This window comes from Leopardus geoffroyi, chromosome A2 (assembly GCF_018350155.1).
Source record: "Leopardus geoffroyi isolate Oge1 chromosome A2, O.geoffroyi_Oge1_pat1.0, whole genome shotgun sequence".
NCBI classification, from domain to species: domain Eukaryota; kingdom Metazoa; phylum Chordata; class Mammalia; order Carnivora; family Felidae; genus Leopardus; species Leopardus geoffroyi.
This window is the reverse complement of record NC_059331.1, coordinates 152752055-152873950: the sequence shown is the minus strand read 5'-3', so window position 1 is coordinate 152873950 and position 121896 is coordinate 152752055. Positions and strand designations below refer to the sequence as shown.

General features: G+C 43.0%; 1 protein-coding gene across 2 annotated transcripts; it reads left to right on the top strand.

Moving 5' to 3' along the window:
• Positions 1-17459: 17459 nt before the first annotated feature.
• Positions 17460-119487, top strand: PTN (pleiotrophin). 2 transcript variants are annotated; one of them, XM_045495803.1, is made up of 5 exons: positions 17460-17726; positions 94222-94337; positions 95203-95376; positions 97839-98000; positions 118634-119487. In XM_045495803.1, the coding sequence occupies exons 2-5, from the start codon at positions 94223-94225 to the stop codon at positions 118687-118689; spliced, it is 507 nt and encodes a 168-aa protein (XP_045351759.1). In that variant the 5' UTR covers positions 17460-17726; position 94222; the 3' UTR covers positions 118690-119487. The 2 variants fall into 2 exon arrangements, with proteins under 2 accessions (XP_045351759.1, XP_045351758.1); XM_045495802.1 differs by lacking the exon at positions 17460-17726 and having other exon boundaries at positions 118637-119487.
• The last annotated feature ends 2409 nt before the right edge of the window (positions 119488-121896 follow it).

Sequence of the window (121896 nt, the reverse complement as noted above, 5' to 3'; positions counted from 1 at the left end):
CTGAAAGAAGACATATTGCCATACAATTTTTTAGAAAAACCGAAACAAACTGTACGTTTGACTTATTCATTGGGTTAATACTTACAATCTAAATTTGTTCAACAATATAAATAGTTTCATTCTATTCTTCAACATAAAAAATCTCCATTTATAATGAAATGTTGACCCCCTATCTGAAAATATATTTTCTATGTTCTGATTATCCTGAAATAATGAATCCCAACCCCCGCATTTATTAACTGTATTATATGCATGATTCAGCTTCTGATGCAAAGGACAGAAAGAGATGACTACTTATTGAATGTCTTTTACATTCCATGATCTGCTCTGGGCACACATTACATTTTTTTCTCATTATTAATCCTTGTTACAGCCTTCCGGAGCAAATACCTCCCAGTAATCCCATTTTATAGATGAGAAAAACCAAGCCTTAGTATTTAAGTAGCTTGTATAAAGTCAGATACGTATTTTGTGAAAGAAAAGGAATCATGATCATAAGTTTTTTTATCAACGGCATGCAAGGAGTCGGTAAATAATATACCACCTTACTGGGGCACCTGGGTGGCACAGTCGGTTGAGCGTCCGACTTCATCCAGGTCACGATCTCACAGTCCGTGAGTTCGAGCCCCGCGTCAGGCTCTGGGCTGATGGCTCAGAGCCTGGAGCCTGTTTCCGGTTCTGTGTCTCCCTCTCTCTCTGCCCCTCCCCCGTTCATGCTCTGTCTCTCTCTGTCCCAAAAATAAATAAACGTTGAAAAAAAAAATAATAAATATACCACCTTACTCTTCAAGCTCCAAGCCAACGGAAACATTAAAAACAAATACAAATAAAATAGGACAAAGCAAATTGGAGCCCAAAATATGCTTTTATTAATGATAAATCTGATATCGAAAGCGTGGTTCATATGGAAGGACAAGTGGGCTTCCTATTAAGGCTTCTAGAAGGACACAGCCCACAGTGTCACATGTTGTTCCCTTAAGTCTCCGCCCTCCCCAAAGCGGAAAAGAACTATGTGTTGGAACAATTGGGGTCTAGAAAACGCATCGATATATATGATTGGCTGGTCAGGAAAAAGAATCTTCTTTAGGATAACTTCTTCCTTTAATAACATTTTCCCCCACACGCCCATCTTTTGTGCCACTGTTAGAGATAAAATATTTGGCTGAATGAGGCACTGGTATCACTTACTGAAAGTCTATCTTATGCTGTAAGTGGTTTCTTATTCTAAACACTGTGACAGAAAAAGTGCTTGAAACATGAACTAGTTATCAGCAGATCTTGCTAAGGAGTTCTGAGTTTATATGGTGAGATCAACAAAAAATTCCAAAGAGACTGAAATAGAAAATGAAACGTTTAAGGAAAAGAACAGAACTGCTTACAGACTGTTACCACAGGCAGAAGTAAGTAACTTGATGGAAATGAAGACTAAAATAACTATTTTTCTTTGTTTTAATTTTTTTAATGTTTACTTGTTTTTGAGAGAGAAAGAGAGACAGAGTGTGAGCAGGGGAGGGGCAGAGAGAGAGAGAGAGAGAGAGACACACACACACACACACACACACACACACACACAGAATCTGAAGTTGGCTCCAGGCTCTGAGCTGTCAGCACAGAGCCCAATGCGGGGCTCCAACTCAAGAACTGGGAGATCATGACCTGAGCCAAAGTCGGACATTTAACCAACTGAGCCACCCAGGTGCCCCAAAATAACTATTTTTCCATGCAACAGCTTTTATTAAGCCTGTGGTAATTGAAACAGGAAATTAAAGTGTTGCTAAAACCTGGTACACATAAAGGAGCTGAAATCCAGCTTTAAAAAACAAAAAACAAAAAAAAACCCACCAAACACCCAGGTAGGTGCAGGTGACTAACCATGTTTGGTCTTTGGAGGAGAGATCACGTGACTACAGTTTATTCTTCATACCGAGGGAGGACCATCTGCCTGTGCCATGTGATAGTTGCAGCAGATGTCTGTTTGCTACCCCATGCCCTTCTACGACCCCATCTCCTCTGCCTGCCCCCCATTATGGAAGCTGAAAAAAGTCTTAACTCCAACTTACTCAATCTTTCTTCCAGGAAAGGTCACATCTGACCCTATCATGGTTAATAGCATAATAGTAAGGAGGAGTCTTCGGGGGCCTTTGGAAGGATTTATTCTTTCCCCATGTGAAGGAGATACTCAAGGAGAAACCCTCCGCTGAGCACCACTCCTGAGACATCGCCATCTTGTGAGACGCAAGGTGCAGGACAGCAGCGTGACAGAGACACCAAATGGGCTCTGAAATCTTGGAGACGCTGAACCAATGCCAGCAGCGACCACAGACTTCTGGAAGTCTTGTTATGTGAGATATTGCTAACCAGGTTTTCTGTTGTTTGAAGCTAAAAGCATTCCTAACTATTCCTAAAAATGGAGGCCACAATTTAGGATAGAACTGTTTCTTCTCGTCTGAATTCCATCATAGTTTTTCCTCTAACGATTTAGTTTCAAAAGGTAAATAATCAAAATGATTCACTTCCCACGTATCAAAATGTTATATAATGTGGCAAAAATATAATAAAAAGTCTGGGAAGATGATGACCAAAAAAGGTCAGAGTACATTCTAGGTCAGATCTGGCTCAAACCTCGACTTGACCACCTCAAGCTGTGTGATTTCATCTGAAAAATAGGGGTAATGAGTCATTTACCTCATGGGGTTCTTGTGAGAATTGCATGTGATCTTTATGAATTGCTTACCCCAGTGCCTGGAAGATGAAGATAATTATGGCCTGTCATCACATACTCCTTAATTTGCCAAATAAATGTTCAACTGTATAGTCATCTTCTTAATATCACTTTGCACTTTTCCAGTTTTTTAGGAAACCTTTGTTCTGTATTTACTTCTCAAATATACTCATTTTTTCTTTTCGAGAAAATTCCTATTGGTGCCAAGTTTTTCTTTTTTTATCTTTATCTTTTTTTTTTTTTTTAATTTTTTTTTTGAACGTTTATTTATTTTTGGGACAGAGAGAGACAGAGCATGAACGGGGGAGGGGCAGAGAGAGAGGGAGACACAGAACCGGAAACAGGCTCCAGGCTCTGAGCCATCAGCCCAGAGCCCGACGCGGGGCTCGAACCCACGGACCGCGAGATCGTGACCTGGCTGAAGTCGGACGCTCAACCGACTGCGCCACCCAGGCGCCCCTATCTTTATCTTTTTAAAAAATGTGTTTTTTTATTTTGAGAGAGAGAAAGAGAGAGAGAGAAATCAAGGGAGGGACAGAGAGAGAGAGAAAGAGAGAGAGAATCCAAAGCGGGCTCCACACTGCCAGTGCAGAGCCCATTGTAGGGCTCTAACCATGAGATCATGACCTGAGCTGAAATCAAGAGTCAGATGCTCGACTGAACCACCCAGGTGCCCCCCCCCCACCCAGTTTTTTCTGAATAGTCACTTATTCCAATCCTTTAGATATTATGCACAAATCAACTATTGCATTGTTCTTACCACCCTCTCCTTGACTAGGATGGGACCAAAATTAGTGTCATGTAAGGGAAGTTTGGAGAGCAGGGTGCACGATAGCGATGTAAAAGTTATTGGAGACAAATACCCAGCCCCACACACGTGAAAGCAATGCCAAAGCCATGCCAACTACCTGGGGTAAGGGAATGGAACAGAAGTTAGGGTGGCTCTGATTCTCTCACTCATACACACAGAGAGCCGAACAAAACAACGATACAACAAGAAAGAAGACTCACAAACATACACAAAACAAAATAAAAAGCAAGTAGGATTTAAGACATTGAAATTATAGACCTTAAGCCATAGCCAAAACCTGCTGACAAATGTACTAAATATTCATTAGGATAATTGTTTAAATGGATAAGAGAAGGGTACTGGGGGAGGGGGACTGAGGTGGAAAACAAGGCTTAGTTGAGCTACCAACTCTGTCCCTTGAGTAGCAGAAAACCGGATTTTTATCTAAACAAGGACACAACTTCTCTTTTCCCAATCACTTTGATATAGGGAAGCTCCAAAATACGGTTACTTCCAACTGGGGGAGAAATGAAAGAATTAGTCATTAGCAAAATTTCTTCTTTTCACTTTGGACATGGAAGCCCCGAGAAGATCAGCTGAACACCCCGTTTCAAGGGCAGACTGTAGTTTGGGAAGATTTTTATTATGAGCTTGAGAGCTTCTTGCACAAATTGACTTAGGCATTCTAGAGGGACTAATGAAAGCGAGTGGCCCAGAGTCTTAGATCATGCTCTGAAAACACACGCGAAGTGAATTGAAAATTGTCAACTTGTGCCGTGGCATATACTTCTTTTAAATCTTGCTTCAATAATACATTCTGTGCTTAAACCTCACATAAGCCTCCAGACTCAGCATTTCTAAGGCTGGACTCATTTCTAGTTGTCCAGTCCCATTCCCTGCCTCAAGGTTTGGCATCACCACCCGCAAAGCTCGGAACCTAGGGGTTATTTTTGATCTTTCCTTTTTTCTTTTGCCACCGCCATGATTTCCGGCTGGATTGTCCCCACCAGTATTCCTGCTGTTACGTTGACTCCTTCTCTTCCATCTGCTCAACGCAGCCAGCGCGAGCCCTTCAAAACGGAAATCCAATATGCGGTGCCTCCTGGCTGACCACCTATCCAGGAATGCCTGTGACAGTAAAATGAAGCCTAACTTCCATAGGGATGTTGGCAAGGTTATCCATGGACGTGACCCACACTCATCTTCTCAGACGTGTTTGCTACACCCTCTTTCGAAGCATGCGATGTGACGGGAAAAATGGCAAATTTATAACAAGTGGTCAGATGTATTGGCTCAGTTTTGATTACTCTCCAGCATATGTACAGAAACTGAAAGGGAGATCCACGTCTATATGTATCTATGCATTGGCTTCTCCCTTTACCTTTTATTTTCTCATCTGGATTTCCACAGAAATTTCTACCAGTGTCAGTCCCAACTGACCTGATCCAAATACAACCCGGTTAGTCAGCAAGGTCACAGGAGTGCTAGGAAATGAACTTCTTACAGCAATTACTATTCATCTACAGTGTGAAAGAGTGCAGACTTCATGCTGGAGTACGTTATGGCGCGATTCGGAAATGAGAGCAAGTTGGGATTAAATGAGGTCGTTCCCAATTATTTTCATTTGCAATGTTCTAGGCCTCTCTTCACGTAGACTGAGCCTAATTCTTAGAAAGTAAGTTGTTTCCAAACCTCTGAAACTGAAAGTGAAGAAGTTACACACCATGAACACTGTGGTTTCAAGAGAAGGCCTCAGAACACACTGGATGTGAATGGATGCTGAGAGCCAACTACTCAGAAAGGAGCTGATTGGGGCACTCGAGTCCCGCTAAATAATTCAGAATCCCTAATGGAAATCAAATCCAGTGTTTCCCCAGTGGAGACACAGCCTTCTCGGTTACCCAGTATCCAGCTAGCTCCTCAAGAGCTTTCGAGACAACAATAAAGTAAGAGGTAAAAAATATTTTAATGGCGTTCATATTCTCCTGGGTGCCTTCTTGGCCTCAAGTTCCCAACTTCCTGACAGCTGCTGCCATGGTGAAGAGACAGGGAGAGAAAGAGAAAGAAATCAATATTTAAATCTGAAACAGCGACAAAGTTCAATGAGGGGTGCCAGTATTAACTGGTTTGTGTATGTGTTCGGCCTTTCAAAAGCCCCCGTCTTAAGAGGAGACGAGGTATTCTAAGTAAACAACTCATTAAGAATCACACAGCAACACGTTTAATTTAGGGAAGAATATTCATGTGAGGCTTTGTCTAGAAATTTCAATAGTAGAATGAACTGTTGCATACAGTAATGTCTCCCTCTCTCTCTCCCTCTCTCTCTCTCTCTCTCTCTCTCCCTTTCTCTCTCTCTCTCTCTCTCTCTCAAAACAGGAAGAGAATGTTGATTTCCCAGTCTTGGCCACCAACACCACGCCTTCTCACTATAAGCATTGAGATGAATGCATTGGTGTCTCCAAAAGCACTAAGCAATCTTCAAGAGAGCACCGCTTTCTAAATAAAAAGCTTTATTATTATTGGGTAGAAATGTTAGAGAGAAAGTTGGAGCTCTTATCAAAGGCTGTTGGTGCCCCGGCATTTGCTGTCAGCTCTGAAAAGGTGGCTGTGAAATTCATTGTATCCAATCCTGGTTGGCTTGGGGCCCAGCATACAGTGGGATTTCTGGCCAATGGCCCCGTACAGTGGGACGGCTGGCGCCCAGCCCAGGGATTAGAGAGCTTTCATTTCTTTGTCTCATTGATATTAGTCACAGAATCTCCCTTTTCATGCACAACCCAAGCCCGTGCGGGGGTGCGGGGGGAGAGGGCAGAAGCAGAAATCGCTGTGGACTCTGAGCTCTGGTACCCCTAGGAGTAAGAAGAAAATTTCCATTTCCAACCCGGCAATGCAACATCTGCATCTGTTTCGTTATGCACATTTAGCAGGAAATGGATGGTCTGGTATGTCCTTGAAAGGAAAATTGCTTTATAGATATAAGACACTGCGGGTTAACCTTGGACAAACAAGGTATTGAGTATCTTAAGGCTTCTTGGGCTTTCTCCCTTTCCAATGAATCAATGACTTCTGAAATTTCATCTCAAGGAGCAATTTTGGTAAACATAATTTGTGGGCACATTTCGTTCAATTTCTAGATATTTGCGTTCATGCCCACATACGTGTATAGATTTCCTTCGATTCCTTCTTTGCATGTGTGTGCGTGATCATGTATTTGTGTGCAGGCAGTCGTGTATGCTTTGCAGAATCCATCCGTACTAATAGGTCCTGGAGCCACGTTATACTTGAATCTCTCAGAAAATGTTCTGCTGAATTCCAAAGAATAAACTTTGGTCTCAAATAATAATAATCTTGTCTTAAATATTCATATGCAATGGAAACTGAAAGTCATTTCCAAAATAAAACTAGGACTATGAATTGCTAAACAGCAACTGATCTTAAAATAAACCCACAGAGTCCCAACATATCATAACAAAATGACTCAGGCTCACATCTCTTTGCCTGATCCCCCTAAAAAAACCTTTTGATATAAGAAAGGAAGTATCAAAGTCTTCAGGAAGATCTAAACTGAGTACATGTGCATAGGCTAAGCTCCTTTTCATTATATTATAGAACTGTCATTAGTGAGAAATTAATCTCAGATATAAAATATGTATATTTTCTGGAACCGGCTGAGTGGCAGAGGGAGTGAGTGAAGGGTGGGGAGAGAGGGCATATAAATGCCTCTGTGAAAAGCTGTCACCCTCCTCTCTCCTTATTAGCCTATTAAACTTCTGCCCCCCTCCCAGCTATAAAGTAGTAATAATGACATTCATTCTTACAGGGTTCCTGATGTGTATCAAATGAGAAAATATATGTGGAAGGTTTCATAAAACTTACATTATTCGAAGCGGGGTAGGGTTGCATGGCACTTGAAGATGGCAATACTTGAGGGCTGAAATGAAAAGAAAGTTGGAGGGGAGAAAGGATGCATGGCTCAGTCAGTTAAGCATCTCACGGGTTCGTGAGTTCGAGCCCCAGGTCTGTGCAGACAGCTCAGAGCCTGAAACCTGCTTCAGAGTCTCTGCCTCCCTCTCTCTCTCTCTGCCTCTCCCCCCTTCCCCTTTCTCTCTCTCTCAAAAATAAATAAACTTTTTTTTTTTAAATGAAAGAAAGATGGATCTTGTTCCAGTGAGTTAGGGCTTTCAAATTCCTAAAATTACAATAAAATGTCTAACCCCATACTCACAGTAGCAGGAATCTTAAAGATTCCTGGTCCTGTTGTATTTTAAAGAAAATCAAGGTCAAAAGCCATTAGTGATTTATCCAAAGTCAGAAACTAACCAGCAGCAGATGAAGGGAGTCTCACTCTGTACTTTTCAACCCCATACTCTTGCGTCCGCATTCCTTACAAATGACAACTAGCTGGGTTTTGTTGTTGTTGTTATTGTTGTTTTGATAAAGGGACTGTGGCCCCTGAGAGAGGTGGTGATGGGGCAGCTTAGTGTGGCTGTGTAATTCTGGAAAGGCTTCATGGCGTAGGAGGAACTTGACAGAAGGGTAGGGTATAGGTAAATGCAGAGCCGGGAAGACCTTATCGGTGCAGAAAATAGCAAGAACCAATGAGGCACAAAGTGGAACGTTGTACGCAGGGGTCACTGAGGACAGCTCCCTGGCTACACTAGAAAGAATTCATTGGAGACCGGAAGAAAGGAAGTGCATTATCAAAGGCCAAATTTTAGATGATGCCCTTCAAATAAATTTTACACGATTCCGTAAGTCTCGGTTCTTGGATGAGAGATTGACGAGATGACGTGTTCTTAATAGATTTTTCCTTCATTTAGGCGGCCTCCATGCTCTATACATCAGTCTTCCTAAGGATTACCGTGTCACCGTGTCCGTCTGTTTTAGAGGCCCCTGTGTCTCTGCTGTGTCTACAACAAACGCTCATTCCAGATCTGACACACGTGAGCCTCACTCCAGCTTCGGGTGGCTCCCCTACCTTCGTTTCAGCCAAAGGTGTCCATGAACTGTCCCCAGTGTTCTTGCTGGACTTTGTGGGCTCCACCCCCTGGAATCACTGCCATCTCTGACTCTACCCATCACTCTCTTTCAAAACCATCCTTCAAAACCCAGTATAAATCCTTCCATTTCTATTAAGTGTTCTTTCGTAACTTTTGATGTGGATCCTTTTCCCTCTGAACCGAGAAAACCAACTTTTACTGTAAACTCTGATGTTTTCATCAGTCATGCTGTACGCTTCATCTCTTTGGCAACAGGAGGCATGCCTTCAGTGTGGCACTGCCTTTTTATATCCCACACCACCAATGCCGCCAATGCCTCCCTGAAGCGGGATCTCCGGGGGTGGGCTGGTTGGCCATCTACACATCGCAGACATCCTTCCGGTTAACTATCCCCTGAATGTCTATTAACAACAGCAGTTAGCCATCTACCTTAGGAAATAGGCAAAGAAAGATGGTTTTCTTAAAATAAAGGAGCTTATGGGGCGTCTGGGTGGCTCAGGTGGTTAAGCGTCCGACTCTTGATTTTGGCTCTGGTCATGATCTCACAGTTCCTGGGATCAAGCCCCGCATCAGGCTCTGCACTGACTATGTGGAGCCTGCTTGGGATTCTCTCCTTCTCTGTCTGCCCCTCCCTCCCTCCCTCTCTCTTTCTCTCAAAATTAAGCAAATAAAAACTTTTAAAAATAATAAAAAATTTATTTTTTTTTTTAATTTTTTTTCAACGTTTTTTATTTATTTTTGGGACAGAGAGAGACAGAGCATGAACGGGGGAGGGGCAGAGAGAGAGGGAGACACAGAATTGGAAACAAGCTCCAGGCTCCGAGCCATCAGCCCAGAGCCTGACGCGGGGCTCGAACCCACAGACCGCGAGATCGTGACCTGGCTGAAGTCGGACGCTTAACCGACTGTGCCACCCAGGCGCCCCTAGTGTGGTGATTTTAAAGATGCTTTGTTAATGTAACAAATGATTGTATGGTGTTTATTAATTAGCGAGTAATGTTCTGAACATGTTAAAATCTTAAAGTTTCTTAGCAAACTTGTAAGGCGGGCACTGTTATTATCCTCACTTCACAAACGGTAAACCGAGGCCCAGAGTGGTCAAGTAACTCACCAAAGGTCACACAGCCAGTAAGTGAAAGAGCTAAGCTTTGAAAACAGGCAATCGGACTGGAGCCAATGCGGTTAAACACTATGCCACGCTATCTCTTTATTTTCTTTTATAAATAAACTCTATTGAGGTACATCCGATGATTTTAGTCATGTACAATAAAAAATACCCATGTAAGGCATACAGTTCGATGATTCTTGACAAATGTATATTTCTGTGTAGTCACCATGTCAGTAGACTATCTCGTGGTTCTACCCAGCTCTCCAACCTCAACTTTTTTGTCAATGGAGATTCTTTTTCTATAATGTCATATAATGGAATCACCCAGTGTGTGCTCACAAGTGTCTGTTTGTTTGGCTCAGTGTAATGTCTTTGCAGTTAGTCTATGTTGTTGCAGGTTTCAACATTTATTCTTTTATTTCTGAATAATGTCTCAGTGAATGGGATCTCTCAGAGTTTCTCAACACATTCATCAGTTGACGGATTTCCAGTTTGGGGCTATTCTAGATAAGGACGCTCTGTGGACATTTAGGCGCCCAAAAGTGTGTGGGACACGTATCTGCATTCAACTTGAGTACATACCCCAACAGGGAGAAGCCTGGATAGATGGTAGATGTAGGTTGAGTTATGAGCAGCTACTATTTTCCAAAGTGGTTGTACCGTTTTATATTATACTCCCACCGATACTTGGGATTGTCAGTCTATTATTATTATTATTATTAAGGAGAGAGAGAAAAAGAGCATGAGTGAGGAAAGGGCAGAGAGAGAGAGAGAGAGAGAGAGAGAGAGAGAGTCTCAAGCAGGTTCCATGTCCAGTGTGGAGTCTGACACAGGGCTCAAACTCGTGAAAGGTGAGATCATGACCTGAGCCGAAATCAAGAGTCAGACACTTAACCGACTGAGCCACCCAGGCTCGCCAGGATTGTCAGTCTTTTTAATTTTAGCTCTTTCAGTAGGTATGCGGTGGTATCTCACTGGGTTTTAGTTTGCATTTCCTTGACAAGGAAAATGATGTGAAGCATTTTTTCAGATGCTGATTGGGACTTATGTATTTTTTTGTTTTTTTGTGAAGTGTCTGTGGAGATCATTTGACCATTTTTTATTTATTTATTTTTATTTTTTAAATGTTTATCTTTGAGAGAGAGAGAGACAGAGTACGAGCAGGGGAGGGGCAGAGAGAGAGGGAGACACAGAATCCAAAGCAGGCTCCAGGCTCTGAGCCGTCAGCACAGAGCCCCATGCAGGGCTTGAACTCATGAGCCATGAGATCATAATCTGAGCTGAAGTCAAAGGCTTAACTGGCTGAGTCACCCAGGTGCCCCTTGACCATTTTTAAAAATTGCACTGACTTCTGATTATTTAGTTACATGAAATCTTTAATATCCTGGATCACAATCTTTGTCAGATATGTGTTTGAGAATATCTGCATTCTCAGGATTGCCTTAGTATTATTTGCAGTGGTAACTTTCAAAGAATAGACTTTTAATTTTTATGAAATTCGTCGGCATTTTAATAACACTTTGTGCTTTTTATATTTTTTCTAAGAAACCTTTTCCTACCCAAGCTAACAAAGATGTTCTCCTATTATTTTCTCCAAAAATTGTACAGCATTTGCTTTTCCTTTGGGTCCACAATCCATCTTGAGTTGTTTTTTTTTTCTCTAGAGTGTAGACATTTATTTTTTCCACATGAATATTCAGTTCTTTTGGGACCGTTTGTTGGAATGACGATCCTTTCCCCGTGAAATATGTTCGAGTCTATTTGTAAGTTGACGGTTTTGTTCTCCATTGATCTAGAAGTCTGTCTTTACGCCAGGATTGCACAATAATCTTGATTATTTTAGCCTTTTTCTGGGACTCGATATCAAGCAGTGTGAGTCCTCCATCTTTGTTCTTTATTTAAAAAATGGTTTGCGGGGCGCCTGGGTGGCTCAGTCGGTTAAGCGTCCGACTTCGGCTCAGGTCATGATCTCGTGGTCCGTGAGTTCAAGCCCCACGTCACGCTCTGTGCTGACTGCTCAGAGCTTGGAGCCTGTTTCAGATTCTGTGTCTCCCTCTTTCTCTGACCCTCCCCCGTTCATGCTCTGTCTCTCTCTGTCTCAAAAATAAATAAACGTTAAAAAAATTAAAAAAAAAAATGGTTTGCCGGGGCACCTGGGTGGCTCAGTCGGTTAAGCGTCCGACTTCGGCTCAGGTCAGGATCTCACGGTCCGTGAGTTCGAGCCCCGCGTCGGGCTCTGGGCTGATGGCTCAGAGCCTGGAGCCTGCTTCCGATTCTGTGTCTCCCTCTCTCTCTGACCCCCCCCCCCCACCGTTCATGCTCTGTCTCTCTCTGTCTCAAAAATAAATAAACTTAAGAAAAAAAATTTTTTTAAAATGGTTTGCCTACTTGAGATCCTTTGCACGGCCATCGAGATTTTGTTACCAGTCTGTCAACATCAATTGGAAAATCTGTTGGGATTTGGTTTGGGTTACACCGAATCTGTAGATAAAGATGGAGAGGATTTACATCCTAACAGTTTTTAAGTTTCAGATTGATGAACACAATGAATCTCTCCCATTTATTTCTGTGTCCTATAATTTCCATCAGAAATGTTTGGTGTTTTTCAGTGTCTAAGCCTTGGACATGTTTTGTGAAATTTATCTCACTAGTAGTTTATGCTTTTGAGATACATGTGTTAATATTTATTTTTCCACTGATTAATTGCTAGAATATAGAAATAAAATTGACCTTTATAATTTGAACTTGTATCTAGGTAAGGGCACTTAATAGTTCTAGATGCTTTTCTATGAATTACTGACAATTGTCTCTCTCTGTATATATATCATATATATATGATATATATATATATATATATATATATATATACACCTCCTTCCATTATTTTTACTTCTTTTTTTCTGGCCTCATTTTACTGACTAATATCTCCAGCACAACATCACATAAATGTGGTAGGAATGGTAATTTTTGCCCTGTTCTGAGTCTTTGATGGAAAGCATTCACTTTCGCGAGAAAGTGTCACATTAGCTAGGGGTTTTCTGCAGACGTGCCTTACCAGAACAAAGATGTTCAGTTATATTCTTAAGTTGCTGAGAATTTTTATCATGAATGGGTGTTGAGTTCTTTCTAGTGCTTTTCCCTATCTAGGTGAATGTGTTCCTTTTGCTCCTCTAATTATTCTGTTAATATAGTGAATTATGTCATTTGATTTTCACGTGAAAAACCAAACCTGTGTTCCAGGTACAAACATCCAATCTGACCTACAGTCTTCTATTTTTTTTTTTTTTTTTTTTACACATTACAGGCATTGATTTGATGATATGGGTTAAGGGCTTCTGCATTTATGTCCCTGAGGGAGATAGGTGGGTAGATTTTATTTTCTTGTAATGGGTGCTCAAACTCTTTTGGGTGTTTCAGGCTTGATTTTCTGGGGGAATGTGAATGAGGCCCAAGGCCAGCTCCTGAGCTTTGTCACTTTAGAACCTTGATATTTTAGGGGCGCCTGGGTGGCGCAGTCGGTTAGGCGTCCGACTTCAGCCAGGTCACGATCTCGCGGTCCGTGAGTTCGAGCCCCGCGTCAGGCTCTGGGCTGATGGCTCAGAGCCTGGAGCCTGTTTCCGATTCTGTGTCTCCCTCTCTCTCTGCCCCTCCCCCGTTCATGCTCTGTCTCTCTCTGTCCCAAAAATAAATAAACGTTGAAAAAAAAAAAATTAAAAAAAAAAAAAAAAGAACCTTGATATTTTAGCAGCTCTTGATGAGAAGGGTGAGATTGAGGGGTTTACATTCACAACACTTAGATTCAGAACAGCCTGATTGATCAACGGTGAATTCATAAAATTTACAGGCATGGTGGGTTGCTTCCCAAATCCGTTCTACCCTTTCCTTTTGCTGGCGTGAGCTGTGTGGCCACGTGACTGGGGTCCCCTGGGGTTTGGGCCTTCTTTACTTTAAGCCAGATACGCCTGAAACTCCTTGAAACCCTATTGAAAAGCCTTGGTTCACGAATGGAACCGAATTGAACCCACTGCGGAGTCAAAACATGGAAACACCTGGTCCTTGAAGGCTTTGAAACCCTGATTTTACCAACCTGTCTCGTTTGAGGCAAAGTCCCAAAATATTTAAGCCATTTTTAGCTGAGTTTTCTGAAAAACAGAATAGCATAATCCTTACAAAAATTATCAAATAGAGAAGTTGGAATCTAGTCATGGTGATTAAGAAAAAATAAAGTTGTTTTACAAATTACCTTTGGAATAGTTCAGAGACGGGAAGAGAAGTGTGTTAATGGGCCTTCTGTTGCGCTGCCTGAGCCTGCTGGGTTCTGCTTTTGCCTTGTAGGGGTCTTGCAGCACCCGGAATGGTGATCAAGAGCCTAAACGTCCTGCCAGGCAGGCAAAATCCAAGAGACACTCTGACAAAGTTTTCATCAGGTCCCTTCACATTTTTTCACTCCGTGCTGATCACACTTCTTGTATTCGTCACTGCAAAATCAGTGGCCTCGTTTTCCAAAACACCCTTAGGATATGTTATAATTTCTATGGCTTTCGATTGTCTTGCATTGGCTAATCGTGTAGCATTCGTGCAGGGGCTCAGTAATTACACCTGGAAGGGCTGGGCACCGGCAGGGAGCAGGGAGGGGCGGGCCTTACCAAGACACACTGGGGAGCTTCTGGGGGCAGAGGAAGTGTGAAAGGGTGTCAGCGATTAGCCATTCCCCACAAGAGACATGGAGAAGTTCGGACAGTGGATTACCACAGTAGCCTCCTCTCTGGGGTCTCTGCTTTCATCCTTACCCACCTGTGGTCTTTTCACCACAGACCATCGTAAATCAATCAGATTTTGTCACTCTCAATGGCTTCCCACCTCACTGAGAGCAAAAGTAGAATTTCTTACGTTAGACCAAGGTCGCGCATGATCTGACCCATTACTTGCCTGGCCTGGATGCCTATCTCCACCCACCAGGTTCCTTCCACAGTGGCCTCCTTCCTGGTCCTCTAACGCACGGGGCAAGGGCAGACCCCAGGGCCTTTGCACTGACTGATCCCTTTGCCTGGTGATTCTCATCCCAAATATTTATTTGGCCAACTCCCTGAGTTCTTTTAAGTCTTCGCTCAGGTTTCACCCCAGGGAGCCTTTCCTCTCCCAAATTGGCAATTTTATCTTCATTCATTGTCTTATTTTTTTTTTTTTCCACGGCACTTCTCACATCTTTTTAAAATGTAATTAATTAACCAAGTGTGTTTATGTAAACAAAAATGTAAACTAAAGCATAGTAGGAATGTTTATCTGTTCTTGTTCATAGCTCTGTTCACTCAAAAACTTGAGTCTTCAAGGGGCACCCGGGTGGCTCAGTTGGTTGAGCATCCAACTTCAGCTCGGGTCATGGTCTCACAGTTTGTGGGTGTGAGCCCGGCACCGGGCTCTGTGCTGACAGCTCAGAGCCTGGAGCCTGCTTCAGATTCTGTGTCTCCCTCTCTCTCTCTGCCCCTCCCCTGCTCGTACTCTGTCTCTCTCTCAAAAATAAATAAACATTTAAAAAAAACTGAAAAAAAAACCCCAAAACAACCCTTGAGTCTTCAAAGAATGTTGACGAAATGAATGGAATGACTTGAAATCTTGAATCAGCAGACCCAATTGATGCTGTAGGTTGGATGTGGAGTGACCACTTGAGAGAGCACTTGAAAATATCTTCTCCTTGAACTTTGGATACCAAAATGGTATCCTCATATGCTATCAGCTGTCCATTGAATTGGTCCTTGCTATGGGGTGTGCACCCACCTAAAACACAGGTCAGGCATAAAGTTTGGAAAATATCTTCTCCTTGAACTTGAACTTCATATAATATTCCATCATATGAAACAAAATATGATGGTTAGTAATTTAGTTAGGGTTTCTTAATCTCGGCGTTATTAACATCGTGGGACAAATAATTCTCTGCCGTGGGGGCTGTTCTGTGCACCACAAGGTAATGGCCTCTGCCTCCTAGACACCTGTTGCAACCCCCTCTCCCAAGCTGTGACAACCAAAAATGTCTCCAGACATTGTCAGATGTCACCTGGAGGGCAACACTGTTCCTGGTTGAGAACCACTGATGTAAATAATCTTCATATATTCCTAGCTGAATAAAGCGTTGCATTTTGGATTCCATTCATGTAATTGTATCCAAATCGTGGGCATGTCATGTTCACTGTATCAACCCTGCAGAGAAGCACTGTCCTAACCGGCAGCAACATGTTACATTTGCAAATGTTTAGATGAAGTTTAGGAAGAAATGGAAGAGGGATGACCCCTGTTTAAAGGCCCAGAAACTCTACTTGCCGGAGTGACAGCGAATGTGGAGAAGTCTCTTTCAGAAAAGAGCCTTGGCAAAAATAAACCTAATAAATAACAATGGGCATTCCTTCGCGGTTCACGCAGGTGAAACCACACTAAAACCAACACTGCTACATCATTGGGAAAAGGGAATCCTAAAAGGCTGAGGGGCAACATAAAATCTGCGTGTGGAGGGAAGACAGCTCCTTATTAATTTATTTTGCTTTAGGATGGTGTGTGGCCTGTGCATGAAGAGTTTGGTTATGGGGATAAGCAGGAGGCTTACATGTGAATCTCTGATGCCTCCCCTTTTGAAAAAAAATAAATAACTGATTAAAAGGTCTACTTGTAGAGATACCTCTTTGTCCCTAGCCGGCGCCTTCATGGGACGTCTGTCCAGGTAGCAGTCAACGTAAGAGCCCAAAGTTTCTAAGAACTACTTGCCACAAAACAATGCTTCTGATTTAGGGGTTTGGTATGGTTCTCAGCAAATGTCCACGTTAAGAGCTATCCGAGTCGCTTAGTAGATATTTATCAGATTGAGGGGATGCAACCTGGGAACTGGGGAAGATGGAAGTATATTTTGCCACCATTCGGGGAGGATGCCATCAAACGATGAGCTTCAAGGAAGTAACAGGAGGCAAGAACCGATGAGTACCAGAAAATCTCAAAAGTTCCTTCTTGAAATGTTGGGGGAAATTTGTTTTACACTTCGGAATTAGTAATGCAATACTTTTGTCACATCTGTATCAAAAATATCCATCTATGTGTTTAGCAGCGTTTATTACCTTAGCACCGTTTCTCAATGAAACTTTATGGAAATCTAGAAAGCCACCCAGCCGCAGCCTCTGAGTTTTACAAAGCCCAGAGTTTGAGCTACATTAAGCCCCCAAAACTCTTGGGTGTCAAAGACATGTCACTAAATAGGTCACTAAAGGCACCAAGGAAGCCCAAAAAGGAAAAGCCCCCTAAAGGAAAGTGAAATTTAATTGGGAACCTTCAGACATCTGTCACTCTTTGTGACAAGCGCAAGAAAGGACTGCTCACATTTGTGACGCGCAGGTGGGACAGGACTGACAGCTGAAGAAACCGGAGCTGGGTGCAGGGGAGGGGTTTTGAGCGTGGGGAGGAATGAGAGTGTCCTTTTGAAGATTGGGCTTTTTCATCCCGAATATCATTAAAAAGCAAAACAAACAAAAAGCCTGGGGCCAAAATGGTATCCTCATAAGCTATCAGCTGTCCATCGAAGCGACCCTTGCTATGGGGTGTGCACCCACCGAAAACACAGGTCAGGCATAAAGTTTGGAAAAGAGAGGTCGTGCTAAAACAAAAACAAAACACCTGCTAAAAACAAAACACCGTTTCATCTCCCGGCTCCAACCCGTGCCGGGGAGAGCGCGGCCCCGGAGACTCCTGCCTTTAATGAGCTTCCCAATCAGCTCGCGAGGGAAAGGCGCGCTCCCTCCCTCGCCCAGCCTGCGTCCTCGCCCTGCCCGCTCCGCTCATCCCTCCCCTTCTCCATTTGCCTTCCGTTCCCTCCCCGGCAGGGCGCAGCGCAGGCAGAGGCAGGACCGGCTTCCCCGCCCGCCGGTCCCAAACCCCGCCGAGGGAGCCGCAGAGCGGAGGACCCGCCGAAGCGGGGACAGGGAAGCGGGACCCCCGGGGGCGTCACCGTCCGGGAGGGAGGGCGCACGCAGCAGCCGCGCGCGGGCAGCGGCCACCGGCACCGGACCGAGCGCACAGCCTCGCCGCGTTCAACAAAGGCAGCCCGGGCGCGTGCGGCGTTCGCAACTCCAAGTAAGTGGGGAGCCGCGCGTTCTCCGCGGCAGCCCCGGGCCGCGCGCCTTGACCGTCGCCGGCGCGGGGAGCGAGGAGAGGCTGCCCGGCGTCTTGGCTGGGGGAGGGGGGGCTGCCTCCAAAACGGATTTGCTCCGGAGGACGCCAGCTGGGGCGCATCCGGAGGGAGCCGGGTCTGGGAGTCCGGGGGCCGTGGGCGAGTGGGAGGAGAGCGGCTTTGGCCGTGGGGTGCGTGCGTCCGGACAGTGTGCCCGCTTCCAGCTGGGGACCGTGCCGGGGCTTCGCGTTCCTGAAACCTGCCTTGGGAGGTGTGTCCGTGGCTGCGAGAGAAGTGAGAGGAAGGGAGGCGCCCGAGCAAGCCAGGCTCGTTTTCCCGGCCTTTCTCCGCTGGCACCTGGGCTTGCCAGCTGCGGGTTCTCCGCTGGCTCTTGTGGGTACGGGCGGGGCTGCTGCTCCCAGCCCGGGGGACCTTTAGAATCTCTCCCCGAGCAGCGACGCTCCTTGTCCTGCCCGCCAGCCCAGGACCGGCCCTAGAAATGGTCAAGTCCAAAGTTTAAAAGGCACACCTTAGACCCGGCTCTCAGTTGAATGCTGACTTTAATAATAACTGCCTTGTTCACAGGCACTTGAACTTGGTGGTTCACTCCTGGAAAGCTAGGGTGTATTTTATTTTATGAAATTTCCCGGATCCTTACTTTTCGAGTTGATGTTTTCTAATTACCGTTTTGAAAGCAAGAAATGGATTCCACTCCTTCCCTCCCCACTTACCATACAAAACGTAAAACTTGCTCTCTTGAACACACGCGCACACACACACACACACAGAACACACACCTCTGTACACATTTTGCTGTTAACTCCTTTCTCTGCTAACAGCTGCTTTGTAAGTTTGGGGATAGGCTGGAAGCATAGCGGTGGCAGGGGGTGGGGAGAGGTGGCGGGAGACAGGCGAATGGACAGTGGGCTGCTTATCAAAGTTTCCCTTTTAGCATCCTTCATCCTGGTAGGCATTTTGCTTTAGCAGCTTGAGAAAGGTGGTGTGCGTGTGCTGGCGTGACTGGCCTGGGAGGAGATTCGGCAACTGTGGAGAAAAGCTTTCCAACTAATAACATCATGAAGCACCGTCTTGATCCCAGGCCAGGGTGAAGTTGCTTCAACAGCAGAGCCCGCTTAGCCTAATTGATAGGTGGAGATATTACGAGGTATGGGTAGGGAAACAAAAGAAGGGTCTCCCAACACAGAAAATAAAGCACGTATTTTCCATCGCCCTTGTGTATGTTTGTAAGTAAATTATACACTTTAAAGCCCAAAGCCTTAAAAAACACTTGCAGTCCTGTGAAGTTCAAAGGAAATAAGAGAGGATGTCTGCTTTTCCCCCCTTTTTGTGATATAAGCTACCTTAGAACGGCAATGCTCGTACTCTCTGGTTGAAACTAGAGGATGAGATTTTTTTTTCTTATTTTATCTTAAAAACCACCCTTTTATTTTAACATCTTACTAAATATTTTAATAGCCACCGTGACTCTGTGCTATAAGCAACTTCCGCGCTGTGAGTTCTCTAACTGTACCTTACATCTTCAGAAGGCCAGCTTTCCTCCCCTACTGTTTCCGCACCGCCTTTAGGACAGTTTTCCTGTCATCAGTGAAATCTATGAGGAACACCCTCCCCCGAAGCCGTAGGGGGCCATAAGGCGCTCTGTTTCAGCTGGTCACTTGTGGAGACAAGCGCCTTGCATTTACGAAGCCAGAGCTGTGTTAATGACCAGTCAACATCCCGTTACCGTAGAACTTGTATTACCTGACATTTGAATGAGGTATTCTAGCGAATGCGCATGATTTAACGGTATGTAGAGTATAACATCTATATCACATAATAATACATGGTTCTGTGGGTCCCTAGACCTCTTTCCGTGATATTTGGAGTAATAAATTTACAAATTTATTGACAGCTTCCACATACCTTATTTGGTCTTTACATACAGCAATATGTAGCAGGATACTTTTTTTTTTTTTGGGGGGGGGAGCGCACAAGTAGGGGAGAGGCAGAGAGGGCACAGAGGATCGGAAGCAGGCTCTGTGCAGACAGGCTGACAGCAGTGAGCCCCCTGTGGGGCTCGAACTCAGGAACCGTGAGATCATGACCTGAGCTGAAGTCTAAGGCACAAGGGCAACCAAATGAACCCCCAGGTGCCCCCATACTTTTCTTTTTTTTTAAATGCATTTTTTTTTCTCACTCTAGTAAAGCCAATGGCTTTGTTTGAATTTTCATGAAACTTGATCATTGGAAATAACCTGAGAGAAATAAGGTCCCCAAATAGTGTAATCGCACTCATCATGAAGATCAGTCTTAGAAATGAAATAGTTTAAGTTTAACGTTTATTTATTTATTTTTGAGACAGAGAGAGACAGAGCATGAACGGGGGAGGGTCAGCGAGAGGGAGACACAGAATCTGAAACAGGCTCCGGGCTCTGAGCTGTCAGCACAGGGGCCCGATGCGGGGCTCGAACTCACGGACCACGAGATCGTGACCTGAGCCGAAGTCGGCGCTCAATAAATAGTTTAAGTTTAAATGTTTTTCTTTTCCTTTGAAGATACTCTTGCTTTCTCATTTAAGTGACTTCTCACATGGATTCTGATCCCAGTTCTGTTTGACGTGTGTGTGTGTGTGTGTGTGTGTGTGTGTGTGTGTGTTTCTGTGTGTGTGTTTCTGTTACTCTTGAAAATTTTGTCAGCAGACTGAGTTTAGTTGACCTGATCACCATGGCATGTGTGGTAAGCTAACGGCTGATTGAGGTCCAGAAGTCAGAATGCAGGTTCTCCAAACGCTCATGCGTTTAATATGGTGGCCTAGGGATAAGGGGAGATGTCCTTGACTTCTCTCCTGAAGGTAATGTCCAAATTGAGAGCACCCAGGGGGACCAGAGAGCAAGCTTGGTCTACACCTAAGCACAGCTCATAGCTTTTTCTGGAGCCTCGGCAGAGTCCAGGCTCTCCAGTGATGCTGTTCCATTGCTGGAAGGCTGAATGAGGCTTCTCTAAAAAGTTAAGGAATATTTTCTCCTTTGACTACACTTCTAATGAATCATCAGAAGAATTTTTGTCTTCTCTTGGCACAAGGCCATGCCATTGCCCTGAGGTAAAATAATATGCAGATATGGATCGTCTCTTTGGGAGCTTTGCCGGCTTTTTTCTCTCCAGAGTCAACTAGCCTGAGCAGAATTTGGACCACAGCCTTACTTTGGAAAGTTGTTTTTCATTCTTGATGTTTATGGCCAATTCAAGTTTCCATCCTTCGAGCCATTTTTCCATGCACCTCATGCCATTCTTGTATGTGGCATAGTTTTTGCAGTGTCATACGATCTTTCTAGAATGTCAAATATAACAAGCCTTTTGTTTCAGTTTTAGTATTTGGTTAAAAAAAAAGTTAAAATTCCTGTGGTTTAAAAGAGTAGCTATAATGTAACATTATCAGAGGGCATTATATATATTTATGGTAACATGTGGATTTGATTATGTAGCTCACATTTACCACAGATCCCGTTCTTTTTTTTTTTTTTTTTTTTTTTTTATGAGAGGGAGAGCGTGAGTGAGGGAGGGCAGAGAGAGGGGGGAGACAGAGGATCCGAAGTGGGCTCCACGCTAACAGCAGAGTCCAATGTGGGGCTTGAACTCACCAACATGAGACCTGAGCTGAAGTAGTCAGACTCTTCACCTACTGAGCCACGCAGGCACCCCCACGAGTCCCATTCTTAAGGGTAGGCAAGGAATACAGGGAAGAGTTCATGCCTGAGATATTTTGAGAAATAAAATGTAATTTCTTCTACTGGGATTTATTAGCCATTTCTTCACGGTGGGTTTAGGTAAAGTGACATCTCAAAAAAAAAAAAAAAAAAAAAAAAAAGCCTCCTAATGTGTTTCCTGAAAGCAGAATTCTTAGATTCCTAAACTTCATACTTAGTAAAAAAAAAAAAAAATCGTATATTAATCTTAAAAAAAGTGAGTCCTAGTAACTGACACTGTGCTCTCAATTCTAAGAACTGTGTTTAACCACAAACCGAAATGTTACTTCGGAGACAAACAATGCTGTATTCCTAACCTGTTGCTTCCACGGCTTCCAACTTTAGCCCTTCCCCTTCCCGCCCCCCTCTGGCTCTCACTTCTCCTTTTCATCGATCCTGTTGTCCTCCTTCCCATGCAACAAGCCCCACGATGTCTTGCTCAGTTCCTCGGCCGTGTCTGCGGTGGCATATACCCATTCATGTACCTGTGGATCCGGAAGGGTGGCCCGTATCTCGGGATGCATGGAAAACCTGGGCGTTGCTGGAAGAAATGTTTACGTTTTTCTGATCTGATTCCCTCAACATTGTTCTCGGGGCCAGTGGGCTCTCTGGGCACTTCTGGGCGCTTTCCGTTTTGACTAAGACCCTGGCTGGGATCCGCATGTGCTTCCGTCACTGCTCACTAGCAGAGGTGTGTTGGCTTCATTCTCCTCTCGGCTTCTCCACTTCTGCGGAGCGAGGATTCCTCGATTCCTCGCCTCCCTCCGCCCGGGTCCTGCCTCAACCATGCAGTGTTGACTCGCTCCTCTGGCGAGTCAATTTAACCGTAATAAACAACGTTTTTATATACAGGCTACATGCCTAATACCGTGCTAGACAACATAAAATAAACACCACGCAGAGGTTCTTTCTTTTTTCTTTATTTTTTTATGTTTATTTTTTTGAGAGGGAGAGCATGAGCAGGGAGGGGCAGAAAGAGAGGGGGACAGAGGATCTGAAGCAGGTTTTGCATTAGCAGACTGACTGCGGTAACCCCGATGTGGGGCTGGAACGCACAAACCGAACCTGAGATCGTGACCTGAGCTGAAGCCAGAGGCTCTACTGGCTGAGTCACCCAGGCGTCCCTCCAGAGTTGCTTTTCTTTAGGGCTTACAGTTTCACAATTCCAAACACTTTGTGTATGGAAATGATGGTAATTGATGAAATCCTGTATTACAAATTCGCTTAAAAGAGATGTCAAACAGTGAAAATCCATTATGCCCCCCCCCCCCCGCCACCCCCCAACTCCACATCTTTGAGAAAAACACTTTACAAGTCACAGGTCATTTCATCCAACAAATGGCTTTTTACATGTCTTGCTTTTCCTTAGCGTTGCAGCAACATTGCTTACCCACACTGCCTCCTTAATGATTCTCTTTTACAGAAACCTCCTTGGCATATTACCTTAATTTTTTCCCCAACTTCCTTGGCCACTCCTCTCAGGTTTGGTTTTGTGTTGTTTACTTCTTTGCCCCTCAACTTCCGAATGTGGACATTCTTTTGGAAATACTCAGGTTCCTCCCACCCCACCCCACCCCCCCCTTCCTCCAAATGCTTCAGTATTGATCATGACCCTTTGAGTTTCTCTTCCAGTTTTCATGAGAAAACTCTCAAATCTCTCCATTCTCTATTGAGTTTTGGTGTCACGTTTAAAAAAATTTTTTTTTAAATGAACACTGAAGGGGATGCTTTGAGCACAACCTACTTGGGGAAAGAGATTGAAGTAAAGGACTTATTTTATTCTTAACACTAACAGACTTCCATAGATATTGACGGTCCTATTATATGTCAGGGTTATATAGTTATGTAAGCTTCAAACAGCTTATGGGCTACTCAGTGTATGTGTTAATATCCTTAGAATTAGTACACAACACAAGTTAGAGTAAGATATGTACCACAAATTACTACAACGCAAGTTAGAGTAACATATGGACATACACAATTTTTGTCCTACACAGTTCCAGCAACAAAGTGATTTAAAAAACAAAAACAGGGGCGCCTGGGTGGCGCAGTCGGTTAAGCGTCCGACTTCAGCCAGGTCACGATCTCTCGGTCCGTGAGTTCGAGCCCCGCGTCGGGCTCTGGGCTGATGGCTCAGAGCCTGGAGCCTGTTTCCGATTCTGTGTCTCCCTCTCTCTCTGCCCCTCCCCCATTCATGCTCTGTCTCTCTCTGTCCCAAAAATAAATAAACGTTGAAAAAAAAAATTTAAAAAAACAAAAACAAAACCCATTTTCTTAAGAGGGAAGTGTAACTCACAAAAGGCTAAATGGAGAAGGTGATAATATTTATTTTGAAAGCATCGCCGTCTTTTGGTTACTTTAATGTCATTTATCCCGGAAGAGAAATTGAACTCCCGATTCCTTTGTGTTTTCATTTCACATTTGCCACATAATAAGTAGAGAAGAAAGGAAGTGACTGAAAGTGACATCTTAGAATTCAGTCTGAGTTATTTAGAATAAAAATACTATTAAAGATTTGACACATCACCCTAGATATTCTCCTTAGGAAAACTTTTACCAGACATGAGATGACGGTCCTTCAGTGGAAATATACACATGGAGGAAAAGAGAGCAAATCCTCTAACTCGGGCTGTGGAATTTTGAGTTTGGACGTCAAAGGCGCCCAGGGAAGGTTTCGAAGGCAAATCTGCCCTCTAGGTGGAGCTCTGCTTTTCCCCTGCTCTATCTTCCACCTGTTCATCACCCCTTCCAGTGACTTGCCTTTCGCAGCAGGGTTGGCCCTGAAAGAGAGAGCTCTTCCTTTCTCTAGCATAATTACTCACCGTTACCACCAGCGCCACCCCACCCACATCATGCCCCCTTGAAGGCTGGGACTCTCATTAATCTCCAGAACCCTACAGTCTCTAGCATAGGACCATTGAAAATGACCAATACCGTCTGGCAAAGGAGTGAGGCAATGAACAAATGACTCTGATTACCATTCTCTGTGCCTCTCCTGCTCTGGTCACCTCGACGATCTGTCCTCTATGTGCGATCCCTCTCAACATCACCTGGTACCAATTTCCTATTTAAAGCCGAGCGCCTGCATTCTCAGCCCCAAACTGCTACAAGAAGCCTCTCCATCTCTCATTTCTTTACCTCCTTCATTCTAAAAGCCAAATAAGCCTTCTAGTTCTCTGGAGTGTCTTCCTAATCCTACTTCTCCTCGTCCACTTTATGCCCAAACCTCGCATGGTATCTGACTCAGAGCTACCTTCGTAACAGAGATGTCCAGCTTACCTCTTCTTTAACCATAGAATTCAAAGCTACAAGACTGATCACTTGAAGTATTATTTTCATCAGAACTTCGATGTGGCCTTAAAACATTTGCTATTCAGAACTTTATACTTTTATTTTTGCATATGTTTGTAACAATTCTACTTAGGCTGAGCAGTTTTTTTTTTTTTAAATTGATATAGTTAAGCTTTGAGAGGTCCAGGTGACCCCCATTAAATGCCATACAAGTATTAAAAACCAAAGTCTTAAAATTCCCAGTTGGGCATTTTTTTTCTTCTCTAGAATATAATGCCATTTCTTCCTTTGGCTGATCAGTTTTATGTCCCAGGTCCCTCTGATATCAAACCCAAACTCCCATGTAGGTACAGTAAGGGGCCCAGTAACCTAGGGTAGTGGTTCCCTGTCTTTAATGTTGATCAGAATAACTAGAGTCATGTCTTAGCACCCAGATGCCTGGGGCCGTCCCCATGGATTCTGACCTGAGAGGTAGAATCCGGGAACCTGAGCATGTGACAGGTTGTCTGGATGCAGGTGATGCATTAGAAACGTGAGCCCTAACACTCCGGTATTTGAGCTCTAGGGTCTAGAAAATGAAGGTACAAACCACAGTGACACTTATTGCTAGCTATGTGATCATCAGCAAATATGATGGATTTTCTTCAATTGCCTTCTCTCTCCTTTTAATGTGAGCACTAATGCTTACCTTGTAAGACTGATATGAGTATTAAACTAGAAAATGAGTGTGACGGACCAAACCCAGAGTCTGACGGCTAGGGAGAGTTTGATGAGGATGGTGAAGGGGTTCATTATGGTGATGGAGTACCAATGACCCTGCCCTCCCCCACTGCTTTTATTTCTCGTGCCCAGCAGGGTTCTCAAACATACAGACAGGGACCTGGGTGAGACCCTCTCCTTCTTGAAATGTTTCTCCTGTCCGCGCTCCCTGATCATTCTCTGTAAATGCAGCTACCAAACCTCTTTCCTCTGAGAAGCAACACGCAGACCATGTGGCCATGCTTCAGGCCTGGAGTCTCTAGATCAGACTGTTGACCTTGACCTTTCTTGTAGTGTCTAGGAGAACACTGTGCATACAGCCCCCAGTCCAGGTGTGGCCACCCCATTGCTGACGCTGGTGGTGATGCCCATCAGCACGTCCTTTTTGAATCCTCCTGCCACCAAGGAGACATCAGCTCAGAGGAAGGAGTCAAGGTTAAGATGCAGAAGCCCACATCATTTCACTGCAGTTTTGCTTGTTGTTGGGTATAGGATGGTGCATGTGTCACCGAATCTCCTAGAACCTCAGGATTTCTTTTAGCTGTCAGATCGCAGTGATGACGGTGATGACATTACCTGCTTTGCCGACCTCACAGGTTGGGGACACAGGTAAATTGTGACGTTCCAACGTTTATATACCGTAAACTGTGACACTAAATGTGAGCTATTAGTGATAAGATCAGTGGAGCCAGTTCTGTACTTCTCTTTGGCCAATTCTGCTGCTTGTCATTGTCGTTTGCTGAGGACACCTAGACACTGCTTAAGGTACCCGAAGGTAAGTGTGACCCGATGAAGTGAGTGGGAGGAGAGATGTGCGAAGGGTGTGAAAAAAAGAGAACCGGAGTCCTATTAAAAGAAAAAAAAAAAAAAAGACAAGAAGACAATCCTAAGAAAGTCTAACCTAACATGGTTTTTCATTCTTATGCTAAATGTTCTAGTTGTTCCTAAACGTTGTGAAGGAGACATACTGGCTTTTTCAGTTATTTTCCCTAAACTTCGGTCTTTGCAGTTGACTAGCAACACCCTGTTTACATGGTACCAGGTGCTTCTCATGCTTGAACGTGCATTTCAGTCACCTGGAGATCTTGCAAAAATGCAGATTCGGATGTGGTAGGCTTCTCGGAGACTCTTAGAGCCCGCCCTTCTCAGGAGCTCCCCAGCCATAGAGGTGCCGCTGGGCTGGGGACCTCACTTGGAGTGGCTAGCCATCAGAGTCAAGTTCAACAAACTTGGGAGGGATCAGAACTCCCCAATCGTGACATCCAGAGCTTAATACAAACGTTGAGGGTCATTGGCCATAACCCTTCTTGCTACGTGCACACCTTTCGCTCGTGCCCATGCTTCATGTCCAAATATGTACCGTGTGGTCGTTTATGAAAGAAACTTGCAATCGCCATCTGAATTACTCGAGGGAAAGGCCTGTTGGATTCAGAGGCCCCCTGCCAGGTGCATAGTAGGGCCTCATTCCCAGTGCTTTCCCTGGAGAAGGGAGAATTGATCCAACTGCTGCCTTCTTAATTTGCCTGAAAAAGCTCGTGAGAAGTGTTTAGGAAACTTCATTCTTAATATGAAAAGGATATAATGTAATTTGTTTTCTTTGTGCTAGAATATTCTCTGCCTTAGGTTTCGAACATGTATCATTGTCTTTGACCATCCCTTCCCTGCTGGAATGGAAGTTGAGCAGGTGCCAGCCGTGTGTGTGACTTCCAAGAAGAACCTGGGCTGCCCAGAGAAGGAGCCAGAGACTTTTGCCTCAGAGCCCGGGCTTAATCACTGAGGATGTTCATATGTCGGTTAACATTCTTAGGCACCAGAAACTCTTCACTCAAGCTAAAAACATACGGAGGGAGGCCATACAAAATTTTGAAACGGTGTTTTTGTACTGGCCTCCCTTATTTGCTGATAATACAACATTTTGTAAACCTCGCCCTGAGACGATCGCTCCCAGTAGCAGAAAATAATCCCCCAGGTTTTGATACATAGGGGTCTTCGTTTCTGATTGTCAGAACATCGGAGGGGCTCCAGTGGGCATCTGCCAGCTGGTCCTAGGGGGTGTCCCTGGTAAGCCAGGGTAGGATCTTTGGCTTAAAAGAAATACCCAGCCGCTTTGGAGAATAGTATGCGAGGACCCATTCTGTCCTTCAAAAAATATGTTCTACAAAAAAAAAGAAAAGTTGCCTTGGGTGTGCGATACATTTCTTTAGGTATGGTCCAAGGGGTGTAACCGAGGAAGCCCGAAGCTGCTCTAGGAGGGAAAGCAGGCAGTTTATTAGACAATGTTAACAGGGTTAGGTCCTTTGACTTGAAAACAAAAGGCCTTCTTCCTACCCTCTTATTTACAGTGTACATCAACTATTAAATTCAGTGCCTTTGGCAATATTCAGAATCTCAAATACAGCTCAATACATGTCAAATGTGTGAAAAGGTTGATTAATTCTAATTCTGTGGGAAAAAAGTGAAAAGCGTTTTTCAATATTTGTTATTAGAAAAACAGAAATATTTACCTGAAAAAACATCATTTTTTCTCTTTCTAGAAAAATACGTGTTCATGGCATAAGACAATCACATTTTTAAAAATTATTAAAAAACTCATAGCCTTGCTCAAAATAGATGCTGTTAACAGTCTGATATACATGTACAGTTTTACTGAAGTAACTTTAAAATTAGTTGTATGAATAATTGTATATCCTGCTTTTAAATCAACATAATGCACGTTACATATTTTTTGTTAAAATTTTTTTTTAATATTTATTTATTTTTGAGAGAGAGAGAACACAAGCATGGAGGGGCAGAGAGAGAGAGAGGGAAACACAGAATTTGAGGCAGGCTTCAGGCTCCCAAGCTGTCAGCACAGAGCCCAAAGTGGGGCTCAAACCCACGAACCATGAGATCATGCCCTGAGGGGAAGTCAGATCTGCTCAACCAACTGAGCCACCCACGTGCCCCTTGAGCCACATCTTTGATAGCTTTACGCGCATTACTGTGCATTTGTTTTTACTAAATGGGCCCATTAAGATGGGAATTCAATTTATTTGTCTTGACCTGGATAAATTTGAATCCTGAAAAAAAAAAAGCTTAGTACCAACTAGAATTCAAATTTAAAGAAATGTAAACAAAATAATAAAAGCTGAGTAAATTACTATTACAGACTCTCATAAAAAAGTTGGAAGTAGAAAATTGAAAACAAACAAACATAATCCCTTGAAGCAAACAAAAAAATCTTTGTTCCAGCAAAGGATGTGCCGTTTAGCCTGGAACAAGTAATCCTGTGGAACGTACTGCGTGCCAATGAAAGGTCAAGCTGAGTAAACAGTATCTCCCAGTCTTACCCTTGAGGACCCTTCCAGATCCATATCCTGGGGAAGGGGGTGGGGGCAAAAGTCTCCTCAGGGACACCACAGCTGCCTGATCCCACCCGGGTCCATTCTAACCCCTTGAGCAGCTCCCAGGAAGCTGGGGGACCTTCTGGGCTGTTCTGGGGCTGAGGCTGGGCCTAAGGTACCACAGGTGGGCAACATGGCAGGCGTAAACCTTTTGATGCCTATGGCTCTTTGATGCACTGGCACCCAATGGGGAGTTGTTTATTTGCCCTGTTGTCATTGGGAAGGACTGATATACAAATTGACTCTAGTTTCAAGCGAGTCCGATCAAATTTGGGTGTGACAGCCGCATTCCTGATTGTAGAGGACGCGCGGTAGTTAAGTGCTTTGATTGTCTTTGCTGGTATTGGGCTTCCCAGCAACTTGAGTCTGAAATGATTTTTTAGCCTTTTTTAAATAGCGGCTTTAGTTCTGACAGCTCCGGATCACAGAGCTTGCCCTCTGATACGTGATATCTGGGGATTTGAAGATGTACTTCAAGGCTGTCGTAAATGAATTTGGTTTGGAGAAAGAGATCAAAAGCAATTCGGCAGGAGTAAGTGGGGAGAGGTGGATTTCTGACCAATTTCTCTCAAAATAGATCCACATTTCCTAAAAGCAGTCTAACTCTGGGTTTCTAACGTCTCACCCCGGGGATGTTCTCTTGCAAGAGGTTAACATGAGAGCGGTTGACTTCAAAGGCAGCAGAACCAACAGACAAAAGGAAATGATAGTGGACTGGATCAGAAACTTTAGGGAAAATGTCCAAAACCTGATGGTCGGAAGTCCTGCACTTGCGGAGAGGAACTTCAGGCTTCCCAGAAAATTCTAGTAGACACATTTGAAGTTTCCTCCACTGTGGAAGAACCACAGATGGGAGGGTCCCATGTGGCTCTGGTGGAGTTTGTTGGGTTTCTCTGGGCTGGATTTGTTTGCTTTTCCAGTCCCCTGGGTTCTAGGTGCCTCTTGGTATAATAATGCCATGAAGTCAGTCCAGTTCTGACTGTGGAGCAACCCTGCCCCCTCCTCGTTCTCCTCCGAGAAGCTTTCGAAGAAAAAAAACAGTAGCAGCTCTTCCAGTGAAGAGTTCTTACCGCAAATAGAACCTGAACAATCCTGGGTGCAGGACCGCGAGGTAGACCATTTGGTCGCTGGAACCAAACGCCTGCCTGAAGTTGCACATCTCTAACCCACCGTTTCCATCCATTTCTCCTCCCCGCTCAGGGGGGATCACGAAAGGGGATCAAGGAGGAGACAGAGAAGCTCGCTTCCACCGGCTGGAGCACAGCAGGATCCGGGCCCAGGGCTTAGCTGTACACATGCCAGTGAGCTGCCTGGGTTAGTTTTCTCCCTTGCCTTCCATTCACCAGCTAGAATGTGTGATGTTAAGTATCTTGTTTGAATCAGAAAAAAATTCAGGCTTGGCCCTTCCTATTAAACAGTCCAATTTTATTTCGAAGGACAGATTATCATCCCCCTGGCTTCTTCCCGTCTACATTGACATCGTCCTTACCTGATTACCAAGGCCATATCAAGGTGTAGCCAGATTTACTACCGTCCATTAGGATGTGAGCAGCATTTGAAAACAAGTACAGAGTAGGGCAAAGGTGGGACTGCTCTTCTTAGGGCAATTTCAGTGTATCTTTGGCGAGGAAGATCAGCCTAAGTATTAGAGGCCGTTTTTCTCAAAAGGGAATGAATTTCATTGCCCATCATCTAGCGTGATAGGGGATCGCCTGCCTCCGTTCTCGGTGTGGTGTAAGCAAAGTCACACTCTGTTCCTTGAGAGTGTTCAATATTTCTGTCTATTATGACTCCTAGTGCTGCAGTGAGCTTGGGGTGTCCTTGAGGCTTGCAGAGAGGCCAGGAAGCCCTGAACGGGAAGAGGTGACCAATGTGGCAGTGAGTTGCAGGCTAACCAGGAAGGCTTTAAGGAACCTCTAACAACACTCTACCAGCAAGTGGAAATGGAGAAACTATGAGACACTGGCTTATCTGGTAAGTTTGACTCTTTCTAACATAAAGATGACCAAATGCCCAATGAGGAGCACCATGTGAATTGAGGGATATCTGAGGAACATACTAGAAAGAATAAGACCTACAGATGTTGACTGGGGTTTGCTGAGGCACGTCTGCAGATCTTCCGATTTGTTCCGCAAGAGAGCATCCAGCTGATGCCATTTCTCTTTGTAGGTCCGCGTGTGAAGATGCTTCGGTTGTTCAATCATTTTGGATCATTGGTCCCTTGTATTGAAAGGAACTCGTTATAGTCTGAGCATCTGTGGTCATGTGTTAGGTCACTGAATCTCCTTGTCCTGGACTCCACTGCTACCTAGCAGTATCTAGTTCTTTCTCTTTATCAGTGCCAAAATAGGAACTGGCACAGAGCAGGTACTCAATTCACACTTGTTGCCTAGAATTAAGATAACAGTTTACCTAGTTTCTGCTCTCCCCATCCCTGCTACCCTCCCTCCACCAACCCTGGCAAGATTTAATATTACTTGGCTGCCCTGCCCAAAAATTGTGACATGAGCGATTGTTTGGTTCAGCATCTCCAGCTTTTCTTTTCTGCTCAATCCTTCATATTCAGGGTTATTTCCGTTATCAATGTTCAGGCACCCAGCGGCCTGCCTTCTGCTATTATATGAAGACATCTTGTATCCGGGCTTCATGCTGGCCATTGGCATTCCTAGCTTCCCTTGATGTGCTCTGGGGGCGCATGGCAATCAGTCAAGTTCAGGACCTGCCAGCACCTCTGAGGTGCTATTTCTAGGAACTTCCAGGGCCAGGCTTTGTCCCTTGTTACCAGCTACTTCTAGAAGCTGCAGACCTTGTTTGCTCTTTGTGCCTTATTTCCTCCCGTGCTTCCTTTCTGAGCACGATCCACCGACTGGAATGATGATATCTAACGTTTGTTGGGTGCTTTCTACGTGATGGACACGGTGCTAGAACTCTACGTTCAGTTCCAGATACAAGGCTCCCAACAACCCTGCAGGAGAAAGACCATTTTCCTTCTTAGTTTCAAAACGAGGAACCAGAGTCTCACAATGGTTAAGTAACTTGCTAAAGGTCACAAGCTGGCGAAAGGGAGGACTGATATCAGAGTCCAAACGTTTCTAACTACAAAGCTCTTCGACACCATGACGTCCTACCTCTTTCCGTCTGTTCTGTGACCAGGGGCCAGTGAGTATCTGAAGAGGTTTTGGTGCGATACTCCCTCTTTCCCCTAGCCGGGGTCCAGAAATGGGCCCCTGTCCTGTGTAATTTATTGCAACCTCACTACAGCCGGGAGTGTACCCTCTCTTGGACAAAGAATTCTGTCATTAGGCTAGACCTCTTTGCGTATGAGAGCGTTTTGGTTCATTCTCCATTGTTTTTTCCAGCATCACTTTGCCTGGTTTGGTGGCTTCCCTGGCCCGCGCTGCGGAAGGGGACAGGGTGATCACGGGCAGGAGGGTGTCTGGGGGATGCTCCGTCTGTCCCTGCGGCGTGCTGTCACCTGACTAAATTGTTTGTTCGACTGCCGCGTTCCGGCCCCGGGGGAGGCCACAATGCCGGGTTTGTTTGTGTACGAGAGCCTCTGGCTTGGATTAGCAGCTAGCTCCAGTGCAGCTGAACATACAATAGGGACCAGAGGATGGGGAAAAAAAAAATCCCGCGACAGTTTCCCATTGGAAAGCATTCACTATCAAACTTGGACGTCCGGCAGTGGGGCACAGGTGGACAGAGGCTGGGAAAGGCTGGGGGGTGGATTCTCCCTGCCCCGCAGCCCGTCGTGTGCGATGAAGTCCCTCGTCTACGCGGGGCGTTGAGCCCTATTCCTCTGGACGTCGCTAACCATTAAGGTTGGAGACTGGTGTTGATGAGGTTTGACGAGCGGCAAAGCCCGGAAGACTGAAGAGCATGAGGGATCCCCATAGTCACCAGTCCCGGGGTAAAAGCAAAAGGGGGGTGGAAAGGATACACCTTCTTAAAGGGCTAGTCCCACAGTAAGGGAAAAAAGAAAGTTGGTACCTTGGCCGCACGGGAGAGGTAAACAGTAACTGTGACCCTAATTTTCTCACTGGAAGAAGTGGGAAGTGTTTTATTTCATAGCATAGGCAGAGGTAGGGATTTGTGTACCAGAGGCAAACTGGTAACAGAATTTTATTTCTTCTCATTAAATTAAACCTTTTAGCCTAAGCGCCCTATTCACTGGTAGCTGAATCAGAAGATATCTGCCCGAATTATAGACCTCTCTCTATCCTTAGAGGAGGATTAATTCAGTGAGAATTTTTAGCCATTAGGATATTCATCTGAGACCCTGTGCGTGTTTCAGAAGGACACCATCCGTTATGTTAGGCCGTAGGTACCTCTTTTGGGTCCTCGTAAGAGGGACAAAGCAGACTTGTAATTAGAAAGCCGTACAGTATAGCGTACGATGAGTTGGGAAAAGAGCGGTTCAATCAAGTCATCCAGAGGAAGAAGGCGTTCTGAGGTGGAGAGGCAAAGGGAGGCTGCCTGAGGCAGTAGGGTTTGCAAACCCAGCGTGCTTTTGTAGGTGGCAAAGGGCAGGGGGAAGCACTTTAGGTGAGGGGCGGAGAAAGGGGACAGCCAAGGGGATGCCAAAATCAGGATATGGGGGAACAGACTGCACGTGGGTCTGATTTGTGCAGTAAGGACAGAAAGTAAGAACAGAAAGAAGTGTTTGGTGACCATACCAAGATGGCGGAATGAAGGCCCACCTGCTTGAAATCTGCTGGGTTAGTTAGTAGGGAATCACTGAAGGTTCTCCCCAGGCCAGGAAGGGGAAAAAAGTGGTAGAGTATAAGAAAGATGATTTTTGCAGAAGTCCTAGACGAGGGGTGGAGAAAATCAGTTAGGTTTTGAAGAGCAGTCCTCTGTGTTCTACCCCTCAAGCCCTTGATCTTTTCAAATTCTGGCAATCCCGTTCACGCTTGAGCATTTTGTTTAAATACCATCTCCTCTGTGAAAATTGTCTTTATTTCCCCCCGTTGAAATGAATACTTATTTTTCTGTTCCACACCTTTTGTGATTTCTCTTAGAGTTTTCATTCATTCATTCATTCATTCATTCATTCATTCATTCATAATTACGCAAAGAACACAATGTGCTGAACTCTATGGTAAGTACTAGGAATACAGAGATGAATACGACCCATTCTCTGGCTTCACATCCCACAGTCTGGTTGGGGGATAGGCTTGTAAGTCAGGGCAGTGTCGGCGCAGTGATCTGGGTATGTGCTTCTGAAAGTCCAGAGGAGAGACGCCTAATTCAGCTGGGGGTGGATTCAAAGCAGGCTTCCGGGAGCCTCTGGTTTCTCCTGACTTGTGTTTAAAGCCTAAAGAAGATGAGGGAGAAAGAGGGCGTTTTAGGTGGAGGCAATGGTGTGAATCCTGGCTTCCTTATCTTTAACAGTTACTTTAAGTGACCTGTCTCTTCCCTACTGAACTGTGGATCTCATTCCTCAATGCTTGGGCACAGTACCGAATGAATGAATGAATGAATGAATGAATGAATGAATGAATGAATTCATTTTTGATGCCTTGGTATAACTAGGTACCTAAGAGGGATCCTTTCTGGAGACACTATGAAGGAAAAGAAAGGCCATATGAAGTCTAGATGTTAGGAAGAAGGTGGGCACTTGAAGGGTGATTGGAAAATGGGATGTTGAGCTGACCAGTTTGGGAGAATTCTGGTGCCACGGACAGAACAAAGAGATCTAGGGAAAGAGCTGATTTAGGGGAAGAGGCGGATGTCCTGAGCCTGCAGAAATTGTGGTGAGACGGGATTACCCTCAGAACCAAGCTTGAGCTGGACCCACGCGTCCCAGGTCTCTCTGAACTTTTGCAGGCACGCCCAGTGTCTAGGGAGGCTGTTTGATGAGCATGAGCCCCAGGTGTGTCACATGGGGTCAGTGGTAACCAGACTCCTCCTTGTACCTTCTATCCCAGGAGATCTTGCAACATATGTCAGCAATTTTATTTTCTGGAGAGTATTTTTCATTACTTGGCTTTTTGTTTTTAATTTTCTGTGGGTGTGTCATTTTTCTAGAAAGCTCTGCACTCAGCTCTAGGCACTTCACACGGAAAGGTTTGAAGCTGCTCTTCTAAAAGAGATCAGTTGGCCTCCGAGAGCCTTCTGTAATTCGAGTGGCTGCCTTTGAGGTGCACACCAATCACTCACACCGAGATGCCTGCTCCTTCCCTGAAACTGCTCGTTTTCCTTTGCTCATATGAATGATCGTGTGCCCGTCTTGGGTAGAGTCATTACCGTGCAGCCAGTGGAAAAAGGTAGTTACTCATGAAACGCAACACCAGACTGACAATGAAAGCCAGATTGTTAGGGCTCCACAAATTCGGATGAGAATATGTGGAGAAAAACAGGAGCTGGGCCCTCAGAGGGAGAACGGTTCTGTGTTGAAAGGGCTCCTGTCTCGGGAGGATGTTTTGCACGACGACGATGGCTTCTCTGCTGTCCACAGTCGGCACCTCTTCCTCCACACACCCTGCTGGGATATGGAACTCTCCGTTCCTTTCTGGTATTTTCTTTATCCAACCCCAGGGATCTTCTTCAGCAGAGTGGAGGTAAATGGATCATTTTTTTCCCCCTGCTTTAAAAACTATTATTTCAGCTTTGCTAAAGGAAAATAAAGCTCAGGAAGTCACAATTGTCTGGTTTCCAATCCAATTTGAGTCAGAAGAGGCAGGAAATGTCCTGGGGATAGAGATTAGAGAAGATATTTTCTAAGAAGGCCTTTTAGCCCAGCATATATTATATTTAAAAGTGTTCCAGATTAGAGGTTAGTCCGCAGATTCTGGTCCAAGTAATCTGGGGCTTATGAGGGGGAAATCTTGTGATTTCATGGAGGTTTTGCCTCCTCTGGTTCCTCTGACCGGTAAGCTCTGTCAGGTTGCGTCGGTTATAATACAATTAGGAATCTTTGATCTGCAGCTTTCCCACTTGATCTTAAAAAAATCACATTCTTTAGGCTCCTCTATACTGGAGCCAACAACTAACATCTAGGTTATATTTTACCCTTTGCAAATTGCTTTCATAGGCCCTGTCGCGTTTTGTCCTCAAAACAGGTGTATGAGATCAGGCTGAATATGTTTACCCCTTACACAGATGAGGCAAAGGGAGACTTGTCCAAAGTTTGTCCACGAAGGAAGAATTGGAGTTACCGCACCCACCGCATAGGAGAGTTGGGGGAGTTTTCATATGCGTGGAAGTAGTTTGTAAAATAATTCAAGGAAGTTTGGTATTCTTTTCTTTGCGGTATGTAGATTCTGTGGCTTAAAACACTGGCTCATCCAATGCTTTTTAAAGATGGTTCACCTGCACTCGAATCTAATAGAGTGGGGTTGCAATCTAATAGAGCCTCATCCTCCACCTCTGAGGTCAGAACCTTTAGGTGAGGGCTTCGGAATGGGAATTTTTAACCAGGCCAGTTCGTAATGAGCAAAGTTGGAGAAAGTGTGTGTGTGTGCACGCACGTGCATGCGCGATACTTTTCACCATATGTCTTTTGAGAACAGAGTCTATTAGGATGCTGGCTCTCTTCCAGAAATTATTGAAAATAGATTCTAGGTTCTGGACCAGACTCTAAGACTGGCTAACTTTGTGTTTGAATTAAACTACTTGAATTTTGCAGGCTTCCATATCCTTAATTGTAGAATAAGGGGGCTCAACTCAAAGATACCCGGAAGCACGTGGGCTCAGTGTCTGTGCTCTTTCAGATTTTGGTTTCTGAGCCTTTTCTCGCTCCCCATGGAATAGACTTCTGATTGTGTTTAAGTCAGCGGTTCTTTAAATTGGGGTTCCTCAGGGGCGCCTGGGGGGCTCAGTCGGTGAAGTGTCTGACTCTTGATTTCAGCTCAGGTGATGCTCTTATGGTTCATGAGCTCGAGCCCCGCACACAGGGCTCCACTCTAACAGCACAGAGCCTGCTTGGGATTCTCTCTCTCTGTCTCTCTCTCTCTGCTCCTCCCCCACACTCACATGTATGCATGCTCTCTCTCTCTCTCTCTCTCAAAAGTAAATAAACTTAAAAAATGAAAGATTTATTTAAAATTTGGGGTTCTTCAGCAGCAAAAGGTTCACCTGGGAGCTTGCTAAAAAGGCACATTCTCGGGTACCAACTCAATCCTACTAACTCAGAAACTCTGAGGGCGGGGGCAGCATGCTGTGTTTTCATAAGCCCTCCAGGTGCTTATAATCGATGATTCAAGTTTGAGAACCACCAGCTGAAGCATTTCTGATCCTGGCCAGAAAATGCAAATCTGTAACTTTATAATCCCAACATTAGGTTTTCCTAGACCTAGGCTGTGACGGAAAATGAGCTCCTGTCTGTTTCTCAGGAAAAGACATTAAGAAAAAGTATAGTCTCTTTTATAATCCATGACTTCTGAGAGTAAAAACCCAATTTTCCATGTTTCTAAAGTAGCTTCTCCCATACATACAGGTATGTAGAGGTCATAGGAATACTTGGCAGAGGAATGGGATTTTCCATGATAGGCACTGTTTACTTTGCATGGTTCCAATATGCATGAATGTTGGGGGCCGCAGGTTAGTGAGTTAACACTAATCCCCCGATAACATGGTTTAAATTTTAGTATATTAACCATCAGTAACTGTATGTGGTACACATTTCATTCTAGCTACCCAGTCCACAAATGACTGCATAAGGAACATATTTGCTTCATAATTGGTGACCAGTCACATCACTTCTTTGATCGTTCATCCAGATTTGTCACCTTGCATCTGTCACTCGTGTTATGCAAGGACAGTGAAGAGGGTAGCCTTCTAGCGTCCTTGTCCCCCAGCATCAACCTACATGCCATTTTTCAAAAATGGATAATTAGGAGGCACCTGGGTGGCGGTTAAGTGTTCCACTTCAGGTCATGATCTCATAGTTCGTGGGGTTGAGCCCCTCAGTGGTCTCTGTGCTCACAGCTCAGAGCCTGGTGCCTGCTTCGGATCCTGTGTCTCCCTCTCTCTCTGTCCTCCCCTTCCCTGCTCATGCTCTCTCGCTCTCTCTTTCTGTCTTTCAAAAATAAACAAACATTAAAAAAAAAACCAAATAATCTGTAAATAGAACCTTAACTCCAAAGTATGATAATTTTTCTTCCGTAACTTAAGTGTTAAGCAATATTTTAGTTTTCTGATTACCTATGTTTAAATCTAGGGTCGTATGTTTGGATTCCAAAGGCTATGGCCGTACTTCAGCTAAGAAGTGAATAATAAATCGTGTCTGGACGAGAAGAGGAAATCATATTCTGATGTCCATAAGAAAAAAAAAAGAGCCACTGAAGCTTTAGTCAATATCTGGCAAAGATAATATTATGATAGAGAAATTATCAATTCACATCTTTAATATCTTTTATCACCTATCATCTAGGAGCTTGGCATCAGTGAGAAAACATTGATGATGAGAGAAATATTGCTACTATTGCCATATAAATGTATATATATATATATATATAGAGAGAGAGAGAGAGAATATATATATATTTAGAGAGAGAGAATATATACATACAGAGAGAAAATATATTGAGAATATATATGTATTTTACATATTATAGAGAGAAAGCAAGAGAAATCGATATAAAAAAGCTATATAAAAATATTTGGTTAAAAACTTCTGAAACCAAACCGAAATTCAAAGCATATTTGGATTACAGGATTTTCTTTTTACAAAACAAACATGCTTTGATCCTTAGCCAAGCTGTGAGCAGGTATAAAGCCTGCCCTGAAGCCGATTGGGTAAGTGGTATGAACCTTGGAGCTGGATGGGGAGACAGCGTGGGCAGGGCACTTCTCGGCAGGCTGAGCTGTGCACGTGTCCTCTAATTCAGCGCCAGCCACGGCACGGACACAAGGTCGGCGACGGCAAGGGACGCCGGCCAGCTGTGGGATTGTCGCTTGAACTGTCCGTCACTTGGATGCTCTGAACGGGACACCTGTGGACACAAAGTGCATCGCCAAAGACTCATTATGGAGCCACAGCACCTACCGCGCACTGCAAAGCTTGCTTTGAGCCTGTGAAACATCAAGCCAGAAGTGAAAGCACAGAGGGGTCTCCCAATCCCAGCTTGCTCTGCGGGACCGATGGCCACATCAGGACCTCTAAAGAGGAATAACGAGGCCTCCCAGGGGCCAGGTTGGCAATAGGCTGCGGGAACGGAGAAGCCAGGGTGCTGTTTTGTGGAAGGCTCTTGCTGTTAGGAATAAAATTCACTTGACAAGCTCACGTCAGAAGATCAAGACAAAGTGTGCAATGCAAACTTGAAAACGATCCACAGTGTTAGAAACGTTTGTTTACTCTTCTCTACTCGGTGTCCAGCGTCCTATTGGACTCCTCATTTGTGCATTAGCTCTTTATGCCATTTAAACATTTTCCAGGGGTGTTTCCCCCCCTTTCTGTCTCTACTAGAGCTTTAAGTTTGGGATGGAATAAGTGTGTTCATAATCATCAATAACTACGTATTTATTAAGGCAGAGACAGGTATTAAACTCGGCAAAGAAAACGGCAATATGAAATTCCCTAGACTGTCCGAAGTGATCCGGTTGATAATCGACTACAGTGGGTGGGTTAGTTAGGAAATACAGTCCACAGTTTTCATGGGACAGAAGAACGTTTAAGAAAGATGGTACACACCAATGTGTGGCTCGTAATTTTCTTTCGGGCAAGTGAGTGAGTGTGAGGAAGGGGGCCGTGGGGCATGGGTCAGTGGCAGCGAATGATGAGTAGAAAAAGAAAAAATAAGACTCTTATTTCTCCATGGCATGGAATAACAACAGCAACAACAATAATAAAGTTGAGGGCGCTCAAACATTGTCATTTAAATATGAATCTATAGGTTGGCGTCTTCCAAGTAGGCAAGTGCATATTGAACACATATATGTATGTAGCGTGCAAGGGAATTTCAGAGCTGGAAAGAGGGAGGGATTTGTTTTCTGCCTCTTATAGTATTGTGGGCACATGGACCTGTGTATTTTTTTTAGGTTTACTTATTTATTTTGAGAGAGACAGAGCGAGTAGGGGAGGGGCAGGGAGAGAGAGGGAGATGGGGTCCCAAGCAGGCTCTACACTGACAGCGCAGAGCCTGAGGCGGGGCTCAAACCCACAAACTGTGGGATCATGACCTGAGCTGACCAAGAGTTGGATGTTTAACCGACTAAGCCACGCAGGCGCCCCAACATGTGGATTTTTAATTGGTGGAATGTGTATCCAGGGGGCCTGTCAAGGAAGCCAGTAGTATTGAGTAGAGACTGAAAAAAATGGCCCAGACCATCTCGGCAGTCCCTTTGACCTCTTGAGGTCGTGGAAGTCCTCCCTTACCTGTAGAAAAACACAATGTCGATGAGTCCCGGCGAATCTGGCGAGGCTGGAGAGTGGCGTCATGCCCTGCCCTCTTCAGCGAGATAGCCTCTGGGCCCTGGAGTCTGGGAGGCTTGTCCTTCTCCTCATCTGTGCAGGTTAATGCCCTTTGTGGATGCCAAGAGACAGTCTGAGATCTCAGTCAGATTCTGATAAAATGGCAACAAAGCCCTACAGGGGAGAAATCCTGAGTTTTCCATTTCAGTGACTACGGAGGAAGCTGAACAGCCAAAAAAAAAAAAAAAAAGAACTGTGAGCTGTGTGAGGAGGGCCGTTGCTGTCTTGGTGAAATGACAAAGAGATGTTTGCTTTCAGTCCCTTGGAGTGACTTGCCGTAGTGTCAAGTTTAAGAAGCGATTCAAGAAAGAGCTCTCAGGTTGTGGGTATTCAAGTCATGCCCTCTTTTGAGGCTTAAGCTTCCAGGGAAATGGAAGGGGGGGGGTGGAAACTAACCTTTTAACATCTAACATTTTTCTTTTCTCTTTAAAAAATATTTATTTTGAGAGAGAGTAAGTGTGTGGGGGGAGGGGCAGAGAGAGGGAGGGAGAGAGAATCCCATGCAGGCTCCCTGCTGTCAGCACGGAGCCCAAAGCAGCACTGGATCCCAGGAACTGTGAGATCATGACCTGAGCCGAAATCCAGAGTCAGGTGCTCAACTGACTGAGCTCCCCAGGAGCCCCATCGTAATAGCTCGCATTTTTCAAGCCGGGCACTCTGATAAATCCTTTATGTATATGACGTCCCTTAATCCTCGCAATAGTTCTCTAAGGTGGGAACTAATTAATCCCACTTCAAAGATGAGAAAGTTGAGGCTGAGAGCTCCTAAGTGAAATGCACACGGTCCTTGGGTTAGTAGGTGAGGTGATGGAAAGTGTGTGTGCGCCTTGCTCCAGAACTCAAGTTGTCAGCAGTCTCCCAATATCCCTACAGTACGTGGCTTAGATACTAGTGGCCGGGGGTCGGGGGGAGGGCTGAGGTAGAGAAATAGAGGAATCGGAAAGATCTCCGTTGAGTAATGTGAAAAGGGAGAGACAAATGGCACTGGTCACAAATGTGCCAGAGAACAAGCAAGGAGACTTGGGTGCTGGTGGAGGCAGGTTGATGCTATGCATCGAGTGCCATGCTTTTTTCATGTACCTTATGCGGGGTTGTTATCCCATTTCATCAATAAGGAAAATGAGGTCTCAGGGCAAGTCGATTTCTCAGTCATCAGCCCGTATTCAGCAAAGGCGAGATTTGAACTCGGGTTGTCTGATTCCAAAACCGGCGCTATGTTTCCAGCCTCCCCGTTGAGTGAAGCAAACCCCCTGAAAGGTAGACGGGAAGCAGCATACCCTCCAGAAAAGCCTGTGGCCATTTGTCCATTGACTTATTCGTTCAGAGTACACACATCTACGTGTTGGGTCTCTGGAAAGGAACGCAAAGTTAAATGGAGCAGAGAGCCTATCATTTGTTGTCTTAAAATTATATATGATGAGCCCAAAGTATATAAAAATTAATTATTTAATGTGGAGTCACATATGATAAAAGGCTACAGAGAAGGATCTGTAGAAGGCTACCCAGCTTCCCTATTCTTTGAAGTGTCTGAAGTTCCTGAAGTTACTACGATCATGGCCAGCATGGGACCAATGAGATGGTGCAATTCTTGGCCCATGGCAGACCTTCATCTCCAGTGGGCTCTCTGCCACTAGATTACTTCTTGTGAACAAAGGGTCAAGTCCGCATTATCCAGAACATCCTCTTTAAGCCCTCCAGCCAACCCGACCATCCGTTCCTCAAGCTCCAGCTGTACTTAACCATGTCAACCCTTCTCTGCATGTGCTTTGTCGCTCACTTTCTCATTTGACACATCTTCTTCCTGCAAAGACTGCCAACTGTATGCCGATTGAAAAAATATCACTAGAGCACTTACCCTACAGGGCATCACTACGCACACACTGAGTGCTCTACGTGCAATCATTTCACCGTATTTAATTAAGGTAATCCACCAGGAAGGCTCTGTGGAGCCAGAGACAGAAAGAAAGGAAACATGATCACCTATCATGGCATTCGCTGGTGTGGGACTGGAACCTCGTGAAGTTTCCGGGTCGCATGAAAAGGAAGTCGGTGAGTTCTGGAGTCTAGAGGATTTCCCAAAGTTGGGACTTCGGTGTGTCTGTGGCCAGGAGTTTTGGGGTAGGGGGGTTGCCATGTTGGGCACTCTGGGATTCCTCTTATACCCTTTACCCACACCCTCGCACCCACCACTCATTTAGGGAGAATGAAGAAGAAATTGTGATTTCAGGGGCGCCTGGATGTTTATAATCCTGGGTTTTTAAATTTAACCCTCGATAACCACCTGGGGAGAAACCTAAACATCCCATTCCGACCCCTGCACCGAGGATACCAGAGAATGGAAGGACCAAAGTTGTTCAGGTTCAGAGACGAGGGCCAGGAGGAGGGGGCCGGAGCCCGAGTCTGCCTTCCCGGCTCTCTGCTCGCCTCACACTCGGCCGGGGGCCCTTTCATCCAGCCTGACATCCCAAGTGATGGATTCCCTTACACGGCGTCAACAAAGCTCTAGGTGGCTGATGTGATTGCTGATTAAGGTTGCTATGCATGTGGGGACATAAGAAAGAGGAAAAGGGGAGAGAGAGAGAGAGAGAAAGAAAGAGAGACACCGATCACCAACCTGAGAGGAACCCCATGTCCAACAGGGAGGCGGGCTTGGTGACAGACAAAGCAGTTAATTGTGAGCAGTTGCACACAGGGGCCTGGGAAACTCCAGCACACGGGGGCGGCTGTGACCCACTTGGCACAGGCCGCGCCGGCCTTGCATATTTCGGCGGCCTGGGCGATCAAACACCTGGGTCACCTCGTGAGTGCAGCCCTGTTCTTAGAGATTTATGATGTTTACCAAATCTGGCAGCCGGTTCCTAGTTCCTACAAACTAGGAAAGGTGATGCTTTGGGAACCCGCTGTCCACCCAGTGTTCCCCGGGAGGCCTTCAGGCTCCTGCTTACTGTTCCTGCTGAATTGCCAGCCAGTTGCTACAGCAAAGAAAGTGCTTTCTGGGGCGCCTGGGTGGCACAGTCGGTTAAGCGTCCGACTTCAGCCAGGTCACGATCTCGCGGTCCGGGAGTTCGAGCCCCGCGTCAGGCTCTGGGCTGATGGCTCAGAGCCTGGAGCCTGTTTCCGATTCTGTGTCTCCCTCTCTCTCTGCCCCTCCCCCGTTCATGCTCTGTCTCTCTCTGTCCCAAAAATAAAAATATAAAACGTTGAAAAAAAAAAAAAAAAAAAAAAAAGAACTTTCTGCTCTCCCTGGGGCTCTCTCGTTCCTCCGGCACCTGCCATGGGTCATGTTTGAAATGAGCCCCCTCCTGTTTGAAAGACTCGAGGCCCCGTCATTAATGTGAGGTGGCCGTGGCCTGTCTGTATGACATTTTCTTGCATGCACCGTGTTACTTGATGCACGGAGTTGTGGAAAATGCCTCACTCTGAGTTTCTGAGCAACGCTCCCTGTTTGTGCTCCTGAGGGATTTTCTTGGGCGATTTGTGTTCCCTTGCTATGGAGCAGGCCTTTCAAGATGGGGATTCCAGGCACAGAAAGCAGAGGGCAGTACCTTGTTCCAAGGGGACGGAACAAGGGAGCGGGGAGGCTGAGCATCGCGCCGAGGGGGTTTGATTTCAGAGCTGTGAGAATTTTCATGTTGACTCAGCCTCCTGGTGCTGTGATGTTGCTGGTCCGAGGGCCTCACTTTAAGAACAGGTACTTTAGACGTGAAGAGAAAAATCTCCCAAATCAGTTACCTGTAGGGCAAGAAGGGTGGGAAGAGATGCTTTTATTCAGAAGTTGATCGGATTCAGTAGAACCTCAGGGTTCTGGAGACGTGCCTCAGGGTAGCCGCAGTCAGCAAGGGGAGGTGGCCATGTTTTGGTACGAGGTACCAGAGCAGCTGGTTTTGATGTGTTTTATAGGCTGGAGTTTTCTATATGATCTTGTGGCTTGCAACCAAAGTGAAACTACCGTCTAGTCTGGTATTTTCTTTCCAGTATGCAAATGCAGGAACGGAGACCGAGGCTCAGTTCAGATCACAGAAGTGCACAATGGGCTCACTTAAGATCGTGGGTCTTTGTGGTGCATGAGGCTCCCTCCCATCCTCTGGACAGTGGAGCTGCACGCGCGTTCTGGATACAACACTCTTGTCTCCCAGCTCCACACCTACGCTTCTACCCTGTGTCCTAGGACACGGCAGACCACATTTCCGTCGTGCCGCTTGGCTGTCAGTGAGGGGTGCTCAAGGGAAACTCAAGAGGAGCTTGGAGGTTCGGGAGCCTGAGTTTTAGCAGAGCCCAGGTAAATGTCGCGTTTCCAAATTTCGGGAAATGCTACTCCCCAGACAAGGTCCTGACTTGAACGCGAGAGAATTGGTAAAGTTGTAACTTAAACATAAATTGCCATTCTGCGCCCACGTGCGCGCACACACACACACACACACGCTTAGATGTTGTGCTTGATTTTCAGGGACGGCAGCCCAGAGTTTCCAAGAGATCGCAGCCTCTTGTAGCACTGTCACTGCGCTTTGTGATAAGAATTTAGACTTGCGCTCGTCCCTTCTTTCTGTAGTCTCTCCAGAAAAGTCAGAAGAATCCAGCCCACACCTGAGTCCTCATGGGTTGTCATCAGCGACATAATGGTCAAGGACGGCAGCCATCGGGGGTCTCAAGACACTGTCTCCAGTAGGCACTTGGTCACAGTCAGCCACAGGTGTTCATTTGATTAACTGTGAGGCCACTGTATTGCGTAATTATTAGTGTGCTATTTTTCCATTGGCAGGGAGCCCGTCACTGTCTTCAAACCCCAGGGCACAACCAAACCAGTCCTATGTGCCGTCTATGAGGGTCTGATTCCTGATGTTGTGCCTGCTATCAATTTCTGTATCAATTAGGATCAGCCAAGAGATAAACCATACCATTTTTTTTTTTAACAGAATGAATAGAGATATTAACTGACTATGTCTAAAGTGAGTAACTAGGTAATTGAAAACAAAAAAGTAAGGAATCAGAGCATCACAAAGCAGTAAAAAGAAGGATGGGCGTAGGAGATAAAAATAGGCATAAGGTATATTGTCCATTTGTATATATAATTGCCCTTGATGTCTAAGCCTATTAAGTCTCCTGAAGTAGAGTCTATGCTCACTTGGCTTTGTGCTATAAATAACTTTATACATGTCTATCTTTCATTAACAGTGGGTACCTCAGTGGTAACTCTTGTCTATGGATGTGGAACCGAGAAAGTCAATAAATGTAGAAAAGAATTGTGGGCCATGATACTACTGAACTTTGCTTTAGTTAATGGACACTCTTCTGGGAAGCACGCCTTGGGTTTCTATCTTTCAGGGTATTATATAGCCTTCTGAAAATTTTGGCTATGTTGTATAGCTGGAAGGTAACCTTCGATGACTCCAAACTAGATACATTCTTCTACCTTCATAGTGTGATTTCCCAGCTCCTGCTCATTCCCCAGCAGCTGATTAAAGAGACTGAATAACAAACCTACCCATAGCCCAGCCAGTAACACTGGGCAAGATGAACTTCCAGTGCTGAGGAGAGTTATACTCCAAGAGGATAGAGGTTGTTTGAGAAACCTCTATACCGTTTTCCACAGTGGCTGCACTGATTCACATTCCCGCCAACAGTGCACGAGAGTTCCCTTATCGCCGTATCTTCGCCAACACTTGTTACTTCTTACCTTTCTGATAATAGACATGCCGATGGAGGTGAGGTGAAATCTCATTGTGGTTTTGATTTGCAACTCCTTGATGATGAGTGATGTTGAGCATCTTTTCATGTGCTTGTTCTGGATGTCTTCTTTGGAAAAATGTCTTTTCAAGCTCTCTGCCCATTTATTAATCAGGTTGTGTTTTTTTTTTCTTTTTTATATTAAGTTATGTAACTACTTGATATATTTTTTTGGCTATTAACCCCTTATTGTATCTATTATTTGTAAATATCTTCTCATATACAGTAGGTTGTCTTTTTGTTTTGATGTTTTCCTTCACTGTGCAAAAGCTTTTTAGTTTGATGTAATCCCATTTGTTCATTTTAACTTTTTTTTGCCATTGTCTCAGAAGACTAGTTCAAAAAAATATTGCTAAGACCAATGTCAAATTGCTTATGGCTTGTCTTCTTTGAGAGTTTTATTGTTTTGGGCCTTCAGTGCCTTTGTTTTGTAGTATGAGTCTGTTTAAAGTTCAATATTTAAATATTTTATAAAAAAATAAGTAGAGTTTTCTAGCCCTTTCCTAACCCTACTTTTTTTTGGGGGGTACACCTCCCCCCACCCCACCACCCCCCGAGGGACCAGATGTTGAAAATCTCTCTCATTTTAATAGCTTCTATTCTGCATTAGGTGGAGTGTTTTTTTTTTGTTTTGTTTTTTAAAGCAAATTAAATTGAAAAAAATCCTTCAAAAGGTAGGTTTTGGAACTGCATTTGAAAGCTGATATAGAGTGTGGCCCGGAAGGAGCCGAGATGACAGCTGAGCATCAGGTAGAGGAAACCAATGCACAGCACAAACCAAACGTGATGTCAAACCAGGCAACATTCGTCTTGCAGCATCTTCCATTTCTCATGTTAGTAGGCATCCTGCTGCCTCCTTCCTTATCTCATTTACCCTGCTCCCTGTCATTGGTAGCAAAGCAAGTAAAGTGTCTTCAGGTAAGACTCTCCTAAGAAGTGTCCACGGCAGAGACTCCCCAGCGAGAAAGGGGCGGGTTCATTTGGCTGCTTCATTGCTGTACTCCTTCATCTCTATTCATTTTCACTGGAGAACGATCACAACAGTGTAATTGAAAAATTGGCGGGGCGCCTGGGTGGCTCAGTCGGTTAAGCGTCCAACTTCGGCTCAGGTCATGATCTCGCGGTCTGCGAGTTCGAGCCCTGCGTCGGGCTCTGTGCTGACCGCTCAGAGCCTGGAGCCTGCTTCAGATTCTGTGTCTCCCTCTCTCTCTGACCCTCCCCGGTTCATGCTCTGTCTCTCTCTGTCTCAAAAATAAATAAATGTTAAAAAAAAAAAAAAAAAAAAAAAAGAAAAATTGGCTTTGAAAACTGCTGGCACCAAAAAGAGACATTAATCAATAAACCACACTCAAATTGGAAGACCTAACACTTCTCCCTTGTTGGCAATGTCTGGTAAGTTTTACAGATTTCTCAGAGCTTCAGAATTGCTACCCTTGTCTTAAAACCAGGTCTATCTGCTTTTGTATGACCTGGCCAATCCGTGATACAAACTGGTTTTCTCAGGCCTCCCAACTGTCCATTTTCCCCAAGAGAAATTGTATCCAACTCTCATTCTTCACTTTAGGATGCATTTCAGTGTTTATTTTGTGTCCCATCATCTACTTTCTCTTTCATTCCCAGATTCCTATGACCATTTGCATGGATAGAGTGAATCAACCTCTCAAGTCTAGAAGTAACTTAATTTCCAGCAGATCCTGTTAGGTGGCAAAACACCAGCGTCAGACAATGAAGGGTAATCCAGTAAATGCACGGATTTCCAACTGATTCAATCCCTTCTTGCTTTCCCCTAATCTTTATGGCCCCCAGAATATTGTCTGAGTCCCAGGAAACTTGTGGGAAGCCAATGTGCCAGAGAGAGATGGAGAGATGAAATTTAGGTCAGGAGTATCTTATCCTTGGCCCTTCTGTTGGCTGCAAAGATTTGAGTCCTCACCTATCTTAGGACATCAACTGTGGTCGTGACCCAGTTACCCCAATGGAGTCCTTGTCAAGTGATATCGTTAACAAATGCTGCCTTACCAGGCTCTGAGCACAAGAACTCATGCGCGGCTTTGCATCACCTACACTAAAAGAAATGAGGCAGATGGCTAATCTCTCTAGAGATTTCAGTAGGCTTTGGTCAGCTCATTTGAGAATCTAATCACCACTGGTAGGATATATGAGTGTACATAAGTATGTATGTATTTCTATGAAGTAATGTGAAATAGAAGAATTAGTTCTGTACTGATTTTTTTTTCTACTTGTAGATCCAATTTTCTTTTATCCCCTCTTGAGCAGCTACACAAAACCACGATGCAACCCTCAAGAGGAAGTGGTTATAGCAGATCATAAGAGCAAAATTTATGACTTTTGAGTAGCAATCAACTTGAGGCTTTCAAAGCCATGGGGGGCTCAGGGCAGAAACGTCATAGCAGTAACCTGGTTCAGTAAGAGGTAGGTCTCCTTCCTCTTGGATTAGATGAAGATTTTACGGGCTCGAAGAAAAGCCAGTGTGTGGGGGCAGGGTTGCTAAGACGTAGGCGTGTCTCTCAGTAGGGATCTTCAAACTTGAGGGAGAGAGGGCAGAAAACATAGTTTAGAGATTCCAGGAACAAAGGAAGCTATTTCTCACTTCCAAAGAACACAGCAAACTTGGCAGCATCCGCTTGTCCCCATGGAATAAGCAGGGGTACAAGGCTGTGCGGGGTGTTTTCGAAGGGTGAGCAGTGTTGCAGGTCTATTCCGGCCCTGCCTCTGTCCTTCATGGGCCAGTCACTCAGCAGCCCTTTCTGTTGGGCAGTGATGTTGATGTTATCAGGTGGGATGGTGTATGTTAAAGCACACTGCGAACGGTAATCACAGAATTCGAAACCATATTATACACAGAAAACACCAAACTGGATGACCCACATGAAATATATATTTTAAATACATATTAAATACATACACACACACACACACTACATTAAGTATATATACACCATATATAAAACATATATTCAAATAAGAGAAACCCACAATAGAATCAGGATATGACACGGTAGAAAAACAGTTGGCTTCGGTACCTTGAAATAAGGGTTGTGATTTCAGCCCCCCCACAAGCCATATATATGATTGTATGATTTTGAGCAAGAAATGTATCTCCTCTCTCTTAGTCTTGTATCTCTGAAAAACAAATGGGATAGACCAGATGGTCTCAATAATCTGTTCCATCTCGTCATCACTGTGATTTTGACAGCTTGTGCTTATACGTTTAGTCTGAATTCTTAATCAGGCAACTAATTTTAATTAGTTGGTCAGAAATAAAGATTAGGAAGAATGGATTGTTGGAAAGAAAAGCCAGTTCGAATAAGTCACCCCTCCATCCAATTAGAGGTTTTCTTAAAAACATTTAAGTGGCTTTTCCATACATAAACTTAGGTGACTGAGTGACTTCCAGGTGCCAGGTTTGGGAATCCAGGCAGCTTTCCTGGCCTGCCCTAAAAAGGAACTTAAAATTGTCAGTAATTAAGTAGCTTTCAGATACTGTACCTCAGTGGATGCAGTGGGACGCCTTGTCGGTGAATTGGGAACGGAATAGGAACGCACTTGCATGGGGGCCGAGACTATCCATAGAGAAGGTAAAATGTCAACATCAAAGCCCACCAAAGCCCCAGTGTAAAATCTGATCTTCAAAGTAAGTGACATGGACACCCTTGATATCTGGACTGGATTTCAGTTGTTCATCCGAGGGCTGACAACCTTGTGGCCTGTATGGAAATCGAGCAGCACAGATCAAGTGGTGCTCATTGCTAATGTACCCTGTTGACATTGACATTGCTAATGTCAATCCCGTTATTTTTGCGTGAGGAATCTGAGGCCTTGGCAAGTGAGGTGATTGCCCAAGATTGCGTGCCAGTGAGCGGCAGAGCCAGAATGAAAGGCTGACATCCCTCTTTCCCGGGACTTGTGTCTTCCCCGCCATAGTTAGCCTTCCTCCCTGACCAATGGCTTATTATCATGGCATCCTAACGTAAGCGTGACCTTCCTAAAACAAGCCAGATTTCGTTTTGAGGATGTATTTAGATATCCGAACATCTCAGGAGTCGTCATAGTTAGTGATGCCAAAGTAAAGACCGGTAAATACTAGCGAGGAGGTAAATAAATGCAGGGTACATTTCCAAATCTGCTGGAAGATGAAAACTCAGCTATTTTTGTTTTTCTTGGTCCAGATTTTTCTTTTTCTATTAAAAAAATTTGTGAGCTAAGCTGTATAACCATTGGTTTTGGCATTTTTTCAAAGGGTTTCTTTCATTTTGCAGAAGACCTCATTTATTCCTGGTTCTCCCTTCTCCCCGGGGGTTGGAAACTCAGCCAGGGCATCTGATTTATATAATTAGCCTTTCGTGAGTATGGATGGCCTCTCACTCCAGCATGAAGCGAGGTGAATTTGAGGAAAAACACTCTTCCTTTATCCTCCTACTCACCCTCCCTCCCAATTCTAGCTCTCATTTGTAACCCGATGTACCAGGGAAAGCCATGACTCTACAATCTGATGTGATCTCACCCTGTCAGAGCTTTCAGCCAGAAAGACTTAGAGCCCATCAATTTCATAATAATGGGTGTATAATGACGGTCCCTTTGGTATTGCTCTCACCCAAATCCCCATTTAGAGACGGCGACTGGAAGGACAAAGGCTAGTGTTTCAGGAAGGGCAGATTTAGGGTAGATCAGCCATGGAAATCAGCATTGGCTCACATGTCCAGGACCTAATGAGAATCTGGCAGAGGCCCAAAAGGAATTGAATCCACTTTGTCTCTGCATTCTAGTCCCCGTTTCAGTGCTTTTCATGAGAATCTGCAGAATTGTAAGGGGAGGAGGTAAGGGAACAGCCCAGGGAGGGGTAGCCGCCATGGTATTTGCGGCAGGTTAATCTCTCTCCTCCTTCATCCGGTGACAGTGCAAAGAGCCTCTGGTTGTTTCTTCAATGAGGGATTCTTCCCAGTCCCATTTTGTGACTTCTGGAGATGCTCAGGGTCCTTGCCCTTGACAGTGCTGAGTTTGTGGACTTGAAAGACAGGAGCTTTCACTTGATTCGAGCTCATGTGAATCTGCCACTTTTACTTTCAGCCTCATCCTTCTTGTTTCCCCATTGCCATACATCACCTCCTTCATGCATATTCTCATGCTTAAAAATCTGACGGTGCTGGAAAACGTAGACAGAAAAGTGTCACTAGCGATAAAAATAAAGGCGGCGGGGGGAGTGCAAACAGTTATTTAGGACCACGGCCAAATTTTCTGGCAAAATAGTTTTAGAATTCTATTTGAAAGTAGCTGGAATATGTCAGTGAGGAAGTTGGGAGACTGGTTCCTGCAAACACCGTTCCTATCGAGCGATGATGGTATGACTAATGTCCCTTGGGTGGAGGCGGAATGAACTGAGGGATAATGGAAACATCTTCTTGCCCCAATACTGCATGTGATGCACATAAAATGGAAGTTTGGGGGGTTATTAATCTCAGAAGTAGCACTCACATGAGAAAAACAAAACAGCTTGTCACCTAGATGATTAATACATTAGGAAGTGTTTACACATCTTATGGGTGGAGGAGAAATATGGTGAGTGCTCCGGAATTATCACACTCTCCCGAGATTATCTTGAGAATGACCTGAATTTAATACCGACCCCCCTGCCCCCCTGACATTCTTATGTTGAGAGGAAATGCTCTTTGTTTGCCAACGGCTGTGCTGTTATCAGGTTGGTTGATGGTGGTGAGGCCATTGGCCAGTCTGGCTTTGGTCTGTCTCTTATATTGTGGTTTGACCTTGGCGCTTCGAACTGCTCAGGGAGGATAGCTGAAATAAAGGTTGACCACGTGTGTAAGCCAAAGAATACATCGGCTGTAACTTGCTTTCTGCCATGTAAAAACTTTTCTTCTGAATACGCGTGGGATTGTGTGTGTGTGTGTGTGGGGTCCTTGGTTCCCCACTTTCTGGGTGGGTGTTCTACTTCTGCATCGCCCAGCTCCCAGAGGGTGCCACCGTGGGACCGTCCCAGAGACTCAGTACTTTCTCCTTTTGGCGCTCCCTGGGGTGCCTCTTTGGTTGTAAGAAGGTGCGATGCAAGGGACAGACACTCATTGGGGAACAGTGGGCCCCTCACAGCTAACCCGGTTTGGGGAAGTGCGCAATGCTGCTATTCATCCGCAGGGTTTTTAATTTTGAGAGCTCATAGCTTGCAATGCACGCTGGTTCCTTACTCGTCTCTCTTTCCTGGCACTCCTCCTTTTTTGCCCTCTGTTTTCTTAGCTCGCTTTTCAGCCAATAAGGCTTTCTTCTTCATCTCCTGCTTATTGATGAATGAGTTTCATTCATCTCTCTCTCTCTCTCTCTCTCTCTCTCTCTCTCTCTCTCTCTTTCTTATTTTTTTTGGGGGGGGTGTGGGGGAATGGGGTAGTCTGTGAATAGCTATAGACTTTGCCTGCTCCCATTTTTCCACTTGGCCGTTCAGTTCCATGGAGACAGAAAACGGAGGGAAGCAGCAGGGTGGGAGGCACCAGGGTCAGAGGTCAAGAGTGGTCACCTTTTGGATTAAAGCTTCTGATTGCCGCTGGGGATAACATATTGTAACCCAAACTAACGGCAAGCCCTTGGCTGTCAGAAGGCTCAAAGCAAAGGGAGGGAGGAGAAAAAAAAAGGAAAGATCAGAGAGAAGGGGAGGAATGCAGACCCTGGGGTCAGTTAACATTATTTGTAGTGTTTTTAAAGACAGTGTTTGGTGATTCCCCACAAGGGGCCTTATGCTTTGTGCCACTCTGCATATCTTCTCAAGGGTGGGACCTGGCGTATTTCGTGCAGTCTCTATACAGAAGATGACAGCCTTCCTACCTTATAGGCAACTTTATTCAACACTATTTGATTAGGTAGCAAACTCACGTGCTACGTCAAAGCTTTTGGGGAGGCGGGGCTTTATGCTACATATTAAATTGTCACTTTTTAGACACATTGCAAGACCAGCACTCAAGAGGCCGTTTGTGTCCGCCCTGTTGGGTATATGCGCACGCTTAGGTGGACCCATTTTAGTGCCTTAGTGATGTCTCGTGGCTAAACTCCAAGACGTTTTATAGAAGTCGTGGAGTGAATGAGATTTGCTTGGTTTTTCACTCACGGGTGCTGTGTAGCACTCCGCATTTAATTTTGATGAGAATTGGATTAACCTCAAAATCAAGCCGTGATTTTCCCACTGACTTTTTAAGGGCTTGGTCTCCCTTCTGCTTGTCTTAAAGCGCATAGCACAGACCTCCGCAGCATTCGATAATTGTGTGTGGAAAGAATAAATGATAAAGAGGGTTTAAGAATTTTTCAGACGTCGTAAACACTTTTTATAAGGTAGGACATGACTTGGTCTGTAGCAGATGGTCCTAGCGCAAGTTGAGAGTCCTACTGAGGGAAATTTCCATGCGATGAGGCTTTAGTTTTGTCTGGGGAAAGGTTTTCATTGTGATGATACAATGATAATCAGATGGAATCTTCAAAATACCGTGATTCAACTGAAATCTACACCCAAATAAAAGGCTGCTCCGTAGAGCAGTCATTTTAAAATGTGACCAGTCATCAGAATCCCTTGGGGGAAATGGAAAACTTCTTCCTGGGCTCTGTAACTTGTGATTCCAACATGTGACTTGTTTTGTAAACTGCTCTCGGAGCACAGGGAAAGTGAAGAGTGAATGAGTCTTGCAAATAAACTCCCCAAGTCTGAAGCCCTTGGTAGAATCCGGAGCCATATATGACAAATTCCATTACAACAACAACAACAACAACAAATACAAAGAGAATCTTATAAAACAAAGCCATTTCCATGTCTCATGCAGCTGGCCCATAGAAACAGTGCCTTATTGATATGATTACAATAAATACTATACAATGAATAAACATGAACACCAGGTGCTTGTTCTTTGAGGCCATTTAAGTAATAGCTATTGTTTCATGAAGGAACTTAATTGTATACAGTTTACATTGACAGAGGGGAGAGCAGAGCTGAACTGATACACTTTCTGAGAAATTACGATGCTATATATTTGAGCTCCCTACCAAGACATTAAAAGGAGATCATTCAAATGGAAACACCTTAAAATGTTATAAGCCCCAAATAAGTATAAGCTGAATTCCGCTGTTGCATTCCTCTTGGCACAATTCCATTTCAGTAAGAGCAACAGCAGTATTGGAGACCTCTTGAAATTCCTTATCATCATATTTCAATCTGCTGATCGAACCTGGAAGTGCTTAGAGGGAGCGGATGCTGTGGTCCAGTAGCCCCAGGCCGTGTTCGCCATTGGCCGGTGGTAGATTGAACTCTTCTGTATCCATTTCTGCTTTTCATTCTAATTTGTTTTATCTAGTCTAGTCTTCTGAGTTTTTTTTTTTTTCCACTGAATTTCACCTGTTTGCCAGAACTGTTTGTTTTCATTTTACAAGCAACCCAGATTTTCCTGTTACCCCAAACTGCATTGCAACATGGCCGGCCTTCAACGCGTGTGGGTAACTAAGAACCAGCAGAAGGAGTTTGCTGCCTCTGCCATGTTTCTAGCTAGCTCTGTCAACTTCCTCATGATACTTAGCTTCTTTGAGGATTAGGTCTCACCTCTGGAAGATGGGGATACTGTAAATCGCCCTGCTGGCTTCACAAAATGGTTGAGATCAAATAAAAAATGCACAGCATTCTTTGCAAACCATAAATTGATAAATGCAGGAACTTATTGGGCTTTATTTCTGTTTTATATTGACTTAAATCTCTGAATAATTTGTATTTTGCACGGAAAAAATTTATAATACTTATTTCTAAAGAGAATGCCTTTAGGATTTTCCACTTAAAAAAAAAGATAAGCAATAGCAAAAATAAAAAAAAATACTAGAACTCTTAAGGGACATTATTAATTATTATTTAATAATAACATTGTGATGTTTACTCTGGATTTTTGACAATCCAGAGTAAAGTATTTAGGGGTTGCTTCTACTTTGTTGGGTCTTGGTCTTCAAATGCCACGTAAGTTTTTTAAATTAGGACATTAATTTAAAGAACAAAACAAGGACGGGGCACCTGAGTGGCTTGGTCAGTTGAGCGTCCGACTTCAGCTCAGGTCATGATCTTGCTGTTGGTGAGTTCAAGCCCCACATTGGGCTCTGTGCTGACAGCTCAGAGCCTGGATTTTATGTCTCCCTCTCTCTCTCTCTCTGCTTCTCCCGGGCTCATACTCTGTCTCTATGTCTCAAAAAAACAAAAATAAAAACAGAAACAAAACAAGGGCAAACATACTTCCGATGAGTTCAGAGAACAGATGGTTTGCATATTTGTCTTACTCTGAGTTCCTGGAGGTCTCCCCATTTTGCATCCGCCAGGGAGCTCATCAGCACTTTTCCACGGGAATCCAAAAATTTAAACTTCTGTGACATGTGGCACTCTGCCCCAGGTGGGCTTGCTGTGCAATTCTGGTGACTCTGTATGTAATTCTCAGCTGCTCTTGGCGTCCTACAGAGAAACTGTGGGCCCTTCCACTTATTACTTATTTATCAATATGCTCACTATTCCTCTCTCTTTTTAAACATCCAATCCAGCTTTTATTCAGGCCGGTTTACCCCCAGCACTATGGCAACTCACCGCTCTCTCTCTCTTGCAGGGTCTGTCCTGCCGGCGTTCACAGTGCGGGTCCTGTGGACACCCTGCCCCATCACCCCATCTTCAGCGCCGTTAGACCACCCGTGGCTCCTCGCCCTAACTGAGGGCTCTCCCCTTCCTGCTCTCTTGCCCATGTCAGTCTTCAGTGACAGGCATGCTTCAGTGTCACACCTCAGCTCCACTCCCCACATTGTCTTGGTTCATTTCTCTCTAAGGCTCACCTTGTACATCTTCAGGCTATTGTCTAGGAAATTTGAGTTGTGTAAGGCTGTTGATTGCAGGAGCCACGTTTCTGGCGAATACGGTACCATACCCGTAATAATTTGCGTAGAACGTGGGCCTGGCTCCTTTGTCATTGTCCGAACCTCCTTGAAGAGCTTGTTTGCGCAGCGTTAAAAACGGGGAACAAGTAAGAAGTCAGTTAAATGTGCAGGTGGAAGGATTAAATTATAAAAAGGCTGATCCGTAATAGTGTGGAAGGAACACTACACAAACTTTGTACTGTATTCGGAGTAGGATTTTGAAAATGGAACCATCAGCGGGGCCAAGTAGTGCTTAGCGATTTAGTTACCTCTTGCAGTTGAAGGGGGACGAATTCAGGGGGAAATCAAAGCCCTGTGGAGGTAACCTGAGACACAGAGAATGCCTGCCATCAGGCTATCACTGAGATACTCTTCTCCAACCTCCCCTGGTCCTTCCTTATTAGGAGACCCACTGTGCCGAGTAGGTCGGTCAGGTCTCATTGCCTCTGCCATTGGATTAGCTAGTGCTGATGCCTGCTCATTCCTTCCAGGGCAAACCAGGCTTTACTCTCTCGGAGACACCTGCCCTAACTCACCCTTGACCCCCAAGGAAGAGTTCGGTCCTTGTTCTTTTCGGTTGCCATAATGCCCCAATATCCTCTCTCTTTCCGTTGGCTTCTTTGTCTGTTTCCTCAATCAGATTGTAATCTCCATGAGCACAGGTACCATGCTAGGATCTGCTCTGTGCCTCTGTCCTCCAGCACAGTGGCTGACATCTGTGAAGCACTTAGCAACGAATGAATGCATGAAGAGACGCATTGTTGAGTTCATTTGAAATAGCTCATGCATTTTTGTGCTTCTCAAATTAGACTGCCGGGATCAATTACCTGTGTCTTTGGCCCTAAGGCCGTTCTCATGATCACAAAATTCTGAGTCAAATGGGGTAGAAGATACAAAAGCATTTAAACAGTGAGCTTTTATGTAATATCAATGTTCATGTGTTCTGTCCGTCCGTCCATCCATCCATCCATCCATCCAGCAAGAGGATTCAAGTTTTAGAGAAGTGACACTGTTACCTTGGAGGGGGGCACTCACCTCACTGGAGATCTTTGGTCCCCACACTGCCTCCACCTAAGATCCAAGACTTAGGATCTTGTGGGACTTTGAGGATTTTGGTGGAATGTGAGGCTTCCCTGGCCTTTTAAATAATGAGTACCTTTTGGGGCGCCTGGGTGGCGCAGTCGGTTAAGCGTCCGACTTCAGCCAGGTCACGATCTCGCGGTCCGGGAGTTCGAGCCCCACGTCAGGCTCTGGGCTGATGGCTCAGAGCCTGGAGCCTGTTTCCGATTCTGTGTCTCCCTCTCTCGCTGTGCCTCCCCCGTTCATGCTCTGTCTCTCTCTGTCCCAAAAATAAAATAAACGTTGAAAAAAAAATTAAAAAATAAATAATGAGTACCTTTCATTTGGAGGCAGCTATGGTTCCTGGGCCAGGACAGGGTCTCTGGCAAAAGAGTCAGAGGTTTGATTATTTAGGGCTGATTCTGAGGCAGAGAAATTAAAAACAGAAGAGTAATGTTTCTTGACATCTGACCCTTCCCAAGGGTAGGAACAGGGATGAGGAATCAGGGCTGGTTGTCTAAGGTTAAAGGTTAACCTCCATATTTGGTGGTCTCCTCAAGAATGCTTACTTTGTGCTGCACCATGCTGTTATGTGTCCCTCTGAGGGCCCTCAGGTGACTGGGAGGGTGCAGTTGGCCCTGGATGGTACAGCACTTCCTCGTTGGAGCCCTAGCTCTGTTCCTTAAGAAGTCTGCCAGATGACTTGCCAAATAAACTCCGCTTTCTTGCTGGTAAAATAGGGTTAACGGTGATGGCCAATGGGTTGTGGTAAGGACTAATGAGATAAAAGCACGCAAAGCATTTAGTACTGAGCCCAGAACCAAAAAGAAACAACAACAACAACAAATAACAGTTAAAGTTAACTACTAGAGCTGGAAGCAGTCCCACCCACGCACCGGGATGCCCAAGTAACGTGACCTCAGAAGCTGCCAGAGGTTGGACGTAGGGCTAGACGCACTGAATACTCGTAATATTCTGGCTGTGCATGCCCCCTGTGAGTAGCATGGACCCATAGAGGAAGCAGGAAGGAAGGCTCAGTGCAACTTTTTTGTTAAATCCCAAGGGGCAACGGACGGGCTGCCCTTCGTTCTCAGTAAGAACTCTCTCGAGTTCCCCAGTTGTTTCTGATTAGTCAGAGGATCGCTAAGCGTCACCTGGAACTGATTCCCACGATGAATCTGGAAAAAAGCAGGGCTGCTGTCTTGGCACTCACTCGGTGTGATTAACCAGGCCTGGAGCCTTGTCATTTCTCTAAACCCCTGGATATATTACAGATCTGGCTTCATTTCTTTGCTCACAGGCTAAGTTCTGGATAAGCAACCAAAACTGAGTTAGCTTTTTTTTTGAAATTCTTGGCAGTGAACCCTAACCCCTGTGGAGAGGTGATGCCATGAGCAAAGTGGGTTGAAAGAGTTGGATGCTTCCTGCTCTTTTGGGCAGGAAGGCAGGAAATAGTCCTGCTTGACAATAATTATGGGCACCAGGGCTGGGAATAAAGCAGGGTTTCTATTAAAACAATCTGTTCTTAATACACTGTGTGTGCCGAGCCACCAAGAGTATGCACACAATTTTTACTGGGTCTCAGGGTCTCACTGACCAGCTACCCAGTGGCCATGTATTATTTATTAGCATGAATGATAATAAGAGGTCTGTAACTCTTTAATTACCAACATTGTTCGGTTAAAACCCGTGGAAGGATCAGAAAATTTGAAAAAAAAAAATTCTCCTCAAAGAATCTCCTAGGTTAAATGACTAGGATACTTTTCTCTGTTTAATATCTACTCATACTCAATAAGCTTTTCGACAGTTCAGATCAATATCTGGCCACGTGAGGAAAAAGACAATCCAAGGCATATTTACTCAGCTAATGAATACAGAGTTTAGGATTAGTTCAATCAAAATTTAATCAAAATGGGGATTAACCCAAATCTCAGGATTATAGAAAGCCCAAGATTGGAAGCAATAATGTTTTCATATCTATGAATTCTTATTGTATTCCTAAAGTCGCACATGGACTTATTTCTTGTTCATCCTGGCTCCTTAATCCTTGATGGGGGTATTTCATTTTGAACGCCCATAGAATAGCTACCTGTACCGTTTCTTTGCTGTCTGCAGCATGAGCTACCTCTTGGGGACAATAGGAGGCCGATTCGGAGCCAGCTTGTGACGGGATTGGGTAGACAGGAAACAGACATTTCCCTCATTCCTGCCCGCCACAGGGAAGCTTCTAGCCCCATGATGTCCTCTTGATCTAACTCATCATTCAGCTCTCTGGGATATGTTCCCTCTGCCCCTCCAGGTCCTCTCTCCAATCTTTTCCATTCTCCTCTAAATACAGGAGGCTGACCTTCATGGAAAACCAGATTCCTTTGCCATCTGGCTTTGGTTGGCTTTGGCCAACAGAGGCACTGTCAAGGGCTCATAAAAAGGGGAAAGAATGAGTCTAGGCTGTTTCTTTCTTTGCCTCCTTCTCTGCTCATTTATGAGTTTCCAGAGGCAGATCGACTTTGGCATGTCCCCTCCTGCAGCTTGTTTGAGGCTCTGACAATTATCCCTTCTGCTTTCCGTCTAGACCCGATGGTGGTAAACCTTTCTTGTTGTTGGTCATCCCGGTCTGTTTCAGCATCTCCCTTGGTTTTGCTTAACTCTCCTCGCATCATTTTGAATAATGAACTCATTAAACTTACCTCTCTATGCGATGACCTGAAACCTTCATTCCTTCTGACGGGTTTGCTCACCAGGTCTTAAACTCTCTGTGGCCTTTCCACCTCCACGTGTGAGGTGTCCCAAGCCCTCTCATGCCACAAAAGCACACTAAACCCAAGCTTATCCATGCCCCCCTGCTGGCCATCCCAGAGGAAAGTGGTGGTCCAGATTCTTTGGAGAAAATGGTTATGTGCTGTTTTATAACATGGCATATTTACAAAAATAATATTCAACATTATCTGTTCATGCCTTTTGGAAGCTTCTTTAGGAAAAGTCAGTTCCTTTCAGTTCCATACACTTCCCCATGATATCAGCCTTTGTCATACACACTGGAAAATGTGTTACTGAATTAAATTGGATCTGGTCTGGAATACTTTTTGAATCTATTGTGCAGGCAGGTAGGCATAAAACAGCTCAGGGTTTGTTTTTTTTTTTTTAAAGCTTCCCAGACTGCAACAAGCCCAGCCAAAGTAGGATTTCTGAAGGGGCTGGATCTGCCTGGATTTTGAGGGTTTGATGGAGACCAGGAATGTTGGGAACAGCTCAGATGCCGGGAAAAATCATCACATCTGTGTTTCACTCATGTGCAATTACGGACTGAGTGTTGTGGTGCCTGGCATTGCTAAGCCAGAGGTTGTACAGGGTGGCCTCTGTTTCAACAGGCTTCATCTTACACAGTGTGAAACCAGAGGCCAACTGCCCACCTTTGTTACTGCACAAATACTCGTGCAGTTGACCACAGTATAACTATGGTGAATTCATTTTGTTTTAATCAGTAGTATATTAGAATTGTCATTTGAAATGCAAGTAATATCAAAGCAATCTCTTAGAATTGGGCAGTGGGTACAGATGTGAGCTCTGAAACCAAATCATCCCCACCTCTTGGACGTGTTTCCACTCAAGGTCCGCACCTCTTTAACTCACCTGTTCTCTCATTTAACCTTACTACTGAAGTATTAGTATTTTAATACTTGTATTTGAATTTTTGTTGTTTTTGAAAATTTCCCCCAAAGTAAAGTATTTTAATCTTCTATATCCCAAGAATTTTTCTTGATTGCTTACGGAAGTATTTGTTATGATTATTATAAATGACGATAATGGCATTATGGTTTATAGTTTATCGGGTGGCTTCCATGCATTTATCTCCCTGACTACGATTCTATCTGAAGTAGGACAGATTTTTAACATATTTATACCTAAAGAGCTGGAAATTCTTGAAGATCTCTTGATTTGCTCTTGGTTTTACAGTAAGGAAGAGCTCTGAGACCAGAGGAATCAGTTTTCTAATAAACTGATTATTTATCATATCTTGGTTAACTCATGCTGCCTTCATTAATCACTCCAGGTACAAGGGATTCTCAAACAGAAAAGGGAGAACTGTAGCTTAGAGCACCCTAGTTAGGGATACGTTTCTTTATCAGTGGTTTCCCAGCTACTCTGGGGGGCAAAAGCTACAGTTGGGATGGTTATTTCCACTGGTGGAGTGGAAAAAAAAAATCAATATAGAGAAGTGCTTGCTAATACAAAGATTACATAAGGGGCGCCTGGATGGCTCATTGGGTTGAGTGTCTGACTCTTGATTTCAGCTCGGGTCATGATCCCAGTGTTGTGAGATCGTGCCCTGCATCTGGCTCCACACTGAGTGTGCTTAGGATTCTCTCTCCCCCTCTGCTCCTCCCCATACTCAAGCGCTCTCTCTCTACAAACAAAACCAAATATTACGTAAGCCACATACGTTATCTCAATCTTTCTTGTAACCACGTTTTAAAAAGTGAAAAACAGGTAAGGTTCATTTTCACAATCCCTTTTATTTATTCCACTATATACAAAATATTCATTTAATCCCGTCATCAATATGAAATAGGAAGGTAATACTTCATGTTCATCTTTTCGTACTGTCTTTGAAATCCAGGGCGTGCACATCGAACTGCAGACTCGTTACTTTTGAAGTGTTCACGTGGGTCGAGTGGCTCTTTCTTTGAACAGTGAGAAATGGCACCTTTCCTGGGTGCCTGGTGGTAATGCACTCCTGGGACAAATGTCTGCTTGTGACATAGCAGCAGGACTACGGTGGTGTTGGCTTTGAGAACATCAGAAGCGTAGACAATAGTATTCATGAGAGTGGCCAACCCGTAAGGGAAGAAATTCTTCAATGTCCTCTATCAGCCTTGGAGCATCATAAAGGCCACAACTGGGCTGGTCTTATTTCTTGCTCTGTATTCAATGGACTTTTACAGTGCCTGACCCTTACGTGAAGGAACCATTGCGGAAATGAATGAGAACACTGTGTATTTCCTTCAGACCAAGTCTTCAAATTCTCGTGGTCATTTCACACTGACAGCACCAAGTCTGAATTCACACTACCCACACTTTGTGTGCTCAGCAGCCGCATGTGGCTAGTGGCTCTGGGGCTCAATCGCGTAGGTATATGTTGTTGGGATGTAATACTGACTCTGTTACCAGGTGTAGGACCCGGGGCAAGTTCTTCTCTCTCTTTGCCGGCTCTCTGGAAGCATGAATTTCAACTTAAAACTGATTCCCTTCATAAAAGAGGAAACAGCAGACACACCAGACTCCCACACTCACTTAACCAAAGCAACTACTATTACCTTCACTAACAATCCAAATAATTTGGCTCATGAAGATGACACACGTTTTAATTTGCTCCCCTCTCCTCTAAAATGTACGCATGTACAATACCACCGGGGCACGTAACTAGAAGCATTGAGAGGCTACGCTAAGACCCGATAGGTAACAGGCTTTTCAGTAACCCCAACTTGGTCTGTTTTCTGCTGGCCAGGGTGGATGGCAGAGAAACTTGTGAACAGGCCAGCCTCTCTCGGTGGGGCGTGAGATGTCCCGGTGGGGAGCAAGTGATCCTAATTTGGCTTGTAACTAGACACTCGGCTGCCAAGCAAAGCGGCCAGAGACTAAGTTAAAACAAAGAAGAAGGGCAAAAACCCCCAAGTGTTCAGGACCAGGACTGTTCCACATCAGGTGACACGATGCAAAATTGTGCTCTGCACAAGGGTGCCCAACCCAGGGGGAGAGTGGGTAGCAAAATGCCTACCCAGTATAAGAAATGCAAGATAGGCAAGATGTATATGCAAGATATACATGAAATGCTCTGTCAACATTTTTGCCTGGGTGGTGTGCCAACATTTTCTTTTCCTTAAGTATTTTAAAGCAAATCCGAGGGGCGTCTGTGTACCTCAGTCGTTTAGGTGACAGACTCTTGATTTCGGCTCAGGTCACGATCTCACAGTCGGTGAGATCGAGCCCCACGTCGGGCTCCGTGTTGACAGTGCAGAGTCAGCTTGGGATCCTCTCTGTCTTGGTCTTTCTCTTTCTCTCTCTGCCCCTCCCCTGCTGGTGCTCTCTCTCTCTCCCTCAAAATAAATCAGCTTGAAAAAAGTAAAGTAAATCCTAAACATGTTATGATTTCATCTGAAATTGCCAAAATAAACGCTTTTTTAAAAATCATAAGCGCAATACCACCATCACACCTAATAAAAAAGAAAAAACTGGGGCGCCTGGGTGGCGCAGTCGGTTAAGCGTCCGACTTCAGCCAGGTCACGATCTCGCGGTCCGTGAGTTCGAGCCCCGCGTCGGGCTCTGGGCTGATGGCTCGGAGCCTGGAGCCTGTTTCCAATTCTGTGTGTCTCCCTCTCTCTCTGCCCCTCCCCCGTTCATGCTGTGTCTCTCTCTGTCCCAAAAATAAATAAACGTTGAAAAAAAAAATTAAATAAAAAAAAAAAAGAAAAAACACTCAAGACTCCTTGTTCTACCCTTTCTTAACATGTCTATTTCCATATCAAACCATTCAGTTCAGAAAGTAAGGTCAGAACATCACTTGGCCATGTTCACAGTGCTGGGTGAAGTAGAATCATTCAGAGCTTCACTTCCCGAGAGAAATTACTTCCATCTTCGGTTGGCACCCTGCATGATGAATTGCACCCTTAATTACGAGCATGTCAGACACGCTAGCCCCAAACCTTTATCAACTGCATGATGAATGGCTTGTAAATGTATTTAGGAGGGCTGGCATTGTGCTTTCACCCCAGTAAATAGTTGTCCTGCTTGGGAGGTGGGAGAATGCCAGCCCCCTATCAGCACAGACCAGTATCAGTGACTTACTTCTGGTCCCGTGCGTCACGAAGGAGGGTTCCACGCCATCTCTTTATGGCTTCTGGTTTTGCTCTCTCTTATCTCCTGACTTTGCTGTTAAGCAGTTTTAGGCCTAAACGGTCACCAGCTCCATCACACAGCCCCAGCTCAGGTTCACTGGGAATAGCTCAGGAAAGCGAAGTGACCCTGAGAGTGACGTGAGCAAGAGCTGGCCTGAGACGAGAGGGCTGCATGAAGGGGCTTCGCTCCCTGATGTCCAGGTGAGAATCTTCGTATTTGGCGACCCAGGGAAAAACGATCGGCATCGCAAGCTGTGGCACATCTACTTGGTGGGAATTATGCAGCCGTTACCAAGAGAAGTTCAGATATTACAGAGAAGCGTGGAAAGAGTCATACAGCTTGTTAGCTATTGAGAACGGAGCACAACTGGGAGTATCCCGAGATTGGCAGGTGTGTGAAAGTAAACGCAGAGGTGAATGAGGTATTAGCGAGAATTAAAAATTAAAATAATTTGGGGCGCCTGGGTGGCGCAGTCGGTTAAGCGTCCGACTTCAGCCCGGTCACGATCTCGCGGTCCGTGAGTTCGAGCCCCGTGTCAGGCTCTGGACTGATGGCTCGGAGCCTGGAGCCTGCTTCCGATTCTGTGTCTCCCTCTCTCTCTGCCCCTCCCCCGTTCATGCTCTGTCTCTCTCTGTCCCAAAAATAAATAAACGTTGAAAAAAATTAAAAAAAAAATTAAAATAATTTGGGTAGCGTGTTAGGACAAAGGATTCGGGTTTCATCCTTTTCCACATTTAAAAGTATTAGTGCACATTTTGATGATTTCTTTTTCCCATTTTGAAGATGACCCTATACCTAGATGCCAAAACTCACCCCCTCGGCCCTAAGTGGCATATTTTCCAGGGGCAGCAGTAGATGGAAACCTATTAGGTTCACGTAAATTTTCATCACTTTGGAGGCAGCTGAAGACTCCAGATCTTCATGCTTTGGTCGAATTGTAGTTTTGTTCTTCTGACACCAAGGGACACAGGAGGTGGATGATGTCAGGTCATTAGAGGAGGGTGCCAGAGGACACGGTCCCAGTGCGAGTGGGCGGTCGAAACCCTGGCCAAGTTACACCTCCTTTTTTAAGTGTGTCGAAAGAACTTGGTGTCATTTTTATCCCACTGCCTTTGGCTACAAATTTATAGGTTTCGGCAACTCTCATTGAAGCCCCATTTAAGGAGCCTGGCATGTCACAGCCTATGAAGGAGAGAGCGAAGGAAGAAAAGTCCCCTCAACGTAGCTCAGTTGGAGACTTGAAGAAATGGAGTCTGGAGGACGAGTTCCCGCGGGCTCACCATCTCTCTCAGGGCTCCTGGCCAGATCCCTGGTGCCCTTGGCCGTGTTGACCGGTTCTTGCTACTCAGTCAACACTGGTGGCCACACACACAGCTGTAGATGCTGAGCTTGGGGCATAGGGGACACGCCCAGTTACCCTCATGGGAACCAAGTGAGCTGTTGGAGATGTAAGCCAAACTCTATTTAATTCTTGGCCTTCGTATAGATTTTTGGATAGTTTACGGTAACCCTGTTACTTTGATACAACTAGACAAGAGAGTTTCAATCAAATGATGTTGTAAAATGAAAAGGAAGTCAGGTTTTTTTTAGATGATAAAAACACACCATAAAATGCAGTGCTGATAAAGAAATGTAGAAAATTTAAAAACGAGTTAAAATGCCCCCATTCCACAGATGACCTCTGTCAAAAATTTGGTATGTGTATGTATCAGTGTGTGGGTATGTGCCTACGTTTGTTTTTTTTGTTTTGTTTTTACAAAATAGGATTATAGTGTAGAAAAGGAATCAGCAACTTCTCCTGTGAATATATGCCATTTTTTGTGTGGATAATTATAGATCTCATTTTAATGGAAACATTGAGTTCATTTTATAGACACATCTGATGAATCCCATATTGGCTACTGAAAGCTCCATTGTCGTACTGCTTTTAGTCATTTTGAAGGTTAGTTCAAACTTTTACAAAATCAGTTTGAATGTGTGTTTTTTTTTTTTAAAACAGTCCAAAAAATTTCTTAAGCCAAAGTGTTTTCTAACATAAAAATAAATGTTTAAAAAATGTTCTTTAATAGCCTGCGTCGTGTGAAGGGTAGGAAATTTGATGTGGGAAGAAAAGCACTTATTCCGAATATAAAATTATCCAGGTTTTCTCCTAGTTCTTGAAATAGAGGAACGTAACTCCCAAATATTTGTTTTGCCAAAATATTTCAGTCAGTCCTGAGAATAAAATGTGGTTTTGCAAGAAACCAGAAGACCTCGATTGTCACCTATTGGCCACAGCATTGCACCCCCAAATTCCTGTGGTTGATCTTAAGTCAGTCACTTGCCTTTTCTACATACTCATTTGTTGTGCCATAAGGAGGAATAATAATTATTATTATTTATCTGCTCTAGTGAGTTATAATAAGGCTCAAATGATATATGAATGTGGAAGCAAACTGAATAGTCCAAAGCATTATTTCCATATTATTAATATATCACTACTCTTATTATCATTTATAAGCTCACATGGTTAGATGCAAGGGATTTGATGGACCTACAATTTATTTATACACCAGTGCTGTTTTCTTGTAATTGTGTTTGTACAAAATTGATTACACCACTTATAGGTCAGGCAAGGCTTATTTTCAAACTAATCCAAAGTGCTCATTCAAGTTCTAATCACAGGTCAACACTCTAGCTTTTTATACAAGTGTTTAGTCCTCTGTTTCTGTTTTCCATTGCCATGTGACAAATTACTATAAACTTGGTGGTTTTAAACAACACCCATTTATTAGCTCACAGTCTGCAAACATGATGTGATCGAGTTCTCTGTTCAGGGTCTTGAGGGTGAAATCAAGGTGTTGGCTGATCTGGGTTTATTTGGGGAGATCTTGGCAAAGAACCTGCTTCCAAAGTAATCAGATCGTTAGCTACCTTCAGTTCCTTGCAGTTGCAGGACTGAGCCCCGGCGCCCCCCCCCCCCCTTCTCTTGGTGGCCCTCCACAGGGGGCCGCTGTCAGCTCCTAGAAGCCATCTACTTTCTGGCCACATGACCCTCAAAGCCAGCAGGAGAATGTCCCTTGTGTCAAATCTTTGTCAAATGTCCTGTGTCTCTGACTGCATGGCCCTAATTTAGTGGCCTCGTGTGATGAGGTAAGACCCACCCAAGTAGTCTCCTTACATTAAGGTCAATTGATTTGGGACCTGCTTGCATCTGTGAGATCCCTTTACAGTACCACTTACATTATTTGCTTGAATAATCAGAAGAAGGTTTGTGTATCGCAGGGGCTGGGGGACATCTTCGTATTCTACCTAGCGCATTCCCAAAATCCAAGGTTCTTCTCTTCCAGTGATTCAAAGGACTGCTCTTGTTCTCTGAACAAAGAGACCCTCCAGTGCAAAAGGCATTAGTGGGTCTAAGTTCTAGAAAGCTGGGAGATGACGGTTCATTACTGAGGTTCTAATGTCATGGTGACAGGCATGCTGACCTCCTCTTAACAGGCCCAAGAGAACACGCTTAGATATCAGATGTACAGGGGCGCCTGGGTGGCTCAGTCGGTTAACTGTCTGCCTCTTGGTTTCGGCTCAGGTCATGATCTCACAGTTCGTGAGTTCGAGCCACTGTCAGTGCAGAGCCTGCTTGGGGTTCTGTCTCTCTCTCTCTCTCTGCCCTCCCCTGCTCATTCTCTAGCTCGCTCGCTCTCAAAAATAAACATAAAAAAAAACCATGTACAAAGTTCAAATCCTATTTCTCCCACAAACTGTACGTTAGGTAACATGTGTAACCTTTTTGATTCTGTTGTTTTTCTACCTATAAGATGGTGAATGCTACCTGTTTTGCAAGGGCATTGCATCTGAAATAAGAATGCATGTGTAAAAGGCTTTAGTACAGCACCTGCATTTAAGTGCAAAATGAATAATAATCTCAGTGTTGCTTTAGTGGGGAGGAAAACAAAGAAAATGCAGATTTAGGTTATTTTCTTCTCTTGGACTTTTTAAATTAAATCCACCATCAGCAGAAGGGCTGATTCTGCCTTTTTAGTGCTTTCACTGAAAGTGATATCCCATAATAATGCCATTTTTAATGAATTCATTATTTATATTTTTATCTTTCTTGAGGAACACTAGGTCCAAACTTTGCAAAGTGCACGTGAAGATCTTATTTTTCCCAAATAAATGTTTCTTTCCACCTCTATGCAAAGAAATGTGTAAACACAACACTAAATTAAAAACTGGAAAAAAAATTTGGCTTTCAATAACATAAAATGTATTTGATAGTAAACGCATGTGCTCTTTTGATCAGAGGCCCCTGGAATGTGGTTGAATAGCCTTTAAAGTACAAACAATAATAACAGGCCATATTTTGCATATCAGTAAAGATGGGAAGTGGGGAAAAAAATAGAATGAAGCCATGTAGAGGTCCTGTCATCCTAGGAAATACTCGCTGGGAAGACAGGGCTGTAAAGCCAAGTGATAACCTTGTTGCCTTGTCAAATTTCTGAAAGCTACTATATCCAAAAACACAGTTTACTCACCTGAGCAAACTGCTCTCCTATTAGACCAAAAGATTGCTTTCCTGTGTAAGCAGTTTGCTTATTAAACAACTGTTCACTTATCGCAACTCCCCCAATCCTGGCCAATTCCCTGCCTTGAAAAATTCAGCTTCAGCCACTTGAGACCAGACCCTAAAGCCCCACGAATATCCTCCTGGACCCGCTCTTCCTGAGACACTGAGGCACAGTTAAGGATATGTTCTTCCTTACCCTTGTCGGTTTAGTGAAGTTAGCTTTGCTTAGTCAACAGCTCTGTTTGGTCTTCCGGGGAGAGGGGAGTCCACTGTTGATAATATAATATCCCGTTTTTATAATTTGGAAAATTTGTATTGAAGAAAAGAAGTCCTCTAATAGATCTCCCTGGCTGCCCCGTGTTTCAAGAAACACATGCAGTATAAGCTTTTAATTCTACGGGACATCTTGTCATATTGAGCAAAGGAGCTATGCTTAAATTTTCATGAAAACCTTCAAGTCTTAGTTTAAGTTTTTTATGGCTAACGGTCACATATTTATTTTTATGTCTACAGGGTCTTGTATATTTCAGCACTAAATAAATTGTCCTTGATGGATTAGTAGCTGAAGGATCAATTGAAGGTCACTGCTCTTTCTAAAATTCTCTGAAAAAAAAAAAATTACACATTTTATTTGTACTTAGATCACATCCTAAGGGACCCCAAGTAGAAAAGAACTCTATGGCATTCCCAAAATAGCTGACAAGCTTTACGTACACATAGTGAAGGGACCTGGTAACTCATAAGCTACTTTTTATAAGCACTCTGGAAGCCTTAGTGATTTAAAAGAAGCACCATAAGCAGTGATTACAGTGAATTCGTTCACAACTTGTGCATGTGTAATGCCAAGAGAGGAGGAAGAGAAACTTTACTAGCGAAACAGCAAATAATCCACCATTTGGGGAACAAGGCTTGTTTATTCAATATGCTTTATTGTAAACCTAACGCCAGAGTGAGATTTCAATCTATGAAATGGGACAGCTAATGATTTCCTATCATAAAACATGAATGACACTTATTACATAACAAATAGAATAATTAATTAGGACTCAAGTTAACTTCTTATCTGGTTTCACCACTAACTAGCTGTGTGGTTTGAGGTACGTTAGGCAATCTATAAAATCTTCAATTTCGTAGTCTATTAACTGCAGATTAACAATGCCTGCCATCGTTTATTTCACAGTGATTTTGTGGAATGGAACAAGATAGAATCACATCATTTTGGGGTTGAAAAGTAGTTAATGGTTAGTCTGATGAGAGCTTTAAAAGGAAAAGTGCTCTAAAGAAAAAAAAATTACCATATATGGTATTTTAAACCTCTCAGACCGTCTGATTTTTGACTCATTCTGAGCTACCCCTCCAAGTATTCACGTGTTTGTTTTCCCAACAGAGTTGTCTTATCTCTACAGTTGCATCACCCAGCCGGGTGCCTGGTATTTAGTACACATCCACATCATTAATCCATTCAGTCTAAAACCTTTACCTTTGAGGAGTAGACCGCCCTCATTTTCTCCTGATTTACTTTCTTTTGTGTTACTTTGGCTTGCCTGTCTAGAAATTGTATGTAATGTCCTCATTCTACCACCCTGAGCTGTTAGGATAATTGAGGTGCAAATAAGAATTGCTGGAAGATAATACCAGAAGTTGCTAGGGAGGTTTTTGAGAAGTGTAATGAAACCAAAGCTGTCGAGACCTCAGACAAAGCAAGCGACCACAAAACAGTGGAGTCTGGGGAGAATTTTTAGCGAGCCGAGGGTTTATGCCTTTACGTACTGATTTCTTCAATCGACCTTGTGTGTGTAGTCTTGTAAAGCTGTTTTGTGCATACTTTCCTATACTGCTGATCGCCTCATGCCTTATAAACATAAGTGTACCTTGATGATCTCAACTGTCTTATAGATGCAGTACTGTGATGTCTGTGGGGGCTCTAATCAGGGAAAACGGAGTTGTTGGGGGTTATTTGACTCTACCCTAAATGACTTGTGCTTAAGAATTTTTAAACATGTTGCATATTTTCCTTTACTTTTTTGCTGATACCAATATACTTGATGATAGCCTTTCTTTTTCTTCCTTCTAATTTACTGTAGGCCTGAAAACCATTAGCCCAGGCTGCAGAATTTCATGTAGAATTCAAAAGATAGTGATTAATACCCTACAGGAATCCACTACCTTCTATTGTTCCATTAGGTTTGGCTGGTCAGTCTTTTAAATTTTATTCAATCGTTCATTAAGTACATATTTACCAAGTACTTAGGTACTTTAATAAACACGGGAGTAGAAAGACATACAGGATATAATATTTTAGAAAAATGAAGCGGCTGGATTTATATGCCAATAAAATAAGATATTATTGTAGGGTTTTTAAGGAAATCAATGTGATCGAAGTTAGCAACTACTTAAGATCTAGTTAAAATTTGCAACGGCAAGGTAATAATCTCTAATCCATGGGAGCGCCATCCCCTGCTGGCATGGTCACATTTAGACATATTATAATCAGAGTTAATGTTGTATACTGTTGTCTATGTGTGAGTTACCAGGAATTCAGCCTCCTTCCTCTCCGAGAAAAATGCAATGAAATTGACAGTGAATAGATCGCAGCTCTGTATAAGGAAAACTTTTTAACAATTGGAGCTTGTCAAAAATGGAATGTACTGATTTGCTGGCTAGCTTCATTTTTACACCCATATTTACCACTTAAATATGTTACTTTCAATTTAATTAAATGCGGTTCAGTAAAAACCTTCATGGTATCCTGTGAACCACTGTGAAGCAAGTTATCTGTGATTGCTTAAGTTATTGATTTAAATACATTCCAACGCAGGACTTCACAGTTTTCACTGTTACAGTTAATTAATTAATTTCGAGTCAATGGTGTGGCCCATTGAGAATATAATCTTGATTTCTGTCATCAACATAATTTCGTATTTGTTCAAATTTAAAGCAGGCTGTACATTTAACTAGAATCCCTTCGATGTTTTTATTTCACTTATTCATACAATGTTTTACAGAATAAGCTTCGGTGAATTTCTTACTGGAGGCATGTCTCCAAGTTGACTTCTCCAGAGTGGTAGTTACCTAACAGTGTATCCACCTTATAACAGTACCGTCCAATTCGAACTTCATTATCTTACTTAAAGGTGTGTTCTCAGAATATGGGTCAAATATTGCCTGAAACCAAGATACTCTGTGGCTATGAGATCACTATCATTAGCCACTTTCTCACACAACTAAATAAGATTTATTTGGCATGACTGAACCATTCTGATGTCTTAGTTAGTGACTCTTTTTTTTTTTTTTTTTTTTTTTTTTATAAATTGCAATGGTAGTCTTATCCCTTAGGCTAATTATTTCTAGGAAGCAGGGGGCTTTCAATGAGTGGGGCATTTGATGCTCCCAAAGAAAGGAAGGATAAAATTAAGCAACCTCCTTTTTTGGTTTGGAAGCCATGCGGGCACGCTTCAGAGGATCTCCGAAGGGGAAGGAAGCAATGGATTCTCACACACCCCTATGAGATATGATGCTGCTGTTCTCATTCATTTCAACATTGTGCACAGAGAATCATCAGGTGCAAGGAAAATGAGTGGGACTGTGTGTGTGAGAGAGAAGGGTGGTGGAAAGGCTGTCGAGTGACCACGCAAGTGGAAAAAAGAAAGTGGGCTTTTAGAGGACAAAGTGAGCGAGCAGAATCACAATCTCTGATTTCTGTGTTTCTAATTTCTGGGGGGTTTTGAGTGTTTATTTTTGAGAGAATGAGAGAACATGAGCAGGGGAAAGGCAGAGAGAGGGAGACAGAATCCCAAGCAGGCTCTGCACTGTCAGCATAGAGCCCATTGTGGAGCCTGAATTCTCGAACCATGAGATCATGACCTGAGCTGAAATCAAGAGTTGGACCCTTAACCAACTGAGCCACCCAGGCACCCCTAGTGTTGCTAATTTCTAGTAAGTCACATTCCTTTCAGCTTATTATTTAGTAGCAAACTTTTTACCATTGATAAAAGTATGATGAACACAATGAACCAGAGAGAACGAATGGGGCTGGGGTATCCCTACAAAAACTACAAGGTCATTTGATGTTTTAAACTAACCTGATGTAATGTTCTGGTTTTAGAAGATGTCAGTAGGTCCCTAATGAAGTGAGTTTGCCAGCCTTCTAACAAGATTTTCCCCTTTCCCAAAGCAACTCTCTGCATAATCAATTAAGCTTTTCCTTGATTTCTTTTCTTGTGTGTAGTTTTTTTTTTTTTTTTTCCGTTCTTCTTTATTTTTTTAGTCAATGAGCTCAGCCCCAAATGAAAGCTGGAGTTGTATGAACTGAATTGGCTGGAACTAGTAGCTGAAAGGCGTGCAAATCAAAGCTGGCAAGTTTTAGCTCTTCCGTTCTTGAAGGAGAGGCTAACTTCAATCCAAATGGCTTCCTGGGCAATTGTTCGATTATCCTAGGGCTTTGTTCATGGTATGGAAGCAGACATTAAGAACCCAGCTTTTGCAAGCTAAACCGAGAAAATACACATCCCATCTTTACCTTGCAGTGTCTTAGTACCCATTTGGACACTTCCTAGTAGTGTGGGAACTGTGTAGGAAGTGACTGGACTTCACTCATGGGGTGGGAGGGAAGGACGGGTAGCTTTCACATTCTCTGATATTTCTCATTCTGTCCCATCTTAGTACAGGCCCTAAACTACAGACAGAGGAGAGAGAAGGAGATCTGGAAATCAGGCAGCCTCATTTATTTTGGTACCTTTATGAAGGGGAGGGACTTCTAATACCTTCACAGGATATATGTATATTCACAGGAGATAAAACAATATGTCATAAATATATGTGTATATTTATTTCCATATACACACACATTTTGGGGAGAGGGGCAACATGTTTTGTAATTTTGATTTAGAAAATTGTTTTCCTGCAAGTAATTCATTTCCAGACTACATATACCCAAGAATTCTGACAGTGAGAAAATCTAATCTGAAGATGGTTTCCAAGTGTAGTGGAGTTTTTTATTGCTAAACATTATACTTTATGAAGTTGACATAATGCTTTATTGTAGCCATTATTAAACACTGACATCAGTTTTTGCTTTTTTCTTGTTTTAGAGACATTGTTTTCAAATCTCAAACGTATTTGAGGACCTCCAAAAAGCCTAGGGGGCTAGACTCTGGCCAGTGGAGAAGATGGCCTTGAATGAGAGGGATTAGTTCCTGACCCTGTCTTCTGCTTCTCTCCTACCACTTGTCACGCACTCATTTTCTAGTTCAGAATAATGAATTACCAGTCATTCATTTAAATGTTGTACATGATTGTCCTATAATCTTGAAAATTCCTCTGGATATATTTTATATACATATTAGCTAAGAAATAGGACCTTAAATGAGTATACATTTTGGCTTGTTGAGGTTTTGCATAATTCACATTTTTATAAAGATGTGTAGCCTCTCTAAAAAAAATAGTGTACTCTCCTGCCACACAAATTACATTTTGATGGAGAATTAAATACAGACTCTATGCATGTTGTTCTTATAGTCTCTTCACATCAGCTTCTAGAAAGTGTAGGGCTGAAAGAGTAAATCCTTAGCACATGGAATAAAGAATATGTAACAGGTGTTTTGTATTTTAACTTTGCTCTCAACTTGGTGGTTAAGAGCACGTCTTATTTGGTTTCAGCTGGTCTAGGTCCAACCCTGCTTTTCAGACTTTGGGATCTAGGGACTTAGGGCAAGTTATCTGAATTTTCTCACTTTTTGTCTCACCTGTATAACTGGAATAATACTGACTGCCTTCTAAAGTTGTGAGGAGAAAAGTTAGATAAAGCTCTTAGTACCGGGCGAAGCCTTTACTCCATGGTGGCTGTTACCTTTCCCTACATTGAGTTTTCTCTTTGCCTTTTTCCTTACTTTTTAATCTTTCTGGAATGCATACCTCTTTAACACCTACCTTAAACTTATTGGAAGAATCTGGACTATAAATAATCAAGTAATTAGTAAACATTCAATTTTGTTATTTATAAATTAGGGTTTAGGAAGAAGTGTGTCTTAAACTTCCATGTAGATAGGATTTCACCTGAGGATCTCAACTTGTTAAAATGTGGATTCTAGGGGCACCTGGGGGTTCAGTGAAGCCAGGTCCGACTTCGGTTCAGGTCGTCATCTCACGGTTCGTGGGTTTGAGCCCTGTGTTGGGCTCTCAGCACAGAGTCCGGAGTCTGCTTCGGATTCTGTGTCCCCCTTTCTCTTTGCTCTTCCCCCACTTGCGCGTGCGCTCTCTCTTTCTCTCTCTCTCTCTCTCAAAAATGAACATAAAAAAAAAAGATTTAAAAAATGTGGATTCTAGTTTAGAAGTTGTGGGATGGGGCTTGAGAATCTGAATTTCTAACATGCTCCCAGGTGAGGCAGAGGCTGCCTGGCCCTAGGGTAGCACTTTGTGCGATAAGGGTTTCAGGAGACAGGTACGGATGTCATCTTTCGAGCTTTATCAAAACACAAAGTCTCCAGACCGAAGGCTCCTTCAATCACAAGCAAAAGCAATGAGATGGTCTCTTGTTTCTTTCCTTCTTTCATGAGTCAAAGCATCCTGTCTCTAAGCAAAATTACCTGAAAGGGTCCCACTGGATTCTGTTTCTAACAAGAGTCATTGTTTTTGCCATCCTTTTGGGTCACACCGACCCCTTTTGCTAATGGGGCATTTTGGTCCCTTGACTCTTGGACAGTCTTTTCCATTTGTACCAGTTCTCAAAGCCTTTCATTAGGTCCCATTGAATATTTATTAGGCTCTTCTAACATAATAACTTGGCAAAGTCACACAGGACATTCAACTGGCCAGAAACAGTCTCTAAACTAATGTTAATGTTATCTTAACTTTTATAACGTCACAGTTACACTGAAATGTATCTGTAAGATGACTAGTGACTTCTTATCGCTAATTCCTGTGGGCACCCATCTGTAGACTTTGTCCCCATTCATCATTTTTTACTTCTTAAAACTTCCCCTTTGCTCAGTTGCCATTATTTGACTCCCTTTGCATACTCATTTCGCCCTTACCCCTCTGCCATTACCCCTAATTCACTTAAATAAAACCTGGAATTCTCCCGTTTCGCCTACCTCTTCAGTTCTTTCTCTGGGTCTTCTTATTGTCTGGTCTCTTTGGACAGTCTCAGGGCTTCCCACTCATTCAAATAGCCTAGGTTGACGCTGCTTGACGTTTGATCACCAGACCAGAGCTCTCTTCCAGATCCATAACTACAGCTGATGTCAACTCAGATGTCCCGCTGACACCTCAAACTCAACATGTCCAAACATATCTTTACTACCTTTTCTCAGCCTTAGTCACTTAACGTCTCCAAGGCTCAGTTACTGATCTGAAAAGTAATCTGAAAGCAATCATATCTGCTGAGAATTACATTGCACTGAATACATGCCGGATTCATGTAGAAGACTGTCCTCAGAACAGATCACAGTAGGTATTGCTTACGAAGTGGTTTCTGAGCCCCTGTTCTCTACGTCGGCACCTGTCTCCAGATTGAAGATCACAATTCGGGAGATATATCCAAGATTTCTCTGTTCAAAGTAGATTGAATTAATTTGATAAATCCAATGAGTTTTCTCTCGTAAATAACTTTGCTTTTTTTCTTATCTCCACTTCCACACCTTTTTCCATGTCGCAGTTTTCGGTGCTTGTCACCTGGAATAGGTCAGGTGGCCCGCTCTCGGCCTCCCTGACTCTAGCTCCCTGTCCTCCATTCACTCTGCTGACCGCTTGCTTTCAGGGTGTCCTCAGAAATTCACAGCTGATCGTGGTCCCTTGTGCTCCACATTCTTGACAGCTTGGTGTCTCCTCCTAAAGTAAAATGTCACTGCAGTCCTCATGGGACCCTCACCTACAAGCAAGAAACTTTGCTTCCCTCGGCTCCTCTTGTGCATCTTTTCTGACCAAGACTCCAGCAGTCTTTCACTAATAGTTGATTCCTGAAATACATCACACTTACTCGAATCAACAGGCCTGTGCCTAAATGTTCTTCCTTCTCTCCCCTCCTCTGTTATTTGGGACTAAACTCAAAATGAGTTGCCCCTGGAAGCATTTCTTAAAATCTCTGGACATATTAGGTAATTGTTTTATGCCTAAAAAAAAATGATTACAGCAGTTTTTGGATTTTAGTGCATCATAATTTTCTACACATAAACAGTGTTGGATTTGATTCAGTTCTTTCATGGCATCTGTCGAAATGATCCTGTGATTTTTCTCCATCATTCTGGTACCCTGTTAATGCAGTGAAATACATTAGCATTCAATTGTTAAAACTGCCTTTTGAGGGTTGCTGGAGGGGTTGTGGGAAGGGGGATGGGCTAAATGGGTAAGGGGCTTTAAGGAGTCTACTCCTGAAATCATTGTTTCAGTATATGCTAATTTGGATGTAAATTTTAAAAAATAAAAAGAAAATTAAAAAAAATAAATAAATAAGGATTTATATATAAATAAATAAATGAGGATTTGTCAGCTTGTAAATATCTGATGTATAGATCGGATTTACTAGTATTTAAAGAATATTTTTTATGTTTATATTCATTAGGAACATTGGTGTATACTCGAACGTCCTTGTCAGGTTTTGGTATCCAGTAAAGTTCATTTATACTGGGGTTTTTCCTATTTATTTCAATTAATCAGAGATTTTTAAAACCTCAGATTCTGATTCTGGCTTGGTCTATTTCTTTCTTTAGTTTTGTCAGTGAGCAATTCATGTTTTTTGAAATTTTTTTTAGGTATAAGCCCATTTGGTATTATCGTGACATAATACCAAATGGGCTTATACCTAACAAAATTTCATATATATATATATATATATATATATATATAAAAAGATATAATTTCATATATATATATAAAGATATATATATAATTATAAATATATAATTATAAAATATCTCTCTTATTTTGTTACTTGTCCCTGTCTCAAAGTCTGTATTGACTAATACAACTATAGACACACCAGCCTTTTTATGATCACTGATTTGTTGGAATATCTTTCCCCATCTCTTTACTTTCAACCTTTTTAAAAATATATATATTTAAATTGTGTCTCCTGTGGATAGCATACCGTTCGGTATTGCTTGTTTATCTAGTCTGACTATCTGTGGGTTTTGGTTCATATATTCAGTGTCTTTGTATTTAATGCAAGTATTCATTGTGTGGGTTTAAATATACTGTCTTGCTATTCCTTTTTATTCCATCTGTTCTTTGCTCCTTTGTTTCTCCCTTCCTGATGGGTTTGGGTTGATCACAATATGTAATCTTTCACATATAACTTTGTATTTAAAGTGAACATTGGGGCACCTGGGTGGCTCAGTCAGTTAGGTGTCTGACTTCAGCTGATCTGACAGTGCGTGAGTTTGAGCCCCGGGTCAGACTCTGGGCTGACAGCTCAGAGCCTGGAGCCTGCTTCGGATTCTGTGTCTGTCTGTCTGTCTGTCTGTCTCTCTCTCTCTCTCTCTGCCCCTCCCCCACTCATGCTCTGTCTCTCAACAATAAATAAATGTTAAAAATTAAATAAATAAATAAACGAACATTATATCACTTTATGTAAAATGTGAAAGTCCTTAAAACTGTATAATTGCATTTTCCTTCATTTTTATTTAATTGTAGTTATACATTTTACTTCTACGTGTGCTATAAAGCCTATAACAATGTATTTACAATACATAATATTTATAATGTTATATGTATATAATATATATGGATATAATTATCTGTAACATATATTTGAACATCAATAATACATACACAGCCATAGACTGTTCCCTTCAATTTGAACAACTACGTTTAGAGTTCATTATAAAGAAAAATTGCCCGCATCTAATTCTTTCAGCTTTTTTCCTGAGAATGTATTTATTTGCCCTCTGTTTTCAAATATATGAATTATACTTTGCGATTTTTTTTCTCTGTCAGATGTTGTTCCACTGTCTTTTGCTTCCTTTCTTTAAATCAAGGGAAGCCATCCTTGTTCTAGTCTAGGTAATGTACTTCTCTCCCCAGTTGCTTGTAAGGTTTTTTTGTTTTGTTTCTTTACATTTTCTTTTCAATGGTTTGACTATGAAGCACCAACGTGAGGCATATTTTATTTATTTTTAAAATTTTTTTTTAACATTTATTTATTGCTGAGAGACAGAGACAGAGCATGAGCAGGGGAAGGGCAGAGAGGGAAGGAGACACAGAATCTGAAGCAGGTTCCAGGCTCTGAGCTGTCAGCACAGAGCACGATGCGTGGGTCAAATCCCCTGCGAGATCATGACCTGAGCCAAAGTCCGACGCTTAACCGATTGAGCCAGCCAGGCACCCCAAGCATATCGTATTTTTATGAGGCTTGGGGTTTGCTAAACTTCTTGGTTCTGTGGGTTGATGTTTTAATCAAACTATAGAAGTTTTCAATTATCATTTCTTCAAATACTTTTGGTGACACATTATTTTTCTTCTCTACTTCTGGGACTCCTTAACTGGCATGTGTAGACTGTTTAATACTGCCTCGCAGGACACTGAAGCACTATTCATTGTTTTTTAGTTTACTCCTCTATTTTTTAGTTCAGATGATTTATTTTGGTCTATTTTCAAGTTAAGTGAATCTCTCTTGTGCTATATCTGATCTTTTATTAACTCATCCAGTAAACATTCCATAAGTATTTTTTTTTAGTTCTGTAATGTCTATTCAATCCTTTTTTTTTTTTTTTTTACAGTTTTCATCTTTCTCCTAAGATTCTTCATTTATTATTATGATGTTTCCATCTTCTCATGGAATCGACAATATTTATCAAATCTGCAGTGTTCTTTTCAGTTAATCCCAACATTTATGTCATCTTGGAATCTATTTCTGTGGACTGCAGTTTCTCTTGATTATGCCCTGCTTCATAATTCTTTGATATGTACTATTTTAAAGCTTCATTGAATTTAACTGACATATCACAAACTGCACAAATTTAATCCTTTCATTTGATGATTTTTGATATGTGTATACTTATGAAACTGTCACCACAATCAAGATAATATGTCCATCACTTCCCCAAAATTCCTGGTGCCTCTTTATAATCTTCCTATCATGATCCTCCCAATGTCCCCAAATTCTGTATCTAAGTAATCTGTTTTTTGAATTGCACTTTCTAGAATTCTATAAAGGAGAATTGTACAGTACATAATTACTTTTTTGAGTAACTTACTTTACTCAGCACAATTATTTTGAAATTCATAATGTTGCATATGTCAATTATTTATTTATTTGTTTGTGTATTTATGCTTACTAGGATAACCTATGGGTATACCAAACATTGGTGGACATTTGGGTTGCTTCCTGTTTGGGCTATTATAAATAACGTAAGCTTCTATGAATATTTGTGGACAAGTCTTTGTGTAGCCCTAAGTTTTAATTTCTCTTGGGAAAATGCCTAATTAGTAGAGTAGTTGGTTTGTATGACAGGTGTATGTTTAAATTCTTTGGGGCGCCTTGGTGGCTCAGTCGGTTAAGCGGCCGACTTCGGCTCAGGTCATGATCTCGTGGTCCGTGAGTTCGAGCCCCGCGTCGGGCTCTGTGCTGACAGCTCAGAGCCTGGAGCCTGTTTCAGATTCTGTGTCTCCCTCTCTCTGACCCTCCCCTGTTCATGCTCTGTCTCTCCCTGTCTCAAAAATAAATAAAACGTTAAAAAAAAATTTTTTTTAAATAAAAAATAAATAAATTATTAAGAAACTGCCAAAATGATTTCCAAAGTGGTTATCATCAGAAGACTATGAGAGTTAAATTACTCAGCATTTTGCCAACACTTGCTATGGTCAGTCTTTAAGTGGCTTGAGTGAGTATGTAGGATTGGGGGTTTCCTGATAGTGTTAAACATCTTTCATGTGTTTATTTGCCATTTATAGATCTTCTTTGAAAAACGTTCAGTTCTTTTGCCCACATTTTTATTGCATTTTCTTACTGAGTTGTAAATATTCTTTATGTATTCTAGATAAAAATCCTTTGATAGACACATATTTTGCAAAGTTATATCATTAATATTTGTATATTGATCTGGTATCCTGCAACATTAATGAACTCAACATATTAGTTTGGTAGCTTTTTGTGGTAATTCCATTGAACTGTGAATAGAATCTTATTGCTTGCAGGTTCTTTGGTAATCCTAGGTTCTTGAGTTGAGAAACCTGGAATAGCCTCTGAGATACAATGAAGATTTACTGGGTAAAGATTTTCTGTCATTTCTTTGCAATCAAAACCAATAATTGGTTCCTTTTCTGATAGTCTGTGACAGACTGATCAACAAATTGAGGTCGCTCTTCAAAAGTCTCACTTCCCAGGTGGGCACTTTCATTAGGTGTTTGACTTATGTAGCAAATGTAGATGAGCTTCTTTGAGTTGGTGCTAAATGCTGCCCTGAGAATTCTCTTCATCACACAGCCATACAATATTTATTCTTTACCTCCCAGAAATACATAGTGATATGCGATAACCTTCATTTGCTTAGCAGTATATTAGTGAACGTGAAAATCTGCCTGCTGTTGTGTTAATTACATTTTTAATCGAGTCTCTTCATTTGAACAGATAGAGCCACCAGTTATTAGAGATCCCATCTGAACTCAGTAGTTAATAAAGCTGTACTGACCTGTTTAGAAGAGTGTGAAAAGGTGGTAGGGATCTTGAGAGAATTACTTTTTTATTTGAAGCTGAGGTTTATACTTGTTTGTTTTCTTCTTCTTAATTTGTCATGTGGTTGATGCTTGATTTTTGACCGTTAAGCCCGCCTTGCATTTTGGGGAACAAACCCAGCATGGTAATTCCTGATTGATTTTTGGTGGCATTTTGTTTAGGGGATTTGTCATCTCTGTTCATCAGAAGGGCCTTCTCTTTTACTTCCTCATTTTTCTGGTCTGGTTTTGACATGATGGTTACACTGCCACATGAGTTCATGAATATTCTTTATTTTTCTTACTCGCTGGGAGAGTTGTGAAAGGTTGGAATTAACTGGTCTTGGCTTTGCGGATATTGCTTTTTTGTTTCACCTGAAGAGGCTTTATACTCCTTTATTTATAAAGTAACATGAAAGTTGAAATAAATTTCTGCATCTGTGTGGGCCCACGAAGCCACTGCTCAGACTAAGGTAGAGCTGTGGCGCTTGCTGAGCTAGGCTGAATGAGTATGGGTTTGTGTTCATAGTCGCCATGGGTCATTTATTGATGACTTGTTAATACTGTTGAGTCTTGCTTTGAGAAACGAACTCAGTGTGTCAATACAGATGACTTTCTTTTGATTTTTACTGCCCCAAATTGAGAAATGTCCCTACAACTATTCAGAAGAGATTTTGGAGAGAACATTAGGCACTCCTCTTTTATCATAAACACATTTGCTTTCAGTGACAGCATTTTTATAGCTCACACAAAACATGGTGTGTATTTTGTTGCCTTGGTGTCGGTAATGAGTTAGTGATCTTACAGGGTTCCTGGGATCAGTATAATTCACATGTGCATCTCCCTGATAACCTAGCCTATCATCTTGCATATAGTAAGGGGTCACTAAATATCTACTAATAATGTTTCAAAGCTCCGCCCGCTATGACTGCAGCACTCTACACTTTGTCCTTACTACCAAACTACAGTTTACTTGCAGTTAAGTCTCTTGATGGCTCACCTAAGACTTGGGTTAATTCCATTTCTCCCATTGGCATGCTTTGCATTCCAGATTTACTTATCGAAATCCAAACCATCTTAAAAGGGCGTATTGCCACCCTGTCCTTGATATCCTTTCACAAAGATACACTCTGTCCCACCCCCTTATCTTCCTCCAAGAACCGCAGGAGCTGCTGGGGATGGAGCACCTGAGATGCCAGGCATATTTTATCTGTTATCTCATTGTAATCTCCAAACAGAGTGTAAGCCTGCGGAATAAGTTTCCATAAAGGGAGGATAAAAGTTTCCATTGGGAATAAAAGACGGATTACTTTGTCCAGATCACAGATATAATAAGTGATGGAGTCAATGTGGAGGAAATCTTGCTGCCCAAAGCCTCTTCTCTTTCCATAGTAGTAAAACAAAATTTTTAATGCCTCGTGATTTTCTGTTGTATTAGCATTGTAATTATGATTGTACTTATTAGACTATATGTGTTCGACTTTTGATAAGAGGATAAAATCATGTCACCTTCTTATGAAGTTTGGAATAGTTGAAATATACAGTTGTAAAATTCCTATTTTTACATATAGGAATTATGGAAATTCCCATTAATACTACAAGCAAGGTATTTTGGATAATAAAAATATATTTCATGTTTTTAAAAATGTTTATGGGGCGCTGGGTGGCCCAGTTGGTTAAGCGTCTGACTTTGGCTCGGGTCACGATCTCATGGTTTGTGAGTTTGAGCCCCGTGTCGGGCTCTGTGCTGACAGCTCAGAGCCTGGAGCCTGCTTCGGATTCTGGGTCTCCTTCTCTCTCTGCCCTTCATCCACCTGTGCTCTGTCTCTCTCTCAAAAATAAATAAACTGTAAAAAAAAATTTTTTTAATGTTTATGTTGTGAGAGAGGGAGAGAGAGAGAATGCAAACAGGGGGAGGGGCAGAGAGAGAGGAGGGAGAGAATCCCAAGTAGGCCCAGCACTGTCAGTACAGAGCCCGACACAGAGCTCGATCCCATGAATCGTGAGATCACGACCTGAGAGGAAATCAAGAGTCAGATGCTTGACTGACTGAATGTTCCTAACGAATATAAACATAAAAATATTTTTAGATACTAGTAAATCAAATCCACGTGTCAAATATTTCATCTTTACACCATCAACCTTGAGACATCTGTCCAGTTCCACTTTTTATTTATTTAAAAAAAATTTTTTTTAACGTTTATTTTATTTTTGAGACAGAGACAGAGCATGAACGGGGGAGGGGCAGAGAGAGAGGGAGACACAGAATCAGAAACAGGCTCCAGGCTCTGAGCCATCAGCCCAGAGCCCGACGCGGGGCTCGAACTCACAGACTGTGAGATCGTGACCTGAGCTGAAGTTGGACGCTTAACCGACTGAGCCACCCAGGCGCCCCTGGTTCCACTTTTTAAACAAATAGTTTTGTATTATTGTCATATCCCATCCAGTACAGACTTGAGATTGGCTAGACCAGTGCCTATTAAATTATTTTTCATTTTTGACCAATGAAACTTACACAGAAACCAGTAAGGAAAGTAGGTAAAGCAGAGCTGCTCTAGCCAAAGCAGAGATAAAGGTGAGGGACACGGGAGGCTTTCGACAAACCTGCCCAGGACCCCCTTAATGCCCTGCAGCAGCCCTTGATGGCTCCCTGTGGAAACACCAGTGCTCTAAAAATCACTGCTGTAGCCCAACTTTGTTTTTCTAATGAAAACCAGAGGTGTGTGTGTGTGTGTGTGTGTGTGTGTGTGTGTGTATGAAGTCTTTGAGTCTTAGTTCTTAACTCTTAGTACCTTTGTAATAAACACCCCACAGTGAACTAAAGTCCCTAAAAATTTCTATAAACTGATACAACAACAACAAACACAGCCAAGAGGAATCACGTCAAGAGTATCTGGATGAACGGTTGAGAGTAGTGTCTGACCCCTGGTGGTAACCTACAGTTTTAGCCACGTTTGTACAACAAGCAACCTTTCCTTTTCTCCCTGATCTTCCCTTGCTTCTCTTCTCCAGAATGAATGACTCTCTGTCTTCCTCTCTCCCAGCTCCCAAGATGTACTCATTTTCTCACCCTCCTTTTGAGGCCCATCTTTGTTGCTTTCTACCCTATACTCTACATTCTAATTACTTTTTGCCACTGAATGTATTACACACATCTTCACACATTTTGCTTGTGTGGTTTCTTCTGCCTGAAGTTCCCTTCTTTCCCTCCTTTCTTAAGAGGCTTCAACTTTCTTTTTTTTTTTTTTTTCAAGAAACAGACAAAAATGCCCCAACTCTTCTAACTCATTCTGACTTGCTGAGCAAAATTACCACTTGGGCATGTGCACTCAGATAACACTGTGTGTGTAATTTTTCCATAATATTTACCACAGAGAATCTTTGCACTCATTTATCTCTCTTTTCTCCCATTAGAGCTCTTTGAGAGGGAGGCCTGTATCATGTTCGTTTTCCATTTTCCCACGCCCGGCAGAGACCTGGCCCTTAGCAGGTGCTCTACAAATTGGTGAATGGATGTCTAAGGAAAATGTCCTTAAATATCACACTTCTCCAGTAGGTGCCACCACGCCATAAAAATATTTGGGCCTGACGTTTCCCTATATTTGAGGCATTGAGTTATACAAAATTAAATGAATGCCCTACTTTACCAACCGAACTGATAGGCACTTAGTTAAAATCAAAGGTGGGATGCTGTTGAATTTATTTCTGTGCTGTGAACAGAGTATACCTGAGGTTATGCCTGTATGTGCTTGGGACACAATCTTTACAAGGCTTAGTGTTTAAATAAGGCAGCTTAACAAGGGCAAAATGAAGGGCTGATTTGGTAACAGATTTCATTATAAGCATAATGCCTATTTATGTGAGACTTTAGGAATCTGAGGCCGTGATCAAACCATTCGAGAATAAATCAATAGGATGATTTTGGAAGAGTTAGTGAAAATAAGGAAAAGGAACTATAAGTAAGGGAAAATAAAATTAAAACTACTAAATTCCCCATAGAAACAAATAGCTCGCAAATGTAGAAGATAGAAAAAATGACCATGATTAGGTACATGCATAATGTGGAAAGATAAAATTACTGTGGCATATTTGTCGAACTGACCGTTTGTAACCTTAGAAGAAAACTACCTCTCTAAATACTCAGCATTTCGTAAGCAAGGCGGAGCAAGCTGACTTAAATTAAAAATAATGAACTCCAAATTCAAGGGTCTTTAGCTCTTTAAAAAAGTGCCTGAATTAAAATGTATTTTAGTTACCCTTGCATCTAGATAACACCCAGCGCTCAGCATGTCCCCCCAGGGATGATTTTCCGTTTCTGTCTGCTTTCCCACTTCCAGTCTTCAATATGATTTTTTTCAAAAATTAAATTCAAGTTAGCATACAGTGTAGTATTGGTTTCAGGCGTAGAATTTAGTGATTCATCACTTACATGTAACACCCAGGGCTCAATCCCAACAAGGGCCCTCCTTAATGCCCATCACCCACTTTCCCCACCCATCAACCCTCAGTTTTCTGTAGTTAAGAGTTTCTTATGGTTTGTCTTCCTCTCTGTTTTTACCTTATTTTTCCTTCCCTTCCCCTAAGTTCATCTGTTGTGTTTCTCCAATTCCACATATGAGTGAAATCATGTATCTTTCTCTGACTTATTTCAGTTAGCATAATACCCTCTAGTTCCATCCATGATGTTGCAAAAGGCAAGATTTCATTCTTTTTTCATCACCCAGTAGTACTCCATTGTATATGTATACACACACACACACACACACACACACACATATATATATATATATATATATATATATATATATATATATATATATATACACAACACATCTTCTTTATCCATTCATCAGTCGGCGGACATTTGGGTTCTTTCCATAATTTGGCTATTGTCGATAGGCACTGCTATAGACACTGGGGTGCATGTGACCCTTCAAGTCAGCATTTTATATCCTTTGGGTAGATACCCAGTAGTTCAGTTGCTGGGTCATAGGGTGGTTCTATTTGTAATTTTTTTGAGGAACCTCCATATTGTTTTCCACAGTGGCTGCACCAGTTTGCATTCCCACCAACAGTACAAAAGGGTTCCCTTTTCTCCTCATCCTTGCCAATATCTGTTGTTTGCCAAGTTGTTAATTTTAGCCATTCTGGCAGGTGTGAGGTGGTATCTCATTGTGGTTTCTAATAGGACCTCAAAAGGCTCATGGCTTGTATTGTTGGCAGCTTTCTGAAGATGAGAATTTACTTCCTGGCTGGTGTTTGGGAGCCAGTCAACTAGCTAGTGAGGAACCTTAGGAACCCCTGTTGACTTCTTAGCGTCTGCCTTTCAGGACAGTTTTTTATTCCCTACTTGGCTCTGGGCATTACAATTATAATGTATGTTTTTACTTTGTTTTTTTAAGAAAGAAATAACTATAAGAGAGAGTCAGTGGCTAGTAATGGTAACAAAAGAGAAATCAAAGGCCTTAAAAATGATTGGTTATAAGCTACAGTTTATACAGTCGGTAATATGCCGCTATATTCAGGGGGTGCAAATGAGTAGAGTCTACGGAATGGACGTAGCACAGGAAACTCCAACGATAAAGAAGATAATGTTGCCTCAATGAAGTCTTCATTGAAGGTGAAATCCCTTATGCTAAACCTCGGGAGATGATAAGAGTTTGCCAGGTAGAGAGATTTGGGGAAGAACTTCCATTTGCAATGGGATAGCATGAGCAAAAGATCAGTTGATTGGAACACAATGTTCCTGAGTTCAGAGAGTTATAAGTACTTGTTCCTGGCTAAAGACACGTGGCAGTTTTCACGCATAATCACTAATCTCAAACATGGTGGGACAGACTTTATATCCATGTCTGCAGCTAAAGAAAATAAGTTCCAGAGAAATTAAATGTATTGCTTCATTACCTAGCCCAAGTTGGGATTCAGCCCCAGGTCTGACCTACTGTAAAACTCTTACTTGTTCCTTTGTGTCAAGTTGCAACAGATACAAAAAAAAAATTAAGAGGAAACTAGAGCATTTTAAAATTCTAAAAGTCGATCTCCCAGCTACTTTTGATTGTAACGAAACAGTAAAGGAATAACACAACCAACCCGAGTCCCTTTTGAACTCATGTGGCTCCACAAAATAATTGAATAAACACACCTTCATATCACTATCATATTATAAAGGGTATCCAAACTGGTTTCCATTGAATACTTGCTTCAGTTGATTTCTTTTTTCCATTCTCATTCCTGAATGTTTCTGTGTATGTAGATTTGAATTTGAAGTAGAAAGCCATTTTCTTTTTTTTTTTTTTTAATGTTTATTTATTTTTGAGACAGAGAGAGACAGAGCATGAACGGGGGAGGGTCAGAGAGAGAGGAAGACACAGAATCCGAAGCAGGCTCCAGGCTCTGAGCTGTCAGCACAGAGCCCGTCGCGGGGCTCGAACTCACGGACCGCGAGATCATGACCTGAGCCGAAGTCGGACGTTTAACCGATTGAGCCACCCAGGCGCCCCTAGAAAGCCATTTTCAAGAAGCCTACACATCCTTGTAAACGTTAATAGGAGTCAGAGGTGAAAGGGCTACATGGTTTGAGTCAAAATGGGTTTCCTACTATATTACCAAGTCAGAACACATGAGCAAAGAACACTATGGGATATCATGTTTAAGTTAAATAATCAGTGGTCATCATTTTTCTTGGGAAAGGTAAATATTCCTTAAAGCTGTGATTTGGGGGCACCTGGTTGGCTCAGTTGGTTAAGCATCCGACATCAGCTCAGGTCAGGGTCTCGTGGTTCGTGAGTTCAAGCCCCGTGTGGGGCTTTGTGATGACAGCTCAGAGGCTGGAGCCTGCTTCACATTCTGTCTCTCTTTCTCTCCCTCTCCCCTGCTGATGATGCCCTGTCTCTCTCAAGAATAAATAAATAAATTTTTAAAAATTAAAAAAAAAACCTATGATTTGGGTTTATTTTTTAATTGAGACTAGATATTAATACAGATTATAAGATGGTAAGATTTCAGGTTTGACTGGGCTGATGACTAGCAAGTCAATAGGAGGGAGAAATTGTTGGTTGTTGGTCAGACCTTAAGCGGATCCAGAGATTGTAGCAGAGTAGAGAGAACGAAGTCGACTGGGAGGAGTGGATGGCTAATTATTGAATTCCAGAAGAATTATAAAAGCTTGGAGGCGAAAAGAAGACAATTCCACGTCAGAAGACAAGAAGGGATAGTCAAAGTGCTATGGAGGGGGCCATGAGGCAAAATGTTTATCAATAAGAGGTACAATATTCCTCTGGTTCTTTTTCAGTCATACGGAAGAAGCCTTCTGTAACCACCCTGCCTCTTCAACTTACTCTTTGTCCCGTCACCTTTTCACTTTGTTCATAAAATTGACTGTGTCAGAAATTATCTTATTTATGAGTTTATTTACTTAGCTGTTTATTTGTTATTCTATGACTTTGCCCACTAAATGTCAGCACTCTAGTTCATGTTAACTCCTTGTCCCCTGCTCCCCCGCCACCCCACATGGAACACTTTATGCTACAAAGGATGCAACTCTTATATACACAGTTTGTGAATAATTGAGTACATTAATACACCATTTGTGACATTTCAAATATTAATATTAACATTAGGCAATATTTATAAAGTACTTAAAACAGGTCCTTGCATATAGTAGAATAAGTGTTTGTTATCTAAGTGAATATCTTCCTGACTAATATGAACTAACCAATCTCCCTGAAACTAAATTAAAATCCCTTCTGATAAATAAGATAGACAATGAATTTTATATTCAGATCATCGGGACCACGATTAATAGTTAATGCTCCTTAGCAGAATTCCTGACTGTAAGTGGTTTTGTTTGATTTTAGGGAACTTATGGGAAATTAAGTCTTTGGCCTTAACTGAATCCCTGTCTTTGTTTATACCCAAGAAAGAGAAATGCAAAATAGTTGTCTTTCCCTTATACTTCGTGACGTATTGTAGTTCTTTTTTTTTTTTAATGTTTATTTATTTATTTTGAGAAAGAGAAAGAGCGTACACATGGCAGAGAGAGAGGGAGAGAGAATCCCAGGAGGCTTGGTGCTGCAAAGCCTGACGCGGGGCTTGATCTCACAGACGACGAGATGGTGACCTGAGCCAAAATCAAGAGCCAGGTGCTTAAGTGAGCCACCCAGGCACCTCGCTCAACATTTTGTAGTTTTTGTCAGAACATATTGACCTATAATTGGCTGTTTGACAGTGTAAACTTTCTTGGAGTGCAGGCTTCGTGAGAACGAGCAAAAGCTTCTCGCTGGTCATTGTTATATACTGAGAATATAGCACAATGGCTGGCATAAGGTAGGTGTCCCAAAATGTTTAATGAAATACTGTGCTAATGGGGAGAGGAAGGAGGTATACTTTTAGAATCCATCTGAATCCTCACATCAAGACAGATCGGCCAGCTTGATAGATACCAAAACTACAACCTATGGATAAAGTTGAAGTGCCTGGTTCTTGTAAAAAGTGAAAAGCAGGAAAAGGAAAAAGGGGCTGGAGGAGAATCCTATATAATGAAAGCAATTTAAAAGACATCAGTTTTTAAAAGTAGACGTGTCTAAGGAAGCTCGCTTGAATAAAACCCTCAAGAAGTGCAAAGACGGAATTACTGTATGTTAGCGTTGGTACAGAGCCGTCGTGGGGATGGGGAACATGATAGAAAGCCTTTGGGTATGAGTGGAAAATTCATTTATCTTATAATTCACTAAGTTGTATACTTTGTGTAGTTGTCTGTATCTTCTGTTTTATTTTACAATAGAAAGGTCAAAAAATTACCATGTCACAGGAGCTTAGGCAAATAGATCACAAAATGTCCAGAAAGGTCTAGTGATACATAATATGTGCTGCAGAAGCATTACAAATCATCCACTGATTACTCTCGTACGTATGACGCTGCTCTAGATTCTGGCTGTTGTCTCCAGCCCGATTTCTTCAGTAAATCTCAGATCCCCTGGCTTAGAGGACTGAGAAATCTGTTTAGCATGAATATTAATTCCTCTGTTGGATGCCATGTTTTGGTGATATTTTTCACCAGCAAACTGTTTACTGTGTGGCTCCTGTGGGTTGGGGCCCTGGCCTAGGTGTTTGAAACAAAAAGAGGGGGTTGGAATGATTCCTCTGCACAAAAGGCATATAAAGTACAGTTACAAAGTGAGATCCCCCCCCCCCATTTCATACACATTAAATTTCATTGACATGTTCCTTAATTCTCAACATGGAACCTCTGGACTTCCACAAACTTCAAAAAAAAATATTTTATGGGGCATAAATGTCTTTGAATGTATTTTAACCTAAGAAGTCAAAAGGCAGAATGAATTTGTGCCCTGATAATGCTGAACAAGTCTTTAATTGACATTAATCAAATCGTATCGGTCTCTTTTTTTTGTTTTTTGTTTTTTTTTTTTTTTTTGGTCTTTTGCTTTTGAATACTATTAGATAGTTTAAAATGTGATACCTGTTATTTCTCAATAAAAAGAAATACGGTTTTGCAATGTATACAAATAGGGTATCAGTATGTTGTACATCTAAAACTAATATAATGCTATATGTCCATATCCCTCAGTTGAAAAAGTTAGAAGTATTTCCTTGTAGTAAGTAATAAGAGTGTAGGGGTGAATTAACTTTACTGAGCAACTAATAAGCCATTTCTTAATGTTGTAGGGTTAGCTCTATGTCTACATCTTGCGTTTTCATGGCAAGCCTCTCAAGTAGTTGCTATGTTGTTCCAATGGTTGGGATTTGCCCGAGAACATTCCCAAAATTAGGTGGTGGAGCTGAAGTGTGAGCCAGAGCTTCTGTCTCCAGGTCCCACGTTGGTCCTTCCAACCCGGTCACTAAGGGGAAGATTCCAGCATCCTTGTCTTGTGTTTACACCAGCCATCGATAGCCTTTTAAAATTCTAGATCCTATTAAAATGCTAACGGAGGAGGAGCCCTCTTTTTCATTCTCATCAGCTCTTTCTCTAGGGAAGAGCTGAGGATTTAATAAACTAACACCTTTCCTTTGAGTTGGTTTCTTTAACTTTCATTTCCTTTCATCTCTGAGCTTTAGATGTATTAGTGATTGAGATTAACTCGACAATAATTTCCAGACATCACCATCCCTCTATGGCAGTCTTTCACTTTACCGTTAAACCCTATGAAATTAAATGTGTCCGGGTAAGTCCAACGAAAGATGGCAGTAAGAGGAGGTGAAAACGAGGAAAAGATTCAAAAGAATGGCTGATTTAGCAGGCTGCCGCCTTCCATTGTTTTATTTCCCCCAGAGCAAAAAAAAAAAAAAAAAAAAAGCTATGATCAATGCCCTTGCCTCTGCCCAGCTAGCACCCTGCTGGAGAGCGGACAGGGTTAAACATATACAGGGAGAACTTTTGCCTTTACTTGATGCTAAGGACAAATAAACCATCAACCGTGCAAATACCACAAGCAGGGGAACTGTTAGCCATACATGTACTAATTACTCAAGTACTGACTACAGCAGCAGGCTGCAGCATGCTAATTGGGTATTGTTTGGGAACACTTGAATTTGGGGATCACTTTAATCCTTTTCTAAACCCCCTTACTCTCTTAATCTTTACTCATTTTCTCTGGCCAGAAAAAATCTAAGCTATCAAAATATAGGCTCAGGCAGCATAGTAAGCAAAACAGGAGGAGGAGGGGAAGTGAGAAGAAGAAAGATATTTTCCAACTCAAACCTAGTGCTGATCACATTTCCTGTACACAGGTCATTTCCTGTACACATGGGCTTGTGTGCATTTTTCCTTGGTGCACCTAAGAAAGCTGAGATTCGCCATTTACCCGTTTCTTAAGATTCTGAATTGTCCTGAATTAATATCAGAAGCAGAGAGGGTCCATTTCCATTTTAAGTCTCCAGCTCTCATCTGGTTCCTAACTCTCCTTCCTTCCTCTCAGCCCATACAACGGGTGAGCCAACTAAGACCCTTGGTGACTCAAAACAATCTTACAGTTAGGAAATTCTGGTCAATTTTTTCCCTTGAAATTAAGTGAATTTTTTTCTGGTCAATTTCTGGTCAATTTTTTCCCTTGAAATTAAGTGATTTAACCTGCTGAAGAGAAAGCTTTTTGAAAGTAAATATAAAAGTAAGAACTTAGCAACGTAAAACTAGGAATGCCAAGGTTACAATTAGCCAGTATCAGCACCTTTCTATTAATAACTGTCTGCCTGTGTTAGTCATGGAAGGAAGCATCCTTTCTATTTCTGCCAGCTGGCCATGGTTCTTCAGGGGGTTCCTAAGGCTCCTGTCCTCTCCTCCTGCTGTTTGTATGACAAGGCTGTACAACGATCAGCCCATTGTGTGGCCAGAAAGCTCACTCACGACCTGTGCTTTCTCAGTGGGAATTTCCGAATTTTCGAATGACTCTAATTCACAATCTAAATGCTTCAGGTATCTGTAAATCATCATGGAACATAAAGGCAAATTCTAACTTGGAAGGAAATATATCAAAAGTTCTGAAGGTAAAAGTTAATTTACCCTCTAAGAAAACTCCAATGAAATCTCTCTGCGTCCAAAGTGGCGAAGTCACTGTGAGCAGGTTCTTGCACAGCCTTTGGAGAAAACAACAGAAGACCTCCGCTTTGATTCACTCTGCACCTAACAACTTTACGTGATATTCAAATATATGATAATGTATAGCAGCATGGATGCACAGGGCGGTCAACTCCAGGAAGCCTTGCCAGCCAGTAAGTCTAGACTGACTCTTCAAATCATTTGTGCCCAACGGAAGGCACAGGAAAAGTCTCAGAATCAATAGGAACGTTTCTGAGTGACCAGCAGTGAGGTATAGTTATAAAAATTTAGCATTAGGAGGATGAACAAAGCATCTAGGATTAGATTTTAGTAAGTGATGAGGATGGCGAGTAGCTAATTAGGAGTTAAGAGTCAGTGAAAGGACCAAATGATCAAACTGTTCATTTTAATTGGTAAATGAAATACGCTTCATTCATATGATAGAGTCCCAAGTCATCGATTGAAAAAGAAACACTAATAAAGGGTAGCATTCCAATATCACAGAAAGGGAGACAGATTCACTGACAAGGGTATCATCTCACAGATGATTTTGAATGAGAAATTGCAGAACAGAACGATCTCAATCCTGTGTGTGTGTGTGTGTGTGTGTGTGTGTGTATAGGTTTTATTGTTCACACTCAAAGAAATGTAAAAATCACTCTTCTAGAAAAACAAAATGCTCAGAGCTAATAACCATGGGTGACCATGTTGACAATTGGCTGTCACAAGTGACTTCAAGTTCCAGGGGAGCCTTTCTAATGTTGTTCTGAGATTTTTGATTCATACCAAATGTGGAGAATTTCAAATTACAACCAGTGTAATCTCTTCATTAAATCCTAGAATTTAGATGACTTCGATTTTATGTGAGCTTGTAAGTGTGTTTGAAATGAATCAAAGTATGCTGGCTCTACCTCTGTCTTGTGCTGCACTCTTTGGTAGACCAATGAATAATGGAACAGCGATGATGAAATAATCATGGGAAACTAAAAAATAAGATATTGCTCATTATGACACATACCCATCTAAAGATAAAGGCAAACCATATACTGGCACAGATAATCCATTAATTGTGTTCATTCAAATTACCCATGTGGACTACAACACCATGGTTGTTTCTAGGAATCCTGCGTAGTTATGAAGAAGACTATAGTTACTGGCATTACCACGTGTCACCATCAGCGAGATTAACTGCGGGAGTCTAGTCAAAAACATGCCATGAAAATTCTTTGGCTTCCGTAATTCTCGAGTCGTACTTAGCAAATGATTGGGTGTGAAGTTCTTACGTGGAGAAGTGTTGTTATTTTTGGCAGTGGATACCTGACTAATTGCAGAAGAACACTTCGTTGACTGACGGAGGGAAAAGATAGAATTTTGCCCAAGAGCAATGATGCAAATCTCCCTAAAGTCTAACATCCTAGAAATGGAAAATGGAGCCCTGCAGTAAGGAGTTCCACAAGCCTTTCTCTCTGCCTTAGGTTGACACCACCTTCTTCTGTGTCTCTGTTTAATCCTAGGATGCAGTCCCAACAGTACCTGCAGCAGCGTCGAAAATTTGCAGCTGCCTTCCTGGCATTCATTTTCATTCTGGCAGCCGTGGACACGGCTGAAGCGGGGAAGAAAGAGAAACCAGGTAAGCAGTAGGGTTATGAAGGCAAGACTGTTTATGGATTAATATCCATCTGATCCAACTTCCTGGTTTTTGTCCTCCCTCCCTCCCTCCCTTCCTTCTTTCCAAGTATTTAGAAGAACCTAAGGGACACCCCCACCCCCATCGATCTCCCCTCCACCAGTCCTAAAATATAGATGATGATTATTAACATAATGATCATATTAGTAGCTACTCTGTACGGAACACTGACCAGCAAGTAGGTGTTTTATTTCTGTTGCCTCTCTCCCTCAAAAAGAGTCCTGCAAGGAATTTTTGTTGTATGTTATCTTAATAAAGGGGGAAACTGAAGCTCAGAGCAGTATAGCACCTTTTCTATGTCACTTCCAGTGTCATAAATAGCAGGCTGTAGGGCTGGGAGTCTGTTTAGGTCTGGGATCCACCTCATTCATCTTACATTATTCCATCTCTACGACAGAGAAAGGAACATTGACTTGCCTTACAAGTCATTGACTAGCCTTACAAATGGCTAATCTGACAGCCATTACTTCTAACAGAATGTTTCCTGATTTTTTCGTTTCGCTGTTTTTGACCATCCTTTACAGAAGTGTTTGCTTCTAAAAGGAGCTGTCATTGAATCACTTGTACAGTCCCTAGCACATGGTAAGAGTTCAGTTAACGTTCTGTCTCCTTCAGTTTTCCTCGTCCCTTCTCTGGATCATTCATTGAGCCAATCATCTGGCTAAGATGTATCAAGTTGCCAGTATTTACTGGAGAGCGAAGAAGGAGGTAGAACGCACAGACCTCACAACCTCATGCCCTGGAATGAGCTTTGTTAGAGGAATCAGGGGTTTCCAGGTGTTGACTGTTCTTCCTTCCTTCCTTCCAGAAAAAAAAGTGAAGAAGTCTGACTGTGGAGAATGGCAGTGGAGTGTGTGCGTGCCCACCAGCGGGGACTGTGGGCTGGGCACCCGAGAGGGCACCCGGACTGGAGCTGAGTGTAAGCAAACCATGAAGACCCAGAGATGTAAGATCCCCTGCAACTGGAAAAAGCAATTTGGAGGTAAGTCCCACTCCTGTTGTCCTGTTGGTTAAATCGTATGCTCTGTGATAATGCTTGCATTTTCTCCCTCAGATATTTTTTGGGGTTTTTTTTTTTTTGAGGTTGACTGCTATCTATCTATCTATCTATCTATCTATCTATCTATCTATTTTGAGTAGCACTTCCCACCTCCATCACCCGTGACAACTAAAAATGTCTCAGGTATTGCCAGATGACCCTTGGGGTCAAAACAGTCCCAGATCGAGAACCACTGCTGTACCAGTCAGGACGTAAACTATATACCCTTGACCCCTCCTAAGGGTGCATCGATCTATCTCTCTTCTTTCCTCTTCTTCTTTGATTTCTCATTCCTTTTTCCTTCCTTCCCCCTTCTCTTGTTTATTCTCCTCCTTCTCCAGACCGCTTTCTGTGACTTTCAGGCCTCCTCTCCGTTTCCATCTTTCCCCACCATCCACAGTGATTAATAGACTGACTTCTCAATTCCAGCAAGACTGTTTATAGCCACTTTTCACAGACTTTTCTCTCATTGACTATTGCCATGCTCCTGCTGGCCTCATCTGCCTATTTGGGAAGGAGTCCTTCAATACTTCCAACCTTTTTTTGTTTGTTTGTTTCAGAGATCATGAACAGGGGAGAGGGGCAGGAGGGAGAGAGGAGAGAGGACAGAGAGAGAGAGAGAGAGAGAGAGACAGAGAGAGACACTTAAGCAGGCCCCAAGCTCAGCACGGTGCTAAAGCAGGGCTCAATCCCACGACCCTGAGATCATGACCTGAGCCAAAATCAAGAGTCGGACGCTCAACTGACTTGAGCCACCCAGGCACCCCAACACTTCCAACTTTTAAACTCACTATTGAACATCCAGATTACCTGTTTCTTCCACATTCCAGACTTTCTGTCTCTCTTGGCCATGGTAGTTCACAATGCTCCAAATGTTCTTACTCTTTGCGAAAATGTATTCTGACCTGTAAGTCAGTGAAGAAGGATAATGGGTATACTCGCTGTATTTTTTTTCTTTCTCTATAACCTTTGGGATACTTTTTATGAATGGTGGTAACTTCTATAAGGGCACTGTGAAATTCAGATACATTTGGTCTTACATATACATGGGTCCCCTAAAGACCCTATGGAAAGTTTTTAAAAGTATGTCTTCAAGAACATATACCTAGACTTTATAAAGAACTCTCAAAACTAAGAATCCAATTAGAAGGTGGGTAAAAGATAGGGACAAACATTTTGCCATAGGCAAAATACAGGTGGCAAATAAACAACTGAAAAAAGTGTTGAACTTCTTTTCCCTGTTAGGGAAAAGGAAGTGAAAACCAGTGAGATGTCACTGTATACTACGCATCCATCAGAATAACTAAAATTACAAATAACACCAAAGGCTAGAGACGATGTAGGGAAACTAGATCACTCATACTACCCTTTATTAGTAATTTCTTGTTATAAGACCAAACATCTGTTTACCATACAATGCAGGCTTCACTTTTGGCCATTTACCCTAGAAGAATGAAAACTTCCATTGCTATAAAACTCTGTACACGGATAGTAAAGAGCAGCTTTATTTATGACAGCTAAAACCTGGAAACAACCCAGATTTCCTTCAACCGTAATACATTCCCATCCCACCATGGGATACTACCCGGCAATAAAGAGAAACTCACTGTTGAAACACACAACTTGGATGGACACCCAGGAAATTATGCTTCGTGAAAAAAGCCAATCTCAAAAGGTTACCTACTGTATGACTCTATTTACATAACATGTGTTTGTTTGTTTGTTTGTTTAGAGTGAGAGGCAGGGTAGAGGGGAGGAGGGGGAGAGAGGAAATTTTAAGCGGGCTCCATGCTCAGTGCAGAGTCTGACAGGAGGCTCGATCCTACAACCCTGGGAACATGACCTGAGCCGAAATCAAGTCGGACGCTCAACCAACTGAGCCACCCAGGCGCCCCTACGTAACGTTCTTAACGTGACAAAATTACAGAGATGGAGAGTGGATGAGTGATTGCCAGGGGTTAAGGAGATCGAGAAGGGAGGAAGATGCCTAGGCTAAGGCTAGGAAAGGATTCACCCGAAGGACTCCTGTGTTGGAGCTCTTCTGTATGTGAATGGTATTGATATTCACTCACATCTGCACATGTGGCCAAGTCACAGGGAACTAAATGCGTGCACACATGCATATACACAAATGAGTGCACGTGAAATTGGCAAGGCCTGAATAACTTTTGTGGAGTGTATCCCTGTTCATTTCCTGGTTGCGCCAGCGGGCTCTGGTTATGTAAGATCATCACAGTTGAGGGAAATTGGCTGAAGGATCTAGGGATCTTTCTATATTACTTCTTGCAACTGCATGTGAATCTACAATCCTCTCACTGCAGAAAGTGAAAAACAAAAGTGTGCCTACTTCTCTGGCACTCCTAGAGGAGCTCAAAGATTTCTGTTTGGTCCTACCCTGCCTTTAGCGGAGTGCAAATACCAGTTCCAGGCCTGGGGAGAATGTGACCTGAATACCGCCTTGAAGACCAGAACCGGAAGTCTGAAGCGAGCCCTCCACAATGCCGACTGCCAGAAGACAGTCACTATCTCCAAGCCCTGTGGCAAGCTGACTAAGCCCAAACCTCAAGGTAGGTCCCTGTCGTCATGCCCTACTTGTCATAGGCACACACTGATAGACTCCGGCAGGATCCTCAGATGTGGAAACTCCGATTTTCGGAAGGGGGATCTTAGGCGAATTACCTTCATAGAGAGATTGAAAACACGCTGTATATGGAGTGTCACGCCAGTGCTTTTCAGCAGGCAGCTGAGTTCAAATTGGAGTCCTTTGCACAGAAGGGGAGTGGGGGCTGGGATGGGAACAGGCTCCCAGCACAAATCAACAACTTAGCAGAATGGGCCAATTAAGACAGTTGTCATATGGTGACTATATATTCCAAGCCCTAAACTGGGGCTGCCTCCTGACAAGTATGAACACATTTATGAAGATCATGAAGCAGAAAATTTAAAATCAGATCTCTCCTAGATTATGCAACATACAGAGTTTTCATGAAGTCAGCGGCTTTATTTTACATTTTTCCTTTCTCTGCTGCATAAGTTGATAGGTCCTATATTTCTTATCCTTCGTTCAGAGCCTTTATTTATTTATTTTTTTAGTTGGATGTTTACCACCTTACATTTATCATGGAATTTTTAAATTATGTAGAACCGTCTTCCTGTTCGCTCCCAGAAAGTTACACTCTGCTCCCATGCCGGGGAAAGTAAACCAAAACAAATATCCCAGGCGTGGTTTCGTACAAATAGAATCCCAGCTGAGGGGGGACAAGGAGGTGTTAAACTCTCATTTCCCTATGGGCTGAGCTATGCCCCTCCCCCGTCAATTCAAATGTTCACGTTCTAACCCTCAGTACCCCAGAATGTGACTGTGTTAGGAGACCAGGCCTTTAAAGAGGTAAAGTTAAATGGAGATGTATGAGTGGGCCCCAGCCCAATCTGGCATACAGAGAAAGGAGATTAGGACACAGACACATACAGAGGGAAAACCATACAAAGACACAGGGAAGAGATGGCCATCTACGAGCCAACGAGACACGTCTCGGAATAAATGAACACTGCTGACAGTCGATCTCCAACCTCTGGCCTGTAGAACTCTGAGAAAATAAATTTCTCTTGTCGAAGCCACCCACTCGGTGGTACGAGGCACGACAGCCTTCACAAATAAACACAGCATGTCTCAGGGAACTCTCAACTGTCTCCTTGGCCTCTGCCCACATTTGAGCTCTAAATGGACCTGCAGATACACACTGGTCAGATTAAATGCAAGGAGACACTCAGAAAAACGAACACGAAACCCTCATAAATGAAAATAGAAGAAAAAAAAATGCCTCCGGAAGTCAGGATTGACTAGCTAGCTGCTAATAGGCAGAAAGGACTCATGTTATAGGCCTTTGGTCTCTGATGGAGTTGTCCATGGACATGGTTACCCACAACTGCGGGGTGGCTGGAATCTAGGATTCAGGATGCCCCCTTTCCAGGTCATGGGAATCTGCTGGTCGCGGTGAAAGGCATGATGTGGGGCTGGAGTCAGTGTCCGAGTGTGGGTGCCAGCTTTGTAAGTGTTACTTGTCTGGAGACAACTACACAGATCTGATGAAAATTGGTGGCCATATCTATCCCGTGAGACATTTCCAAAACCAGAAGAACTCAGAGATACAGTTTTCAAATTAATTTATTTGTAAGCCAGTCAGAGAGGGGCGCCTAGGTGGCTCAGGCGCTTAAGTGTCCAACTTCCGCTCAGGTCATGATCTCACAGTTCATGAGTTCGAGCCCCGCGTGGGGCGCTGTGCTGACAGCTCAGAGCCTGGAGCCTGCTTCAGATTCTGTGTCTCCCTCTCTTTCTGCCCTCCCCTGTTCGTTCTCTCTCCCTCTCTCTCTCTCAAAAATAAGTAAGCATTAAAAAAAAAAGCCAGAGAACCCAAATAGAGAGTGGGAAGCATAAATAGAGAGTGGGAAGGAAAAGGAATTAAAGAAGTCTCCATGCTATACCACAGTGGTTCTCCATCTGGCCTGAGCATTAGAATTTTCTCTGAGAACTTATAAAAATCCCAGTGCCCAGGCATAACCCAGACCAGCCAGATCAGCATCACTACCTTTGAAAATTAAGATGTTCCTAAAAAGATTTCATTATCAGCCGCAATCTAGAAATACTGCGCTAATATGAAGTTCATAGAGACCACACATAGGCATGTACACAATCTGTTCTTGTTTTTTCCTCTGGGTGAGAGAAACTTCAGTTTAATAAATAGGGAAAGAAAAAATGAGAGAAGGATTAGGTGGTAGGTGGTGGTGGGGGGGTGCTGGGTAGATATGGAAAATGTTGAAAAGTTTGGAATAAATTGGACAAAGTGGGGACGTGATTCAGAAAGACCCTTCAGGGTATTTGGTAATTCACTAGGTGAGGACTTCTTTTGGCTGGTGGATAGTTGACCTTTTACATTTTTACATTTTCTCATCCAGTGATACGCAATGAAGGTTAAAAGTTTGGCTCAGGCTTTCACTTTGAAAACTGGCGGTAAAAATATTTCTAGTTGGTAAACATTTAATTTGTTGACATATCAAAAATTAAGGTATATGATTAGTTGAAAATGGGATTAGCCTGAGTGAGTTATATATTTCACAGTACTATGTAAAGCCCAACACTGATGTGCAAAGGTGACTCGCAAATGGAAGAATACACGTTCTAGAGCATGATTTCTTCTTCCTATAATTTTAATTCCAGTTCAGTTAATATACCATGTTCTGTTAGTTTCGGGTGTACCGTATAGTGATTCAACACTTCCATACATTACCCAATGCTAATGTAATCGCACTCCTTAATCCCCATCGCCTGTGTCACCTTCCCCACACCCCCCCACCCCCACCCCCACCTTCCTCTCTGGTAACCACCAGTTTGTTGCCTACATTTCAGAGTGGTTTTTGGTTTGTCTCTTTTGTTTCTTTGCTTGTTTTCTTTCTTAAAGTCCACATATAAGTGAAATCATATGGCATTTGTCTTTTCTCTGACTTCTTTTGCTTAGCATAATGCTCTCTGGCCCCATCTTACAAATAGCAAGATTCCATTCTTTATTTTTTACGGCTGAAAAATAATCCCCTGTATATATTCACCACCTCTTTTTTTTTTTTATCTACTCATCAATCGATGGACATTGGTTTGCTTCCATATCTTGGCTATTGTAGATAATGCTACTATATACACGTAGGGGTGCGTATATCCCTTTAAACCAGTGTTTTTGTACTCTGGGTAAATACCTAGTAGTGTAATTACTGGATCAAAGGGTAATTGTATTTGTAAGTTTTTGAGGAATCTCCATACTGTTTTCCATAGTGGCTGCACCAGTTTGCATTCCCACCAAGAGTGCAAAAGGGTTCCTTCTTCACGTCCTCGCCAACACTTGTTATTTCTTGTGTTTTTGATTTTAGCCATTCTGACAGGTGTGAGGTGATGAGGACTCATTGTGGTTTTGATTTGTACTTCCCCGAAGATGAGTGGTGTTGAGCATTTTTCATGTGTCTGTTGGCCATTTGTATGTCTTCTTTGGAGACATGTCTGTTCATGGGTTCTGTCCATTTTTAATTGGATTATTTGTTTGTTGGGTGTTGAGTTGTGTAAGTTCCTTTTTGGATACTAACCTTTTATTGGCTATGTCATTGACAAATATCTTCTGCCATTCAGTGGGTTGTCTTTTAGTCTTGTTGACTGCTTCCTTTACTGTGCAAAAGCTTTTCATTTTGATGTCGTCCCAGTAGTGTATTTTTGCTTTTGTGTCCCTTGCCTCCGGAGACGTATCTAGAAAAATGTTGTTACGGCTGATGTCAGAGAAATGACTGGGCTCTCTAGAACATTATTTCTATAACTGTTCTGGTACACATCTACCAGAGTATAACTTTCAGGAGGACAGGGACCTGACCGGTTTTGTTCTCTACTGTATCCCTTTTGCCTAGAACGAGGAGTAGGACATAGTAGGTGCTGATTAAATATGTGTATAACAGATAAATGTTAGAAGCAAAAAAAAAAAAAAGGTTTCACACATTAAACTTACAAATGTGGAAGCTGCAGTAAAGAAGTTATTTACGTAATATTTTCATTAAGTTATACAATTATAAATTATGTCCTTCCTTTCTTGAGGAAAGAATAACCCATCAGGGCTTCCTGCTATTTCAGCTCAGGACATGAACAGGAAAGAGGGAGATAGCGAACCCACTCGTTTTGAGTCAGGCACTGTGATAGGCACTTCTCATTTCAGCTTCAAAGCAGTTCTGTGCAGTGCATTGTATTTATCCTACTTTAGATCTGAGAACGCACACGCCCAGAGAGGTTAAGCCACTTGCCTCAGGTTTCACAGCTTCTAAGTGGTGATTCAAATTTAAAGTCAGACTGACCCCAAAGACCCAGTGCCTTTTCAACTGCACCATGCTTCCCCTGGGTATTATACATTCATGAAACTTTGGTCATGTTAGATAAATCCCAATGTCTAGGATCATTACCTTGTCTGTCGTCTGATGTAACCCTGATAGAATAATAGAGGACAGAAAACATCAGTGATTCTTCTAAATCCACTCTGTTGTTTAGGAATAGAATCAGCTCCACGTTTCCCTCTTTTCTGACTCCATTTTCCTCCTTTGTAGCCCGGTCGCTGAACTCATAGCCAGAAAGTACTTTTTTCCCACCGCTGTCTTTCTCATCAAACACATCATCGGGTTCTGGTCTTTTGTCTGCCTTTTTTTTCCCCATTGTTTTTTTAAACATTTATTTATTTTTTGAGGGACAGAGACAGAGTACGAGCAGAGGAGGGGCTCCAGGCTCTGAACTGTCGGCACAGAGCCCGATGCCAGGGCTTGAACCCACGAACCATGAGGTCATGACCTGAGCCAAAGTCAGACGCTTAACTGACTAAGCCACCCAGGAGCCCCTGTCTGCTTTTTTAAAAAAATCTGTTTGTTTCATAAAACTTGTTGGTTTGATTTCTGTCCTCTTCTGTTTTGGAAAATGGTAGTGGCTTGATATGCAAACTGCGTGACTTTCAGTGTGGAAAACATGTTCTTTAAATTTCAGAATGGAACATAAAGGTATTGGTAAGGCTGTGATTACCAGGCATTAAACTGAGGAAACCGGAGGGTATTGTTGTGACTTGATTCCTAATAAGGCCAAAAATTTAGAAGACTTGCTGGGGAGAGAGGGCCCTTAACATCGAGAAGTGGTACCTTGAACTCTAGGAAATTACTAAATATCCCACTTGGTTTGGTTAAAAATTGCCTTAAAATTCACCACACTCCAGTCTATTGGATAGAAGTGGTTCTTCCTTTTGCTATGTCGGTATCATACAAACTCCACACTCTGGCCTTGGGACAATTTCAATGATACTAGATATGAAGTTAGAAACTCTTATCAAAAGATTCTCTTGTGTTGGAACCCCACTTAATCCGAGGAGAGGTTTTAGTCATCCACTTCTGTATTTTATACCCAGAAGGAGAGAGAATATCGATATTCTTATGTAGACGTAAGAATTGAAAGGTGCATGACTAGAATATAGCTTTCTTGGGGATGGGGACAGGACTGCTCTGGGGAGGTCACTGAGTGAAAGATTATAACTGGAATCTTCTGAATTGCTGTCAGAATCGGCCAGGGATAAATTGGCGAGCAATTGTGTTGGGCACTTGAGATTTTAATTTCTTAGGAGAAGAGGTTGAGAGTATTAATTACAATTACTAATTCAAGAAACCCTGTATCTGTGAGGATTTTTAGCTGCAGCAAGATCTCTACTGTAGCTAGTTAAGCAGAAAGGGGGTTATTCAAGGGTATTATATAGCTCACTAGAATTTCCAGAAGGGCCAGAAGATTTGAGTTGGATCCAATAATATTACAGCAGAAGGCAACAGAACTAAGAGAAATGTCTAATCATGCCAAACGTGACTGATGTAGCAGAAGCCCTGCTGCTAAAATTACCCACAGTTCAGCACACGTGCTAAGAACCGAACACTGGAAACACCATACCTGTGCCCTCAAAACTAGTTTCGTCTGCTCCCTTCTTGCCCAAGTACCCAATCTCCCCAAATTTGGCCCCTTTTTTTCTGGTTGCTGACCGCTACCTCTAAGACTCAAAACGTGCCTGCTTGATGGAAACTGGGCCACATATAAAATCCTCCTGCAAGGGACTCTGGGAAATACGTCTTTAACTTTCAAAACTCTGCCTATAAGTGTGAGAAGAGCAGCTGAAGGGGTTCTTGAGTTGGTATTGAGTGAGCAGTCGGCCAGGGAGTGTGCGGGAATGTTGGAATGTGTTGAAGTACGCGACCAAACTGAACCTAACCCTTTCTCGTATTGATGACATTTCTTGGAGAAGTTGCTAAGAGTATCTTCTATTGGTACAGTTATCCCACTGTAAAGAGAGTTGGGTCTCTCCTTGTTGGGACCACCAGGAGGTGTTTTTTGTCGAGTCATTACACTCTTTTCAGTTTGAACAAAATCTGCGGGGATGACTGAGCTGTGGACAAGTAATAAAAAAGTAGGAACCGTGGCCAGTCTGTGCTGACAGTGCTGCTTACCTGATCAGAGCAGAGAAGCCTTCAGAGGGCGAATAACCTGTCTCTAAACCACAGTGTTTCTCAGCAGTCCCCTTGGAGAACGGGCTTACTCTAGAATTAGAAGATGGCCACCTGTGAGAGAGCTGTGGCCCTATGGGCAGACCTGTCTGTGTGAGCAGGTGCCGCCCAGTGGAGTAGGCTTCTGGTGGTTATCACTGGAGTGCAGAGTCTAAGCTGAGGCTGAGTAGAGGCTTATGCAGAAGGCTTTCATACAAGCTGAGATTTTCCTAGGGACTGCTGCAGCTGATGTGGCCTAGTGATTATCTTGGAACATTCTAGAATCTTGACCTGTTGAAATGGAAATTATTAGCTGTTACTATTTAAACAAGACACGTGAATAAAGGATATTGTGGGGTACCTGGGTGACTCAGCTAAGCGTCTGTCGATTTGGGTCATGATTTCATGGTTCGTGGGATTGAGCCCAATGTTGGGATCCAAGCCCTGCTTGGGATTCTCTGTCTCTCAAAAAAAAATGGGGGTATTGTGAACCCTTTTTTTTTATATTGACAGGCCAGATGACATTTGTGTCAGCCTCCAAGTTTGCCTGGCAGAAGGGTACTGTGGGACAGGCAGAGGTGGGAGCACGTGAGCGGGTATCTGTGCTACAGGTTGGTCAGGGAACAATGTCAGTCCTCCTGCTGTCCTGTCCACCAGTTCATGCTCTGCTGTTACCAGATCCTCCTTAAATTCCCCTGCTCATGAGAACCCCAGTTCCTTTTTTTTTTTCTTCCTAGCTATTTCTAAAAGTTTTGCCATCTCGCTCCTCTTTTTTTGGACAGTTGCCTGGCTCTCTCTTAGGTCTGACAATTTGTCTTTAAAGATCAAAAGAACGGCAACTGTTTAAGTGCAAGACTCAGCTGTGTGCAGGGCATAGCACTTGGCAGACGATTGAAAGGGGCTCAGTAAAGGGATATTCCCAGCGTTCTCAGCTCCCCCAATGCTAAATAGATTTTTCTGTTACCGAAACTCCCAACAATTCTTTGTGGATTCTGGGCTCCGCATCCCTTAGCAATGAACATGCCCACACTCTGTGGATGAGTTTAGCTCGGCTGAGAGACTCTGTGCTATGTTAAGAGAGGTGAAAGGGAGTCTGGGACCCGCTCCCTTCTTCCTGAGACCCTGACAGGGCTTGTGGTTGCTGCCCTTGCATTTTTCCAGAAAGAGAAGCCTGGGGAACTTTGCAGGGATTTTGTTCTTCTGGATCAGAGGGAAACACTCTGATGTGGTTAGGTCTTAAGGTTTGATTTCTTCTTTATTCTGCTGTGGAAGAGTCTGTCAACATCTGTATTTCCCATTCATGACACTGTCATTGAAGGTAGAAAGTCTAATTCTGCTCCTTTCTTATTAGAAAGCTCATTCTGTAAATGAGCGTCTACAATGAATACCTCAATTAATGACAGGAAGATGTAAAAATGCTGAATAAATGTGCAGTGATTTTAAGACTGTTTCCTTCCTTCCAAATGAAATTCTTGAGGTGGGTGTTTCCCTCACTACCTTTCTGGGCAAAAGAACTATGGTGATAACAGCAGTAGTAATTATAATTAATATTTTGGGGGAGACTGATATGTTTTGAATATATGTTAGTACATTGCATATACCTTGTATCATTGAATAATCACAGAAACTCCGTGAAATAGTTCCTATCGTCATTCCTAATATTACCTATGAGGAAACTGAGCACAGAGATGTTAGATGCTTAGCATGACGTTGTATAGCCAATAAGTGGAGTGGCCAGGCTTAAAAACAAGGCAGTCCTGCCTCTAGACCTCCAGCATTATGCACAACAACCCCTTTTCCTGTATCTCCTCCATACAGGTACCTCGGTTCCTTATCTAAGAAGGAATGAATTTCAGACCCAGTCCTAAAATCCCTCTTTTATCATAGCTTTCCATCAGCAACAGACTCAGATCCTGGGTCTTTCGCAGGACATCTTGCGCAGGCATCATCTGGCTTCCCTCTTGCCTGATCCCTGCTCCAGACATTGCCCATAATATCCACCCAAGTCACTCCACACCCTGGAGATGGACGGCTGAGTGGCCCATGCATTCTTCCATATCCACCTCTCTGCACCTGTGGTTTGAGAAACCTGAAACCTCCTCTCCTTCTGTACTTCATACATTTCATTCTGTAAGATCTGGTGTGTTCATTTGGCAAGTATTTATTGAGTGGGTACTATGCGCTCGAGTTAGCACCAGGGATAAGCTAGTGACCTATGTGGACCCATAGTGTGGTGGGAAAAGCAGAAGGATAAATCCTAAGGTACTGCCGAGAGTGACAGATGTTATGAAAGAGAGAAGCATACGGTCCTCTGGCATTATTTCCTCTTATTCATTTATTTATAAGAGCTATGAAGAGCCTGCAATGGAGCAGGCCATATGTCAGGTGCTGGTGATATTAATCAAGTTTCCTCCTCTCCTATTATTAGGTTCCAGTGGTGGTGGAGGGTAGGCAATAGTGACAAAAACAATTCAGAACTAAAATAATGACTACATATTGGAGTAAACGGTCTTAAAAACTAAAGAACCAAGTGTCAGAGCAGCTGGGGCCTGGCGGGGGGACTAAGTAAGGTAGAGAAACCAGGGAAAGCTTGGAGAGGTAAGTTTTTGAACTTGGTCTTGAATATAGAGCAGGAGCTAGCCATGCTAGTTTCTAGATAAAACAAGGGCAAGTGCAAAGTCCCTGGGGCCAAAAAGAGCTTGTTTTATTCAAGGACTAGAAGACAGATCAGTGTGAACATTTGCTAGACTTCCCTTCCCAAGCATGAGGTTGTTGCCTGCCTGCAGGACCGGCTCCTCGGGTAAGACACCGTTCCTCCGTAGTGAGTGAGTCTTTGCTTCTCTCGACGCTGAGCCTCTTGAGGGCAGGAGCCACATCTCATTCACCTTTTAAGGTGCCACGTCTCATAGTTCCTAGTCCATGAGAGGAATTCAGTGAATAGTGCTGATTTGAAGGAATGAATCAATGCTGCATTGTCCTGGTCTGGCTCACATCATTTATTCACTCCCTTCAAGTAGAGAAATCACTGTCGAGGCACAGTTCACGCACCTGGGAGAGGAGTCATGTAGATGGTTTACTCCCTTCCTTATGGAAGGAATTTTCGTCTTTATTGCTGGGACAGGTGGGAGAACTAGGAACTATAAATATTTGCAGGGTGTATTTCACACTGTGGGTCTGGTTTCATCTCCCTTGGTAAACTCCACGCACAGAGCCTCATTAGTTGTGCACACACAAAACAGCTATATAATAATTAGTATTAAGGAAGGGTGAATAATAGAACAGTGTTCACACAAATTAGTTACTGGGTTGAGGGACCTTTTTTTTTTTTTTTTTTTTTTTTTTTAATGCCCCTGAAGCTTTTTTTTTTTACATTTCTCCCTTCTAACTTCTGGACTGAGAATTTCTGCTTCGTGTTTTAAGTTGTGGCTCTCGTCATCAGCGTTTTTGAGCAACTTAAGTATTTATAAGGCGACGGGCATTGCGCTAAGCTCTTGGCGTGCCTTGTCTCACTTAATCCCCGCAGCAGCCCCAGAGAGTTCTGCTCGCATTTTACCAACGGGGCGCTAAGGTGGCAATTTGCAGCAGGTCCCCCAGCCCGTGAGGGGTCAGGCTTGAACTTGAACTCAGTCCTTTGGCCATGTTCTGTCATAGTAGAGCTTCCCATCCGAGTGCTCCCTCTGGCATCTCTTGGGATATTCCGAACGAAACTAGTAATTTTGGAGTGTGTTTCTACGGGAACCCTACAACATTACCAGAAGCATGTTTGGGGTCATTTGTGATTGAGTCGTGTCAGGTAGCTTTTGGCTCAAGCCTGTCTCTGTGTAGTAAGTGCGCTTAAGCAAAGAACGGGCTTCGTGCTCCATTTCACAGGCTGGGGGTCCTCCAAAGGGGCTCTCTTCCTCTAGAGTTAGAGCTAGCAGTCCAGTGGAGCCCGTTAGCCAGCGGCCTCCCAGGCCGGACCCCGAGCTGGATTCGGGATCGCCTCCTTGTCCCTGTGAGTCATAGTGACGCTGGTGTCTCAGCACAAGGATCTGAGGCACTGCTGTCCGGTAATCAGTGAGGCCACTTCCCACACTCAGTGACTCCGGCCGGCTTTGCGCGGATGCAAGGCCTCTGGGAACCCTCAGGGAAATCAAAGCGGTCTGGCTGTTGCTCAGCACAGGAGGCAGGGAAAAGGCAAAAGGAAAGGCTTTTCCCAGAGGGGTAAACAATATTTGTACAAGAGCTCATCAGAAATGCAAAGAGCAAAAAGCAGGTAAAAATGTTCCCAGTGTCCCACTTCTCAGGCGCACGGGGGACGAGACCCGGAGCGGTTGACTGTAGGTTCCCATATTCATTGGCTCGTGCAAGGCTTTCGATTATTATTATCATTAATAGAAACGCCTATTTTCAGATCTTTGCCCAGACACACAAAAGCATTAAGTTAAGCTGCTGTGCAGGCTTCTTTCTAAAAAGAAGTTTGGGGGCACCTCTTCAGGTCTGACCTTTGCTGCTGCTAGAGTCAGAGCACTGGGTACACGGGGGCGAGAGGAATCAGGCAGCAGAGAAATCTGGAAGGCACGTATGGAGATGGGCGAACTGGTAACTGCAGGGAGCATGTGCAAAACTGATAATGGGCATAAAATCCTGTATTTCATGCTACCAAAGTCACATACTTAAATGATACATATTTAAAATTCTGGAGGACTCGTTTAGGACACAAAAAAAAACCTCACATGCGTTTTGACCTCTGTGACTAAGGAGGGCGCTCTGAAAGCTATACAAAAATGAAAACGAGATATCCAATTCACCGATGTATGCGTCACCTGGCACTCGTGTAACAAAGTACCTCAGCCTGTGTGACTTCAACAACAGAAGTTTATCTTTGCACGGTTCTGTAAGCCAGAAGTCTGAGATCAAGGTTTCTGTGGGGTTGATTTCTTTCCAAAGGTCATGTGGGAAGGATCTGTTCAGGCCTCTTTTTCCGACTCATAGATGGTCATCTTGTCCCTGTCTTCCCCTAGTCTTTTCTCTACGTGTGTCTGTTCACATTCCCTCTTCTTCTGAGGACACCAGTTATATCCGGTTAGGGCCCACCCTCATGACCTCATTTTAACCTGATTACCTCTGTAAGGACTGTCTCTCCAAATATGTTCACATTCTGAGGTGTGAAGGTCAGGCATTCAGTATGAAATTTTGAGGGGGACGTGATTGGGCCCCTAACAACCGATTCATAACACCTGACATGTAGAAGCTGTTGGAGCCTAGAAGAAAAATCTATGGGGAAGCAAATAAGAAATGATCGATGGAGCCTTCGCTACTGAAATTTTAAATGTTTCAGACTTGAAACTTTCCCCGTTTGACAGAAACCAAAATCTGATCTTCCAGTAGCACTGGTAATGTAATGTTAAACATCAGCAAATCATGGTGTGCTAAGTGGGAACTACTTATCATTGGTTATAATAATATACTTCATTTCTGGCCTAGGCTACCAATACAATTGATAAGACTTGATCATATGATAAATTTTCTATCTGTGCCCTCATTACCGCAGAAACAAGCTTTTGAACACTTACATATCATCTCAAGAATAAATGTTCTTCTTTCCGGTCTCTGACGTAGGCCTCAGAAATGCATGCTCTTGGGGCGCCTGGGTGGCTCAGTCGGTTAAGCAATCCGACTTCGGCTCAGGTCATGATCTCACGGTCTGTGAGTTCGAGCCCCGCGTCGGGCTCTGGGCTGACGGCTCAGAGCCTGGAGCCTGCTTCCGGTTCTGTGTCTCCCTCTCTCTCTGACCCTCCCCCGTTCATGCTTTCTCTCTGTCTTAAAAATAAATAAACATTAAAAAAAAATTAAAAAAAGAAATACATGCTCTTGCATGTACAAATACACATTCTCAAAGCTACCTATACAAAATCATATTTTCTTTGCAGTTTCCCTTGCATTAGTTATATTTGCCTCGCTTCAGTTTTATTCCGTACTTACAAACATTTTTCGCCAAAGGTGAAAAGGACAAAATTTAGCGGCTCAATAGCGAATTCACACACGTACCCACAGCTTTTGTTTTCTTTCTGTAACTGTACACGAGTGAGGACATCCTGGATTAAAGGCCTTACAGATGAAGCAGCTCTGACCCCCTTCCTCACTACTCTTCTCTCCTGTGACTCAGGGGGAAAATCCCCACCCGTGTTTAGCGGTTGTGACACTTGCACGCAAATGAGTAGATGTAGCTAATACGTGAGGGTGATGTAGACGTGTTGAACTAAAAATAGGGGTTGCAGCTGAGGATTCTCTACCTGGTATCACGTACATATAGTGTGGTCAGATCAGAGAGTGACCTTGACACGCTCATGACTCTACCAAACAAAGAAAGTGCATCTTCAATCTTGGGTTGGGGAAGCCAATGGGTATCTCAGTTGCTTCCTTATTTAAAGAAAGCAGAATGGGCAGACAGAAGGGAAAAGCGGCTGCAAAGGCTGTAGCGAGGAGTCTTGGGGTGAAGGGAGAGGGTTTATTCTCCCCATACTGGGTGAGTTGCTTTGGAAAGTAATCGACCCATTTAGTGCCTTTTATTAAGCTTCTTCTGTACGGTTGATGAAATCATTTCCTCATCTCCTCCATTAAGCATTCAATTAAATCCACATGACTCACCGGTGTTTTCATAGTTGAACTTTCTACTGTGAGGAGGTGCAGTTCACTGCAGAGTCTCCTCTCACAGTAAGTGGGGGCAAGACAGAGATTCCTCGCAGGGGCCAGACATGTTTGGTTGGTATGCAGACGGAAGCCATACTGTCTTTTATTGATCACCTAGTGTCACATCTACTTGACGGCAGAAAGCACATGTGTAGGAGGACAGATGGTTGAGACGGAGTGGGAGGGTACTGTTATGAAACAATTGACGAGTGAAAAGGAATGTGGACAGTGAGGTAAAGAGCAGGGATCAGCATGTGGGAGCATCAATGAGCAGTTGTTTGTATGTGTGTATTCCATTCACAGTCCTAGAAGTAAGTGCCCTGAGTCGATAAAAGAGGAAATAAAGTGGTATTAAAAAAAAAAAAAAGAAATCAAAGAAGAAACAACAAAATTATTGCACAGACTTTGGACTAAACAGATCTGATTTTTAAATAGAAATTTTTTTCCTATATTGTCAACATAATCTGTGCTGCCCCAATTCAAACTGAAATGTGGGGAATTTAATGAAGGAGGCCCAGCCAAGTAGGACCTGGATTCTAGGCGGGTCACCGAGTTGTACGGTCACGATTCAACAAGCCTTATTATTGGTTCTGAGCAACAGCTAGTTGACGTGAGGGATTACATATTTCAGGTAACTGGGCAGCTAATCCTTGAAGCACAGGCGGGTTGCTTTAAATAGGTGTATGAGACATTGAGAGGATGGTGGTGATTGATATCCAGCCCTGTGGACCTATTTACATTGTGCCTGTACGGTTTGACAGTGATAGGATCCTTTCCCCTCCCTCAGTTCCCATGATGTATTGAGCGAGTCTCCGAAGGTTAGCTTCTGCGGTCTGTCTCACATGCCTCCAGCCGGCCTCCTGCTCTCTGCACCTGCGGTGTCCATTTCTGACTGCCCATAGCTCCCTCCTGTATGAATTCTACCTGTTAGAAGGTGAAAATCTCTTTTTTTCTATTCCAACCGACAATTCCTCCTATGGGCTTAATGGCCCAAAGCTACTTTATTTAAGTCAGTAGCAAACAGAGTTTAACTCTCTGTAGTTAAAATCCGGGCTCTGCTCAACCATTTCATCTCTCCATTCCTTTTTATCTGTTCTGTATGCTCAGCAGGCCCTCTGAAAAAAGGGAATCCGAGCAAAGCATTTTGATAAGAAAATGAGATAAGCTTATTCCAGAATTCTCAACCCTTCTGCCTCTTTGAATAACTTCTCCCCTCAAGTTCGCTGAAAACCTTTACATGGATTTCTTTCTTTTAAGACCTACTCCCCCAACGCTTCTCCTCTCCGATTTCCTGACTATTGAAAAAGGGAGGGCGTGTTTACTCATACTAGCTTCATGGCAATCCTGTTCCTAGAAGGGTCTGTGATAGGCAGAAAAGAGATGATGCATGCCGTTTGATTATTTGCTTTTTGAGAACAAATTTGCTGTGACGGGGTCCAACGTAAGTCACTGATGAGAATGTAAGTGAGTACTGCCTTTCAGGAAAGAGATATGTCAGTACATATCTGGAGCTTTACAAGTGCCCTGCCCTTTGGTCCATTAGATCCTCTTTATTTATTTATTTATTTATTTATTTATTAAAAAAAAAATTTTTTTTCAACGTTTATTTATTTTTTTTGGGACAGAGAGAGACAGAGCATGAACGGGGGAGGGGCAGAGAGAGAGGGAGACACAGAATCTTTTAGATCCTCTTTAAAAATCTTTACTAAGGCAAAACTCTGTAATATAATGATTTGTCTACCAAAAACACGCGCTGCATCATTATTGTAACAAAAAGTGAGTACAAGCTAACTGACCAACAAAAAAGGGAAGGTCACAAAACATACAGGATAGAATGTCACCATGTTTCAAAGTACATGCAATGGTATGGGAATTAACAGTAGGAGGCTTAGTATAAAGTACTTTATCAACTGTCAATATATCCCTACTAAAAGTATACATATGTTCATTGAAACAAAACATAAATAGAACCCACTGTGAAAAGTGCTATTTCTGTATTGTGAAACTATGGGTAATTTCTGTTAACATATATATGTTTCTTTACTTTCTATTTAACAGTGGGGTGACTGGGTTTCTCAGTCATTTGAGTGCGCCATTCTTGATGTTTCCTCAGGTTATAACTCCAGGGTTGTGGATCCCAGCATGTGGGAACTCACATGCTCCCTCTCTAAAATTAAAAAAAAAAAAAAGTAAAAGTTTTTAAGAAGAAACTCTTTGATCTTCAGGCTAGGTGTTCTATAGACATTATTTTTCCCCCTAGTAATTAATTCTCCCTCTGGATACTCTTTTACATCATATGCATCTACAATGTCATAATAAACTAGGAGGAAGAGAAGTAGGCACTGAAGCCATAAAAATAGCTCCCACATACTCATGACTTTTAAAAATAAATGTATACCTGTAGAGTACTTTACAATTTTGAAAGACACTCACATAAAGCAATCTTGAAATCTGTGAGAGCAGAATTTTGTCTTGTTTGCCATCATATCTCAGGATCTAGAATGGTGTCAGGGATATACTGGATATAGGGTATACAGGGTGTATATTTGCTAGGTTAACAGATGAATGTTTTTTGAACAGGGATGGTCAAGTAGGATCTTAGCGATTGTAATCTCACATGATATTCACGATGGCCCTCTGAAGAGGGTATCCTCAATTCTCTGAGGACTTGGTTCTTAGTATGATTTTAATGGTACTTCATTGTTTCCTCATTGCCCTACTAAACAAATGGCCATGATGCCACTTATCACTTGAGGATTTGGTTTTGGTTTTGTTTTGTTTTGTTTTTTGTTTTGTGTGTGTGTGTAGAGAGCATGAGGGAGTGAGAGGGACCAAGGGAGAGTGAGGGAAGGTGAGAGTCTTAAGTAGTCTCCATAACAGCACAGAGCCCAATGTGGGGCTCAATCCCAAAACCCTGGGATCATGACCGGAGCTGAAATCAAGAGTCAGATGCTCAACTGACTGAGCCACGCAGGTGTCCCTTCCTTGAGGATTTTGTTTTCTATCAGAATTTTTTAAATGTGTATGTTCACAATTTATTGTACCATGACTCATTAATTGCTGTGTGTTCCTACTGCCTCTTTTCTCTGCTGTCAGTACTTGCTATGCGTTGTGAGAATCTTCTCGACTAGATCTTGAGGTTTCTAGACAGAATACGGTCAAGATGGCACTCCAGGTGCTGAGATTCATAGCAATAAGAGGAGCCTGAATCTTTTCTAGAGTATTTCTTAAGAAAGTCTTCAGACTTTCTGAACACTGGCAAATATATCTTCAAATAGCCTGTTTCTTTTCAAATTATACACCTACCAGGAGAGAACAATGAGTACTATCTTCCATCACCTCAAAAACTGGCCAGAGCAAGAATGAAAGTTAAAACACACCAAGAGCATCACTGTGGGTTTTCAATGCAATGGTGTCCCGGTAGGGATCATCCAAGGGAACAAAACAAGTCACTTTTTCAGGCAGGTGCCCTTTGTGTTCGCATTTCCACAATGGCTCCTTTCCTGTTTGTATCCACTTCAGCTTCACAGCCTCAGTTCAGGTGGGGTGGAGTGCCATGTAGCTTGGGGTCTTATTTGATGTGTGGCCTGTATGTACTTCCTTCCCTTGACCTGGCTTTTTTCACTGTGAACTAAGGTTCCCTACTGTTTGACATCAGGGCACTGATCGCATTGGCTCTTCAACTCTTTGAGAGTAGCTGCTACTACGTGACTCTGTTACAAAGCGCGCGCTTTACCCTGCTGTAGCCCTGCCCCAGGCCGATTCACGACCCTCATTCTCAGCAGATTTCTCTCCCCGTCACCTTGATAGGCTACTAAAACGGGACTTAACTTCTACTCGCAGAGTTAAATCAGTCTTCTATTTTAAAGACAAGAAAAAGGGTGGAGAAATTGGGGTAACTTTCACATATACATGTTTGTAATTTTATTCTTCATAAAATATCTTTAAAGAAGTTCTGAAATGTGGCAAGATTTTGATTGAATTCACACTCCTTCCTTCCCTTGGGAAACAGTCCTTTCCTATAGGCTAATGAATTGACTCTTTGTTTCCCATCCAAGTGGTCATTTCTTCACTTTGATGCAGCACGTATTTCAGGAGCACTTATTATATGCTCAGCACTGAAGACACAGATGGAAGAGACAGATTTGGTCTCCTCCCTCACGGGAAGGGGGAAAGGCATATCGAGTAATTAGATACAAAATTAATAGTTCAATTCTCATTTTTGGAAGAGCAGGGAGAGGCACATGGAAGTATCCAACCCACAGGTAGATGGAACCTGCTTAGTTTGGGAGTTCTGGGAAGGCTTCCTTGAAGTGAGAACGAGTAGACGTTGGCTAAGCCGAGTTGAGGTGACAGGAAGAAAAATAGGGAGAGAGAAGGCAATGTGTAAAGGCTGAGGTGAAAATAAGCAAGGAAAACTCAAGGAACCGCCACCAGGAAGATGAGGGCATGGTGAGCCAGCGAGGCACGTGTGGTTGCCATGTTAGAGATTTATGCCCTTCACTGAAGAGTTGCACGCGCTAGGCACTGTGCGAGGGGCTAGGGAAGTAACTGTGAGTTGGGATTCTGCCCTTGCACAGCTTGTACTTAGGGGCAATTACAGTATCAGTGATGAGTGCTCTGAGAGAAGAAATAAAGAGAAAACGTTTCTCTGAAGGCCAAAGACTAGGGGAGAAAAAGAATGGTGTGCTCCAGGAAGTGAAATAAGCACAAATGTAGAGACTCTGTTCAAGGGAGGGGACCGAATGATGGTCCAGAGACAAAAATAAAACCAATTCCATTTGCTACACATGTGATGATCATTGGAGGCAGTGCTGTGTTGTGTGAGGAGGTCCAGGAGTTGGAGAAGGACCCCTCATCTGATCTATAGCTGGATCACTGTGGACCTGGACAAATGACTGATACTCCTTGGTGTCTATTTCTTCATCAACTACATAGGAAAGTTGGACCAGGTACCTTCCAGATTGTAGATTCCATGATCCTGTAGAAAAACCCTCATGTACAGTGGGTAAAGCCTGAGAGGTTGTTCCTAAGCTTTTGAGGTCACAGAGAGGAGTGGTAACAACATTCATTTAGTCTGTCATTAAAATGTACACAAAAGTCACCCCAGAACTGCGTTTGTTCAGAAGCAATATCACCAACCCAACTTTCTTCTTTATTCTCAAAAATTTGAGTACGTTTTTAGGTGAGAAACCGAGCTGACCCTCTGCAGATAGAAATTTGTCTTTCTTGCCCTTATTTTTTTACTGCGGTCTCCTCCCTTTTCTACTTGGACTTGAACTTAAGGTGTGCAGTGTGTCAAAGCAGTGCCATGGTGACTTGCCAGTGACGTCAAAAACGTGGTTTTGGTTGGCATGGTGCAGATTACATGGGCAAGTGGTCGATTTCTTTGTATTTAGCAAGTTGTCAGTTAATGAATATAACATGCTGGCCTTCACCAGTAAGGAATTTGGAGAAGTTGAGAAAAGGGAAACTAAACCTGGGTCCCAGCTGACACCCTAGATTGTTCTCTGAGGATACCTTTCTAACAGACAGCTGTTGTTTAAAATGTCGACCAAAGACTGGGAATTATTAAACATTGAGACGCGATCTGTTTGGACATTAAACAGAAAACCTTCTTGGACTTTTTATAGATATCTTTGAACGTGGAGGTTCTGGTCATCTTACCTTTCATGGGTCAAAAGGAGAAGACATTTATAATGACAAGCAAAAACAGAGTGAAAGTTCAAAGTCTCTTCAGTTTAGGTGGAAAGCTGAGGATAGGCATGGACAAATGAATATTTGTGAGCAGCAATTTAGCGGGATTTTAGCAACTCCTGACATAATTGTGTGTGGCACCCCTTACAGCTTGAGTAAAGGGAGCTTAGGACAATTACCTTGTACCTTACGCTACCTCACCTAGTATATGATGGACTTGAGAACTTATCAGAAGAAGTGGTGAGGATAAAAACAGAAAAGGTTCAAGCTCCGAGTTTTACAATATGTGATTGGTATTATGTCCCCTCTCATTATAAGCCTTAGGCCCCTCTCATACACAGGCCTTGTGATCCAGTGAATAGTCCCTGTTGGCCATCGTGCGTGTCCCAGTATTCCTGTTGTTTAGCACATTCGATGACCTCGGCCAATGGGTCTTGGGGATGATTAATTATAAGGAGAAATTATCTCTTGTTTTTAGCAGGTTTCATTAGTGTGGTAATAGACCAACCTTAATTGAGCACAGGCTATTATGCCATCTTCTGTTCTCAGGGGACTTTAGTCAACTCATTTAATTTGGATATTGACCCTGTCAAGTGGTACAATTCATATGCCCACTCGCAAGTGAGGAATCTGAGACACACACGCATGAATTAACTTTCAGGGAGTCTCAGGGTCACTTAGTGATGGACCGAAGACTTAGACTCCAGCAGTGTGATTCCAGAGCCTGTACCTAACCCCTGTGTTTCTACCACTACTGTGGACCAAACAGGGAGAGGATCTTAAAAACATTCAGCAATAGCCTTTCACTTGCTAGCCTAGTGATCTGACCATTCTCATTTGTGGAGCCAAAGCTGTCATGTCCTATTCTACACTGAATCCTCCTAGGCCTAGGAAGAGGGAGACAGCAAGATGATTGGAAAAGGATGGAGTATTTTGATTTCAATCCTCATGGTTTTACTTCCGTGGTTTAGCCCAGGTTCGTACATTCCATTTGCTTCATCCACAACTAAGATACTCTGTAGAGTCAAAGCTCTGTGTAGTTCTTCATGTATGGGTAGCTGGCAAATATCTAAGCAAAGGCCAAATCAGGAGAGGAAGCTATCAGGCCAAATGCTTATCAACAGCCCCATGGAAAGGGCATGTGGAGAGTGAGGGGCCGAGCAGAGCTTTTGTAGCTCTCCACTGAGCAAGTGTCCTGGTACATTCTCCCAGGGAGGTCTGCTGTGTTTCTGTTTTCTAAGTAGGACCCTAAGATAGTATTTGGTGTATCAAATGGGGGCAACTAATAAGATGACAGGTATTTGCAGGTGTTTACATGAAGGCAGGCTGTATTACTCCTGCCTGTTCTCCTAGGCACTCTCACACACCGTACCTTCTCTATCCATCCAATCCTTTCATTTCTGGACAATTACAGTTGACTCATGACCAATCAGCGTCCATTTAAAGGTGATTTTTTTAAAGAATACTGTAAGTGTATTCTATCAATAACATTTTTTTCTGTAGCTTGCTTTGATGTAAGCATATAGAATATAGCATATATAACATATACAATATGTGTAAATTGACTGTTTATGTTATTGGTAAGGCTTCCAGTCAACAGGTAAATTTGGGGGGAAGTCCAAAGTTTTATGCGCATTTGCAACTACATGGGGGTTTGGTGCCCCTGACCCTAGCATTGTCCAAGGGTCACCTGTATAAGAAAAGTGCCCCCCTTGTTTGCTAACGTGATGCTTTTTTTCTCTGTTTTTAATCACAGCAGAATCTAAGAAGAAGAAAAAGGAAGGCAAGAAACAGGAGAAGATGCTGGACTAATGCCGTCTTCTTGGACCGTGAAAAGGACATCAGCAAAAAGGAGCAGTTAACTATTGCATTTATACCCATGTAGGCTTTGTATTCAAAAATTATAGCTAAGTACACAATAGGCAGAAACAAAAAGAAAAGAAAAATTTTGTAGTAGCATTTTGTAAAATGTATACCATAGTACCACTAGGGGCTTATAATAAAGGACTGTAATCCTATTTAGAAAGTTGACTTGTAGTACATGATAAATGGTAGAAAACTGAGGTAAGTTTTTTGAAGTTATGTGATATTTTACATTTAAAATCTTTTTTTTTTTTTACCTTTTTTTCTTTCGGCAGCAATTTATGTGTTATGACTATGTAAACTACTTTTCTCGTTAGATAAATTTTTCACCTAGACTTTTTTTCCCAATTGAGAAAAATATATACTAAACAAAGCAGCAATAAAATATAATCATCCTATCTGAGGAAAATATCTTCTGCCAATGGATTTTTTAAAACAAACTTTAGTCCACAAAATGGAGGGAGGGGGCAGATCATGCCCTACTTCAATGTTGACTTTTTTTTTTTTAAAGAAATGCATGAAAAGCAATTCGCTTTGGCAGGAACATTTGTTTTCTTAATGAAATTATTTTTCCTTCTGAGGAAAAAAAAGACTAGGAAAATAAATCAAGGTGATTCTGGAAAAAGTGCTTTTGTGTGCAATCATTTGATACTGTAACCCTCCTGCTTTGTCCCCCACACTCCCCCAGTCAACCTGTTAGCAGTGAGAATTTATCATACAAACTAATTAAATTCCTCTTGGGCACAATTTTATAGAGGATTTTTGTATATGTAGTATAGATGTAGATCTGTAGCGTTTAACTATCAGTTTTTGGTACTGCGGAATCGAATGAAAGTCCCAAAATAATGTAGAGTTTGATGGAACAGAAAAACCCTTCTCTTACGTACAATACGCATGGGCTGCACAATCCAAATCAGGAACAGAGTAACATATGCAAAATAGTAGAGTCTATACACGAAGAATTCCTACTCTATTATCTGCCGTATGTACCAAGATATCCACCAAGGATTACTTGTACAACTCCCTTATCTGCTGGGTTCCGAGTACAATCTTTAAGTAAACAAGTCAATGCTTTTATTATCCAGGGCAATCACACCTCAGAAATCCACGGGGATTAGCTTCAACATATTACTCTTGAAAAAGCCACCTCTACTTTTCAAGGGGCAAGTTTATCGCTTTACACCTGCCTACCAAGCTAACTCCAGGTCCGCTTCCAGAAATAATGGTTTCAACATACCTTAGGGTAGCCGTAAAATAATCACAAACTGGTCTAATGATGCCACTAAAGAGTCTTCAAAGCTAAACTGGCCTGCCATCTGGTTGAAGACTCCACTTGAGCTAGAAATGTCGAGGGGGTTCCTATCTCCTAAGGCAAAGCCCAATGCCACTGGGGAGGAGAAGAAGAACACATTATGGACCGGTGCTTAATAAAAGAGTATCTTGTAAAGAGCAAAGGACAGAAACGTGAATGCAGCCCTTTTACAAGAGGGCTTTAATAGGAAAAAATTCTCCTGGGGATGGATGGAGGAGAAGAAAAGGCATTATTTTGAGTGGGTTTTTTTTTTTTTTTTATAACAAGTCCCATAAGGATAGAGATATGGAAGAGTCTGCAGCAAATTTTGTTAGCCTCTCGCCTCATACTGCTCCTCTGTCACCCTTGAGCCGAAACAGCCGCTCATGAATCAGCAATGAGCTCAGGTAACCTCAAACAAAATCTCCCCAAGGAAAGCAGCCCCGTAAGTGATTGCGGCATCCCCTTCATTCACAGGGTGTGGAGGATGCATTCCTAACAAACTGTACAATAATATTCCAAGAGTTGGAATGCTAACTACCATTGCACAGGCTGTGAAGTTCAACTTCCTCTAAGTCTTGAGAATTACTCAACCCCAGCCCCCAGCTTAAAACATCTTGCCGAATCTCGCTGAAGTACGGAACACATAAATACAAAAGGACAAGCTCCCAAAGTCACTGATGCTCACAAACTGAAGCGAACAGACCATGGTCAGTGGTTTCATAGGGTATCCCAGCAAGCTCTCTTCCCAAATGTTCTGAGTTGTATCCACTTTACCCCAAAGTTTACTTAACCTTGAGGCAGGAAGGCAAAATATAAAACCAGCTGCACAAGAAAAAGAGGCTTGGGAAGATGGCAGAGTAAGAGGGCCCCAAGTTCACCTCATCCCACATTTACGACCAGATATCATTCGTATCCAAGTAAGTCAACCAGAGAGCAATCAAAGACGGGCAGAATAAACGCTGCAACTAAATGCAGAGAAGAAGCCACACTGGAGAGGTTAGGAAGGCCAGCAACAGTGGTTGGGAGCTGACTGCAGGAGGTAGGGAGCTGTGGGCACAGAGAGAGGAAAACAAGGAAGCCCATGAAGGGAAAGTGAATCCCCTTAACATCCGGCCTTGACAACCAGAGGGACTGAATTCTAGGAGTTTGTATAACCAGTGGGACTTGGGAGTCTGGAGCTTTAAGAGCTGACTTATTAGGTGAGCCAGGAGTGACAGCCAGGTCCCGGTCCCTAGAGACACAGCAGCCAAGGAGAGGCCACAGAGAAGCCACCGTCTGCACAGCAGGAGGGAGATGTGTTTATACTAATTTTGAGAATGTTGGCGGGGTGGGGGGGGGGGGAACTTCTCTGGGAACAAAGGAGCTGGCAGGCACCATTTTCCTTCCCTATCCCCCCAGCATAAACAGAGCCACCTGGGGGAGATGGCAGTGTGCAGAAACTTGCTACCTAGCCCTCTAGCAGTATGCCCTGCCCTTGAGTTCTCCTGAGGACTCACCCACTCCAAATGTGCTGGCCTGGGCCCTGAGCTCCGTGCAGCGGCGGTGCCTGGGGGATACGGCCCGGACCATAAGCTCAGTGCAAATTTTGCTAACACCACTGCCCTGCCCCCAGGCCCTTTTGTGGTCCTGCCTCCTCAGAACCTGCTTCCTTCACTCTCCCTAACATCACAAAGAGCAAGCACTGCCCACGATAGTCTGTGCAGATGTGTGGACTGAAAGGCAAAGGGACTCAGGACACAATGGCAGGACACAAGCAGTATAGATAGGAGGCTCCTCCCAAGTCCCAGGTTCTGGTGAATGGGAGACAATGCACGGCACAGCACTACAGGACCTCGTCATCGTAAGGCCACTACTTGTGAGAG

Bases quoted from the DNA above. Each gene is read 5' to 3' on its own strand.
- PTN (XM_045495803.1), top strand. From the start codon at position 94,223: ATGCAGTCCCAACAGTACCTGCAGCAGCGTCGAAAATTTGCAGCTGCC. The intron at 94,338-95,202 runs GTAAGCAGTAGG...CCTTCCTTCCAG, and splicing joins GGGGAAGAAAGAGAAACCAG to AAAAAAAAGTGAAGAAGTCT. The intron at 98,001-118,633 runs GTAGGTCCCTGT...TTTTAATCACAG, and splicing joins GACTAAGCCCAAACCTCAAG to CAGAATCTAAGAAGAAGAAA.